This window comes from Sciurus vulgaris, assembly GCF_902686455.1.
Source record: "Sciurus vulgaris genome assembly, chromosome: 7".
NCBI classification, from domain to species: domain Eukaryota; kingdom Metazoa; phylum Chordata; class Mammalia; order Rodentia; family Sciuridae; genus Sciurus; species Sciurus vulgaris.
Genome location: NC_136467.1, coordinates 111,233,881 through 111,364,126, shown reverse-complemented (window position 1 = coordinate 111,364,126; position 130,246 = coordinate 111,233,881). Strand labels below are relative to the sequence as shown.

General features: G+C 41.2%; 1 protein-coding gene across 5 annotated transcripts; it reads right to left on the bottom strand.

Moving 5' to 3' along the window:
• Window positions 1-9,740: 9,740 nt before the first annotated feature.
• ADGRF5 (adhesion G protein-coupled receptor F5) lies at window positions 9,741-106,358 on the bottom strand. 5 transcript variants are annotated; one of them, XM_079147143.1, is made up of 22 exons: window positions 106,096-106,358; window positions 69,154-69,279; window positions 58,102-58,156; window positions 48,406-48,576; window positions 45,096-45,272; window positions 44,864-44,973; window positions 43,282-43,340; window positions 42,297-42,439; window positions 39,041-39,256; window positions 37,666-37,869; window positions 32,164-32,334; window positions 29,917-30,036; window positions 29,556-29,765; window positions 27,445-27,657; window positions 25,530-25,685; window positions 23,571-23,779; window positions 21,169-21,348; window positions 18,067-19,461; window positions 16,775-16,816; window positions 16,627-16,686; window positions 15,709-15,793; window positions 9,741-13,824 (listed from the first exon to the last, which is right to left on the bottom strand). In XM_079147143.1, the coding sequence occupies exons 2-22, from the start codon at window positions 69,253-69,255 to the stop codon at window positions 13,745-13,747; spliced, it is 4,158 nt and encodes a 1,385-aa protein (XP_079003269.1). In that variant the 5' UTR covers window positions 69,256-69,279; window positions 106,096-106,358; the 3' UTR covers window positions 9,741-13,744. The 5 variants fall into 5 exon arrangements, with proteins under 5 accessions (XP_079003269.1, XP_079003265.1, XP_079003266.1 ...); XM_079147139.1 differs by lacking the exon at window positions 106,096-106,358 and adding an exon at window positions 81,083-81,769; XM_079147140.1 differs by lacking the exon at window positions 106,096-106,358 and adding an exon at window positions 81,083-81,763 and having other exon boundaries at window positions 44,864-44,970.
• Window positions 106,359-130,246: the final 23,888 nt, after the last annotated feature.

The following is a 130,246-nucleotide window of genomic DNA, read 5'->3' as shown; positions in this document are numbered from 1 at the left end:
GAGATTAGTGCTCTATCTGAAGTGCATGTGGTAAAGATTTTCTCCCACTCTGTAGGCTCTCTCTTCACATTGTTAATGTTTCCTTTGCTGAGAAAAAACATTTTAGTTTGAATCTACCCTAATTATTGATTCCCGCTTTTATTTCTGGTGCTTTGGGAGTCATGTTAAGGAAGTCTGGTCCTAAGCCAATATAATGAAGATTTGTACCTACTTTTTCTTCTATTAGGTGCAGGGTTTCTGGTCTAATTCCTTAGTCCTTGATCCATTTTGAGTTGAGTTTTGTTCAGGGTGAGAGGTAGGGGTTTAGTTTCATTTTGCTGCATATGGATTTCCAGTTTTCCCAGCACCATTTGTTGAATAGGTTATCTTCTCCACTGTATGTTTTTGGCACCTTTGTCTAGTATGAGAAAACTGTATTTATGTGAATTTGTTTCTGTGTCCTCTATTCTGTACCAGTGGTCTACCTGCCTATCGATGCCAATACCATGCCATTTTTGTTACTACTGCTTTGTAGCACAGCTGAAGATCTGGTATTGTGATACCACCTGCTTTACTCTTCCTGCTCATGATTGCTTTGGCTATTCTGGATCTCTTATTCTTCCAGATGAATTTTATGATTTCTTTCTCTATTTCTATGAGAAATGTCATTGGAATTTTAATTGGAATTGCATTGAATTTATATAGTGCTTTTGGTAGTATGACCATTTTGACAATATTAATTCTGCCTATCCAAGAACATGGGAGATCATTCCATCTTCTAAGGTTTTTTAAAATTTCTTTCTTTAGTGTTCTGTAGTTCTCATTGTAGAAGTCTTTCACCTCTTTTGTTAGATTGATTCCCAAGCATTTTTTTTGAGCCTATTGTAAACGGGGCAGTTTTCCTAATTTCTCTTTCAGAGGGTTCATCACTTACGAACAAAAAAGGAATTAGATTTATGAGTGTTGACTTTATGTCCTGCTACATTACTGAGTTCATTTATAAGTTCTAGAAGTTTTCTGGTGGAAATTTTCGACTCCTCTAAATATAGAATCATGTCATCAGCAAATAGTGATAGTTTGAGTTCTTCTTTTCCTACTTGTATCCCTTTAATTTCTTTAGTCTGTCTGATTGATCTGGCTAGAGTTTCAAGGATGATGTTGAATAGAAGTGGTGAAAGAGGGCATCCCTGCCTTGTTCCAGAGGAGTATTGGAATGAACTCTTCTTTGAAGGTTTTGTAGAACTCAGCTGAGAATCCATCTGGTCCTGGACTTTTCTTGGTTGGTAAGCTTTTGATGACTTCTTTTATTTCATTGCATAAAATTGATCTATTTAAGTTGTTTATGTCCCCCAGATTCAGTTTGAGTGGATCATATGTCTCTAGAAACCTGTATATGTCTTTGCGAGATTTTCTATTTGTTGGAGGATAGATTTGAAAAGCAGTTTCTAATTATTTTTTGCATTTCAATAGTGTCTGTCATGATATTTCCTTTTTCATCATGAATTTTAGTAATTTGAATTTTTCTCTCCTTCTCTTCATTAATGTGGCTAAGGGTTTATCAATTTTGTTTATTTTTTCAAAGAACCAACTTTTTGTTTTGTCAATTTTTTGTATTGTTTCTTTTGTTTCAATTTCATTGATTTCAACTCTGCAGATTACATACAGGGGGAAACCAATATGGGATATCAGCAGATTTCTCAGCCCAGACCTTAAAAGCAAGAAGGGCCTGGAACAATATATTTCAAGCTCTGAAAGAAAATGGATGTCAACCAAGAATCTTATACCCAGCAAAATTTACCTTCAGATTTGATGACAAAATAAAATCCTTCCATGATAAACAAAAGCTAAAAGAATTTACAAATAGAAAGCCTGCACTACAGAACATTCTCAGCAAAATATTCCATGAGGAAGAAGTGAAAAACAATGATCTAAGTCAGGAAAGGGAGGAACTACCCTAAAGGAATAGCCAATTAAAGGAGAAACCAAGTCAAGTTAAAAACCAAAAATAAAGTATGGGTGGCAAAGATTCTCTCCCACTCTGTAGGCTCTCTCTTCACATTGCTGATAGTTTCCTTTGCTGAGAGAAAGCTTTTTAGTTTGAATCTATCCCAGTGGTTGATTCTTGCTTTTATTTCTTGGGCTATGGGAGTTCTGTTAAGGAAGTCTGATCCTTGGCCAACATGTTGAAGATTTGGACCTACTTTTTCTTTTATAAGATAAAGGGTCTCTGGTCTGATTCCGAGGTCCTTGATCCATTTTGAGCTGAGTTTTGTGCAGGGTGAGAGATAGGGGTTTAATTTCATTCTGTTGCATATGGATTTCCAGTTTTCCCAGCACCATTTGTTGAAGAGGCTATCTTTTCTCCATTGCATAGCCATAAAGAATAATAAAATTATGGCATTTGCAGGCAAATGGATGAAACTGGAGAATATCATGCTAAGTGAGATAAGCCAATCTCAAAAAACCAAAGGAAGAATGATCGCGCTGATAAGTGGATGATGACACATAATGGGGGGGGGCAATAATGGAAGAAGGAGGGACTGTATAGAGGGAAGGGAGGGGTGGGGGGATAAGGAAAAAATAACAGAATGAATCAAGCACTATTACCCTAAGTAAATGTATGATTACACAAATGGTATGCCTTTACTCCATGTACAGAGAATCAACATGTATCCCATTTGTTTACAAAAAAAATTTAAAAAAACAAACAAAAATAAGCCAAAATGACCAGGAATACTAGTCATATCTCAATAATAACCCTGAATGTTAATGACCTAAACTCATCAATCAAAAGATATATACTGGCAGATTGGATTAAAAAGAAAGACTCAACAATATGCTGCCTTCAAGAGACTCATCTGATAGAAAAAGATGTCCACAGACTGAAGGTGAAAGGATGGGAAAAAACCATGCACACAAACTCAGTAAAAAAAGTGGGGGTTTCCATTTTCATTTCAGATAAAGTGAACTTCAAGCCAAATTTAGTCAGAAGGGATAAAGGACATTTCATACTGCTTCAGGGAAGCATAAATCAGCAAGACATAACAATCATAAATATTTATGCCCCAAACAATGGCTCATCCATGTATATTAAACAAATCCTTCTCAATTCCAGGAACCAAATAGATCCACCCACAATAATACTAGGTGACTTTAACACACCTCTCTCACCATTGGAGAGATCTTCAAAACAAAAATTGAACAAATAGACCACAGAACTCAATAACACAATCAATAATTTAGACTTAACAGACGTATAGAATATTCCATTCATCAACGAGTGAATACACTTTCTTCTCAATAGCACATGGATCCTTCTCTAAAATAGACCATATATTATACCACAAAGTTATTCTTAGCAAATACAAAAAGATAGAGATGCTACCTTGCATTCTATCAGATCATAATGGAATGAAATTAGAAATCAACGATAAAATTTTAAAAAATGGAAACTTCTCCAACACCTGGAGACTAAATAATACACTATTGAATGATGCATGGATAACAGAAAACATCAGGGAGGAGATAAAAAAATTTTTTTAGAGGTAAACAAGAACAACAATACAACATATGAAAATCTCTGGGACACTACGAAGGCAGTACTAAGAGGAAAATTCATTGCCCAGAGTGCATTCAATAAAAGAAGAAAAAGTCAACAATTAAATGATCTAACATTACAGCTCAAAGCCCTAGAAAAAGAGGACCAGATCAACACCAAAAGTAGTAGAAGGTTTAAAGTTTTGCCACAGATATTTCTGACTTTTGATTAGGATCCTTCAAATGCTAACTAAGCATTGGAGTGCCTATTCCTCATAGGAGTTCTGAGTTCTTTTGAACCATCTGTAGGGTGTGGACCACAGTTGCACTGTACACAAAGTAATATCCACCTTGACTCACTGGACAAGCAAATTACCATCCCACATCTATGTTCTTAAGTCTCTTCTTTCTGGTGAATTATACTATTCATCTTATGGCTTGACAGAGTCCCAGGCCTGCTCAAGTCCAGTTTTCATACTTGAATAAATGGAAGAGATCCTAGAGAGAACAGTATCTCATAAAGGTCACAGAACCACTTAATAGCAGAATCTATTATTTTTGTTTGGCTGCAGAAAAGCCTAATAAGATTAGTGGTTTAGAGGGGTGCTATGAAATGTAGGATTATCTACCTCTAACAGTATGTTCAGATCTTTTTTGCTTGTTTTTCTTTATTCTGGATACCATTTTATTTCCAATTAGTCACCTGTTTGCATTTCTGTGTGTTTATGAACATAAACAACTTTCCTGTGTTAGTTTTAACACATTCACAATGTATGTTCCACAAATGTCTAAGAAAACTGCACCGTCAAATAGATGTATCATGTTTATCCTATGGTCATGAGTACTACTTGGCAAGTCACACACAACTCCAGTAGGTGTGGAATGGGAGACAGTGGGGCTAGATGCTGGTGACCTCTGATGAGCACTGATGTGAAAGACAGGAAAGATCTGACATGGGTAGGGCAGTCCACCAGGGTGAGAGAGGGAGGGAGGGGAAGAAGTGGAAAAGAGAGAGCGTACTAACAGTGAGAGAGAAGTGAAGACAAGACCCATCCCTTCCGCCTTTCGCAATGTTGCCCAAAGCTGGTCCTGGAACCCCGGGGTGAATTGAGACATGGCCTCATCTGGGTTGTGGCTTCCCTCAGGGCCTGGACAAATCTAGGACAATTTGACCCATGTGTGGCTCACCAGCCCCATGGAAATCAGCAGTAACATTTTAAGATGTTTATCTAGTCAAGAGAATAAAAAGAGAATCTAAAAGAAGGATCACAAGAAGGGTCTGTGGACACAGTGGGAGGCAGGGGAGAGAGATTATTGGCCCCAGGCAAAAATGGAGGCCAGCAGGTCTCCTCTCTCTTTTCTCAGGAGTAGAAACCCCAAATTGAGCTGGTCTAATATCTCTCCAGAATATAGTGTGTGTTCTCCTACCTTCCTTGCAAATAGGTGGGGCAGTGTGGCCATGTTTGGACAATGGAATGGAAGCAAACAAGAGTCTCGGTGTATACCATCTTAGTCCCTTCCTCTGTCCTAAGGGACGCGTGATGGCCAGAGTGGGAGCTGTCATCAGGGGCCATGAGGTGACTCTGGGGAAAGCAGATAAGCAGATACACGCACACACACACACACATACACAATCACACACACACACACACACACACACACACACAAATATATACACACGTGGTGTCTGAACTCCTCAAGACTATATGGAGAGAAGATGTTATACAAGACTTGGGATGCTTAGCTGCAGATATTTGCACTACAGAAGTAAACCTCTATTTTAAGTCACTGTTATTTTGAATATTTGTTAGTCACAGAGAACATAATCCTAACTGAGATGATGGTTTCCGCAGAGCTCACACACGACCCAGACTAAGCCAGTCACAATGCCCTGCATTGCCATAGGAACAGACATAAGGGGAAGCAAAGAGTTATTCTTCCTTATGCATCTCTGTCTTTGGATCCATAGGCCTCTGAGATTTCTTTCCTCACAGATCTGTCCTGGAATGAATTAAAGAGACAGAGGGAGGCAAAGCCACAAAAGAAAAAGCAGAACACTAAGCACCCTGCTTGAGGCCCTGAATCCAGCTGTACCTGGAGATGCACCAATCTAGCCCAAGTTAGCATCTTCCCCAGTTATAGGAGCTAGTAAGTACAGATTTTTGCTTAAACTCATTTTAGATATGGTTTTGTTGCCTATAAACAAGGGAGCCTTCACTAACACTACTGCTACACACACAATGTGTCATCTGTGAAGACAAGAAAGAATGGAATTAGAGTAGGATCAAAAGAAATGGTGTAATATGTATGCTCTCCAGAGCTGATGAGATTCAGATACGGGACGCTAACCAGGCTCTCTCCAATGTTCTGTGACTTATGCTCCCATTCTGGATTCATAATGGACATAATTTAAACTCAGCCCTTGGTAAAGTCATTCCTTAGGATGTCAGGCAACTTTGGGATTATTTTCAAAGACTCCTAACCAGGGATTAGTTGTGGAGAAGGGAACAAAATCTGTATTTTGATTCTGAGTAGAGAATTTGTCTGAATTTAGGTTCTTTGTGTGTGTGTGTGTGTGTATTTTATTTATATATGTATAATTTTTAAATATACATACAGATTGATAAAAAGCAATTGTGGCCAAATTTATTCAGCTGTAACTTTGTGCCAGTTACTATTCTGTGAGCTTTATAAGAATTTCCTAGTAATCTGTAAAGCTCATACCATTATTATCCCTTTTAGTTTGTAGAAATCGAGTCACAAGAGAGTCACTTTGCCCCAGGTCACAAACTAAGAAGTGATGGACCCCTGATTGGGAAGCATAACTCTAGAGCCCATGCTCTTAACCACCCTAACATTCACTAAATTGGCTGTCAATCAATGCTGAAGAATAGCCACTGCATCTCCTTGTGCAAGGTGAAGCAAAGAATTCAAATGATTCAAGTTGCCAATCAGCTGCTGATTTAGTTTGCATCTCACAAGGAAAAATCACGACTCAGGCAAACTTATCAAGACAGATGTCTTAATTCTCCACTGTGTTTAAATGTGGCTTCAACATCACACTTCATTTCTGGGAAATCCTATTTTCCTCCTCTGTGACATCCAACACTCTGAGAATACTTGATAGATCTGTGACAAGAATAAAAATAATGTCACTGGTGATTGGAACCTCAGGAGAAGATCGTCTAAATGAAGGCTAAAAATTAAAATGGCACATAGAGTCAAGGTGATCATTTGGGGAGTCAATTAGGTGGCTAATTTGAGATCTATTTTTAATAAAGCAGCACAGCAGGAATCCTCTGTTGTTTGTCAGAGACTAATAAAAGAAGCAGGCAGGTTCTAAAGTTTGCCCAAAACACTAGTCACCTGCACCGCCATGAAATTACAAATGAGTTTAAGCTCAGAACAGTCATAACTCCTCCACCTGTTCTGCCACCTTAGTCCTCCCTGTCTCATTTTGTGGTGTAGGGACTCTTCCCTCTATGGAAGCCACTTTTGACAAAGTAATGGCATCAGGTTGCATAGAAAGGTCTCACAGTGAGGTGGTGACACACGCATACTCCATGTCACTTTCATTTCTTAGCTGTGTGACTTTGGGCAAGTTATTAACCTTTCTTTTTTTTTCTGACTTATTTTTATTTTAAACAAATGGGATACATCTTGTTTCTCTGTACATGAAGTAGAGGCATACCATTTGTGTAATCATACATTTACATAGGGTAATAGTTTTTGATTCATTCCATTATTTTTTCCTTCCCTCCACCCCTCCCACCCCTCTTTTCCTTCTGTATAGTCCCTCCTTCCTCTTTCTTGCCCCCTGCCCCCCCCCAGGCAAATGGATGAAATTGGAGAATATCATGTTAAGTTATTAACCTTTTTATGTTTAGCTTTTTTTTTTTTTTTTCCATTTGAAATGGGTTGCTGTAGGGTTTAAGGAGATTATATGTGTAAAAAAATCTTAAAACAGCACTGGATACATAGTAAAATCTCAATAAATGTTGGCTAATATTTATTGTTGTGGATCATTTTTCTTTAGAGAAAAATTGCTGTGTATGACTTATACCCAGAGGTATTTGCATATTAAGGTTTATTTCTTTTTGAAGTTTTGTTTTCTGTTAATGGAACCACAAGGCCCATGACATTCTCCCACGCTGGGAAGATATCTTCCTCATTACATAAGGCCAGGTCAGCTGGTGCCTCTGCTCCAAAGACCAGCCCTCGGCAACTGGCCATATTTACCTCTCTTGGACCTCCTCAGATGGTGCTTTGGCAAAGCATGCCCAGAGGCTGCACAAGAAACTTACCATCTGGCCTCAGCTACAGGCAGGGCTGTCACACAGCCCTGGACAGCTACAGATTCAACATGGATTGCCAGTGAAAAATCCTGTCCAACCATGGAACTCAATGGACAAATTAGAAAAGGGAATAGGATCATCCAAGTCAATGCTTTTGTTGTTGCACAATGGAAAAAATCTTAAGGTCCCATGAACCATGGAAGGCATCCACTTTGCTTCCTCAGACTCTTCTGGAAGCCCATCTGGTATGGTGGGACCAGACTTAGGACATTTCTAGGGATGCTTTTAGTTTTTCTGTTCATTTCATAAATCGGATACAGTGGGGAAGGAGGAAAAAGCATGAGGGAGATATTCCAGCTAGAATTTCTCAGAAATGTACACCAACCTGAAAATCCAGTGTGCACAACAAAACTATGTGACTGAAATGTCCCCTGTTTCCAAGCCCCCATATTGCTTTCTGATTTCCTTTTCCTCTGCAGGAATCATACTGTAAAAGTGTTAGGAGATGGAGAGTGAGAATGACTCTTTGAATTTTATCATCCAATAGGTCTTGACCATTCATCCTGTTCACATGATCCAAGTAATTTCACTGTATGTTGCCCACTGCGTATAGCATTCCACCCTCTGCCTCTCTGAGGTTCTTTCTACCTGAGCATGGACCACAGGGGAGGCGTCTCTCTGTTGTCCACTAGGTGGCGACAAAGCATCAGGAGAAGCAGGCCGGTTGTTGGGCAGCCCAGCGCTGGAGCCAGCTGTCACTCATTAGCCCAGCTGGAGAGTCCTGTCAAGACTACTTCAACTAAGATAGCTAGGAGTGAACTCCTGGGGCATGAGAAAATGTCCCCAGTTCTAGGAAAGAAAGGAAAGAAATAAAAGCAGCAAATGGATGTACAGTTTTCCTCAGTTAATCAAAATCAAACACCTCTTCTCACAGCCAAGGTCAGGTTGGCAGGATGTAGGACAGAAGATGGTACTAATCAAACTCAATTCCAAAAGGGGCGGGGCCAAAAGTCAGTGTTGGATTTTGTTGTTCAATGCCATCAGCAGTGGACTGAAACAGCAATCTTCCCAAGATTTGCCCAATCAGTCCCTGTTGCCTTTCATGCTGAGAATAAGTCCCACCTGCTTTTTTCTGGGTTGTGTTTAGCCTTTAATGATTACCAGCATACTTCAGTTGGCTCTGCATTAAAGAGTAAAACCCCTGGGGTGTGAACAGGCTCACATAGCTCCTACTCATGTTCCATTTGTGCAGAGAGACCTGTCATGGACACTCTTCCTTCTCAAAGTTTATAGGCAAAAGGGAAAGAATGGGTAGTCTATAAGCTCACTTAAAACTAGACATGATGACTGTATCTCAATTATGGGACACCACAGCCAACATCCCCATGCTCACCCCCAACATCTAGAAATGGTATTCGGAAATTGAGAGCAGGTGTCTGGCACAGGATGGGCTTCCATCATTGTGCCCATCTTTCCTCCTTCTTTCCTCTGTCCACTCCATATTCACTGGGAGTGGAAACCTTAGGAAACTTGGTTTGTCTCAAATGTGCTAGAGGATGTTCATCTATAGAAGATATGAAGGCTCTATTTTCAGCTGCCAAGAAAAACTCCCACCAAACCACGCATAAGTGTTGAAATGGACATCTGTTTATTTCCCAGATAATCAGGTTCTGCAAACTTTACTGCAAGTACCCCGTTTAAATCCTCTGTGAGGTGCTCGATCATCACATGCTGGCTCTGAGTGCAGATGGTGTGAGAAAAGACATCAGCCCTGCCAGCCAGTGGAGTTCATCCCATGCCTGGAAAATTGACAGGATCATTTACTATTTGGGGAATGGGATTAAATTCTGGTTGATGTGGGGAAGCCTGAAAGAGCAACAGCAGCACACTACCAAAAAAGCAGCCCATTTATGCAAAGAAAACTTGAGATCTCATTCAATTTTTTATTATTAAAAGCAAAGAAAGGAAATAGCTGTTTGCTGGCATACCACTAAGACATGATTTAAAAATCTCAATTCATAATTTTAGAAACCTATAACATCTGATCTTAAAGTCAACAACTTTGAAAAGGTGAGACGCTCTTTCTGTTGCCTTTCAGAGAACACATAAGAGAGGTATGTCCACTGTGAACTCCTTCTTTATTCTGGACTCTCAGGGAATGGGACTTTTATGGACATGAGCCACTGGCTTTCTGTTCAGGATTCAGTGCTGCTGTTTGACATCATCCTCATGTGCCACAAATGAAATGTGTTCCACGTACAGGCATCTATAGGACCACACAATTCCCTTCTGTCTTCCTGTATGACTGTGACTTCTGCTCCACTTACCTGGGAGTTACTCCCCACACCTTCCACCTGTCCTTGCTGGCTGCTCTATTTTTTTTTCATTTTCGTGTCTGAAAACTGCCGAATCAGACCTCTCTGAAATTCTCCACACAAGAGGCTTCAACCTCCCTCAGTGTTTCTTCATTTCTGACCTTAACAACCTACATTCTGAAAACTCCATGGACATCTATTTACCTTTTTCCTGAAATAAGCAAGAGGAAATGGGGAGGAAGTTGGCAAACATGTGACTCAGTAGAGAAAGGATGGATTGAGAACATTCCCAGAGAGCATGACTGTAGTTTACTTAATTGTTCATTTGTGAATGCTTAGACTTTACAATCTCTAAAATATTAACTCAGATTTCTTTGCAAGAAATTGCCTTCACTTCTGTTTTGGTTTAGCTATTAGATGTTCCCCAAAAGCTCACAATGCAAGAAAGTTTAGAAGTGAAATGATTGGGTTCTAAGAGTCTGAACCTAATCAGTGCATGAATCCCCTACTAGGGATTAACTGGGTGGTAACTGTAGGCAGGTAGGGAGTGGCTGGAGGAGGTGGCTCCTTGCCGGTGTGCCTTTGGAGCATATATTTTATCCCGTTGGGTGGAGTCTCTGTCTCTGCTTTTTGCTGACCATGTCCTGACCTGCTTTCTTCTGCCACATTATTCTGCCATGATGTTCTGCCTCACCTTAAGCCCCAAGGAATGAAGTCGGTTATCTATGAACTGAGACCTCTCAAACTGTGAGCCCCCAAATAAACTTTTCCTCCTTAAAATTGTTCTTGTCAGGTCTTTTGGTTACAGCAACCAAAAAAGATGACTAAAACAACTTCATTCAAGAAAGTTTTTGGTCCTTGAATTCGACTGACACACTGAGAGATGTCAGGAATAGGAAAGCACTATTACAAGGTGAGGTGAGCCCGGGGCTCACTTGACACCCATATCAGCATCCGTGTGCCTCCTCTGCTGCTAGTAGCCTGCTGTCCTTGCTGCTTGAGAATCAGCGACCTCAGGGCCAAGAAGGCTCTGGCTTTCATCAAATTTGCCGATCCATGGGCGGTCCTCTTCTACAGTTTTGAATTCTATTGCTTATTTTGGGATATTCCTAGAAAAGGCTAGGTTTGAACTACGTATATTGCAGTGGGCAGAATACCAGAAAGTGTTTCTTCAATACTTCATTCTCAGGACTTTTCTGGAACTTGGATCCAGTGCTGCGGTCAAAGGGGAGGTGCATGCTTGCCTGTGTGTGAATGCAAGTGTGTGCACCTGTGCATGTGTGGGCACATGTGTGCAGGGCTGGGTGTGTTGGGAACAAGGGAACGTGCCTCTGCTAACGACTGTAGGCAGAGGGCCAGATCTACACCTGAGGGAATTCCACGGAAAGTTCCTGTCATTATGGAGGTTCCCTTCATAAGATCAAGCACAATGACTCCCAAGGGAACTCTATCAAAGCCCATGGAAATTCAGTGTTTCTTGTTCCCTTGTTGTTTTTAACATGATGGCCACAGCCTCCTTCCAGGGCTGTGGTTCCCTGATGGCATGCTTAACCAGCTAGCATTTCACCCTAGCTCGCCTCTACTCTCTTGACATAACTCCAGGAACCAAACTAGTAGAGGCTGATCTTTCTTGATATATCTAATTCTAATTCAATGGATCCTCCACCCGAACCTTTGCCTCTGTCTTCTCAGTGCTGAGCTCTGCACTCAGGTTGATCATTGCCTGGAGAATGTGTCGTGCATTTATAGCCTAATGACCATTTCCTTTAGGGAATTTAAAAACGACACAATTCAGTTGAGGCAGGGATGTGACAATTCTGGAGCAAACATGGGAGAGATGTCTATGGCATTTGTGAATATGTAGAAATTGAGTTCATTGACTTTAACCATTGTTAGGACCCCATTCTTGTACTCTGTGAATAAGAGAGAGGCAGAGGTAGAATTTAAAATTAAAAGAAAGAGAGATTTTCAAGAGCTAAAATGTTAATATAAAACTTTCAAGCCTCAGTTTAAAAGGGGAGAGGGTTGTTGACTCTCAGACTCTCTTGGTCCATCTTCCTAACAACAGGGCCCCATTCCTGTCCCAGTCCTCATGAAGACCCCACTGAACACTGTCATGAGTAGCCCCATGTTCCTATTCCATTTCCCTTTGGGATCAGGATTGGATGGATCTGCAGTATTTGGGCTGCTACATCTACAGCCTATGGTGAACTCTAATATGAATACAGTTTAATAAATATTTGTATTTTGATGAAATTCACACACACAAACAACATACACACCAATAATTCATAAATGATCAAATCCTTGGGATAAGTTCTGCCATTTGCGCATCAAGGTAAGGTGTCATTTGAAGAGTCCTCTGTAAAATTTTTCTCCGGAAGCTTTCCAAGTGGTTGTAGTAAATGCAAACTGAACCATACAAAACTCTTAATGTATATTGGTCTGGGAACTGAAAGAAATACTACACAGAGAGTTTTACAGCACACCAAGGGCCATCATAGGCTCAGTAAGAACAACAACAGTAATGTACAATGTCAGCAGATCATTAAAATCTAGTCTATAATGCACAGAGAAGAAGTACCTGGTTAAAGCTGTTACATATAAGACAGTTGGAGTCCATTTTCAGTGCAACATGTCACATTTGTCAGTCATTGGGTATAAAAATATAATTTTCTTTTTGGTATTCAAAATGTGTGCTAAAATGAAACAGAAGGCTTTTTCAACAAACTGAAAAATTTCAGTGAGCAGTGGGATCTACTTGGATCTGAAGACCTGCAGTCATACTTCCTCTGCATGTTCACTCACTTAGGTTTGACCTTGACACACAAAGGAATCCACGCATGTCTACATTAGGAGAACCTCGGCCCCCTGGATGCATTGCTTATAAATATCATTATCCACTTGAAAGCATCCCGATGATGTAATTTCCTATATTTCCACAGTCTTTCCCCCTCCTTCTTAACTAGGAAAATATCAGGAAGATACCAAACTCATTCCCCTCATCTTACTTTCAGTGTCCATTTTTGAGTTATTTTTTTTAACCTCTCAGTGCTGAAATATCTGAGTGATTATATTAGATCATTACCATGGAAATCTTGAAATGTGGTCCTTAGTGTTTTTTTTTTTTTTTCTTTTTCCTTCTCCTTCCTTTTTTTCTTTTTCTTTCCCTTTCCTTCCTCCCTCCCTCCCTCCCTCCATTCGTTCCTTCCTTCCTACAATCTGCTGAAGTATTTCCTAGGTACTAGCTTCCTACTTATTATTTTAATCAAAGCTTATCTTTGTAGTCAATAGCATAAAGTGAAAATGTCTCTACAAAATTCTATTTTACAATATAGACAGAGAAGTCGGGCCTGGGGGATTTGAGTTTCTCTTAAATACTATACACACTTGGCATCACCAGAGGGGTAGGGGTGGGGAGCAAAAATAAACATCACCATTCCTTTTATCTGTCTTTTTACAAAAGAAAGCCTCTTTTCTAGTGGAAAAGACTCTTCAGCATCTGTTCCCAGAAGCCTGCCAAGAGAACACTTCACCCATAGCTTTGAAAGGGTCTCTTGCTCAGATCACGTCCACTGGTTCCAAGAGGTCATGTGGGTTGGATTTTTCTGTTTGTTCTTAGTTGAGCAATGAATAAGCACTGGATGAGTTTTCCACGGAGGAGCTGGTTGTTTCTGGGGTGGAGACATTGTACGTTCCTGGAAAACAGAGTCGTGGCTCAGCCTCACAGATAAGCCTTCATGAACTCTGGGGTGTGAACAACTCCTAATGGACCCAGGGGAGCTCTAATCCAGGATCTGGGTAAGCTCAGCCATGCCCAGAAACCAACCCATGCCTGTCCTCCTCCTCCCTGGCCCAGAGTGCCAGTCAACACACGCAGAAGTGCTGCCATTCTCAAGCATGCATGGCAGCCGACAAGCACTAACTACGTCACAACACACCAGCAGCCAGATTTCTATGAAGGAAAGGAAAGGGAGATCTCAATGCGGGCAGCCTCTCCACATGCCACCACATGCACGCACCTGGGGACATTTGCCTGAGGGAGCCTCCCTGGTCCCCTTGATTATGGTGACTTGGGGAAGCTCTTGGAAGGAACCAGGAGGCTGAGCCAAAGGTGGAGGTTTGTAAAGGGAGGGAAAAGGAGGGAAAGAGAATATTATAAGGGCAGAAAAAACAGGATCCAGAAGAAACAGAAACCCCAGGTAACAACAAAAGTGCTGAGAACCAGCGTCAGGGAGGGCAGCACTGGAGCAGCCGCACAGACTCGTGGGCAGACGGAGGGCAGTGTGCACAGGGAGCGTAAGGAGTATGTTTTGGGCAAGGAAGGGTCAGAGTGTCCACCCTACCATCAGATTCGTGAACTGCCACTGTTAACAAGGTTTCCGTCTTTGCCTGGGGGGACCTTTGGGGCTGCTGACAACATAAACCAAAGTTACAGTGATTATGCACCCTCCAAATGGGACAAAGTGGAGACGTACTGATGACCCTGGGGAGACCATCCAGTGGCAGGAATATCAAGCTCTCGTTCTCCAAGAACAGAGCCCACACCCAGTGTTTATCTGACTGATTCAGAAACAAAGAATCCATTTTATTGGCCTTACATAATACATCACTTTCTGACTGGGTGGAATAATTTAATAGAATTTTCATTTTAATGCAAATGGTCAACACATCCCAGTGACAGTGCTAGGAAAGCCCAAGGGTTCTGACACCCCCTGGAAGCTTGATCATTTCATGACAGGTCAGATCAGTGCCTTTCAAAATGAAAAGTGAAGGTCTGTCAGTTTCATGAGTAATTCATCAAATTGAAGCAGAAATTACTAAGTTCGTTGTAGATTTAGCAATGATAGGCATATTCAAAATTTACTTTTATATGAGAGGGCTTGTTTTGGAATATTGAGACACTTCTCAACTCTGCATTTTGGCGAGATCTATTCAGTTCAAAAAAGCTGGCAAGAATTTGGGTGCTTCTTTTCCTGTTGGGGACATTGGCATGGGTCATAGATTTTAATTTACCAGAATAGCTCAGAACATTGTCCCAAGTCTTATATACTATTTACTTCATACCTCCAAGATGGTAATTTTAACTGTTTCTAATAGAATTGCTAACTTAGATGGTCCCTCACAGGTATGCATGGTTTCATAAATGTCAATGTATAAAACAAGCACATTCTATAAGAAGGGAGAAACAAACCCATAGAGTGCTATCCTATAGTCAGATTGTCTAAACATAATCTTTGCTGTACCCCAGCACAGAAACCAGGACTATCTACTCTGTATGACAAGAGCAGCAACTTACAGGTCTCACTTTGTGCTGATGACTTGATGGACAGCCCTCCAAGACTGGTCAAGATTCTCCATGAGTTATTATTGGTTATTATTACTAAAGGGAGTTGCCCTCTGCACCAACCTCCTTGTGATTTGTGAAAATGTAAGCAAGTTGCTGCATTTGACCCCTGTCTCAAATGAGGTTATTTCAGGTGATGCCAAGAAGTAGGGGTGGAAAAATAGGGGTGCTGAGGCTCCCCATCAAGGCAAATTTGTTCTAGTCAACCAGGGAGCACCTAGAAGCCACTACATACCTGTTTTACCAAAAAGATTGTTAAATCTTCTTGATATTGGAGAACTCATAGAAAACACAGGTGTAGATGAGCCTATGGATGTTGACTAGAAGACAAGAAAAGAGACAATCACAAAGCAAAGTTATTAGACCAGGACTATTTGGCCTCTTGGGGGATTGGTTTGCTGCCCCCCAGCGGTCACTTCCCTGCATTTCTAATTCCAACTCCTTGGGCCACATGGAGACAATGGAATTTTATCATCAGTATTAGAAAAATCAGATGATAAAAAAACAACTTTTGAATAATGTTTCTCCTCCATCCTTCCCTTCCTTCCTTCCCTCACGCCCTTCCTCCCTCTTTTCTTTCTTTCTTTCATTTGTTCTTTTTTTCTTTCTGTACTGGTGATCAAACCTAGGGCCTTCTGCCTACTAAACACACACTCTACCACCAAACCACACCCCCACCTCAAGTATATGTTTTGTTGTTTGGTAGGATTTTTTTATCTTCTGATAAGCGAAGGTAGTCAAATATATTCAAGGACAATTCTTATACTCCAAAATGCACTACAGAAAATTCTGTCCATCGTTATTCCTCAAATTGTTTTCCCTAATGCCTTGAATTCCCCCAGAAAATGGCTTTGCATTGAAAGTTTGATTTTTAACCTTAAGTTTATATCATCTGTCATTTAAATGCTGACTTAAAGATGCAGAGAAACATCTTTGTGGCAGCAGCATGGCTGTGTTCAAATAGGCAGAATGTGGTAAAATGCAAAAGCAATTGAATAACCTAAGTCAAAATTAGTTATGGAGGCAGAGGGGTTTGCATTTAGCGCCATCAACCAGAATCTCAAGGTAGAGATTCTGAACACTCCACTTCATCCTTTCCGGTGGTGGAACAGGTGAGGATACAGAGTAGAAAGTCTCCAGGAGGAAGGCTTACCTTCGAGTGTTGGGAAGACCACCGTGACAATGAGAACTTGTTCAGCAAAGCTTCCTGCACCTGCATTGTTGAAAAGAAGCCCAGTAAACTCAACATGCCACCTGCACTTTAGACTTCTCTATGAGCTTAAAACTGTCATGGTTCCTACCTTCTGATCCCAGAGGCATCCAAAGAGTAAAATGAATAATCCCTGGGGAAAGAATTAAGAGAAGTACATTTCAATAGCATTCTATTGTCCTATGAAACAGGAAGCAGTCCTAACCTGATGCTCTGCACTACCTACCTCTCTGCCCATCTGTGCTTGTGGAATGAATCTAGGACATGACGATGTTAAAAGGGATGTGGTCAGTCCACACTAAGGTGTCTCACATATTGTTATGTTTATTTCCTTATAACTGTGAACTAAATGTCCTGCTAGTTATGCTACTGAATACAGCCCTGTGTCTACATTATTTCTCACCTGCCCCTCCAGGCTGTGATGATAATCTGGGGCATGAGGAAAGAACATTAGTTCCTTCCAATGGAGGGTATCTTGAAGGTTACTGGGTAAGAACCTTATGCCTCAGAACCACGGGCCCAGCAGCAGAAGTCAGGTTCCTATGGTTGTATCACAAGTATCCAGGAGCAACTTCTCAATTTCAGCTCCGACCACTTGCCCCTCACCAGCTCTTTCGGGCTTGCCTTGGGCAGGTTTTTCCCTATTACTCCCTCCCCCTTATTGGGAGAAACAGAATTAATCCCTCCCTTCCCCTTATACCAAAGTCTTGCCTACACCTGTTGTAACTCTTCTAACAAACTCTCCTGTGTTGTAATTAGTTAATTGCTATAGGAGAGCCAAGATGTCTTTTCATTTTAATATAATCAAGCAGACTGTAGAGCATGCATAGGGCATTCATTGTCTCATTCTTCAACGAAAATTTCCAGAGAAATTATGTGGTACATAGCAATCACTTTCATCAAATGACTTTTGAGAACCTACAGTGGGCCAAGCTTTTTCTTAGGTATGAGGAATTTGGACGAACAAAAAAGGTGTTCTCACGAAGACAGAGCTCACTGATGCTTCTGGAGACTAACTGGAGACATGACCTGGCTTAATTATTTTCACTTAAGAGATAATAGACTGCACCAAAGTAATCTTGGACAAATAGCAACATCCAGTTTATGGGAAGTGGCTTCCCTCCTGCTTGCATTATCAGGGCATTTAGAAGAGATTGGCACATGCAACCAAGTTACGATGCAGGTGATAGGGGTATGAGGTTGCATGGAAGCAAAGGAAGGTGTCCTTTTCTATCTCAGTGCATTCTTATCTTACTGCTGTTTAGGGCTAAGGCTTCCTCTGCATTAAAATCCTTCCCCATTCCTACTCCTGTTTATGTTTCTATCATTAGTTTGTCCCACAGGAACAGAAATTTCCTGAGAGTCCTGTACTGCAGCACTTACCTGGAAGGCATTGAGGAGGGTAAATATGATATGGAAGACAGCATTGCTCCCCTGGAACACAGTGGCTAGACCAAAACCCCAAGTGAGCCCTAAGAGTGGCGTGAGGACACCGATGCTCTTGCTGATCTGAAACAGGCTGCTCCTCTCCTGTTTGCTTGGCTTGTCTCCAATGGAAGGCCTCAGGATCTTGGTGATGACCACAACTGTGATGGTCACGTTCACCACCACAATGATCAGTGCTGGGATTACAAAGGCCAGCAGAGCCTTGGTGTCGTCCCAGTTGAGCCAACAGGCATTCTTCCTTGTGTAGACTTCCTGTGGCTGGGTAGCCCCCACTGTGATGACTGAGATGACCAAGGGGCAGCCATAGCCTAGAGAAAAGGCAATAGCCTTCTGAACGGACTTGCTGGCATCGTGCAGAATGAAAACCAGGCGATAGAAGAGCATGAGACCTAGTGTCAACATCCAGAAGAAGACGCTGAGGTAGAAGAAGTGGATGAAGAAGGTGGCGGCCACACAGGCTGTCTCGCTGAGTGGATAGTGATGGTCGTGGATGGCGGCAGCCACAATGAACCAGGTGTCGGCAATCAGAAGGGAGGCGGCGATGTTCACTATGCAGGTGTGGCGCATGTAGGAAGTCCGGTTCTTGGTCACTGATTTCCACACCACAGCTTCCACAACTAGACAGGCTGCTAAGCTTAAGATGGAAAATCCCAGCCCAATGTAAGAAATGATATCTAGTAGTATTTTCAGGAGAGAACCAGGGTCTGGGGAGTCGGGAGACATGAGGATGGAGAATGATGTCAGGTGGTCACAGGTACAGGACACGCTGTCCTCACTGACTTCTTTCACCTGACACCCACTGCTATCCCACCCGCCTGTGGAGTTGGCAAGACTGAAGTTCCAGAAGACACATTGCGGCCTCCCTCCTGAGCGGTGGTTGTTTTTAAAAGTCATGGAAATCCTGAATGGCTTAGTTATATTGTGGCTGAGAGTGGTTGTCATCACCAAGGTGTTTGCAAAGTTCTTTTTCTGAATATCCTGAGCAAGGATGGCGTGGAGTGTTGGGAAAGCCACCGTGACAATAGATGAATCTGGCTGCAAGTGTCCCAGCTGGCACTCATCAATGGCCACGTTGCCCCAGAGGTCAGAGTCTGCGAAAATAAAATCCTGTTGGTAGACATTTGTGTGGCCGGATTTTATCACCATGCTCTTCATCTGCACATTGGGGTGGGAGAGGAACGATGGGGTATTGTCTCCAGACTGTAACGCTTGGGAAAACCTTTCCACCGAATGCAGTAGCTGTGAGCTCCGGTTGGTCTGCTGCTGCTGTAACACCTTCCAGGTGCTCAAGATGGACTTGCCCAGGATGATGTTCACAGTAGACAGCACATCCTGTAAGGGGGTCAAGCCAACAAAATTCTTTCAACCATGAAAGAGACAAAAATGACATCTCCCTGGAAACTGGTCGAGTGGGTACAAGTAAGAGGGAAAGAGAAGAAGAAAACGAGGCATTGCAGGCAGAGAGGATTGTGACCTGCCTTCTGATGGCCGAGGTGAGGCCCTTCAGAGACTGTGGGACTTTGCCAACCCTTAGGAATGGTGACTGTGAGAGCCGCTTTCCTACCACTTGCTAAGGCCCATTCAGCAGACTGGCAAAAGTATTTATTGTTTGATTTGGTTTTCTATTAAGTCTGAAGCCCGTAAAGACATTTTGGTGGGTGGCATGACCCAGCAAGAGAAAGTGCCTGAAGACCCTCTCAAACCCTGAGCATCAAATGACCTCTGAGGGTGTCATCAAAAGTATCTTTGTTTTCTGTTAAAAAAAATTGATTCTCTCTCATAAACTTGGGCTTGTCATTTTTCATCTATTATCCCCTAAAAAAAAAAATAATTTCTGTTTCTATCTTTGCCTCATCTGTCCTTTGGTAGTATGAGCCCCTATGGTAGGTGGAATAGTGACCTCCAAAATACTATAATGTTAAATACTGTGAAGGGTTAAGGATTCTTTACTCTTATTGGGGGAAATTAGGGCAAATAATCTTCATGGGTATAATTAAGTATCCATTCTGCATTTCCTGAGTGGGCCTAACTCCAAAGCCAAGAGACATTAAGGAAGATTGATGGAGAATGGGAGAAGGCCAGGTGAAGCAGACCGAGGCATGTGTGAGCCAAAGAAAACCTGGTGCCAACAGAGGAGGCAAGGGAGATTCTCCTCCAGAACCTTAGGGGAGCATGGCCCTGCAGATGCTTTGATCTCAAACTTCTAGCTTCCAGAACTGTGACAGAATACATTTCTGTCATTGTAAACTACCCAGTTTGTGGTAACTTGGTACAGTAACCCCAGAAAATATATATAGCCTCTTTGGACCTTGTTACCTAGTTCCTTGGCAGTTGACCCCTTGTTGGATTTGGCCAATAAGAGGCACTGGCAGGTGAAGGGAGGATGGGAGAAGAGAGTAGAAGAGATTTATTCTCCCATTCCCCCCATTCCCACTGCCTACTCAGCACATGGCTGGTATTAGCTATGGCTTTCCAGGACTGTAGGTCCTGCTAAGAGGTCTTGCCTCTAAGACTTTAGCTCTCCCTGGGCTCTGGTTGCCCTAGTTTCTCTTCTTTTTCTGGGAATATAAATGTTTTATAAATGTTGCTGGTCTCTGGGTGCCTCACCACAGATTGATTGATTGATTGATCAGATGACTGAATTTATTTTGGCTTATTGCTGTATCTCTTCATTTGAACCCTTATGAGTGAACTCTCTTCCCTGTGTTTGAATTGTTTCAAAGTTCATGGTTAATACTAGACCTTTGAATCCCACCTTGTACATATTCTGAAAATCTTTAATTCCTAATTTTCCTGGAAAGCAGATAAGAATTTATACTATTTGAATAAAGAAACTAGAGCAGAGATCCGTAAGTAATCTCTCCAAATGAATACTAGAAGCACTCTGGAGGAGCATGTCATGCAACTCTAATATCCAAGTCATTGCTCTGGAAAAGACAGAGAAGAAGCTGCAATGGGAAGAAATTGCATTTCTTGAACAGAAGTCCTGAGAAGTAAGGAGGTTAAGACCCCAAAGTCCTGCAAGGTAGGCAATCTTACCTTCATCATCTCTGGATTCACTTGGGTTGGAACTGTTGAGAGCAAATCCAGGATGTTAATGATGGCTCCCAGGCTCCCTGGTGATGAGCTGATTTCCTGTTCCTCCTTGCCTGTGCTAGTAGAAAGAGCCTTCAGGTATGCAGGGAGCTTTTCATCCTGAGAGGGACTCTTGATCAAAGCCTGGTTAAACAAAAGTCAAAACTTGTTAATTAGATCCTACTAATCCATTCATGGCAAAATCTCCTAAAGCTGTAGTTTTTATTTTTTTTCTCCACACCCATAAGTATGTCCTGTGAGATATACTTATTTTAGGGGTAACTTACCTCTTAAACTATCTGTGTGTGCTCTTCAGAATGGACTCAGACTTTACAAACAGAAAGTGAACATTAAAACACATGTCAAGCTGAGAACTAGTGAGAAGCAAAGGAAAGAGACTTGATTGCTAGAAAACTAAAAGGGAATAAAATTGTCACTTGGATATCTTCATGGAAGAGCATTCCTCAACTTCTATTTTTCTCTGCATCACCTGCTCTGCTGACCTCTAGGTGACTGCTGGTTTCTATTTTCCTGGAGCGGTTCTGTTTCTCTGTGTTCTCCCAGAGTACTTAGGAAGAATGCCCTCTTTCATTCTCAAGAAGTGTCCTGATTTGGGTGACAGATTATATCATCTATATATAATGATCACTATTCAGATTTTTAACTCTCGAACTCCTGCTTACATTTTCTAAGAAGACTTTGCTGAGTGTGCCTTCCTGGAATGCATAGTATTTTTTTATTTCACCTGCCTTACACCTGTGACATCTTTCTGCTATCATCATGTGTTTTAATTCTAATACTTCTTCAATTAAATTATAAGATCCTTAACAACATGGGCCATGTGTTATATTTATTTCTATTCTTCCCATATCCCATAATGCCTAACATAGTACAAGTGGTATAACTTGGCATGTAATTTCACAAATATGTGCTCAATGAATAAATCAGGTGAAGCATGATAGATCAGTATGGCCCTTTTCCATTGAAATTGTACTGAGAATTTGGAGTTTAAATTATAAGTTCTAGCTTTCTTTTTTTTTTTTTAATTTTAGTTGTAGATGGACACAATACCTTTATTTTATTTATTTATTTATTTTTATGTGGTGCTGAGGATTGAACCCAGTACCTCACACAGGATAGGTGAGCACTCTACCACTGAGCCACAATCCCAGCCCTAAGTTCTATCTTTCTTGATTACAATAACTTGTATCCCTCAGGCTTTTCCCATCAGGGCTCAACACAAATGCTAAGTTTGTCAAGCAGAACTTCTTGATTTATTTTACTGAAAATTATGGTGTAATTACTCAAATGCATTATATTCTCTATCGAATGAGAGGCCAAGTTCTAATTTGATAGCACCTATGTAACACTTTGCGCATAGTAGATATTTCAATAACTTTGGTGCAAGACAAAAGGTGAGAAAAACAATAATTTGATAAAACTCAAATCAATTTTTTCTCCATTTTCCTTTCTTCAGAGGATATGAGCTGGTTGTCTAAAGATATCATCATTCACTATAACCCACTAGTTACAGCTCAGGTATTTATTTGCTGTAGCTCATGGAGTTTTTAGGAGTCTCTAACTTACAACAGACTAGGGATGAAAGCAACATTTATTTATTTTGAGAAGAAGCAAAGAATGTCTTCCTGCAACATAGCAGTAGCCTTTGTTCATGGCAAGAGAGGTGGTCCTTGGTCCTTTCAGCAGTACAGTTTACCTCTAAGGATTGAGGAAATTTCAGACCTACAAAAGCATAAATCCCAATTACTTTTTATTAAAAATTATTTTCATGTTATTTCTTTTTCTGAAAAGACTACAGCTGTCAGATACCAAATCATTCAAATGAGATGAAATAGGGGATAGTACCATCATCCCTTGAAGGTATTGGACACAAAGTTCTGAGACGTCATGGTTAAAGTTTCCAACTGGTCCTAGAACAGAACACGTACTTTTTTGCCTTCATATTTGAATTTAAACATTGTTTTGGGGGAGGTACCAGGGAATTCAACTCAGGGGCACTTGACCACTGAGTCACATTCCCAGCACTCTTTTGTATTTTATTTAGAGACAGGGTCTCACTGAATTGCTTAGCACCTTGCTTTTTTGTTGAAGCTGACTTTGAACTCAAGATCCTCCTGCCTCAGCTTCACAAGCCCCTGAGATTAAAGGCATGTGCCACTGTGCTTGGAAGAATTTAAACATTTTAAAGCATCTCTAGGATTGTACCTTCTTTGGGAGTAGACAAATGAAAATAGCTTTTGGAGCAACACAAAGCATTCAAGGCTCATTTCCCTGAGAGCCGAGAAATCTGACGAGCCAGACAGATGTCCCTCGCAAGAACTCAGAGTCAAGGGTTTAAAGCTCACCTTGGCCAGCTGCAGCAGGCTATTTATTGGGGCAGAGATGCAGTCTTTCCTCTTCACCTTCCACCGGGAGCCTGCACAGATGTAAGTGATGGTCCCGCCGATGGTACGGTCAGGGCTGCTAGGAACATTGGAGAACTGGCATAGCTTCTGGATGACCTTTCCTGGCTGCCCCACGCCTATTGTGGGATCCCGGCATGTAATATTCTTTTCTGCATTGGAAACACAGGAATAAAAGGGACAATTGAAAAAAAGAAAAGATAGTGGAAATAGGGTCCGGCTGATAGAATTGTGAGGTTTGAATTCACATCTCTCTTTACTTTCAGTGAATTTTTTCAGAGTTTACTCATTTTCTTAATTTTGTTCCTGATTTTCCAAAGCCCCTTTCTGCTTCCCATACAAATCTGTCTTTTGTAACCTGAACTTGATTTTCCTAACAGAACTGATTTCCTCTATGCCTGACCCACACCTCCAATTCCTAGGAAGCTTCTCTTTGCTGTGGGGAAATCTAAACCATAGAAAATGAGCACTTCTCCCAATGAGAGGTGTCCTGTTTACCAGGAAACTTAAGGATGTAATGCCTCAATTTAGATGTTCTCAATGGTGGTATGTTAGAATCACTTGGGGAGTTTTGGATATTGCCAGTGTTCAGACTCACTCCAGCCCAAGTACAGCAGAATGTCTAGACTGAGATTCTAACCTCAGCAGTACTTTACGTTTCCCTGGTTATCTCAGTGTGCAGCCAAGGTTGAGAAGCACCACTATAGTTCAAAAGTGTAGGAATAGTAGGAATTCCAGGCATCCATGACCTGAATATTCTAGGCAATGGGTTGAAACATTTGTTCCTTCTGGTTTCCCTTAAAGGTGACTCTATTTCACCTCTGCTCGTAAGGAGACAAGAATGGGAAAATGACATTTGTTGAAGAATTTCTTAATTTCTAGGGAATCCTAACTCTGATGAGCAGAATCCTCTTGTCAAGATTTTTTGTTTAGTTAATGAATATTAAAATCTCACCCACTGTATAAAATCCTGAAATAAATGAATAATGATCTATCCCAGGAAAAAGAAATGGAAACAGATTTGGTGTGAAGAAAGAGCACAAAGATAAGTGGATAAAACATGTTGGTTGAGATGGGGAGAAGGGACTGTGCTTAGAGAGTCAGGTGACAGTGACTCAGAGAGATATGCAATGCTAATTTGCTTCCCTGTATTGGTGTCCAGGGCCCAGTGACCAACACATGTGAGAATGACCACAAATCATTCTCAAACAAGTTAGTGATAAAGCCGTGCATCCTTTGTACAGGAGTCCTGCTACTGGGAATAGCTAGAGGACATGCCCCGGATCATCACAGATCTCTTGCCCCTCTGTTGACTGAGGGTGAACTTTCAGCATGGGCTATTATAGAAATGCCTCCAGAGATGACGACTTTGTGTCTCAAAGATATTTTGCAGGGGCATATTGACTCAGCGGTGACAAAGGATGGGAAAGGCAATTGCCTGTTCTTTACATTAATTCTTTTCACGTGGCTATATCACACTCCCTCTGATGAAAACCCAAAGGAATCTCAAGTTCACATAGATTCTGCCCACTCTTATCTGCCTGGTGCCTCCCACGCTCAACTGAAGTATGATTTCATCTGTAAGGTTTTCCTGATCATTTCCTCCCCACCTACCAGTCACGGAGTTAAACCAGGTGGCCCTTGCAGCCACCCACAATAGTTCCAGCTTTTCACATACCCCAATGTATGTGCCATTTTCTACTGCATTAGTCTATCTTTCCTCTGGGCCTGAGGCCAGGAAACATGACTTATTCTTCTTCAAATCTGCCATGGTTAACCCACAGCATGCCATAGGGAAAGTGTTTGACATATATTTACTGAATGTACAAATGAGGAAGTGAAGGAATAAATAAGTCCCTGCTCTTGACTCTAACATTTTAAAACAATGTGAAAGGCACTTACCAGGAACTAGAGAGACCTTCATAGTTGGGCTCCGGACTGAATTATTAGCAGCATTGGTAAAGTGACAAAATGCATTAACATTTTTTGGACACCAGGAAAATGAGTTTGCCATGAAATTGTGTTTGTAGCACACTTGTTTTCCATTAACTTCTTTTGCTAGAGATAGAGTGAGAGCATGAAGTCACAACGTGAGCACCCAAAGCATGCATATTATCAAGGTGATTCAATGTAAATAAACCTGTCAAATATTTCTCCAGAATGTGTCACATCCATTTAAAATGCATTATCACTTATTTCCATAAAGATAATCTCTGGTTCCTAGAAGCCAGTCTGCATTTGCATATGCGCCAACCAGAAGTTCGCTTCTGCCATTCATGATTCCAAATCTGTGCCATGTTTCTGATGGTCAGAATGCATGCTGCTTTAGCATCCCTGTAATCCCTCCGCTACGTACATCATGCTCTGTGTGTTTGTCCTATCCTCTCTTTACCAGGTAGGATTTTAATCAGTTCTTTGTGGATCTTTCTTTTTCACAAACCCATATGCTCTTATAGAGAAGATCATTGATCTTATTTATCTTTTCATCTCCCAATGCTTAGCTCAGTATCTGGCACATAAAAAGCACTGAATATATGCATGTTGACCACAGAGTGTTGAAAACATTCTCATGTTTCAATATCCAAGTTTATTCCAAATGCTCCTACATGCAGTTTTTTAAAAATAATCCAATCTTTTTAAAGGCTTTCCCAAATTTATGTTTTTTTTTCAATCTGTATTACTTATTTTGTATATTTAATGTTATATACATTCCCTTTTATGAGACTGGCCTTTCTAGATATCAAAATAGGAGACTAAATTACACAGTTTTCTTCTCATTGATTGTTACTGCATCTTGCTTTGAGCAAATTCCCAAGAATAGTTATTTAAAGAATGAATGAGCTTTCAAAACCCTCAGGAAGGTGTCTGCATTTTGAGATTTGAGGTTGTAAACTCATGTGTGGTTGATCTTAATCTCTGGGAATCCTGAAGAATCCATATTGAGGATACATTCTACCAGGGAGGGTTTATGTTATTGTTCTTATTTTTGTTGTTATTGCCTGATGGCTTAAGGTGCAAACCAATGGGCCACTTTAAGTTAATTACACTTCATCTTAGTGATCCTGAGCCACAAACATTATAAATTCAAAGCCCAAAGTTGGGTGAGGACAAGACAGTTATAATTCTCAGGGGAAACTTGTTGCCCCCACCTAGAAATGAGGCCCAATTCTTAACTCAGACAGATGGCTTTTGCGCTTCTGGCCTATTCTGTTACTAAGCATGTCACCTTTTGAAGGTCCTGGCATTGTGCTGGTGGGATGGGGAGTCTCAGTTACTGCTTAGGGAGCAACATGTGTTTTTATCCCTCTGGAGCCTTTAACCCATGGCTCTGGGTTTCTGATTCTGCAAAATGCTAGCAGGTAAGCTCCAGCACTAACTAAAACATCATTTCTGTTTTCTTCTCCTCTATGTTTTAGTTGCTTGGTTATTTCTCTTACTTTCTGGCATGATCAATTTGCATTCAAAGGATTGTTGTATCACTTTTATAGCAGATTATTTGACAGTATGGCAGAAAGGATTATTAGAATATTTAGTCTGCCAAATAGGGGAAGTTTAAATCCAATGAAGGTATCTTAACACTGTCTTCAACAGCCCACTAAAAAGAATGCACTACACCCTTACAGTGTAAAGATTCGGCTGCAAACTGATAGGTCACCAGTCGCATTGTAAAGCAGAATGTAACGTCTATGGGATTCCACTCTGTAACACTGTATTTCTGATACGGTCTTTAGGTTTCTTGATTCCTGCTTAAGAGTAGAATTTTGGCTCCACATATGTGATATAATATGTCCCAACAGTTCAGCAGTCTTTATCTTACCTGCTGGAAAGGTCAAGGAATCAATCTGGAAAGTGACCTTATAGTCTTCATCCTCTTCTATGCAGCACTTGAAGTAATGGGAGCCTCTGCATAAAACACTAGCTTCCAAAGGATCAGTCATGATGTTGGGCTCTAGAGGCAGCGGGTGAACAGTGACATCTTTGGTTGCGACACTGTATGAGTTCTTATATCTAAATATGCAGTGATAGGTTCCTGAGTGGAAAGAAGCAAGAATGAGATGCAGTGAAATAATCACTTATGAAAGGCATTTGCTAGAAAGGTTAAGGAGAGTCTTAGCTTTTCTCCTCAAACCTAGATAAGGTCTTACCACACCTTCCTGGATACTAAAGGAGAAAATTCTTGACCAACCCTTTTCCTGAGCTTCCCATATATTTGAAAGACTAACCAATGAGCCCTATATATGCAATTAATTTCAAATAAAGATGCTTCTCCAAGGTTGGGGGCGGAATCAGGTTTCAAACCAGCTTCCCTATTTCTGTTTCAAGATTCTTTCATCAACCCAGAAAATAAATAGGGATTGTGGTCTATTCAAGGATGAGGTTTGTTTGTTTTTTAAAGTGTTGTTGACTCAATGGAGCATGATGTTATTTGATGACCCCTTCCACATCTCTAAGTGGGCAGTACCCTTGGATTCCTGGGTACCACAGCACCAGAGGACAAATCACCACTTGAGCAAGCTTCCCTGGAGAAAATATAGCAAGATTTTAAGGAAGCTACAGGTAAGTAAGACCCTTCCCTTTTTCTTATATTCTTTCTTTATCTTTGCCTGAACTCTGGAGGAGTCAGGAGTAGCAGGCACCAGAGGAAAAATAAAAAGCAAGAGAAAAAAGAAACCCTTAAAATTCCTGTTGGGAGGAAGGGGAAACTTAAAACTGAATATAAAGAAAAGTGTTGCAGATTTTGATCAGAACAGATTCTTCAGTACCGAGGGATGGAACTGCTTCATAGTTTAATGTGACTGAAAGAGCTACAGTTATTGCCCAGAAATAGGAAAGAGCAACTGGACACAGCAGGTTTGACGTCAGCATGGGAGAAAGATGCTACCATTTCCTGATCATGTGCTAGCAAGTTCAGACCCCCAAATACATAGCTATTTCTGCTAGGACCTTAAATGAAAAAAATAAAGAAGGCATGGGACTCACAGAATCTGGATTAATCCTATAGTTAACAAAAGACTTCAGAGTGAGTGGTTAAGAGTTGCCCACTGGGGCCAGGTTTGCATCCTGGCTCTGTTGTTTACCAGATGAATAAACTTGGATAATTTATTTAACTTTTCTGGGCCTTGGATACCTTATCTGTTGAATGGGGATAATAATAATACTGTTCCTTAGGTTTATTGCTTTAAATAAATCAAAACAATATATCACATAGATCCAATCACATAGTAAAAGCTCTTTCTATGGCAGTTCTATCAAATTAATTTTTCTCTCCAAGATTTGTATTTCCTCCCAACATGAACAATGTATAGATGTAAAATAGGAAATAAAAGTGCCTCTTTCTTCAGAACCAGACATATAAAAACTTCACCTAGATTTTTTTTTTAGTTTTTTGTACTAGGGATTGAATGTAGGGGTGCTTAATCACTGAGACACATCCCCAGCCCTTTTTCTTTTTTATTTTGAGACAAGGTCTCACTAAATTGCATAGGGCCTTGCTAAGTTGCTGAGACTGGCCTCAAACTTGCAATCCTCCTGCCTCAGCCTCCAGAGCTGCTGGGATTACAGGTGTGCACAACCATGCCCAGTTACCTAGATTTTTTTAATAACACAGTTAGGGGAAACACTCCCAAAAGTCTAAAAAAACATTCTTAAAAACAATCCTTGTAACAGAATGTCAAGGACTCAGACTCTGGAATCAGACACTATTTCTAATCCTGGCTCTTCAACTGATGTTGGCTAAAGCAGTTTTATTATCTTTTCTGGGCCTCCTTTCCACATCTGGATGATGGAATGATGACATCATCCCCCATGGGACTGTCCCCGGGGTTAATGTGATGTGGGCATGTGCTAGGGTGCAGCCTGGGCAGATGCTATCATGGCATGTTTCCTGAGGTCCAGATGGCACCACCCAGAGACTGCTCTTTCACTCACCGTTCCACTCCCTGGTCGAGGTCTTCACTGTCAGCACTGACTCTGCTCCATCAAGAAACCTCCTTGTGGTATAAAACCTTTCATATATTTTGATTCCAGCGGAAGTGTTCCAGTATACCTCATCGTAGTTACTCACATCGCTGATGCATTTTATGGAAAAGTTTTGTCCCTCAGAAACAGAAATTGGGTCCGGGGTTATGGTGAGGTTGGCTGAAAGAATGCAAATAGAAAAGACAAAGAAAACCAAACGACAAGTCCAATGTTTAGTCTTTCTGGTGACATCAAGACACGAGTAAAATTAAAGACAGAGACAGCAATCATGGACCGTCCTGACTCTATTGGGGTCAGCGCGAATTGGTACCTTTCTGCTCCTGGGCTTTACTTGTTTCTAGGCTGTTCCCGGTGGTGCTCTGAACTGTACTCACTTCCATCACATGCCTTAGGAACTCGTGCACTTCCCTTTTGTGGCTGGAATTATCTCCTGATGATCAGCAGGGCAAAAGGTTGCAAACTTAGGGGTGTAGAAGTAACCCAAGCTCCCCTCCAACCTCCTCTCAGACTCCTCTGAGACATCTAGAGGCACAAGAAACAGCTGGCTTCTTTTTTTTTTTTTTTTTTTTTTAATATTTTTTAGTTGTAGATGGATACAATATCCTTATTTATTTTTATGTGGTGCTAAAGATTGAACCAGTGCAACATGGCATTTGCCAGGCAAGCACTCTACCACTGAGCCCCAGACCCAGCCCCACAGCTGGGTTCTTGTAGGGACTTCCTTATCTACTCTTTTAAAATACTTTTTCTTAATACCACATTGTATCGTAATTTCTCTCTTTTGACATCTCTCCTCCACAGAAGCGTGAGCCCTCCAGGCAGGCTTATGCTTCTGTATTTTTGCATCTCCAGCACCTTGTTCTGGGTCTATATATAGCCTGGGCTTGATAAACGAAAGAGTGAATTCTAGAACTACATTTTCAGTGGAGGAATCTTAGAGTGTATTGCCAAAATACTCAGACTTGGACTGTCTCAGGTAAACTGGAATGTATGGACACCTTAGCATTAGCTGTACATAATTATATAACTAAAATTAAAGACAACTATATATTAAAATTAAAGACTTAACTATATATTTACTACTCTTCTGAGAAGCTCCGGACTGATTCATTAGAAATTATTCATGGGAAATGTTCATGAGAACACTGCAAATGCAAAAGTTATGTGAAAGTCCTACTCTTTTCACCTCTGGTTCTATCTTTCCATTCTTTTCGAGCATATCATTTACATGGTTGACATTTCAAAATGTCAATGACTTCAGTCTTCCATAGGGGAATAGCTTCATGCCACTGTTGCTGGTCTGGATTTCCAATCAGTATAAAATCTTATTTTTAATCACAGTACAAAGAAATCAGGGTTTTCTATAGTATCCTTTTTAAGCTGGGGTTCAAGTGCTCAGATACAGCACCAGAGTTACTCATGTAAGGCATACTGGGTCCTTGGCATTGCCTTCCCTGGCTGCAGGGATCTGGAGGTGGCTTCGTAAGGGTTAGCTCTTTCTGAGAGTGGAAAGAAAAGGCATGGAGTCCTGGAACCATGAATCTGTTTCTCCTGATTCTCAATGAGATCCAACTGACAGAATAGTGATTTTCAGCAAAGGTTAAACATATCCCTATGATCTGCCCCAGTTGTACAGATAGGAGTGAAGTTACAATGAACAATTGGAGAAGGATTAGGTTTATCTGAACATAGTACTGCCTGGAAGAGCTCATGGGTATTTTGGGCAATTTGCAATTTTCTGAAGTGAAGGTGGGTATGCACTCCCAGTTTTAACTCAGAGTTGTGTTGATAACGTAGACCCACATAGCCTCAATGTGATTTTTGTATCAATGCTACATTACAGTAGCACACAACATGAATAATAGCAACAGGTAGAGCTTTTAGTAGTCCTTTCTCTAAGTTTTTCAAAAAGGATATCAGAATAGTCCATCTTTATAAAGACAGGTGGAAAAACATTTTTGCAGTTATAGGTAAAATTATGATATGAGGGGAGAAATGACACTTTCAAATGTCATTTTAACCAAACTGAACTGAGATATTAAAAAAACACTCTTTCCAACTATACAATACTGAGAGTAATGGATTATGAAAGCTTTCTGTAGCATGATTTCTAGAATGGGCAATAGAGGAAAGGAGACTTGGGGAGGGAGCTGAGGGGAGTTAGGATGGTGGAATCCAAAGAAGGAAGAATGGGGTGGTAGGAGGAAGAGGGGAAAACTCTCAGCGGGGGATATCCTTATTATGAATTCAGTAGCAATATAACCAACCAACCTAATGGTGAAACTACTTCCTGGTTCATTTTTTTGCCTTCCCAGTGCAATGCAGCTACTTCCTTCCCTCCAGTAAATTTCCCACTCCTACCATTCCCAATTTTTAAAAGATGCCATCTCAATTTCAATGACAGAGAGGGAACCTCTTCTATCTCCCATTGTTTGATTTACTCCAATCACAATCCCACTTTGGGGAAAACCTTACTTTCTTTTGCTCATGTAGATTCCCAGTTGATTCGCAAGTGTAATGTAGTTATTGCTAAAAATTCTACTGAAAGAAATCTTACCCACAGAAATGAATGTCACATCTATGTTCTTACTGCCTCTGGCTCCATGAATGCCGATGAACTCACAAGTGTAGATGACCGTTGTTCCGGATGACCCACTTGGGCACTGGGTTCCATTAGCCTTGAGGGTGTATCTGCTGCATTTAGAATCTAGGTTTGTTTCTGGGTTTCCTGTAATGACATAAGCAATTCTTTTGCTGTCATGACTGGCTGACTTTTTAATTTAGTGTCAAAGAGTCAGATCAATTAAAAGGTTACTATTTAAATTAGATATTCCTTGAGGAGGGGAGAGAGTTTAACAGTTGGGTCTGCAGACTTTGGACCCAGGTTTACCAAACTCTAACACTTACTAGAAGGTATTATTGAGAAAGTCACTTAATTTGCACTGTACCTCAATTTCTACACATGCTAAACAGGGTTAAGTAATAGCAGCCACTGCCCAGTACTTTGGGAATGTTCAATAATATATATATTATATATATATATATATATATATATATATATAATATTTACTTAGTATAGTGCCTGACTGGGGCCTGTCCCCAACAAAGACCATTAGTGGCGGTCACTGGAATGTGAAAATAAAAAAGAGAAGCAATGTGTTTGGGTATGACTTTAACTGGAAGGAATAAACATGTCAGATTAATTTAGACTACTATTATTTCTAAAGGAACAAATGATTCTGGGACATCTATTCATCTCCTTCAAAAGCGTGTTTGTACCTTGTTCCCTCCTACTATGTATACTTGAATGTTTCAGTGGAAGCTTTGACATCATGTTTTCTCAGTTACCAGCAGGTTTGTCTTTCACAATAGCTCCCTTTCCATATCTCCCTTTCCATTCCCAGAAACATTACACCCTCCACGCCATCTTCACCCCTTGCCTGGGGTTCTGGGACACTCAGAATCTGTTTTTTCCCACTCCAATCCCTTCCCTCTCTCTTCTCCCACCTCATCTCTGCCATGCACACCTAAGATATTCTTCAAACACCATCTATCTTTCAAAAATGAAAGAAAAAGAATAAACTCCTTGATTATTGCCAAAATAAGCACATGTTTTTAGCACTGGATGGAAGATCAATATTTGAAAAACTTTGCTTGACATGCAATCAGTGTTTCTTCCTAATCCCCAAATGGTTGTTCAAGTTACCCAGGTGATTTCTAGCTTCATTCGCCTTGCATGAATTACTTCCTAGATCATAGTCATGTCTCCTCACCCTCTCTAAGGCTCATCCCTCCACTTATCCTCTAAACAGTCACTTCTTCCAGTTGTGCCTTGACCCTAACTGCATCCTTTACTGTTCCTCCCCCTGCACCTTTAATCTTTCCTGTGGTTCCTTCACTTTGGACTTCACTCATGCTCAAGGCTTCATTTCCTAAAATGGCCTTCCCCAATCCACAAGCTCCTCTACCTACCAGACATTTGCTCCTCTCTTTATTCCATGATGTTTCTACCTATCCCACTTCTGTTTGTCAGCAAATCTTTACAACTGAGCTTCTTCACCCTCTACTTTACCAGGAGTGTTCCTTTAAGGCCCACAGTGACCTCTTCTCTTCATGCTACCTGTACTGCAGCATACCATGCTGCTGACCACCTTCTCTCCCATAGTTGTTCCCAGCTTCTCTGTCTTCATCCCTCCTTCTGTGCCTCCTTTCCAGGTTCTTTGCCTTCCGTTCCCTTCTTCAGTGCAGATGTTTCCCAGGATATTGATCTTTCTGCAAGGGTTCTGATACTTATCTTTCCTCATCTTTTCTCAACTCTCTCACTGGGCAGTCTCAGCAACAGCTATGGTTCCTATTTAATACTGTGCTTGGAGGACTTCCCTCTCTCTGCTGAGAGAAATACCTTTGTTGGAAATTTTAGAAGCAAATTCCCAAGTGTTGATTTGACATCTCAGGTACCTCTAATTCAGCATGTGCAATTTATTTATTTTTCCCCAGACAAAGCCTGCACATCTTCCAGTACTTCCTCTTTTTGCCATTGGCAGCTCACCAAATTAAAAATCTTAAAGTCATCTTTAATCACTTGCATTTCCTCACATTGTACTTCTACTTAGCTGTTAAAAAAATAATCTTTTAGATTATGCTTCTGAAACATTTTTTAGTCAATCCATGGCCACTTGCCCAGGCGCCTCTATTTGTTGTATGCACTTGACATATTACTGGAGCTGGGTCTCTGTAATTAGTGATTTTCCTCCTGAACCCATAGGTTACACTACCTGAATATTTATTTTTTTAAAGGTCAGTTCAGATGATCTGACAATCTTCCTTTTACCTTTAAAATCTTACCATTGTGTACAGAAAAAAGTAAAATATCCTTAGTGTGATATATGGCATTTATTTTTAGTATGATTTAAATATGCCTCTCTCCTTTTAGTCTTGTCCTACATCCCTCTCATAAAAACTAGGTCACATCCTGGGACTTTGACATGCCCTACAGCTTCACACCTGTATGCCTCTATTCATGCCTAAAATAATCTTCTCTCCTCCTCCTCCTCAACTCTTTTTTTTCCCCCGTATTTTTTATTGGTCCTTTATATTGATACTTCCTAATCCTTAAAGATCCAATCTTTTCACCAAACTAGCACACAAGGTAATAAGTTATGTGGGATAGAATGTATAAAGTAACATACTAAAATAATGGTAACGTGCAGTGGGTAGGCTCCCTAAGAAACGTCTCAGTATATTACATAGATGACGGGAGGGATAATTTAGTTGGGAGAATAACAATGACATCAGAGAGGAGCAAGATTTATTTTAGACCTGGAGGGACAATTAGAGATTAAATAGTTAGAAATGGGGCTCATGATCCTGGTGTGATCATGATCCAGAATGTCAACAGTGCCAAGGTCGATAAACCTTCTGTTAGACAATCATATAAGATCTTGCTTGAAGAAAGGATTTTTTTGGTCAAATCAGAAAATGGACATAAGTAAACGCATAAAACAGCAGAATGCAGATCTCAACCAGGGAACAATAGGTAGCCCTGGTTGGGAAAGAGTGGACATAAGGCTCCAATAAGATGGTAATCTCACAAACAAAGCAGAACCCATGTATCAGCACCATGCACACAGTGTTCCTTATGATACCCCTGGCTGTGCAAGTCCAGGTCTGTGTGGAAGGTACTGAATGCAGCTAATAGGCTGGTGCTTTGCTTTCTGTAGAAGAGATGGTCTCTGCTCAAGATTATATAATACCCCAGACCCTCGCCTATAAAATGGTGATAATGATAGCTACCTTGGGATGGGGAGGATGTGGAGAAAGAAACCAACAGAGTGAACACATTGAATCTGCCACAGCAACTTTTATGATAAGAACAATGCCCTTAGAGAAAATCCCTTCCCTTTTCCTGAGAGCAGTGGGAGAATGTTATTGAATGCTATTCCTCTTAAAGTTAGAAATTCCCCCTTTGAGCTCAGTGTAGTGGCACACGCCTGTAATGCCAGTGACTTGAGAGGCTGAGGCAGAAAGGAGGATTGCAAGTTTGAGGCCAGCCTCAGCACTAAGTGAGGCCCTAAGCAACTTAGTGAGACCCTGTCCAAAAAAAAAAAAAAAAAAAAAAATATATATATATATATATATATATATGAGGGTCTGTGGTTAAGCACCCCTGGTACCAAAAAAGAAAAAAAAAAAAAAGAAAGAAAGAAAAGAAAGAAAGAAAGAAAGAAAGAAAGAAAGAAAGAAAGAAAGAAAGAAAGAAAGAAAGAAAGAAAGAAAGGAAAAATGAAAAGAAATTTCCCCAAGGCTGATGACTCACTTTCTGCTTTACCTGTTTCAGAGTGCTTTGAAAAGGCAACTGATTCTAGAGGAGGTCAAACATTCCAAATGCTTTGAATGAAATCTTTTGCTACAGTGCTTCCTATTGACCTGGGGAAAATGGGTGCTAAAAGGTGTGGTGTTTGGAGAAAGAGACCTGCAGAGAGGGGGCAGCAAGAGGCAGAGGAAGAAGGGCAGGGTGCCAGAGCAGAGGCTAAATTCATCAGAGAACCCTCTGTGCAGGTCCCCGGGCAGCCAGCCCTGCAGCAGGAAATTCATTGTTCTGCAGTCTGCTCAACCCACACTGGGCATTAGGAATGTATGGCTGCTAGAGAGAGGTCCCCAAGCATCTGCAGCACAGACTTCCTGGTTCCGCTGCTAGAGGCAAGGTTTGTCGCCTCTCAGAGTTGAAAGCTTCTCAGTCACTACCACAGGAATTGTGCAAGGTCTTTCTCCCATCCGGCAGTTCCTTCAGGATGCCTACACCTCCTCTTCCTTAAAAAGCAGGGAAATGACTAAGGGTCCCAAGTGTCAGTACTTTCAACAGTTAAGAAATGCCTTTTCCATCTTTCTGCAGTGTTTAAAATCACATATAAAAGGTGCAGGTGAAATAAGCTTTGCCAAATAAAAGTGCTCAGAAAAACGTGCATGTTAATGAATCTTTTTGTTACATTGTCCAACAGCAAAGGCTTTAGAATATCAAGGCTCACCACACTAATGATTTTCACATTTTGGTTTAAAGATTAGTTTTATTTAAAGATGAGCATGTAATACTGCTCTTTCTGGAGGGAAGAGCTGGATGTGTGGTTCTACTGGATTCCAGATGGAAAAAAATCTTCCTTCCAAAACAGCTGACCAGCTCACAGAGGTGCTGAATGATATAGTTGGCCAAGACAAACACCAGTTTTGAGAAACAAGATCTGTGGTGAGTCCTTATCCTTTTCTTTTCATGTTGTGACAACCTTGGATTTAAGTCATTTAATCTGGGCCTCAATTTCCTTATTTTTATATCAGCGGTAAAAACACCAGCTTCAAATTTGTGGTCAAGCTTAAATGTGATTAAAAGCAATCACATATTTTTTAAATGGTTTAATCATAAACTGTTATACAAAATGGAGTCACTATTGCTGCTCTTATTTATTAGTATTAGACTTATCAGTATAAACTGGAGAGTGCACTTCAGATTTAATCTCCTTAAAACCAAAGCAAACATGATTGGAAATTGACATGAAGTAGCTGCGAGGACAAACATGTCTACAGAAAAAGATAAAAAGCTGGAAACGCAGAGAAAAGATTGAATTAAGTATGTAAACTAGGCTAATACTGAGAGGAGAGACAGAAACAAGTTCCAAGTCCTCCATGAAAAGCCAATGGCTTCCTCCTTAGTTCTTTGCTGAAGATGAAAAGGAAAGGAAGGAGGGACACGCTTTTCTGTGGGTTAGAAATGCCATGAACTTCAGCCAGCAGTACTCTGTCTTGGATCTTCTGCTACTGGAAACTCATCTATAACCCAAGCATGACATTGGTCGGTCTGTACTTTTGGAATTTTGTTCTAAATGCCTCAGCAGGAGCTGACACCAAACTTAGCGCTTTTCCGTAGTTTGAAGTTCAGAAAAAAAGAAAAAGAAGAAGAAAACAGGCATCTGATATCCCCCCCTCTTCCTATCATATCTCTCATTTTTTACATGGTGAAGAAGCAATGAAAGACCTATTTGCAAAAGAATATCTTATCTAACATTCTTACCTAGAATTCTTATTTCCCCTTCCTGCTTCCAGTCTACTTTGCTCCAGTTTACATTATTCTCACTGCAGCAGTTCAAAGATACAGGATTGTTGTCGCACATCACCTTCATTTCTTCTTTTGCCAAAATTCGGACGGGTATCACATCAATTTTTTTTTTAGCCTCATATTCAAAAATATCCAATATCAGTTTGCAAACATATTCACCTGCACAGAATATACAAGATCATTTATTATTACCACACATGTGTATCTCCTTAGATGAGTGATAGTCTGGTCTCATGTATCATGGCATTACATCATGAAGCTTCATTTTCAAAGCACCTGGGATTTGGTCTAAATGCTCCTAAAGGAACATTTGGGAAATGCTGAGGGTCAATGCAGAGATTTCTGATGCCACAGATACAGAGTAGAGAGTTGTTCTAATTGTAGCACTCTCATGGATTTTGCTAGTAAGAAATAAGTGAAAGACCGATAAAGGGAGGGGAAAGTTTTTGGAAAGCTTTGGAGGAAGTTTTTGGAAAGCTTTTGGAGGAAAGCTTTGGAGGAAGATAGAAATTTTTGACATCTTATTTAACCCTCTGGTAAAATCAGAATCAGTCGAGATGTGATATGCCTCATGTGTCAACAGTCCACATTTTTTTGTTTGTTTGTTTTTTTGTGGTGCTGGGGACTGAACCCAGGGCCTTGTGCATGCAAGGCAGGCACTCTACCAACTGAGCTATATCCCCAGCCCAACAGCCCACATTTTTATGCAGAGAAGTAGAGGTGACCCTGCTGATATCTGGATTAAAATGAAGAGTTAAGACTTAAATTCCTGTGGCTGCTTGGGGTGGACAGGATGGTAGGGACAGGTCAAAGGGAAAGATTACAGGAGAGTGCAAGAAAATCTGGGAGTGGGGGTGATACATATGTTCACTATCTGGATTCTGGTGATGGTTTCACAGGTGAACATATGTCAAAATTTAATAAACTTTAAATATGTGCAGCTTATTACATAGCAATTCTACTTTAAATTTTTTTTTTTTTTTTTTTTTTTTTTTTTGCGGTACTGGGGATCGAACTCAGGGCCTTGTGCTTGCGAGGCAAGCACTCTACCAGCTGAGCTATCTCCCCAGCCCTACTTTAAAATTTTTTAGAATTTAATTGAACACTCAAGGAATAAGAAGAAAATACGCATACTAAAAAAATACAATAAAATACATTAATTAATTTAGAAAGAAATATTAAGATCACAGGATGAATTTTTCATTGTGGAGTGTTGAGTGTTGAGTCACAATACTTCTTTTGAAGAGAGCAGCACCGCTGACACATGATAGGGTTTTCTCTTAAGAGCATTCAGCTCCATTCCTCACACAAGACACCAAGGAAGACTCACCTGCGTCACCCTGAGTGACATTGTAAATGGTGAGGCGCGATACTGAGGTTATGTTGTTGGGCATCGAGGTGTAAATGGAGAATCTGCTGCTGTTCTGGATGTGTCTCTCTCCCCGGTACCAAGACACATTGGAGGACAAAACTTCATTTTCACATTCCAGGCTTACTGTGTCCCCTTCAAAGATGATTTCTGGTATGATGGTGAACTTAGTTTCATCTGGAAATTCAAAGAAGAGATGTTAGGATCCCAGAGCAAATAAATGTAACAGAAGCCAGGTGTCCCTTGCTGGAGTTCTTAGGAGGTCTCCTGAGCACCCATGTGGCTCCTTGCTCCACTCCCCAAACTGCCATGGAGACCCACAGTGTTACAGCCTGCCTGGTAATAGGGGCAGGGCTTCCAGTTTGGGACCTATACAGCATGTGTCTTAAGGTCACTTAGGAATTCCTAATGGTAGTAATGGGATCCCAAAGCTGATATCAGTATCAAAAGTCTGGTACAAAATAGTGAATTCATTTATGTAAAAGCCACCCAAGCTGAAGAACATGGAGTTTCTTTGCTACTGAATGGAATATATCAACTGCTTCTCACCAGTTACTCACTGGAAATAGAATTGTTATTGATAATAAGTAAAACCTTCTTGGGAACAAAGAATTTTTCAAGGTCTGATCCCCATGGACCCTTAAGTATGAAACTTAGTAGGTAGACAGGTGTGGATTTGGGTTCTGGTTTTGTCCCACAATCAGCTTTGTGAACCTGGGGCACCTGCTTGGTCTCACCCAGCCTCAGTTTCCTTGTCTGGAAAATGAGGGCAGTGAGAGTCACATTGGGAAAGGACTTGGGAAATCAGCAGTTAGTTATTATTACTGTGATGTCAGTAAATTCCTGAAAATTGCTGCATGGGTATTATGCAGCCAAAACCACCATATTGGTTATCTTTGTATACATTTTTATGGATGCCCTCTGCTTACATAACCTTGCAGTTTTTGTAAGCTGTGTGTTTTGTGCAGTGTCCTTCATGAGCTATTTGTTGAGGAAACCAGAGGAATGGGGTTTGAAGGCTGGGGAAGACCCCCTATAGATAATAAACATGGGAATAAATCACCATAAAATTAATTTTGGGTAGTATGAAATTCTAGTCAAAATGTTAGTATCTTACCACTTTTTAAAGGCCATTCATTTAAATAAGATTTTTTAAAAATCACATTCAACTATTAGGAAGCAAAATCATCTGTGAATATTTAATGTAGTGCACTAGCTTTGAAGTCATACAAACTTGTGTTACTTGCTATGTGTCTGTGGGTGAATCATTCACCCTCAATAAGCCTCCAATTCCTCATCTGTATGTGAGAGATAATGACATCTACCTCAGGGGACATGTGAATATGAAATAGATATAACACACTGGAATGAATGCAGAAAATATGTGGTAAGTGTCCCTGTTTTCATTATGATTGTAACTAATAAGTTAGATTCATAGAATGCCAGTATTATATGGTTATGTGGAATTGAATAAAAATTTAGCAGGAATAACTAAAAATGGGTGTTGTGGTTAAGGGACCTGCTGATTAATAAAATATCACCAGAGGATTGATGTATGACAAAGTAAATGGATCTATTCTAAAGACTGCCATGTGCTTTTTGTATTTCATGAAGATAGATTTAAAAATAAATTCCTGATATGAATTTGTTCATTCAACAGTTTTCTATCTTGCCCTCTTTCTCTCCTATGCCCCACTCACACACACATAATGAAGAAGAAGAAGAAGAAGAAGAGGAGGAGGAGGAGGAGGGGGGGAGGGGGAGGAGGAGGAGGAGGGGGAGAAGAGGGAGGGGAAGGAGGAGGAGGAGGAGAAGAAAATTTCATCCAGTTACACGAGTTTTTGGATGTCTGTGTTCTGGATGAACACCACCTACACTGGAGAGCAGGATGGTATCTGAGTTCCCTGTGGAATTGAGTGCTACCAATTCATGTTTATTGCTCTAGAGCTGTGCATATCACAGAATCCCACTCTGGTCTTCCAGGGAGGATAGAGATGGATATAGACTGTGTAGGGGGGAGAGAATGTTGAGTCTCATTTTCAATGACTCCATTGCTCTTTGGAAGTTCAAGTCATGGATACAAATGCACCATGTGAACTGTATTATCAGCAGCATGTGCCAGAAGGGACAGTCAGTCCAACCACTAAAACCTGGGCACTTACTCATTTATATGACTGATTATCCTCCACATGACTGAAATTTTGGGGAAAGATCACAGCTGCAATTTAACTATGCAAAAAACTGCCATTCTTCTGATCCCTTAGAACCACAGACAAAAAGAACTCTTCGGGGCAGAGAAAGCACATCTGTCTGTTGGTCAGTTGGTGTTATGGTCAGGGAAGGGCAGTATTGCTGAAATTGTGACTGTGTAAACTGTGTTTTCAGGTCACTTATTCCCTTTTCTATAATTTCCTGATTTTTATTTATGTTTTATTATCTTATTTAGTCTGATTTTTCATTTTGCTATTACATCTTATAATACATTCTATGATTATACATATTTCTCATACTTCCCTTAACTAGTTTTATCACTTAGAATATTTTATATTAATAAATGATGTGATTGAAAATAACTGCAGAGAACATAAAACAGAGGATATGAACTTTCTGTGAGGCTGAGCTAATTCCTGACCAAGGGGCTCTTTCCTCTGTGCCCACACCATTCTTTCAGTGCCCTCCCCTATAGTAGATTCCAATGATTGATTGCTCTTCACTCCAGACTGCAAACCTGAGTTATACAGAACATCTGCTGGTCTATTCCTACATGCATGCTACCTTTCTGGCTTCGCTTACTAGTTCCCAACTACTAATAGATTTACCCTTCTACTGACATACTAGAGCTCAACTTCAAACCCCATTTGTAAAGTGGGGGAGAATATCTAAAACACACACACACACACAATTTACCACCACTGATGTAAAGTGGTTCTCACACTTCCTGGTGCATTAGAATCACCTGGAAAGCTTCTTCTTGAAATAGATGACTCTGCTGTAAGTTCCTTACTTTCCTCTCCCCTGTATCCCAGTGCAGTGACACTAGCCAAGTACTGACCAAAGGCGGGGAGATGACACATAATCCTATGTGCCAGGAACTGGACAGTCTCTCTCCACAGAATATGTCAAAATGTGATTTTCTAGGTTTAAGCATAACCATCAACATCATGACCATATCTATATAGAATCTACCAATGGGAAAATATAGCAAGGTTTCACTTACTGCTAGGCACCCCTTGAAAGGAATTGTAGTCCATTTTGTAGGTCTGATTGAGGGTCTGCGTGACTTGCTCGTTGGCTTTCTGAATTAATCCAGGTGGTGGTGTTGTAGACTTGACTTCATATGCCACAACCACACTGCCCTTGCTGGACAGAGACCACTCAGTTCAGTAAAGCAGCAATTGACCTGGAAGAGTCTAGATGCTTGTGGTTTGTTTGCATGAGAAAACAGATAGCAGGAACCACCCCTGGGGGGGCTATTATGCTCAGGGAATCACTGAAGGAAACCTATCTTCAAACTCTGGATAAAAGCCCTAGACAGGGCTTGCATAATCCAAAAGTATGCAAATAGGTAATATAGGTAAAAAAATGTTGCATGTGGGAATTAATGAACAGAGTCCTACCCCCTGGTCATGGGGGGCAGCCATCATGCAGAATCTGCTGATGACTGTCACACAGGTATTCTGGCCTCTATTACCAGATACACAGAATGTAAATGAAACCCAAACTTTAGATGTTCCCATACAGATTCCTGATTTTTAAGATTGGCAACTAAGTCTTCAAAAGAGTGTGCAAACCCACACAAGGCTACAGGGTACCCAATTCCAAAGGGAGCCAGCATGCAACTCTGTGGTCCTGACTGGCCAGCAAGAATTTTCTTGCATAAAGGCATTGGTACAAGACATTATTTCATTTTTACATTTCCAAACTCTCTAGATTGAAAGCTTATCTTTTTGCAAAATCCTTGCACACATAAAAATTGACCACATCTTTTTCTGTCTTTACTTCTATATAGGTCATCTGTAAGGGGTAAGCAGCTCTTCTCAGGGTTTCATTTCTCTTTTAACCCCTGTAATCTGGCTTTTGTCGACCAAACTGTTCTTGCTGAGCACGCCACATCATGCCCACTAATGTTTTATTTTTTCCTCCTTAACTTTCATGCTGATCCCTGCCATCAAATAGAAATGAACAAATTATAGCATTCTTACGTGAACTCTGTCACAGTCACGGATTTGAAGCCTGGTAAAATTTTGTAACCCTCCCGGAACTGGAAAATAAGGCAAGAGAGTATCACATATTAGAGGCTGTTGAGAAATATAAAAGACTTAAAAACCAAGTAGAAAGCACATGTCCCTTATCACCCTGGGTAAAATTTTCTTCTGTATATTTTGTTAGTACTGGCATTAGCAGATCTTTGAGGATACATTTCATAACTATCTGTGTCAGTCTGGGTTCTTGGAGAAGTAGACACAAGATTAAATGTGGGGGGAAAGTAATTGCTCAGACAGATGTCCAGGAAAAAAAATGGTGAGGAGTGGGGAAGACAGGGAAAGCCATCAGGTCCTCTGTGGAAGAGGTAAGCAAGGTTGAATAAAAGCATCCTAGGATGAGCCAGGGAAGGTCCAATGAAGCCTTCAAATGAGTCTCCATATCTGACACAGATCACTGAGTTCATTCATCACTAGGGTAGAAGCAAATGCCATCAAGGGTTTCAGAGAGAGCTTGGAACTCAACCACATCCCCTGTGGCTAGAGGTCCAGGAGGGACACCTGGGAGGCCACCTCAGTAACTGTTCCTCATTTGATGGTATTGCAACATTGATTGAGTTAATATAGCCTTGATGATGTTTTTATTCCACTTTGTTCCTCTGAACACCAACCCCACAGGAGATTCTATTTGACCCAAATTAAATTTACAAACAGCTACAATGTGCAAAGTTAGCTGGTAGGTGGGCAGGGTGCCTGTGGGGATGGGATCCAAAGGTTAATGTGTACCCTGTCTTTAGTGTATGAGAGGAAGGCTCTCCTGTGTAGAATTATGACATGCCAAACATAACTAATCAGAGGTCCAAGAGTTCTTCTGGGTGGGCACTCCATCAGGGCACCCAGGGAAAATGACAATATTTGTGTGGCTCACTGGGATAAGCAAGAGGCTGCTCTTAGCCTGAGGCAGAGATTTGGCTTCCCTGAGAATTATGGAAAGTCATTACCTTGGGCCACCTGAATAATTTACACCACACCAGTTGGGAAGCTGTTTCAAGTGAGTTAACTCAGGCGTAGCATTTAGTTTTTAAGTTGACCCAGTGCAAAGTACTTTAGCATAGCATCTTGTAATGGATTAGCATTTGCGGGATATATTCTTTTTTTACATAATTAGATTTAAATTGTCTTAAGTATGAGTGTCTAATGACCTGTAGTGTAGAGAAGTTTGAAACCTTTGTGCTTGGTTTTAGGTTGGTCTGCCAAATAGATGTTAGGATTTTCATACATGTGGTATATGAAGAATAGAAATGAAACAACTGGTGCCTCTGAACAGATTTTAGTGAACCCATGCCACCAAATCATATCTGAATCGTATCTACCTTGGGAAGAAGTTCTACTTGTAGGTCAAGGTGATTTCTTGACCACACTCTTTCCTGAACACTGATTTGAACACTTCTTAATTCACCATCCAAGATGGATATGAAATACTTCAAATTCACATCATAGATTACTGTCTACTGTGAATGAAATAGACTCAGTTTAGCCCACACAGTTTGTTGGTTAAGAGGTTCCTGGGGCCAAAACATACCGCTCTTTCCAGGTCAGTCTTGTAGGACCTATAGAGGGCAGAGGATGTGTTCTTAAGGTCTTCTGGAAATCCCACATTTAGTCTGACTTTCATTTTCAGGGTAACATCTGCTGAACAACACAGAGCAACACTTAAAAAATCTCATGTTGGTGTTTGAATACAGACAAACAGAGAATCATCTGCTTTAGCTAAAGTAGAATCACTCAACCAATATTTATGAGCAGGTACTTACCTCCCTGGAGCTGGCAGAAAGGTCCCTTTGGAGGAAGTCCTCTAAGGCAACTGCAACGATGCCCTGGAAGGGAGCTGCCATGCTCTTGACAAGTGGGACTGTGGAGGCACCTTTCCTGAGGCCACCCATAGCCTGTCTCACAGGAGCACCATATTTCGTTTCCAGTAGGCCTGCAGACTACCATCAACAAGAAGAGGGAGGTCAGAGAAGGTAGTCACCACATTTGCATTTATGGGCTGCAAGCATCTGTACTTGAAGGAAATTCTAACTTGACTTCATATTGCTCTTTTGGGAAGTTCCATAGGATTGCAGAAGTTCCTGAATGCACATATGTGCCACAATGCCATCAGACGTGGCCATCTGAATGATGGTGCTGAGATTATTAAGTGAATGTTGAGTAAATGATGAGTCACTTTCTGGAGGGTCTTGCCTAATAGAAAATGACCACCAAATGTCTATGATGATAAACAGATTCCAGGACACTGTCTGTGATAGCCAGTCTCCAAGATGGCCCCTGTCCATCCCTGTCTCTGGGTATTCATACTCTTTTGAAGTGCCCTCTTCTATTGTACTAGTGTGGTTGTGTGTGACCAGTAGAATATGGCAGAAGTGATGGTATGAAGCTTCTGAAATTAGGTGATTAAAGACTGCAGCTTTCCTCTTGATGGTTCCTCTCTGTTTTTCCTCCATTTTTCTTGTGGGAAGTTGACTACCATGGCATGAAGACATGTTATGGAGAGGCAGATGGTAAAGAACTGAGATCTCCAGCTAACAGGTATCAAGGAACTACAGGCTGCCAACAACCACCTGAGTGAGCTTGGAAGTGGATTTTCTAGCTCCAGATGACTTCAACTCTAGTTGACAGTTCAATTACAACTTCATGAGAAACCTGAACCAAAACCACCCAACTAAGTTGCTCCCAGATTTCTGATTGTCAGAAACTGCAAGATAGTGTCTGTTGTTTTACAATGCTAAGGTTTTGGGTAACTTGTTACACAGCAGCAGATAACAGATACAGACTACAAATAAATTTGAGCCTTATACATTTCAAGTCAAGTGTGAACAGCCCAAATGGACTCTGATTTCTATGGGGACATAAAAAATGCTGTGAAAACAGAATGTTTTGAGTCAGGCTATAAAATTGGTCCAAAGTCCTATCATTGGAAGCTCTTCATCCTGCAGATGGGTAACCTGGCCAAATCCCATGCAAAGGAAAGTCATCAAATAGTCATGTCTGAAGAAGGAGGGACAAACAAGTTCCAATTATTCCTTGGACTCTGACACAGTCCTGTCTCCCATCTGTAGGTTGGAGTGGGCAGAAATGTTAGGAACAGAAAAAATCATATGAGGTAGTAAGGGTAGCAGGTATTGACTGGAGTAATTTGAGGAGAGCCAAAAAGAATCTCTTTGTCAAAATCTCTTATTGACCTGAAATTTCACTGTTAAAGTGTTGTTTTTGATTTGGGGGAAGAGAAGGGGTATAGGAGAAGAATTTGAAGGACTTTGGATTCCCATGTACAGTGCAAACATGGTCAGGGGGATGGCAAAACTGTCATTTCCAAACCAGCTATTACTGTTCCAGGTGTTGTTTGGTTGCTTTACACACACTGTATAGCCTTATATCCTCAGCTTTACTCACTAACAATAAAACCATATTTCTGAAAAGGATCATAAGGAAAGCTGTTGTAAGCTTGCATAGAGGAAGGCATGGGAAGAGGATGATCATTCTCAGACATCAGTAGCATGGCCAACAAGCCTGACCTGAATCATACACTCTCCCCCTTCCCTTTGAGGCCAACTCTCCTTGGCTATTCTCTGCTGGTTCTGAGGTCCATGAGCCTCAGGCTCTTTCTGCTCTTTTGAAGCATGTTTTTGGTCAAATCTCTTTCACAGTTATCAGAAATTCACTCTTTAATGTGTGAATGACCAGTCTCTTTCTGGAAGGACAAATCACACTTTTCAAGGGCAATTGCATTTTAAAAGGGAAACTTGTTAATTCAAGTTTCCAAAATGGTTTAATTTGTGGAGCCCCTTAAAGTCTTGTCACCTCTAATAGAATAAAATAAATATAAGCCAGTTTGCTAATACATTTATATTGAGCACAGGTGATATGAACTAATGTACTGACCAAGCATCCATGATCACAAGCTGTTCAATTAAAAACCATTTATTTATTGGATACCTACTGGTCTGTTTTATTTACTAAATTTGTTTTCTAGCACTAGAGACACCAAAGGTTTTCATCAAAAGTTGGAAAGAAAAACAAAAGTGTTTAAAAATCTGTCAAGTATTTAATTTTTTTTCTATAAATAGGGAAAAATAATTTCAGAGGCAGAGAATCTGTGTTGAGCAGGAACATACAGAGGGAGGTTTTCTATGTATGTTCCAAAGGATTTTATGAGCTATTCTATAGGGAAAGAGCTCTGTGCACAAAAACATTTGGGAAACAGAATAAACTCATGATTGCAGGAGGACCCACATATTGACATCTAATCAGAAAACCACTAACTCAAGGAAATTAATTCTCATGGTAGAATTTGGTAAGCTATGGCATCAAAAGGGGCTTTAAGGGAGCTATGACAGATTCAAGTAGCATGTGCTTAGAATCAAAAATGAAAAAAGAAAGACCTTTATGGGGATTGACATAAAACACATAAAAACGAGAATCCAAAAATAATTGAAAATAAGAATTTAATTTTTGTCTTCATTTTAGAATAAAAAATCCCAACATCTGTTTGTGCTTTCCAGTTTACAGAGAAGTAACTTTTTTAGGACAATGGGCAGACTCATCGCATGACCCCTATGGAACACTAAGTCTCTGGTGATGGTTCCCTGAGACTCAGGGGAGGTAGCATGACTTTGGAAGTGAGTCAGCAACCAATTCATGGCCTGGGAGGTTCTGCTTAATTCATTGCTTCTGATTCAAGTATGTGTCCAGCCCCTATTTCCTGACCTATGATTCCAAAAAGAAGGGAACTTGATATTTATTAATATCTTGAACCAGTCCTTGCTATACCCTTTGATTGTCCTGGGACAGAGGATCCAGTAGATTGTCATGAAGGATCTGAACATATCTTGTAACTTTATGGCAACCATCATAGAAACTACTAAGCAAACCATGTCAAATAAGGAAACTCTGGCTGCAGAGTTTACTGATAGGAGTTTATCCTGGGAAGCTGTGAAGTCATAAAATTACACTGTTGAGTTATTTCCCTTGCCTACTAAGTATAATGTGCCCTATAGAAAGGCTCTCAGTCAGCTTTTCTCCTGATACACCCAACCATCCATTCTAAAGCAACAGGTGTCTTACCAGTTGTCAGCTCTATGCTTAAAATGTCAGTAGATGGGTCAGTGTTGTTTCCTTGAATTGGAAAACTGAGGCTGTTCAAGCGAGCTCTGATAGACTCCAGGAAGGATACATTTTCAAAGCTGATCTCAATATCAACAGTGTACTCCTCCAAGGCAGGGCTACTCGTGGCAACTGAAATGCAAGCACATGAAGGCTGTGAGGACTTCCCAAGGGCATGGAGAGAAATAAAGACAGATGTTGCAGCAGTTAAAGGTACATGTGAATGCTGGGCACATCAGCCCATGAGAATGTCTAATGAACACTTTAAGAGAAAAAGACAAGTTTGTCTACTCTTTACCAACTCTGGACCTTGGTGTCCAAGGTCAAGGAGCATCGTGTGGAGAGTGAACCATGATGGGCAAGAATGGAAGCAGGAAGAACTAGCAGGGAGGCTCTGGCAACAGATCAGACAATAAAATTCACACTCCTGACCCGCAGGAATAAGCCAGTGTGTTTTCAGCACCTTTCAGTTGACATACACACGTTCTAAGAATGGAACCACACATGACTTGAAGACCTCTGGGAAAGATCATCCTGCTAACTTCCTTTGCCCTTAGCCTATGCACACAGACCATCTGCTCTTTGTTCTTCCTTTGTATATTTCCAACATGCAGAACACAATAGGTCCTTGACAAAAGTTTGGCAAATTGGAAAAGCATAATAAAAGAGATTTCTAGTTCTTCATTGCTTCCCCCAAATTGTCTCCAAGTAGTTAGGTGCCTGCTGGCAGTCTAACGGGATCTGCTCCCCAACACACTCCCACTCTGGGTGGGCCAGACTGTGTATATAACATATAATCTTAGAATAGTTATTTCCTATATTACATCATGTCTTGGCCTCCAGTGGTAAGCTTACCAAGGGCAGGAACTGTTTCCTCCACTCTCATGGTCTTACTCATTCAAAGGGCCTGGAGCTTACCAGCTAATGGATACACACCCAATGCTTATTAAGTCCACTTCTCTGAATCAAGTCCTAAACTCAACTCTGTCACTGAGAAAAACTTTGACCCCTTCTTGGCTGGAATATACAATGAAGCAGAAGTATGGGCTCAGCTTTTAGTTTATAAAGAAACTTCAAAGAATAAGAATTTTTCACATACATGTATTGAGAATATTTCAAATGGGGGAGAGCAGTGACTACTGACAAAATTATTGCTTTCAAATTTAAATCCGATCTGAAAGTATGATATATATTTTACTATAAAATTAAAATTTCATATCTGCTACCTAAAAGGACAAAAGTTTTTTCCCATAACATTGTAAGATTTGTTTTGAATATTCCAAGGACTATGAATGTGAAACACCATGAGAAAGTTTATCATGGGAAACTACAATTGTTAAATGTTTATTGCAGAAAGTTGCATTATTTGTTCTATCTTATTTGTTCACTTAGAGTTGGTTTGTCTTAGGAGGTTGGTTTCACCCATAGTCTTTGTTGAGAAATATTTCACTGTTGAGAAATGTTTCACTGGGTATCATTCAAACTGCTATAATTAACTCAAACCATAGAAAAGGTCTGTGCAGCTGTAGGAATGCATTTAACAATATATTTATAGTCTTATAAAAATGTATTATAAGTTTTAAAACAGTATGGAATCTGTCATGATACTATGGCATTGCCTCCAATTTCCTATTTTCTTCTTGATGTTCAAATGGTTCTGTGATGAAAACAAGCTTCCTGGAAGAACTGCTAATCTTAATTAGTGAGTCTAACTCTGATCACATTATGTTGCTCACTGGGAACATTTGCAAGGAGGGCCCTGCCTGATATTTACAAAGTCTGCCTTGGAGCACATTCTTTTCCCTGAAGAGTAATGCAGCAATGTTTATCCCTCTGGAGGATTCACTAGCTCCAAGATCCTCTTTGCTGAAGCCAGTGTACTCTCCTCCCATGAGAGTAAACAGGATTTCCTGGACAGTGTCTGTTTGGGATAGGTGGGGTCAGTAACAACCCCTTATCACACACTTCTTCATCTGCATTGCTTCATCCCAGGTCTGATCCCAGCACATTATCAATTCCTGGGTCCTGGGCAGCCCTCTTTTGACTCAAGAAAGCTGATACTTGCTTATCCCTCCCATCACCCAGTGATACTGAGCAAATCAAAGGCAATGACAATAACAGTAACAATGACAATAGCAGATGCCATCTGTTCATCACCCAACAGTCTCTAGGGCCATGAGGACAGTATACATGTACTTCCATGTTGCAAGTTCATAAAGCTGAAGGCACACGATAGTGAGTGGGAGGACTGGGATTTGAAAGTACAATTTTCTGGCTCCAAAGTCCGTTTTCTTTTAATCATAACCTACCACAATTCTAGTGAAGAAGATAACAAACATAATCATTTTCTGAAGCCCAAAATAGCATAAAGATATAAGGTATCATATCCTTAGAGGTCATTAAAAATTCCTAAAGTATATTTGTAAATAAAATCAAATCAGAAAGCAAAATTATTCGTAATAAATGGATGAACCATGAAAAATTTTGTTCATATTTTTCACTATAATAAATCTTAGAAATCCATACTCAGGAGAAAAGTATTGTGACTCACTGTCATCATCCACCACTGTGGATTTTGTAAGTCTTGCCAGGTTCATTTGTTTATTCCTTGATTTACTGATTTATGCATAGTTATTCTACTTGTTGGGTGCCTATTTCCTGGCACTGTGCCAGGTGCTGGGAGCATTGTGTTAGTCAAAGACACAAAGCCCTGAATTCATGAATCTTTGATTCTTATGCTGGGGCAAATGATGTTTGCATTCTTAAGTCAGGTAGCTCTGTAGGAGAAAAATAAGGAAGAGCAAGTGAACAGAATGACAGTGACCATGGGGTAGGGTGTTATTTTTTGTAGCATGGTCAGAAAAGACCTTTCTAAAGTAGTAAACTTTGAGACTAGAAGTGAGGGGTGAACCCAAAAGCCACTCTCAGAGAATATCACTCTCAGAAGGGCAAAGGAACAGGAAAGTCCTGAGTAGCAACCCTCTGGGCTCATTTGGGGGCCATAGGAAGACATCCTCCCCCTTTGGGTCCCTCCTTCTCATCACCTAGACCCTAGAACAGCATCAAGGACCCAATGCTCAGGGATCAGCATACCCCACGTGGGATGGGGTCAGCAGCACACTGTCTCAGTCCCCTCAGACAGGCCCAGAGCCCCACGTTAGAAATGCCAACAACCCCTGCCTTCCCATGCTCTTCCAACCTGAGAACTTCCACGCCTGGGAAAGTGATGCTCCTTGTCCTGTTCCAGGCTGCAAGGGACCCAGGAGGGACAGAGGACAGCTTCCCCACTTCTGCCTGTGTATTTTAGATGCCCTCCACTCTCCTCTGCTGCTGCTGATAGTTTAGTGTGTTTTCTTTTTCTCAGTCTCCTTTGCTCCCTGTGTTGTTTGTCTGGGTTTTTCTGGCTCACCAATGCCGAGTGGAAGGCAGCCAATTCCAGGTGTCAGCAGACACAGACATAGGCATATCATAGGCCCAGGAGGCACAAACCTACCAGGATTTCCCCTCTCCTTTCCCATAAGTCACTGCCAACCTCACACCACTTATCTTAAAGAGACATTTCTGGAAAATTGGCCACAAACTGCAAAAAAGCAGTTCTGTGTCTTAATCATAGCTATTTAAGAAAACAATAATACTTTTGCCTGGCCAGGCTGGTGGGAATAGTGGCTTCTCAGAATCAGAGCCTCAGTAGATGCATAAATTAATCTCCCACCTGCAGAAGAAGGAAGCCTGCCAACTTTGCCCTGGGGAAAGGAGTTTGGTGCTGTTTTCTCTTGACAAAAGGGACAATGCTCCCTTATCCTGATAGAAGGTGACAGCAATAAGCGGTTATCTATGTCATACCCTGCCATCAACAGATACAATCAAATGATCCTATTCTCCCTTTGGGTTTTAGAAAGGTTTGTTCACACAGGGGGAAACTGTCAGAATTCCAGGCTATGGCCCACCTAGCAGGCGTGGATGGAGAAGGAGGTCTGCACCATGCAAAACAGACCACCGGACTGTGAAGTATGGACCCAAATCATCAAAGTTAGTCCCACATAAAGTGAGATGGGACAGATCTGGTGAGTTGAGACAGATCTGCCAGTCCTTTTCACTCTACAAAGCTGCTTTGGAGTCAAGAAATGGGACCACATAGGCAAGAACCAGAAACACATGTTGAAAACTGCGACTTTTCACTATGATCCTGCACTTTGGATCTTCAGAGAGCAGAGTGGAAGGCCTTCTTATCTGGGTTGCTCATTAAATTTTGTGAGCTACACTTTGTTCATTTGTAAATTCAGGGTAAGATTTTTCTCTATAGAATTGTTGTTAGGGAATTGGGATCCTGCTAACAAACAATAAGGGCTGGGAGAGAATAGAAGTTTATTGGATTAGACAAAGGGGAATGAAGGGAAGGGAGGGGGGATGGGAACAGGAAAGACAGGATGAATCAGACTTAACTTTCTTGTGTTCTTATATGAATACATGACCCGTGTAACCCCACATCAGGTACAACCACAAGAATGGGAAGTTTTACTCCATGTATGTATTATATGTCAAAATATACTCTACTGTCATGTATATCTAAAAAGAACAAATAAAATGAAAAGGAATTGAGATCCTACATGAATACCCTTAGCAGTGGCTGGTATATCATAGCCAGTAGTAACAGTAAAGCAGATTAAAATAAATATCATGATTATATTCTATATAGCTATGTATTCGAAGATTGAGAAGAAATAACACTAGTCTCATCAGGTTTCAACAGTGAAACAGTTAAATGAACCAAACTCTAACCAGAATTAAAAAAAAAAAAAAACACTGTCCTGATATTCAATGTCAAGCTCTAAACCAACACACACATCTACCACCAGAGCACTGATCACCACGTGTTATCACAGGAAAGATGAAGGCCATGAAAACCAAAACCCTGTTCCTCAAACTGGGAAATGCTCAGCATTTCCTGGCCCCACATCAAAAAGGGCCAGCATACTGCACTGACAGGTCCACTGAAGTCAGGATTTCCGCATGGGCAGCTGGTGATCTGACCTGGTAGGGACCTGGTTCTGGCTGAAAGGTGAAGAAGTATCACACATCTAGGGCAGGCTCTGAGTGTCCTGCCCTCTCAGCCTGGAACCCCCTCTCTTGCCCTCTGTTTCCCACCAGTCATTTCTTGGGATGCCAAAGAAAACCCAATGAGGACTCTTTAGGGCCAGTCCCTGAGATATGCTTCCCAATGAAGCTCAGAGACCCAGGGTAAAGAACTTTTGCAACTGACATTTGGGTTAGTGCAAAGCAATAAGAAATGTCCACTTTCAGTCCTCACATGAAGATCCCCTTTAGATTTAATCTTGAGCTTTTCTGTAGACCTCGAAAATAAGGCTTTCCTTTCAACTCGAGTCTCTCCCAGTGGCCTCCTCAGCACACAGTGTCCCAGGTTTGACCTCTCCTGGAGAGGCATCTGGACCATTGTTCATGTTAACTCCCTGCCAGTCACATCTGGCTCCAGTCCTTTGACTCCATTTCTCAAATGGTCTTAGGCAGGTGTATTTTCTGCTTCTTTCCTATCTTTCTCCATAGCCAGGGACCCATATCCAGGCTGCTGAATCTCCCAGCTGGTCTCTCAGGTAATAATTTCTTCATCTAATTCATCTATAATCACCATGTGGCTTTTATCAGCCACTCTCGGTGCCAGCCTTTCAGTCAGCAGGGATGCACTTCCTGATGTAGCTCTTCATGCTTCCACACATGCTTGTCCCCTCTGCCCCCACCAACCACTCTGCTCTCACAGGCCATTCCACACTTATTCTTGTCTCTGGTTCTGGGTTTGTGTGCAGGTTTCTCTTCCCAGTAGCATTGGGAAAGAGTTTTCCTAAAAGGCTAAGTCCTCTGTCATGGCACCCATTTTCCCACCTTCAGATAATTATCTGGGACTGGTCAAATACCTCTCTATGCCAGGGACACATCAGGCCCTATCAAATGCAGCATTATTTTTATAAATAAATCAGTCAACTTTGTTTTTAATTTTTTAAAAAATGATTTTAAAACCCTAGATAATTTTATTAACATTTCCAAAGTAGTATGTACATAACATCATTTAATCCTCTCAACAACTCTATAAGGATCCAGGCATGGTGGTGCACACCTGTAATCCCAGCAGTTTGGAGGGGCTGAGGAAGGAGGATTGTTAAGTTCCAAGTCAGCCTCATCAATTATTGAGGTTGTGAGCAACTTAAGGAGACCCTTTGAATAAGGCAGGGGGGCTGCGGATGTGGCTCAGCAGTTAAGCACCCCTGGGTTTAGTCCCTGGTACCAAAAACAAACACACAAAAACCAAACTAAAACAAAACAAAACAAAATGTAAGGTTATGACTCTGATAATATGTGTGCATGTGTATGAGATGCCTATATGTAATATATGTGAGACAGATATGTGATATGTAACTACAATATACATGTGATGGGCTGGGGATGGGCAGTTGGTAGAGTGTTGGCCTTGCAAGCACACGATCCTGGGTTCAATACCCTGTACCAATAAATAAATAAATAAATAAATAAATAAATAATAAATATACATGTGACACATATATATGATATGTATGTGTATGTGTGTGTGTGTATCTCAAGAGACCAGTGAGACTATATAGCTCATTAGAGTCACTTAGGTAGAAGTCCACACTATGCTGAGAATAAATGAAAATGTATTTTACCTTTAAATATGATTTTATCCCAAACTGTAAAAGTTTGGTCCAGCAGTTCAAAAGAAAATTCCTGACCTAGTTTACTTGCTCTTGGAAACTTTGTATCCTTATGTCCATCACTGAGGCTTCAAAAAGGGAGATGTATACATATGAGAAAGGGAATGCCACCCAGGATTAGAGCCCAGCCCCAGCACCTCACTTAAGGGGTACTCCAAGGAAACAGAGGCACCATCACATGGCATTCTGCTGGATGAAGCTCTCCTGTTCCTCTCTTTCATCACTGTCCTGGAGAGCCAAGCTCTTCATTGCTACTTACATTCCTGTTTCCTAGGGCCTCCAGCTGGGCCTTTCTATGATCATTTCTTACTTCAGTGATTTTGTAAAAGTACTAAGTCCAATCCATCTTCTGCAGATGATGGGCTGACTCATTAACACTTCCCAAATGACTCGAGAGGCCCAAGAGCTCAGAGGACCTTGTATAATAAATGGAAAACATATTTTCATAGTGATTTATCACTGTCATGATTGTTTTTAATGAAAGCATGCCTGGAAAAGTTTTGGAATGTCAAATCCTTAGATGTGGAGGTAGCTTCCTGCCCACCAGCTGCCCCCTCACACTGCCACAGTGGGTCATAAACATCAGGCTCAGGAGCACAGGGAGAAGTTAACTTTTACAGCTGTGGGGTAAAACTGCTCCCGAGGAAGCCAGCAGCCTCAGCCCAGGAAGAACTTGGTGGAAACACAGAGCTGAAATTCATCCACAAAAGAGTTTGATTTAAAAATAGTAATAGAAGTCTTTCAAGCCAGGTGTGGTGGGCCATCCCTGTAATCCCAACAACAGAAGGATAGAACGTTCAAGGCCTGCTTCAGCAACTTAGTGTGGCCCTGAGGAACTTAGTGAGATCCTGTCTCAAATTAACAAATGAAAAAGGGCTGAGGATGTGGCTCAGTGGTAAAATGCCCCTGGGTTCAATCCCTAGTACCAAAAAAAAAAAGTCTTTCAAAACACCAAATGGCACATCTCTGACACTATACCTGTCACAGGGTACAGAAGGGCTCAAGGGATTGTCTGAGGGGAGGGGACAAGGATACTTGTGTTAAAGCACAGCAAGTTCAGGTTGCCACAGGTAGGAAGGAGGGAGAGGGCGAGTGGGATTCCACTGGGATGAGAGAATGCAGTCTAAGTGAAGGAAAAGAAAAGAAAAGGAGAAGAAGAGGGAGGGTATCCCAGCAGCACTAGGGCTTTCCAACGAGTATTTCGAGAGTTTAATAAATTGTAGTCCGTTTCTCATTTCCAGCACTGAGCAACAGTTGCATCTGACTACTGAAGCATGAAGGACTCTCACAGACACCTGTGTTTTGTCCTCAGGGCAAGGCTACTCTCTTTGGCTGCCTTGTGTCTCTTTTGGACCACAAAGCTAAATAAATCAAGTTGCAACATGTCTGAAAATGATTCAATCACAATGTGATTGGTTAAGAAGTTTCACCTTCTAGAGAAGAGGCACTGCCCCTCAGCTCGCAGACATTTACCAGTAGGAACTCAGAAAGAGATGGCTAGGACATAAACATGCAAGTTCTTCATTTGTTTGCTCATTTACTGAAAGAGAAACTGGGCTCAATGCCAGGCCACAGACATGAAGAGGATGCAAGGGAGCACCCAACTACTAGGGATGGCAAACAGGAAGTCAAATCTTTACAATGGGTTGGGACAGATGAAGAGATAGAAAATGTTTCAAGGGTAATAAGAACCCAGGGAAAGCATCCTGACAGTTTGAGAAATGGATGGATGGAAGGTCTTGCCCAGCAGGAGCTCGGGAAACTTGACATGTAAGCAGAAGTCCTTCAGTCAAGCAAATGGGGATGACGGGCAGCCATGGCCTATGTGAAAGGGAACAGAAGGCGATCGAATGGGGAGACCATGTAAGACCCCGGGAGCCATGAACAGATGATTGGCTTTTAGCTCTGAGTCCTCCGCCAAGCTCATGAAGGGCTTTATGGAGAGAAATGACATGTTTGTTTCTCTGAAAGATTGTTTTGATGGGAGATCAGGTGTCCGGGAATCTAGCCTGCAGATGTGCACTGACACCTGTGCAGGGTCCTGCACTTGGGACCAGATGCAAGTGCTGTGGTTCAAATGTGTCCCCAAAAGTTCATGTGTTGAACATGTAATCTGCATATTTAGATGTTAATGTTATTTGAGGGTGGGGCCTTTGAGAGGTAACTAGGATCAGAGGAAGTCATGAGGATGGGGTCCCAGGATAGCATTAGTGACTTCTTAAGAGGAGCAATAGAGACTGAGCTAGCACATTCCTCTGTCTCACCCTGTGATGCTCTCCACCCTGTCAGGACACAGCAGGAAGATACCCACCAGATGCCATTCTCTCAGACTTGCCATCCTCCAGAATCATGAGACAAAAACCCTTATTCTTTAAAAATTACCTGGTCTCAGATATTTTGTTATAGCTACAAAAAACAGTCTAAGACACAAAGATCAGTGTTTCTTTCTGTTCGTGGTCACAGCTCTCCCGTTCCAAACTCTCCAGAGGGCAGAGTCTTGTATTTTCCAGACTACTTCTTTGCAGTTTAGTGGAAAATTGTTGTGGGAAATAGAAGAATCTGAGCCTAGTTGTTAGGTCGATTCACAAAGTATGGAGCAAGAGAAATTTTTAAAAGGTGGGAAGGAAGAGAGGCTGCTAGGTTGGGAGGAGAGGAGCAGGCTTTTGAGTGCTGCTGGAGGGCAGGTGAAGAGAGAGCCACAGGGAGGTCCTGGGGATAGGAGGAGGTCACGATGATGGGAGAGGAAAGGGGATTGAAATGTATTGCTATGACCCATTTATGTCATTTGATCAAGTACTTTTGACTCTGATGTGCTTAGAGACTGAATTATGGAGATCAAAGTGCTTAAAAATGTTATAACACATACCATTTGATTGGACTTACAAAAGAAACCACCATGCAAGCCAAATTTACTTACCTGCTCGTTTTTGCCTTACTGGTTCTGCAGCAGTTAGTTCATGTTCTTGTAGAATCTGAAAGAATGTTGGAGAAAGTTGTTGATTAATATTAAGAAGTCTTTTCAGTTTGGCTTCCTGCTCATGTACCCCTAGGTGTTTGAACTGGCTTAAGGCTGCATATTTTGGGCCAGCACCATGCACTCAGGGATGACAGGAGACAGCAGTGGAAGGGTTGGGAAAACCAGGAAGTCACCTCTGTAGTGTGACCTACGAATGCACTTCCTATAGACCAGTCTCTAGATCCAGAAGCAAAAGAAATCATCATAGCTGAGTTTCTCAGTGTCAAGAAAGATAATTGATGATGCTCTAAACTTGTGCTCTTCCACCTAAACTTGAACCCCGAGTCATTCCACTGCCCTATTAGACAGGTCTTGCAACTCTTCTTAGCACTCAGGCCTGGCCCCACCTTAACATTTCTGCTACATTAGGGCTTAAGAACTATGTTTTTCTCCTCTGGTCCTTCTCTGGTCCTTTTTCTCTTAGATGATTCCATTGCTGTTTAAGGTAAAAATGAAGAGAGCCTGGTCTAGACTCAGACTGCCCACATACAAGGCTGTGTCACTTACTAGCTGTGTGAACTTGGAGAAGTTACTTATCTTCAATGAACCTCAGCTTTCTTTTCTCTAAAATATGAATACTAGTGCCAACTTTGCAGGATTTTTATAAGAACTAAGCAAACTACAATATGGCATACAGTAAGCTTTTAGTCCATTTCAGTTATTATCATCTAGTACAGTGGTTAAAAGCAAGGACTCTGCAGATGTTCAGTTTAAAACCTAGTTTCATTATAAAATAGTTCTGTGAACTTGGGCAAGTTCCTTAACTCTGTGCCTCAGTTCTAACCATCTCTAGCCACTTTATAAGGTTGTTGTAAAGATCAAATGATTACTAAACGTAAAGAAATGAGAGTAGCTTTGGTTACATAGTAGACGCTATTAGGGAACAGGCATTATACTTTTCTGGGGTGTCACTCATCTCTACACATGGCTGCCTGGTTCATCTTTGTGAAGTTCATCTCTATTCATCATGCAGATTCTTCGTTGAAGTAGAGACACTGACCAACTTTACTGATGGGTTCATCTTTAGCTCTGCAGCTGGTCACCAAGCCTATCCCTTCCCTTTAACCTATCTTGGCCCTCTTAACTCATCATTGCCTGCAGGTGGGATTTCCTGTGGTGTGCAGCCAACCCAAACTCCCTTCAAAGCTAACAGAGGAACAGCGCCTCTTTGAAGTCTTCCCAGATAACCCCAGAGACGTGTCCTTTCCTATGAACTTCAAATCTAATGAGCACCACCTGAAGCAGAAGACACTCTACATCTGTGAGTCTACCATTATTTTCTAGGTATGTCACCTCATAACAGCAATAAACATGATTCCTAAAATGTATTCCACACTCTGTGCTAGGATGATCTAATGGTTAGGGGTCACAATTATCCACATTGCACTGATGAGAAAATAAGGTGCAGAGAGGGCAAATAACTTGCCTCGGGTCACACGTCTTTAATGGGAGGGTGAGGGTTCAAGTTCACTAGCCTGGTTCCAGAGTCTGCACTTGGTCCACATGGGCACTGCCATAGCAGGTGATGCACAGGAGACTGAATTTGTCTCAATGAGCCAATCTCTCTTCACTCAGCAGGAGTTTTCTCTTTATCTCTGCAATCTCATCCGCTCTCTTCCTTTCCCAAAAATAGTTCCCCTGGCTTTGTCTCCCTGCCCTTATTCAGTTACACTTATCAGATAAGGCCGGTTTACAGCTCTGTGTGAGGTTTGGTCTTTTGTCTCCCTTATCCCTTTAGGAGACTCAGGTTGAGGGAAGTATTAAAGTCAGTAGGAAGTGGGGTGGGACATGTACCTGAACATTCACAAATGCCCTTGGAGAAATAATATAGGCATAATGGATGATGATTGGAATTCCAAAAGCGCAGTCACTGCTTCATTTGCACTGAGGCTATTTTAGAAGTACTTAAGTATTCAGGAACTGAAGGCGCAAAGTCAATGTATAGACTGGTTCCTGCTGGTTTCCCCTGGAGCCTGCTTTGGGCCTGTGCCCAAGCAGAAGGAAGGTTCTTCAGTGCATTCCTGACTCCATCCTCCCTGGGGCCTGGGGGCAGGGAGCAGGTAGCTACCAGGAAACTTCTTTGTCTGCTACTTGTGGGCTGTGGTTGGGGGGCCTCACAGCCCAGGAGACCATGACTTCCAGGGGTCACATTTGGAAGTTTTCCCAAGTTTTATTGTGCCTGTTTTCCAGGGGAGACTTGCTGCTGTCTGCTGAATGTAACAATCAAGGTGCACTTTGGTTCTCTAAGGCAGAGTATTTCAAATCTCTGTGAGAATGAAAATGATTTGGCTCCCGTTCCCCCACTTTCATTCAGTAGGTCTGGGGAAGGTAGAGAAAACCATCCTTTTAACCAGCATATCCCTAGGTGTGAGGTCACCTTTTTGGAAACATTGCCTCTTGAAACTTTCTTGAGTTTTTATGGAGATCATCGCAGACTTTCAGAGCACTGAATGTTTGCAACTTTCTTTGCGAAGCACTGCCTCTAATCCCTGTCATCTCCTGGACTCTGTTGTCAAGTGAAGATTCTCATGAGAGGAACTTACTCTTTAAGCTAAGCCTGCAGTCATCAGAGCTAATGGAGAAAAGGCCCACTGACAGCAATAAGGCCTCAGGGAGCTGGGGGAGGAGGTGGTAGTGGTGAATAACCCCAACTGTCCCAGATCTGAGAAGGTGCAAAGAGCTGAACTGCCAATCATGGGACCTGGATTTGAATACAGAATTTGAATATAGCGCTCTCTGCCACCTCCCCCAGAGTGCTCTGGAGTCACACCATGAACTGAATCTCACCACCTCAGCTCCCTCCTAACTGGAAAAGTCATTCACTTCCTCTAAGCCTCAGTTTCTCACATTATGAAAAACAATGTGCGGAGACACGTCACTCATGAGGGAGCACAGATGCCCCCAGGGCTCAGAAGACTCAGCTGTATATTTACTTAAGACAGAAAGCAGGTCTCCATGCCATCTTCCCCTGCATATGCTGTGCAGAGGGGCCCAGATGAGGATCTGAGCCACAGTGGCCAGCTCTGTCCATCCGGAGGGGATTTCCTGATGGCTGAGCCTCAGCCGGAAGAGACAAGGTCACCAATTCCAGGAAGCGCCCCACCTTTCAGACATGATGACTTTCCAAATAACTGCGGTGGGGGTGGAGCAGGTTGGCCAGGAGCAGGGTGGACAATTAGTCAGGAATGAGAGGTGGCTTTTAACTCATGGAAAAGAAAATCCCCAGGGAAGGCTATGGCAAACAAGGGAGTCACCAAGCCCCAGCCCGTGTTTCAAACCACAGTCCTCCCTGGAGCCCCACCACCCACTGCTCTTTTTTTTTTTTTTTTTTTTTTTTTTGACTTAGAATCTCAACATTATTGCTGCCATGTTGTACAATTATCTCAGTAATAGTCCTATTAGAATGTCCCCTCAATATAAGGATATTAACAGGTATTTATTTGTAGCAGAATATTGAAAAATCACTACCAATTTAGAAGCCCTGGGGGTCTAAGCTAGTTACAGTGCTAAGGCATGCATGTCTGAGGGTTTAATTCTCACAACAAACTTGTTAGGGAGATGCTATTTAGTCTTATTTATGGCAGAGGATTAGCTTCAGAGATGAAGAAACTTAACAAAGTCTCCAAAGATAGTGGGGGTCAGAGCTGAGCTAGGCTTCAAGCCAGAACTGTACATACAGCCTCAATACTCGAGGGTGGTCACTGGAGTAGGCACCTCTCCCCATCCCCCCATGCAAACCCAGTGGCATTATCCCAATAGGCAAGAGGTAGAACCAGTCCAAGTGCCATGAGTGGATGATGAATGAACAAAACATGGTATATGTAAGAAAAATGCAGCTCATTTTGGGTCCTAAGGCAGCTCAGACCCTTGCTCCAGGGGAGGAAGCACTCTGGGATGCCCAGTCTGAGTCACAGTCCAGCGACAGCACCCAGAAAGCCACGCCAGACACAGGAACTCACACCAGAGATTTTGTTAGGCAGACGACCAGAGCGTTTGCTCTCATGCTCTCAGGGCGGGGGGGGGGGGGGGGGGGGGGGGGGGGAGAGGAGAGAGAGAGGAGAGAGAGAGAGAGAGAGAGAGAGAGAGGACAGAGAGAGAGAGAGAGAGAGAGAGAGAGAGAGAGAGAGGAAAAGAGAGAGAGAGAGAGAGAGAGAGAGAGAGAGGGAGAGAGAGAATGGCACAGGAGCGTCTCCTAAGTAGTGGAATTTCGCAGTCTAATACCAATCAGGACAATTGCTGAGAAGGGGGCTTGCAGGCTGACTAGTGGACCAATAGCTGGCTAGAATGTTCACAGACTGCCAATCTAGGTTGGAAGATGGGAGGGGGAGAAAAAAGGGCAGGGGAGCAGCTTTATATTATATTTCCCCGTTTTTGTTTTTAGACATGTCCTCCTTTAAATCCAGCACCCTCTTATCCCTGCCTTCCAACATACATGCTTCAGTATCCCACAGCTGCCTTGAGACTCTGGAGGAGTTACTCCCCTGTCCCTCCAATGATCAGGAGGGGCCCTTACACAGCCCGACTTTCATGTGGTTCACTGATGGGAGCTCTTTTCTCCATGAAGGGATCCGACGAGCTGAATATGCCATTGGTCATTGTCTCTCTGGAAAAGGTTGTGGTCAGGACCACTACCTAACAACACCACCAACCAACAGGTGGAACTAATCGCCCTCACCTGTGCATTCACCCTTACAAAGGGAGAACCCCTCACAATCTACGCTGACTCCAGATATGCTTTTCACATCATCCTTTCCCATGCTGCTGTTCGGAAAGAGAGGGGCCTCCTTACTACAAAAGGGAACTCCATCAGCAACTCTAGCTACATCTTAAACCTCCTTGAGGCTCTTCACCTCCCAGCAACTATAGGCCTTGTACATTGCCGAGCCCATCAAACAGACCAATCATTCATCTCTTCAGGCAACAACAAGACAGATGAGGGGTCTAAAAGGGTTGCCCTGTCATCCACGCCAGCCCCCATTACGGCTCTCCATGATCCCTTACCTCCACCGCCTCCCAACAGGGAGATACCTTCCTACCTCCACCGTTTATTCCACCCCAAACTTTCTTCACTCTTACAATTTGCTAAGAATCATCTGCAACTATCCTCCTCTGACATCTCATTTCTGAAAGAACTCTCCTCCACATGTGAAGTTTGCCTACAAACCAATACTATAGCTGTCAGGCCCCTCACTTTTCCGACTCACCAAGCCTCTGCCACCATTCCAGAGATAGACTGGCAACTTGATTTCACTCACAGGCCCACAGTAAGAAAGTCTAAATACCTATTGGTTATGATAGACACCTTCTCAGAATGGGTTGAAGCCATCCCCACCTCCAACAAAAGGGCACTAACCGTCTCTACCTTCATCCTTCATGAAATCATTCCTCGCTTTGGAGTACCTACTTCCTTCCAGTCAATAATGGGCCTGAATTCATTTCCCAAGTCACCCAACAACTTGCCATGGCCCTTGGGGTTGGCATTTCCACATTCCCTTTCACCCAAAGTCATCAGGTAAAGTAGAAAGAGCAAACGGAACTCTTAAAAATGCCTTAACCAAGCTCTCTTTAGAATTTCACCTTGACTGGGTTAAACTCCTGCCCTTTGCTCTTCTGCATCTTCACTCATTCCCAAAGAAACCTGCTAATATTTCCCCTTTCGAGCTGATGTACTGTCGTCCCATCCTTCCCCCTGGGATAGCACCCCTTCCTTCCCTTCTTCCTTCTCATATATCTGTTCTTCTCCTAAACCACATTTGAGCATTTCCATGGGGTTATGCTGACTCTTCCCTGCCTAGACCTTTGTCTGGCCCCCTGGCTCAACCTCTTCAAATAGGAGACCAAGTTCTTATCTCTCCTCCTCAGGAGGCCACAGCCCCTCTATCTCCCAAATGGCGAGGCCCCCAAATGGTGATCCTGGCTACACCAACAGCTGTCAAGGTGCAAGATTTACCAGGATGGCTACACATCTCTCAGGTTAAACTCTACTCTCAATCTGCAAACCCCTCTCCAGCTTCTAACCTGCAGGCTTCTTCCAACCAATACTTGGCCGCCCCTGTGGGACCTCTCCACTCAGGCTAAGGGCCATCAAGCCCTCCACCCTTTCTCCCATTCCAGAGACTGAGGACCAGACAACTGAGGCACCAGACAACCACACCCAGTCATGAGGACTGAACTACTAGCTCCATTCTTGCCTCCCCTGCCATTCGCCCTGTCTGCCATTTTCCTAACCATTGGATTTTTTCTCAATAGATCTGTTCAAATGCCAGCCATTCCCTCCCTCCCCGATTGCCCACAGGACTACTGGAAGATAGACTCCTATTGTCCCCAGAGATGCTTTACCCACTTTACATAAGTTCACAATCAGTGCTACATGTCAGCTTCCCTTTGCAAGAACAGCAATCCAAGATATTGGACAGGAAAAGTCAAACTCCCCAGTGCCAGCTACACCTGTCCCTGGGACTCACAACAAACATGGAACAAAAGGTGGAATCCTGACACCTATTGCTGGTCCTATCAAATCCACTGGGGCATATCAGATAGGGGAGGCATAACAGACCAAGTACACCACAAGGAATTGTTCACAGAAATACCCCAGATCCTACATGACCTGTTTTATCCCACCTGCCATCCCCTCAACCTCTCCATTAGCTGAGAACCAATCCCCCAGGATCTACTCTTAACACAGATAGTTGCCACCACACACCACATACTCAATTTAACTAATCCTCTCATGGCACAGGGATGTTGGATGTGCATGAGAGTGGGGCTCTCTCATCTGCTGGCCAGCGCCATAAATTTTAACAGCTCCTTGACTTTCAACAGCACCCTTTCAGAGGCAGGCGGATATCACCCCAAAATTACCAGGAGTGCCTCCCTTCCAATCTGTTTCCAGGTGCATATCCTCCAATGGAAACCACTCTGTGGGCTCACTAAGGAAAGGGGAGTGTTCACAGGTAGAGTACCATGCACCCTCTACAAATGCTCTTTGCCCCCCATCAGCCAAAGTCTCTCTTCTCTTTGGGATGGCTATCTATTACTGCCTTTGTCCAGAGTGGTAGGGCATCTGTGCTTTTGTTCTCTAATTTCCTGCTATAGTCATAGTCCCTGGAGATGAGGAGGTCCCAATACCCCTCACAATCAACATAAGGCCCAGACCTAAGAGCCATACAATTCATACCCTTGCTAGCTACCCTTGGGGTGACTGCTGGCATAGCAGCTGGGACAGCAGGAATAACCACCTCTTTAACATACTATCAATAATTTCAATAGCTTTCCAACCAACTCATTGTGGACATTCAAGGGTGGCAGAGTCCATTCTTACCCTCCAAAATCAGCTAGACTCCCTGGCCGTGGTGGTTCTCCAAAATCGTCATACATTAGACCTCCTAACAGTCAAAAGGCGGGGGGGGGGCGGCTCTGTCTTTTCCTACAGGAAAACCAATCAGGTATTGTTAAGGACAAGATCAAACAGCTGCAGGAGGACTTGGAGAGGAGAAGGAATGAACTTAACAGAGGATTCTTGTGGCCCATTTCAGGCCAGTTATGGCAACTTATTCTTCCATTCATATCCCCACTCCATGTAATTGCCATCATACTGGCCTTTGCTCCCTGTGCATTAAGATTTGTACAAAATCAAATTCAAAAAATTTCTAATCAGACTATTAATCAGCTTGTATTACAGGAATATCAGGATCTCACAGGAAAAGAAATGGAGCCTGGCTACAAATGCACTCCCCAGAGGAACTATCAGGTCCGCAACTCCCACCTACCACAATGACATCTCTCTACCCTGAATCAGCTCTACGTCCACAGCCCAGCAGGAAGCAGTTACTGAAGATGGACCTTCATCCATATGCCCCAAAAAATATCTTCTTATAAAAACAAAAATGGGGGAATATAATATAAAGTTGCTCCCCTGCCCTTTACACTGCAGCCATTTCTCCCCCTCCCATCTTCCAACCTAGATTGGCAGTCTGTGAACATCCTAGCCAGCTATTGGTCCACTAGTCTTCCTGTGAGCCCCCTTCTCAGCAATTGACCTGATGGTTGTTAGCCCACAAAATTCCACTACTTAGGAGAAGCTCCTGCACCAACCATTCTCATTTCTCTCTCTCTCTCTCTCTCTCTCTCTCTCTCTCTCTCTCTCTTTCTCTCTCTCTCTCTCTCTCTCTCTCTCTCTCTCTCTCTCTCTCTCTCTCTCTCTCTCTCTCTCTTCCAGCCCTGAGAACAGATGCTCTGGTCGTCTGCCTAATAAAATCTCTGTTGTGAGTTCTCTTGTCCAGAGTGGCTTTCTGGGTGCCGTCACTGAACTGCATCCCAGACTAGGCACCCCAGAGTGCTTGCTCCCCTGGATTCAATGGTCTGAGCTGCCTTGGGACCCGAACTGAGCTGCATTTTTCTTACAGTACAGGCTTACAAGGGAATTTTATCCAGAGGAGGGAAATTTTATCATAGACTGCAACATGGATGAACCTTGAGGACATTATTACAAATGAAATAAGCCAGCCAAAAAAAGACAAATGTTGCATGATTCTGCTTATATCGTACCTAGTATAGAGAGGGATCAAATTTCATAGAGGCAGTGTAGAAAGGTGGTTGCCAGGGACTGGGGGAGGGATGGGGAAGGGTTGTTGTTCATTGGATAGAGTTTCACATTTGCAAGAGGAAAACAGTTCTGGAGATTGACTATGCAATAATGTGAATGTACTCAACGCTACCAAGATGTACATTTAAAACTGGTTAAGATAATGAATGTTTTGCTATACGTATTGTATCACAATTTTTCAAAAGCCCGAATGTTGCATTTAAGAAAGTAGAAGATCAGCTGTGGAAACTGGGCAGCAGTTTATTGTAGTATAAACTGATCAGGCTAAAATGCATCTCTCCAATGGGGCTCCTCAGCTTTTGGGTTATATGAAGACAGAGAACCTTCAAGGGCAGATCTAGATAGGAAAAGTGGGAGCTTTGCGGGTAGGTAGGCAGTGGGAGTTTCCAGAGAGACAAAGTTCAAATTCCACCAACAACCCTAAGAGGTTAGGTCTTATACCCTGAGCAGCCTGGCAATGGAGGGACTTTTTTCGGGCTTTCACTATAAATAAGATTTGAAGTAGAGGGAGGAAAAAGGAATACTAGAGACCCTGAAACAGAAGAAATCTAACCAAGTTGCAGAGGTCAACTCAAGAGCTGACTTTCTCCCTACATACCTTGAGTGACCATACTGACCCTGTGAATTCAAAAGTATAAAATTTCCCTTCTCTATTTTCATGAGCAAATTTCCACATACTGTAACAGTGGTCCACTTTTAAAAGGGAAAAATTTGCCTTTTTCTCTTCTCCCTCTCCCCATCCCTAACTTGGGGTCAGGGAGCAGATTACTCTTAGCTATCTGTGCTCCACAGGAAGGAGGTATCTGCCAGAGGATTTAGGGAGTGAATATCTCCCAAATTAACAAGTGAATGTTAACACACCTTTAGATGCTCTGGACAACTCCCCCTACTCTGAGTCAGGACACACCTGGAATGCAGCCTGTGTTTCTCCTCTACTAGCAAAGCAATAAACCTCCTTTTTCCTTTTTCTCACAACCATGTTCTCATTATTGAATTGGCATCAGAGACAAGGACTGAGCTTTCGGCAACAAGACCATTGCATAGGTCATACCCTGCATTCTGGAGGCTGAGAGGAGAAACAACATATATACCCACAAAGCCACAAAGTAAGTAGAAAAAAAGACCAAGAAAACTAGGTCAAACAATAAAAGACACCAAAACAGTGGAAGAAAGTGCATAAAATCATGGGAAAAGATACTGATCAAGCATATAAAATATAATATCAAACGTGAATGAATTCTTTCCCCAAATCAAAGTCTAATTTGCTTAAATTTAAGAGAAAAATGGCCAAAAGCTGAAACATATTTTGTTTACCAGAGAACCATTAAAGCAGAATAATACACTATAGGCTAAACAAAAAACTAGCCAAACACAAATAGAAAAGCAGGATTGACAATTGGAATAGAAGACAAAAGATTGAATCAAAAAGTGCCAAGTAGGACAAAGAGAAATATTTTGTAAGACTAAAATGTACCACTTAAGCTCTAAAGATTGTGGTGGGGTAAAATAGAACTATAATATCTGAAAAAAAAAAAAAAAAGAATCAGTAGAAAAAAATGGCATTTCAGTGTGAGACACAAAAATAGCAAATACTGGTGTGGCATTTATTATTAACAGGTATGAGTTTTAGGCCTCTTATCAAATAATTCGATTTTCATAACTATCATAGGAAGTCAGTACTACTACCACCATGGTTCTACTGATGAAGAAGCTGAGATGCAGAATTCCAAATCTTCCAATATTTCCCAACTCATTATATGCCCTGTCTCTGGAGCAGGGAAAAGCCTAAGTAAGGAATAATCAAGAATTCCCGTAAGGAGTAAGGGACACTTGTCACTCCCTTGACTTAAGCTAAACTCTGTGGATCTTCCAAAAGCAAAACAACCTGGACAACTGTTACAAAGGTCTTAAATGATATCCATGAACTCTTGAGCTACAGCAACCTGTGACTATGATATGCACACAGATCAATGTCCTTTGAAATGTGTTCTAGTCTGATGCTCAAGGGGAATCCTTTGAGGGCATATTCTCTGCTCGGTCCTCCAAATCTGCTTTATTGTCATTCAGTGTCACCGCGTGGAAGTCTAGAGGTTATGACTGAGTTAGGTGACCAGCCTGGGAGATCTCTCTCAAGCTGCACTTATGTTCCTTGGTATCACCACTGGTTTCAGAATATGGAAAGACATGGCCCAGTAAATACACTAACATTCATTAACATCCACTCTCCACTTCATTTACAACATTTTCTCAAAATCCCTTCCCAATTTCTTTGAAGAACCATTTTCCTGTCTGTGACAATCCTAGGAAATCAGACAAAGGTGGCAGGGAGCAGACGTGCATTTACTCACTAAAGGATGGACAACAGACTCTAAATCCAAGTTCAGCGTTGCTTGGGAAGAATAAATCACAGCAAACATGAAGCACAAAGTGGTTTTTCTCTGGGATTTCATTTCTTCACATTCAAGTTGTTTGGCCTAAAATGGAAATATGATAAATTTAAATTGACTTAATGATCTATATAAATAGGCTATGACTCATTATTATGAAAACTCCTGGACTTAGTCATAAAAATATAAGTTTATAACATGATAGCATATTATATGATATATATTATTAATATTGTAATATATCTCAGCTGATGTACTTATTTTTAAAACTATTTATAATGCTGGTGATGAAAAATAGACCATTTTTGGTAACCAGATTATTACTGCATTTAAATTGCATGAAACGATCCCAACATCTGGAGACAAAGACAATTTACTTTGGGCAGAATATTTTCCTCACTGACCTTTCTATGCCCATGAGTGTTTGTTCAAAGAACAGTGGACTACGAGACAGAGGAGATGGGTTGGGCTACAGCATCACTATAATTCGCTGTGTCCTTGAGTAGGTCACTTATAGTAGCAGGGTCCAAGTTTCTCCATCTGTAAAATGGAGATAATCATACCTCCCTAATTCGTACACAGAGTTTTCTGAGGCTCAAATGAGATTTAAAATTGTGAAGAGCTCCAGAGATGCAGGCTGCAACCATCGCCATTCTGATGGTCATTGGAATTCCGAGGACTGTCCTCAGAGGGTAGTCATTGAAGGGCAGCCTTAGGGCAGTCACCAGGAAGGTCAGGCCTTCGCCAGGAGTCCAGGGAGCACCAGGGAACCTTGGCCAGGATAACACACTATGTTGGCCAAGATTTATATGCCAGAGAATTGTATTTCAATCACCAGCTGCTGACTGCCGCCTTTTCCTCTTCCCCCATGGAAAACAGGGAAGCAAAAGGTCTTGGAAAACTGACCCAATTAGTAGATCTGGCTATCAAATACATTTTTTAAATTCTGCAACTTGGTGGTTTTGGGAAGATGCTTTGCAATTTTGGTTATGTGTACAGATGTTTTAACATCAGGTGTGTCTGCTGTAGGGAAATCAGAGCAATGCATTACTAAGTTCTCCAACTAGAAGTTCCTTCCTTCCTTATTGAAAAGGAGTCTCTTGTGGGTATAGGAGAGGCTGGTGCAGCCTGCTGACAGCAACTGTCCCTGGGGTGAGTCAGGTATTTAGGAGGCAGCTTCATCTTTTCAGGCCCCATCTTAGTGCAAGTTACTAGCTGGTTCCATACTGAGAAGGGATAGACTGACTAGTTAATGAACCTCCTTAGTACCTGACCCACCGTGAGGTACTTGGACACTAAAGGCACTAAAGCAAGCTTTGTATCTTTCTGTCATTTCTTTATTTTGGCAGTGCATTCCACACCCCCTCCTTTGGTTAGCAAAAATTATACTGTCCCCAAATGGTAATGTCTGGTCCCTTTGTATAGGCCAATGGCAATACTGTTCCATCTTCCCCTTCCCCTGGTATCCCCTGAGACATAGTTCTTGATAAAATCAGTATTCTTCTTTCTGTTGACTCATGTGTTGACTGCTCCCTTCCCCCAAAATCAAAATCCCCAAGAAATGAAGATAAAGAAAAGGCCCCACCACCGGCAGGATACAGAGGAATGATGGGCAGTTGTCAGTTACACAGTAGCAGTGAGGGATTCTCCACTTGAAAGAAAGAAGGACCACTTTGGGGTGGGGGTAGTCACAGTCTCTGACAGTGTGGTGTGGGCTTGAGCAATAGGAACATGATACAACTGGAGATCACTTTGGTTTCAAAGTTGCTGCTATAAAGCTTTGTTAGCTACATCAATAATCTAACACAAACCCTCCAGCTATTAGGTGTGCTCAACTGTGAGGAAGCCAATAGAGACATCAATTCAACTCTCTGGAAGAAAAGCCATAATCTTCTAGTTAAAAACAAGGAGCATGCCCACCCACATTCAAGGCAATTTGTCCTCAGTAGGGCATCTTTGTTAGGAAGCCCCCTACAAGGTCCTATTTGTTCTAAGATTTCTGAAGTAAAGGATGACAAAGACTGAGAGTGACAGAGGGGCAGTGAGAGAAAGAGAAGTATCTGGCATCATTCCCAATCTCTTTCTCTTTTTAAATGAAAATATTAGACACTATCCTGACTCCCTGGCTTCTATAAGCTGGCTACATCTAGGAAAAACTGGGAAACATGACTTAATCCTCTGACTGGCCCTGTAGTGTTGAGCAACTTCCTGATCTCCTCTGACTCTGTTTTCCTGTCTGTAAAGTTTAGAAAGAGGGAGAGCAAAGAAAGCACATGCTGACGTCACATGCCAGGAATAAGTCCTGGGGAATCTCAGAGATGCTGCACTTGGAGGATCAGGGTCTCTTGGCGGTCAGGAATGACATTCTGCATGGTTACGTTTCAGGATCTGTCACTATGTACCTGATCTGTTCTCCCAAGTCTTACAAAACACCAGTGCTCCAGGACAACTCCTTGCTAGAACCCTTCCCACGCCTATTTTATTTGGGGTAAGGAAGTTACTGGGAGAGAAGGAAAAAATAAGCGGGCTTGTGTGTCTGCAAGATCTGAAGCACTTTCACAACGTGGGTTTCATGGGGCTCATGAGGACTGAGAGCCCTCGTGAGATCACCAGGCTGAGAGGCGGCCAGCAGGGCAATGGTGGAAGCATTTCTGGAAATAAGTGGCTTGCTAAACTCTGAGCGGCTCCGCCTCCGCGTGTCCTCCCCGCTCCTCCCATCCTCCCCGCTCCTCCCACGCCCTGGCTCACACACCCTCGCCCCTCAGTGTCTTGGATGAGAAAACTAAGGCAACGCAGGGGCTGAATATCTCAAAATCAGAGAGGAACTGAGTGGTCTGAACTCCCGAGATCAGCAGTGATTCTAGAAATTCTAAACAATAGTATTGTCCTATAGTCAGGCAGACCATCTATGATGGAATGGCGAATAGTGTTGGAGGTGGTGATGATCATAAAACCCAGTCATTGTTCCGTGTGCACTATGTTCCAGCAAGGTGCTAAGGTGCTAAACTCTCTGCAAGAACTGTGTCACTCAATCCTCTCCCTAAGCCTACATCTCTACTAAATTATCCCCATTTTTCAGATATGGAAATGGGAGCTTTGTTAGTGGCTCACTAAGACCATACTACAGATATGTGGTAGTGGCAAAATTATAAATTAAACAATCTAATCTCCTGGGGAAAAGCTACCATTTCATTTGAACTAAGAGATCTTCTTGGCTGGATATGAACAAGAGTAAAAGGAAATTTTTTCTGTATATATAAACACCTCATTAGAAATTGGAAATATGAGTTCTAATCTCATTTTGCCATCAAAAGCTGTGTGACATGGGGCATGCCACTTCACCTCTCTGAGTCTGAGTTTTCTTATTGGCAAAGCCAGAGATTTGACTGAACTCAATGATTTCAAAATTGGGGTATAAGAACTGGCCTTCAAAGTTCCCATTACTGTTCTAAGAATCTAAATTCCTTAGAGTTATTTCGCTTGAATGCAACCTCACTTGGATTATCTTCTGGGCCTCACTGTAACCATCTCTTACATTTATTCAACCCACCTCTGACCTGCTACATAGTCCAGGCCCTCCCTGCCCCATTTGCACCCTAGTGATAGCTGTCGTCATTTGCCTCTCTGCCCCATCTCTGCATGAATGCAAGATTGACCTTCAGGAAATATCTTTTCCCAGGTTACTCCCTGTTAGTTCCTTGCTGCTTTCAGAATAAAGATAATCACTCATTCTTACGGGTACTCTAGGTCTTCCATGACCTGGATTTTATTTTTAAGAGTCAGCATATCAATAAGCATCCATCACATTTTCTTCCAAAATCGGTTGCTTTTTCAGACTCTAAAATAGGGCTAGAGATTTTCCCATGTTCATGCAAAAGTTAAAAAAAAAAAAAAAAATCTTGAGATTTAATCATGGGGAAAGAGAGAAATCATTATTTTCAAACTATTTTTCAGTGTTTGACAAAAGTAAAAAAAAAAAAAAAAAAAATCCTGAAATTTATTTGGTTTACTAATCTCCATTCCTTCTTGTTCCCTAGGCCCAGCACAATCACTGTATACTCAAATTCTACTCATCCTTCAGTGCCCTGGTAAAAGGCTTCCCCTAGACGAAGGCTCCAGGCATGTGTCCCCACTTCCCCTAAAACCTACCCAGACTTAATGTAGGCGGTCAGCCTCCTGCTTCTATTAGGTTTATCACTGTAAATTTTCCATGAAGAAAACCTGTTTATTCCCTCACTTATCTATTCATTTATAAGTCTGTTCACTGAACAAACATTAGTTAACTCCAGCTAAGTGCCAGGTGTTCCACTAGGTGCAGGGGAAATAGTAGTAAACAGGGCAATGATCCCTGTGTCCATGGAGCTTGGAGTCTAACGGATAAATGGTCATTATTAAAGAAAGAATTACTCAATTTTCTACCAAGGGAAAGTGCTACCAAGGAGAAAAATAAAAATACTAATATTTCTTGATCACGTACTATGTACCAGGAACTGATGTGAGCACTGGCTGTATTAACTTACTTAACCTTTACAGCACTAATGAAGTGGTTATACTATGGTATCTAACTAATAGCATGAGAGAAAATTAACTGGGCTTTTGAGTGGTTAAATAATTTACATGAGTCAGAAGTTCAAGCTAAAGAGCCTAACTCAAGGACACTGTCACTCAGTCCTCTCAAGGATCCTTTTAACCACTGAGCTGAACTGTCTAAAAAAGAACTGGAGCTGTAGGTCAGTAGTTGAGCACTTACATAGCATATGCAAGACCCTGGTTTGATCAGCACGGCAAATAAATAAATAAATAATCTAAAGCAGAGGGATGTGAGCTGGTCTTAGAAGTGTGTGGAAGGTGTCCCAGGGGAGGCATTTAATTGAGATGAAGCATGAATTGGAGTTAGCTGAAAACAAAAGGGGAGGTGGGAAGGAGAGGAGTAAGGGGCTTCTAGGTGGAAAACAGATCATGTGTAAAGGCTCTGAGGTGTGGGAAAAGCACTGGTCAAGGCACTGCAGGAAGTTCAGGGTGGATGGAACACTGAAAGGAAACAGAAGACCTGTTTGGAGTGAGGTGAACTGAGTCCTGGGCCTGGTAGTTGCAACAACAGGATTGGGTAAGATTGATTAAGGAGACTGTTGAGAGTAGGGAAGAAGCCCCGGGACCCAATTTCACATAATTCCAACCATTTGAGGTCCAAAGAAGATGATAACACCAAGATGTTTGGGAATGAAATTAGAGAGGCAGGAGGTAAAGAAGGTGAGTAGAGTCATGGAAGCTGGGAGGGTTGAGTGTCAAGAAGGAAGGCATGTTCATTTATGTCCAAGGATGCTAAGAGGTCCATGAAGGAACTGAGATTGCTTATTGGGTTTGGAGACATGATAAATTCTTATCAAGGGGGAATCTCATTGGGAAGAGGTGTAAAGGGTGTGGGAAGTGAGGACTTGGAGATGGTGAGCCCATGAGACTCAAAAAATTTGGTTTAAAGTGGGAGAGACAGTGGAGGTTCTTCCCATGTGTAAGCTACTTAGCTTTCATCTCACATACATAGGTGATGTTATAGCATAGCTTTCCCTTTAAGAAAGGAACTAATCCTAATGCATGCTAGGATAATATCAAGGGAAGCATGCTTTGTACCAACCCTTGGCCTATGGCTGGCTAACTAGACAAGTTTTTGTTCTCTTCGAAAGAAACAAAAGGTCTAACTCCTTACCTCCCTCTACCCCCATATTCTAGTGTACAAACGAGGCACAGGCCACTCTTCATTTAAACATGTACTTATCAAAATTGAGACTAGGTTAAGAGACTGAAAATAGATATATACATATATCATTCTACTACTAGAGAATAATTCAAAACAGAGTTGCCAATGGTGGTTGATGGATTGTAGTACCAAATTTCTGTAGGATTGTACGTTTGTCAGCTCTTTGTCACTGTGACAAGACACCTGAAAAGAACAACTTAGGAAGGAAAGATTTATTTTGGCTCATGGTTTCATAAGTTTCAGGTCATGGTTGGCTGACTCCAAGGCAGAAACATCATGGTGGAAGGGCATGGCAGAAGGAAGCAGCTCGGCTCTTGGCAGCCGGGAAGCAGAGAGGAAGAAATAGAGTGAAGGTCCAGGGACAAGATACAGTCCCCAGAGGCACACCCCCCGGGATCTAGTTCCTCCAACAATGCCCCACCTGCCTAATTTCCACCACCTCTAGTAGTCCATTCAAATTATTAATCCATCAAGTGTATTAATTCACTGATGAGGTGAAAGCCCTCATGATCCAATCATTTTCTAAAGGTCCCATCTCTGAATGTTGCTGCACTGGAGAGCAAGCCTTCAATACATGAGACTGGGGAACATTCCAGATTCAATCTACAGCAGTCATTGCAAACTTGGCTGAGACTACTACTCTTTGCTCATTTCCATGAGGCTGCAATAAGGATAGGATGTCATCAGTAACCTCCCTCCTGAATTGTAGTGTATATTAAAAATCCTCAAGTGCAACTTTAAGAGCCTGCCTTCATCAGATATGTATTTTCAATTGTAGAAATAAGACTTATCTTTGCAGGCCTTATTTAATTAGATGATTCATCCCTTGCACATGCAGAACTATAAGCTAAATATTTATTTAACACACACACAAAACACAATACCAATTAAAGAACTGTATTGAAGTTGTTTTTTTCTTCCCTATTTAATTTTTCTTCGCTTGAAATAACGTTCTGTGGCAGCATTGTGTCAGAGTGGCTCAGCACTATCAGATTGCAGAGAACATTTGTTTGTACACAATGGGATCAAGTTTTCCAAAACACACTGCACATGTGGGCCATGTTGATAACCTTTTATCCTTCTTTCCCTGTTGTAAGTCACCAGGGGATTTTAACCTTTAAGCAAAAGATTGCTATCTTTATGAAAACACTAAGTTCAACTCTGCTCCTATCTAGTCTATCTTGTTGCCCTAATTTATCATGTGGAGGGGTTTCCCGATGCCAGGCAAAACAATGCCAGGCGTGCATTCCAACTGCACATGGAGGGCAGCCCTGCACTTGGCTGCAGGGCTGGATCAAGAATCACAGGGCCTGGGAGTAGGTTTAGGCTTTACCATGCTGTGGTTCTTCTGTTGACTAGCTGAGTAATTTAACAATGATATAGACCAATCAGAAGAGTTTCTGGCCTCCATCTAGAGCACAGGCCTGGGGTTTGCTGCTGGGCCAGACATTAGCAACTCTATTGCTGAATAGCAGGGAGATCTAGGGAAGATCCCAGGGAGGTGGGGCTGGTGGCTGAGCAGAGGTGGGGAAAGGAGGCACTCTGGGGGCTTAAGATAGAATTTATTCACCTGGTTTAAAATATTCCAACATTTTAATCGCTTGAAGGACCATCTTAGCCTTCTGTGGCTCCTTGCTATATTGCCCTTGGCCACACCATTGAGACCTGGCATTGCTGTCCATGGCTGTGACTTTACTTCTCTTAAATGTTTATTTTTCCCTTTAAAGATTTTGTTAGACTTTAATGATAAGGCATGTGCTATTCAAAATGAAAAAAAAAAAAAAAAAAAGTATGACTTTTTTCCTTGAAAAATACAATACCCCTACCATTCTTTGCTGTTCCAAGATTTCTTTAATTTAATCAATCTGACTTCAGTCTTCATTATGAAAAGAACTTAATGAAGATGAGCTCAGAAAGGTACTTCCCTAGCTCCCCACCCTAGCTCCCCATCCATCATCCCAGTCCCCTGGCTCCTGCTGGGTACTGCTGCCATCTTTGGTCCCCTCCTCTCTGCCACGCCCTCTTCCTTTTCTGTTTCTCCTATTGCTCCAGTTTCTGCTTCTCTCCTTCTCTTTCCACCACTCCATCCCTCTCATCTTAAAACCACCACATGGTGAGCCCTACTAAATACTTCTCCTTGGTCCTGGCTTTTCTCCTTTGATGCCCTTTCTCTCAGGAGCTTGTCTATTTTTATAGTTTCAACTATCAATTTATGTGAGCATTCCCAAAACTTTATTTCCACCCTGGCCTCTTTGCTAAATATTAGGTACTCATCTTCAACTGTGCTATTTCCCCCTGCGTCTAAATTGGACTCATCTAAAGCTGAACTTGCTTCTCTCTACCACTGTCTCTCCTGACCTATCTTGCCTGAGACTTACCAACTGACAGCTTCATTCGCTATCTTCCCAACTCTCGGCCCCATGGGGGTTCTTGGACGCAAGAAGCAAGGCAGGAGTAGGAGCCCCCAGTCAATCAGTCACTGAGTCCTATCAAGGACTTGTCATGGGCACTCTGAGAGCTCTTGTTCTTCTCCAGGGCCAGCCTATTGGCTTGGAAGTTATCCCCTCACACCGGGATGGATGGTTGCAGAGACCTCCTGAATGGACTCCTCTCTCCTTTAACCCTGACACAGTCTAGCACAACAGCAGCTGGTAAATCTCTCTAGAACACTATTTTCCCTAGATGGCCAATATATCCTATTCAAGTACTTTAAACATTCTCAAATGCCCTGGGGTGTTCAGATTGCTTCCTGACAAGCCTGAGCACCACAGCCTAACATACAGCCAGCTCTGCCTCATTTTTCTACCATTAACCCCTGGATAGAGAACAGACTAACCCACTCACAAGTTTTTTATTGTACCCTCTTTTGCAACATCGATCATACATACTGACAGTAACTGTTGTTTGAAGATTGCCACCTCTCCGCCTCTTTTCACACTGTTCTCAGAGAGTGAAATGCTCTATTCCTTCTTAGCTTCACTCATCATTTCAAATCTTGTTTTTTCACTTAATAACAATAGCAAAAATGTATTTCATGTCAGGCATTAGACAAAATACTATGCAGGTTCTAGACTCAATCCCAACAATTTTATATTGTGAGAACTATTATTTCCCCCATTTTTCAGCTAAAAAATTGAGGCTTGGGTAAAGTAAGTAACAGCGCAGGTCATACAGCAAGTAGCTGAGTTTATTGCCAATGTCTGAATGTTTAACTTTTATAGCATGCTGCTGTTGTCTTCTCCAGAGATAATTCTCTGCACTTCACTGTATTTTTCTTCTCAGCTACTTATCTGGTTACACTGTTGTGTTCTTTGTAGTGTGGCACACAAATTAGGCATATAGGCTCTGAAGTCAGACTGCCTGAGATGGAATTCTAACTCCACTGCTTCCCAAGGCATGTGCCTTAAGCAACTGACTTAACCTTTGTGTGTTCCCTTATTTCTAAAATAGGGATTATAATAATACCTGAGACACAGGATTATTGGAACAACTAAATCAATGAACAATCATTGCAAAGTGCTGAGCATGCCTAGCATGCAGTAAGCACTCATCAGTATCACTTATTAGGATTCTCGGTGCCAGCACCTTGCCTTCCATGAGGCATCTAAGCTAATTACAGGAAAGGATTCTCTGCCTTTGAAATTCCACAGCATTTGCAAGTCTCTCTAGTGTAGGTAATTTCACTAGGCTGTGATTTTAAAGGTTTCACTTTTGTGATCATCTTTTAGGAAATAGGCAAGATTCCAGTTCTCTCAACCATCATGAGCAGAGTGATAGGATGTGATTTGAAGTGCTGAGCTGGTAAATAACTCATGCATTCATGGTGTGCCGGTAGCCAATGCATATATTTAACAATTCTTCCAGGAGAACTCACTCTGCAAAAACTCACAGGCACTAGGGGAAATGAGATCCATTCAGAAGACCCCCACCTCTGGCGCTCTTTATAACAGAGAAAACATTTCATGACAAGCATTACCAATTTGAACTATATCAAGAAATGTCAGAGTAGAAAAGAGACACATTTTATAATTTATAAAACAGTCCTGATTTATTGGTTATTCACATTTAATTCAATTCAGAGAGTGGCAGATGCAAAGAATGATTAGTATTTCTTTTTTTCCTTTTCTTGGGATTGGGACACAACACAAGGTGACCTTGTAAAATGTATGAGCCCCATAGTTATGCATGAGAAGAGCACATATTGTTTGCCTAGGAAGTTTCATTGGATTCTGTAAAATCCGCAAGTTACAGGGAGCAAGGCCTCAGTAGGGTTAACACTCTGCATTGAGATTATTAATCAAATTAGCCACCAATCTGGAGAAAAGACAAAGGCAGACAGCTTTAACAAAATGGTGTACTATTGAATCTCTAAAACCAGCAGAGCCAAGTGGAGAAATCTTAAGGCAAGAAAATACAAACTAGCACCTGAAAGTATTTTGTAGCTCCTCTTGGGTTTAATGTTGCTGCTTGGTACCATCTTTCTAAAGTCTCTGTCCATGACCCATATTATTTTTTTTTATTCACTCGTCTTTTAACAATATATAGGGGATGGAGGCAGATCGAACAGGCCACCTCAGTAGAATGTGGAGGTGCTTGCCTGTAATCCCAGCTACTCAGTAGGCTGAGGCAGGAGTATTGCAAGTTCAAGGTCACCCTGGGCAACTTAGTGAAAACTTGTCTCAAAATAAAAATATAAATAGATGTAGCTCAGTAGTAAACACCCTTGGGTTCAATTCCCAGTGCCATAAATAAATAAATAAATAAAATGCCACCTTTAAAAGAAGACTGAAAGAGATGGAAAATTAATATCTCTGTTCATTGCATTTATTATCCATCAGATAAAAAGGGAATCTCTCCTACCTTTACGCCAGCTTCACTGTGCCAACCACTTTATCTATCTATCCATCTACCCATCAATCTATCTATGTCATTATTTTATTTTATTTTCCCCTCTTTCATTTCCAGAAAAGACTGTCTCTGATTTTTTTTAAGGAAAAGCCCAAACCACTACTTAGCAAATCTAGAGCTTCATCATAGGGAAGTTGTTATTAATATTAATAATCACCAAAATCAAAACCAACACAGAAGTAGTAGTGGTAAAAATGAGTAAAACTCTCAGACTTTGCTAAGTGTTAAAAGAGCTACTTGTGTTTCCCCTGGGTCATTTTAACCTTCCGTGGTGTTGGCATGGGTCAGGACAGGAATTGACCAAGAAACTACATTGTGTTCCTGTGTCTCTGCTTGTCGTAAGGGCCAGGAAGAACAGAAAATAAGTCCTTCAATTGGTAATGCAGCAAAGTGTTGATGGGATAATCTTGGGGTGGGGAGTATGCATATTGGGGAACATAGCGCTTAAAAAACTAAACAGATAGTCTTTAAGAATATATTCACATATTACTTAATGTAATTGAAAAATGAAAAAGTCAACTGCATTAACCTCTTATGAAAGGAAAAATAGCTATTGTGAAGGTGCAAGGTCTGGCTTTGTACGAAATATAAGAAAACATGGTTTAAAAAGCAAGCCACACGCTACAGAGCTATTCCTTCTTTCTAGAATGTTCAAAACAAGTGTGCCCAGCTCCTAAGCCCCAACACTCCCACTGACCTCCTTCCGTGGTCTGACTACAAGCTCCAGTCCCATCAGCCATGGCTGGGAGGTCTCCCTCGCCATGATCCTGGACTGGGAGCTGAGAGACCATGCCAGGCTCCTCCTGCTATCTAGATGCAGCTTCCACCTTCTCACTCAGCACAACCACAGTGACTACCTGGCCATTGAAATGCTCATGGCAGGGCAACTGAACACTAGTTCACAGATGCTGTAGTCCTGATCATAGTTTCTGGCTCAGGGATTCATTTTTAAAACAGCAAACAATCTGTACTAAAGAGAAAATCTGACAGAATCGCAGTTAGTTGCCTGACAATCTTCCTAAACATAATCTTAGTATCGGGACCACTGGTATGCACGGTGCTCTTGACACCATACCTTCCCTTCCCTGCACACACTGCAGCTAGGAAAGAAAAAAATTAAGAGAATCAGAGTTAGAGATGCCTTAAGAGGAATGCCAGAGTGACTTGGGTCCCTCGGAGGACTTGCTACAATGGGAGACAGACAACAGAAGGAGAATCACTTGTTACCTGTGCAAGACCGAAGTTTTCAGACTGGCTCCTGCTCTGAACAGACGACCAAAAGCTTCCCTTACAAGGCCATTTGCCCTGCAGCCTCCCCAGGGACTTTACTCCCAGTGGAGGGAGAGCCGAGCAGGGCTCATGGCACACTTTGAGCAAAGACCGGCAGCTACTGTGCCTACGCTTAGCCTCACTGGGGTCTCCCCCAGCTGTGATCCTCCAAGCCTCACAGAACCATCCCCGAGAGCCTTGCTGCTGTTTTAAAAACAAGAAGTGATTTCCTGGTCCTCTTCCCCGGATGGCGTGTGCAGTTTCCCTCACGCCCATGGGAAGTCCTTCAGATTCTCTTATCTGGAAACCTCTCCACCAAGTGGACAGACTTGTTTGGCCAATGCCCCTTGTTCTTGCTTTTCTTTCTCTGAAGGGAGGCGGGGGGAATCAAAAAAAACGAAACCAGCTCAAACCAACACTGGGTTGGAACTAAGGAGTGGTGCTGGATGCCTGGTTTAAAAATTCTAAAGATGACCACCAGTTTAGATTGCGTGGGGAAGATTTACATGATCAGTGAGCTCCTCACCTCTAGCAGTGTCAAGAAGTCAGAGAATAAAGGAATCGCCTCAGGTTGAGAGGCCCGACCCTGGGTTTGAGGAGGGGTACACTTTGAATATGCCACCTGAAGGGATATTCAGTTCTCCTAGGTTTCCTGGGAAACTATGAACATTTGTGCATCAGACTACACATTCAGTGACAATTGTATATCATCTCGATAACACTGATACTTAAAGATAGGGAGACCTGGAAAAGGTCCAGTTGGCAAACTGCAGTCAGGTTGTTGGGTTTAACTCTGAATCACAATCAGTTTTTGAGCTGGAATTAACCCTATTCATCCTCATCCTACGAATAAGGTAACTGAGGTCCAAGGAGAAATAGTGGTCTACCCAAAGTCAGACTACAGATGGTAAGTGATAGATTATTGTCCAATTGTTTGGAGAATGCTATTAAAATGTTGTTCAATATCCAGAGCTCCGCCCACAAAATGTTGATAAATGAGGCGTGGCCTGGAGCGCAGGAATCTGCAAGGGAAATATGTCCCCCAGAGACCGCAAGTGGGGTTTTAGAGAAGCCCTCATAATGTCAGAGCAAGAACTCCGGAGTCAGACTGTAGGGATTCTAAGAGCTGCCCCACCCAGGTCTATTTATGTGGCCTTATGCCCCTTAGTTGACCTCCTTGAGGTTCAGTTTTACTATGTGTGAAAATGAGATAATAACCACGCTGAGTTCGTCAGAGGCTCCGTGAAGCTCAAGAAAATCTTAAGCGGGTTAGCTGTTATCTGGAGATGTGGCTCTACTGCCTCTGAGCACATCTCTTTCCCTGTCCCCCACCCTCTTCTTGGTCTCCTTTCTTTCTTGCCTGCAATTGCACTAGGGTATAATATCAGTAGACTGAAGGCAAAAGTTAAGTGCAGTCATCCCTATTGGATTGGTTTCAGGAACCCCAGCACACGCCAAAGCCCACAGATGCTCAAGTCTCTTACATAAACTGGCATTGTGTTTACTTATAACAACTTACACACATCCTCCCATGTAATTTGAATCATCTAGGTTACTTATAATACCTAATAAACGCAATACGGTGTAAATGCTATGTAAATAGTTGTTCTATTGTATTTTTTAGAAAACAATGACAAAGAAATAAAGTCTATACATGTTCAATATAAAGATGATTTTCCCCCCAAATATTTTCAGTCTGAGGTTGATGGAATTCATGAATTCTGAACCAAGAGAATATGGAAGTCTGACAATATTTGAATAAAGAGAGAATGAACCTTCAAATTTTATTTTCCACTTCTAGGTAGTGATTCTCAATTGTGTTCTACCAGTTGAATTGGATATATTTTGCCTTAAGTAATTGGATATATTCTACATTCAGAGTTAGCCCCTGGCAAATGCTTCTTTCAAAATGCTTTGCTTGCACTTCAGTGGTTGGGTGCAGTTGGCTCCCTGACGTGGAATGAAGCATTGTCAAAGTGGTTGTCCCTTCCCTGAGAAGCAATTCCCCTCACCCACAGGCCCCTGCTTGTTGCTAGGAACACTCTGTGCTCTCTGCACACACTTTACAATGAAAACAAATGCAAATAAAAAAATGGAACCACCATGTGGTGTCGGCTGCAGCCCAGAATAAACCGCTGATGGAGAGGCCTTGTCCTGTCATAACTACAGCTGGAATTGACTGACACATATGTCCTTATTTTGACTTCTAAAACGTTGGAGCAGGTGGCAAGTTGAACCCAAACTTCTTCAAGCAAAACACCAACGTAGCCCAAGTAGTTAATACCCCAGTCTTGTTACCCATGTTTGTAAGTAGGAAGGGTCCTGTACAACTTCAGGGTACAGTGTTACTAAAGACAGAGCTCCTACTTACTCAGACAGAAATTTCAGCACCAAACAAATAAATATTTTCCAGCAGTTTCCATGTCCTTGCTCTTTTGCACAGATTTTCTGGTGACGACTCCCTCACCTCATTCACACTTTTCTCAAATACAGCTTTCTTAGTTAGTCCTTTGCTCACCACCGTATTCCACATGTCAGCTCTTCTGATCCCCTTTAATTATTTTACCATAGCATGCATTACCTCCAGTACACTCCAGGGCACCGTTCCACTTTGGGCTGTCAGAAGCTGCCATTCCCTCACTAGAAGGTAGGCTCCCTGAGGGAAGACATGACTGACGATTTTGAAAGTGTAACACACCAGCAAAATTATTACAGTAATACCCCAGTCCCAGAGCTGCATATACAAAAAAGCACATAATGATTCAACTCTAAAAACACTCCCACTTCCACATTTTGACAGGGTAAATCCTTTGTTTTCCTTCTTTTATTTTATATCCCCAACCAGATGTTGGTAACCCTCTTGACCCGATGTAGCCCAGGGTCAGTTCTCTTTTGGTATTTCTGTATCAAGGCCAGGAAAAGTCTTCACTGGCACTGACCTGTTCTTATGCCTGAAAGGAACCAATAAATAATTGGGCAGTTTTATAGTACATAAATGATTTTATTCTTATCTCCTGTGTGGATATTTTGGCAGAGTCTCCACTAATGGGATTGGTCACATTTGTGCTCAGCTGCAGCCTCCCAGGTTTGGATTTCACTGTCCACTGCTGAAGAGTGTCATCACGCCTTCTCCATGTACTCGTCTTTCAGATACAGAGGTTCTGAGGCTTCCGTCATTTGAGCCAACTGGACACACTTGACAACTCCTTTCTTCAGCTGCTTATGCCTCCAGTGATGGCCCCAGCCTCTGCCAGAAATCTCACACATATTCCAAGTAGAACCTTCTTTTGGACTCTCCTACCTTCCTTGTCTTTTCTGGGTACAGAGAAACTTAAGGTATGACTCCATAGAGGTATCAACAGAGGGCAATGGAGAGGTCTGAAGACCTTCACATAGTCTTTATTGACCTTTCCTTAGGCAATTCTGATTCTATTCTGCAAGTGACATCTTCAGTTCTTACAGAGGACAAGCCATCCATGTAGGAGAAGGTGCTTGCTGATGCCATGGCATGACACGTGTCACCCTCATGATGCATATGATGTTATAGTTATTGATTGAGTGAATGTGTCGTTCAATCCTCTTCCTCCAGTCCCTGCCCGCTGCCCCAGTATCATGCAAGAGTGTTTGAGAACTTGGGCCCTCCTTGTTTCAGCCTGGGAGGGAATCTGCAAAGAAGGAAGCCACCCTTTTCCTCTTAGAGCATACATACATGTTCTTTGGACCATGCACACTGGGTGACCAATCCCCTGCTAACCTCTGCTCCTTTGTTGTGTATCCTGATGTGGATGATTGGGGACTGCAAGTGGCAGTAAGGGCTATCTGCAGATATCTGGTAGGTCCTGAATTTGGACCTACAAAGCCTTGAGAGCATCTCCCATTCACATTCCATTGTCCTATGCTGTTTTCAAGGCCTCAACCTTCCCTATGGCCCTAATATACAGCCCCCTTATTATAGAGCTAATTTCCTTAGAATTTACAAAGGTAATTAAGGAACACCCACATTGCCAAAAGGACTGGAAAATATGAGCTGGAGAGTCATCCGTGTCAGGAGAAAAATCAGAATCAAGGAATGTTTGCCTGAAGGGGGCCAGGTGATCATCTGTTCTCATTCCCTAGCATCGGGCAAAGTTGAAAGGTTTAACTTTAGTTAAACACTTAAGCAACAAAACCTACTAATGTGAGAACAAGAATTAGAATTTAGGTCCTCCAATTTCCCATTCAGTCCCCTTAACATTACATCTTAGTGTCCCCTTCTTATCTCTAATTTCCTGGAAGGAGAATGGTTCTAAGTAGAATAATTGGCATCCAGAGGAAAAGTCCTGTTACATTTCTGCACTGTGAGCATAGTCAAATATCTGCCATTGTTTATCTCTATTAATTAAATAGAGATGACACTTGTTATCTCCTCCAATAACCACGAAGTCCTACACATTTTCCTGAGTCCCATATTTAACTGTAAGGGGTGATAGAGGCCTTCAACTTCTGACAACACCCATAAACAAACCTGTCCCATCAATAAGTCAACAAGAAAACTTATTCCAGGAGTTTCTTCAGGCCACACTCCAAGCCAGGCTAGGATTAAGTCCACATCATGCTAGCTAGCTGTTTTGTCCTACTTAGACAAAATCTCAGGCTACAATCTGGCTAAAATGCTTCCATTACATTCTTCTCTGATTCTAACTAGAAAGATGCTGGAAAATGGGGTGACCACCACAAGAACACCAGAGCTGATCCAAGTCTGACTGGGTTTGAGAACTAAGCCTAACCTAAATGTTGATCATGGACCCCTGTCACTCTAGGTAAAATTGCCCTATCCCAGTTATGGAAGTTCAGAGCGCCACTTTCCACATATGGGCATCTGGGATGCCCCAGGTTAGTGCAAATGAGATGCAGCTTCTTTATCAAATTCCATGAAACATACACCCACAGAAAATGTGAACATGAAGATTTAGAGGTGAGGAAATCAAAGACCTGCTTGAAAGGTGACTGGAACAGCGGACATCACTGCTGTCAGGTGCCTTGTCCACCCCTCCACTGTGCCATTTCACAGGCTCCACCTTCTCTTGTGCCAGCCTCTCTAGTTTGATAGATTTTTTCCCCTTCTTCTCCGCAGTCTATTCTTCCATCAGCTCCCCCCTCTACAGGAATAAACATCATCCATTCCTGACCTTACGCATGTAAACCTCTACTATCTTCTCAGGGATCTAGGTCTCAAATGTTTCCAAGGTGCTCGTCAAAAGACAGCTCCCTCCCAAGGAAGTCTACTAAGACAATCATCTCCTTACATTGGAACATTTTCACACGTAGAGGCAGGGAGGTTATCTATATACAACTCATGTCTGAGATGGAGTAGGGATTTCTGAGTGTTGAAAGAAATCATACTATACTTACTTACTTATGCTGGTAGTCTTGACTTTTTTTTTTCTTTGCTGTACTAGAGATTGAACCCAAAGGTGCTTAACTACTGAGATTCACCCACAGTCATTTTTTAAACTGTATTTTGGAACAGGGTCTTTATAAGTTGTCCGACTGGCTTCTGAGTTGTGATCCTCCTGCTTCAGCCTCTCGAGTTGCTGGGTAGGCATGCATCACCATGCCTAGCTGGTAGTTTTTTCTTTATGATTCTTGAGTCATGATTTAATTAGAGCAAAAAAGGACATTGAAATAAATTAGCTAAAATTTTCCAGGCCCATTTTCTTCCATGAAAGAATATTAAGTAATTTTTTTCCAGACTGGAATATAACTGAACTGAAAGTATAGTGAATGGCACCATAATGGTCTGAAAAATATGATACCGGATGTATAAGTTGTCACCTAAGTGACAAATGATAACAACAACAACAAAACCCCTATATCTATTTGCCCCTAATTCCTGAAATTACACTTTTAGGGAAAAATTGGTTAAAAATGAAGAAACAGCCTCTCCTCTGACTCAAATAGTTTTGAAAGCTTGATATCATACAATTCCATTTCCAGAAAGTTGCATATTAGTGTGAATTAGTGTAAGTCAGCAGTTAAAGAGATTTTAACATGAAAGAGAGCAGAAGAAGAGGAAGATGATGAGGTGGAAAGGAGAGGGGAGCAATGGAGGATGGATTTCAGAGCAGAGTTCCTTTTTTTCCAAATTAAAAGCACATATTATTGTATCTTTAAATGGAGAAACAGATTCCAATACAATAATAATTAAGGACTTCAACACCGAATTTCATCCATGGACAGATCATCCAGGCAGACATCAACAAAGGAACTTAGGAGTTAGGTAATACTGTGGATCAATATTATGTCTGAAGGGATCATTTCTATAGTTCGTTACTAGGGAAGTTTCTCAGGAAACCATGAGGTGGGGGATGAAGTGCTCTCTCCTGAGAAAGAAGCTGGCTCTTGGTATCGCTTGGTTGAAACCACCACTTGATGTTGGTGATCATTCTTTTTCCTTTGCAAGAGTAAGTGGTTTCAGGATAGTTAAGACAATCAGCAACAAGTATTGGTGAGTTCGTAGAGAAATGGGGACCTTCATACATTGCTAGATGAGTTCCACAGAGCATTGGATCAGTGATTTTTAGAAATGTTGGCCACAGCTCAGGCTGTCATAGTAGAGTACAACAGACCATGTGGCAGACCATGTGTCCCAAACGACAGAAATGTACTCTCTCACAATTCTAGAGGCTCCGAGTTCAGGATGGAGCTGACTTCGGGGTTGCGTTCCGATGTGGCCCATTTCCTGACTTGTGAAAGGCTGTCTTCCTGCTGCATCCTCGTGAATGAAGCCTCTTTTTCATCACATTCCTCTTCGTCCGGCACTCTGGATTTCCCCCCTATTCTTCATCTGTGTAAATGGTTACCAAAATCAAAAACCCGGGTGCTCTTCTCTACAGTCCTTAGGATTCCTGGTCACATCCGTCAGGAAAGAGATCTCCCCTCCCCTGTCCCCAACTCAGGGTTTTCTGCTGTCCCATGTGAATGAAACTGAACCAGGGAGAGGCAAGAGTGGGCTTTTTCAAATGCTCAGAGCAGTTCCTACGGGTACCTGAGGGCAGGTACACAGCTCATATATTACCACCATGGTGAAATTGCTACGATCACAGAGCCCGGCGGTTCTACAATTTAAGTTGGTTTCATCACTCCTCACAACAACCATTACACACCCTCTCCTCCAGCAATAGCCTTGCCTCGTGCTTCGCTGAGAAAACAGTCAGTTACATGGAAATGCTCATCTTCCTACTCAACACAGCTTCAGCCAAACCGCAAACAAAGAGCCCAATAAGCAGATTCTGCCTCCAGCTGCTCAGCTCTCTTCGGGGGCCCCACTGTCAGACAAATCACTCTTCTTTCCCTGGTCCTGGATCACTGCTGTTCTCAGGGGTCCCAGAGTGTTCACCCAGCAGGGTCCTATTCCCAGTCTCATCTTCCCTGACCTGTGGCACCATTTGACAGGGTGACTCCCCCCTTGAAACCCATCTTCTGGTCCCTTCTGTGGCCCTCACTCTGATCACTCCTCCATGGCCACTCTTCTTCTGCCTGATTTCTAGAAGTTGGTGATCCCAGGCCTGATGTAGGGCCTCACTCTCCTTTTTCTCCTGGGATTGCTTCTAGGGTGACCCAATCTAGCTCCATGCTTGAGAGACTATCCATGAGTGAGGGTGAAATAAAAATATTTTTAGACATATTAAGAACAAAAGGGTTTCTGTCTTACTGACTCTCACTGAAAGGATGACTAAAACAAAATTTAAAACAAGATTTTGTGCCATAGACCTCTTATACTACCCGATGAAATCTCTGGATTTCTTCTTAGAATAATGTTTATAAATGCAAAAACCAAAATATACAAGATAGTAAAGGGAAATAATCATATTGAAATACAATTAAAATGATGTGATTTAAAGTACATTTACTTCTTTATTAATTGGTTTGAGTAAAAGACTTAATAATCCAGGGGTAATAACAGTCACAATTTTAAAGTGGTTAGAATAAACTAGATTTTGAGAATCTACAGTACAGTAATATGATATTTCAAATCTGCTTTCCATTGGTGATGGTTACAGGTACCTCTAATACTGCTAGGGTTCATTTCCTAATTAGTGGAAATACTAAATTTTAATTAGGGGTTAGTGAAAATAGGGGCAGATTATTTTCCCATGTAATTTTGTGGACTCCTTTAATTTTACTCATGTGGGATACATGAACCTAGGTTAAGAATTATTTAAAAGAAAGGAGGAAAAGCCAGATGTGTTTGGTGCATGCCTGTAGCTACTGGGCAGGCTGGGAAGGCTGAGGCACAAGAAAACCTTGAGGCTAAGGGTGTGAGGCCAGCTTGGGCAACATGGCAAGACTGCCAGAGGTTGGGGTGGGGGCGGGGAGAGAGGGAGGAGGGAGGAAGAAGAGAAGAAGAAGATGAAGAAGAAGAGGAGGAGGAAAAGGAGCTGAACACTCAAGAATTAGTAGTTTAAAAACAATTTTCTCAACAATATAAGTGAATAATTTTGAGGCAAGGGTTTAAAAGATGAAATAAAATGTTAGGTAACTATAAAAAAGAACACAAGTATTCAACTAATGCTTTTTAAAATTAATAAATGAATAAAGGTCAGATTTTATTTCATTTCTTGTTTCTTTTTCACCTACTAGGAAACACCATTAGCGGAATCAGTACATTCAAAAGAAAAATCATAGCAGGTTTTGGTTGCTAACATATTCCCACAAGGTTTTCTGTGCCTGTGAATGCCCCCTGAAGCTCACCTGTTTGTTTATAGGGATTCAGCAAATCCCTACATGAACAATGAAGTGTCTTCTACTATGTTGACAAGAATAAAAGTAATTTCTGAGGAACAGCCATAAATCTCCAGCACATAACAGATGTTCAATAAATTTTCCAAGACTTATGATATAAGAATAGCATCAATAGTTCAATCTGCCTTCTGCTCAACCAGAGAAGAGCCATCTCTGTGGTAAAAATTACCATCCCCCAAGTACCATCCCACCTCCCTACTGAGTCCCTGCTCCTGGACCCCTGCTTTACGTCCTACAGTTATATCCCTGAACTAACACTCCTCTCAATTCCTCTGAGGGACGATATATTCTTTTTAAAAAGCTCCTCAAGAATATATAGTATATCAGACACAATGACAATGTTTGCTTGGGAAAGAAACCAAGATAAAATACTGGCCCATGCCTGCGTCTATGTAGGACCATGACTCTAGAATTCAGCTCTGAGAAGAGACTGAAAATAGCTCACTGAGAAGAAGCACAAGGCTGGGGCAGCAGTGGTGGGGACGAAAAATGAAGCACAAGTGAGAATAAATTGAATTTTCTGAAGTTCCGCTCCTTGGGGAGAAGGAAGAATGCGTCTTTTAAAAATACAGAGATGCAGAATCTTGAAAAATGACAGGAGGTCATGACTGAGCTTTGGGAAACTAAACACTGAGCAAAGTCTTAACAGGCCAAGAACACTTTTTATGTTCCCTATAGGAAATTATCTTAAAGAAGACGTGAGGACACATAATCTCCTATATATATTAGTAACCTCACTCACTTTCTTCAATACTGAGGTATTAGCTGTTTGTATCAAGTGACTGGCTGCAAATCCATTCATTTCTCAGTCCCCCCAGACCCAAGAAGTTGGTGTTCACTGGTCTGTTCTGCTTTATACCATAAGGGCAAAAACTCTAGGAGATGAACCGACTTTCTCCTTGGCCTGATGATGAGGTTAGTAAACATGGAGGTGAGTGGTCCTGGGCTCCAGCCCACGCCTTCTAAGGTTTTCAGATGGGAAATGAATGGAAAAGGCATTCGTGGTGGCTGCTTCTTCTCTGCTCTTTGAAATGTTCTAGCACTGCCCAAACAGACGCCTTGCTTCATGGAAAGCAACCAGCCTCCCACAGCTCAATGGCCTATCTCGCCTCAATGAGGGGGTCTAGGTTTTCAAATTCCAGACCTTTCCTAATTACACTGCCTTCTATTTACCAGACTCTGTATCTAAGGACTGCTAAATTATTTTTAGACCTGAAACACAGTACACAAAACACAGCTCCGCATCAACAATTACATGATTATTCCAGGCCCACACCCCTCTGGTTGCCTCATCTGACCTGGAGCATTAAGAGAGGGAAAGCCAGATATATTTTTAATCTCTTGGTACACGTGCACCTAACACCACACACATTCACATTTCTACATGTTGCCAACTGGAGTAAAGAAGGCAAGAGCACCATCTCATCCCTTGCACTTGGGGCCCACCCTGGTGTCACCAGTTCCGGAGTGTGTCCTGAACTCTTCATACCAGCATAGGAGACCTTCGTTTTGGAACTAGTTTCCTCCATCTTCACTTGGAGCAACCCTTTTAGGATTCAGGTGTAAAGATGGGGGAGGAAAGACCTGCCACTGCCAAATGTAAGTGGAGAGAGACCCCAGGGAGAATGAACCCCAAGATTCACTAGGCATTTCCCGTGTTCTCCAGGGGAAGCTTATCTTGCCTTGCTCCCTTCCCTAGTCCCCCACTTGCTCCTAATTAGCTCCATCTGGAAATGTCTCTCCAACTGAGAGGAAGGAAGGCATTCATGATTCTCTTTCAGAACAGTTCCAAGACCCCCGGCCACCTGAAAAAAATAAGTGTGGTGTGTGGTACTGACTTGGGGTCAGAAGGGAAACAAGCTTTAGCTCCACTTGACCCTGAAGGAAGGAAACAGGAAGCCTTGCTGGGGGACAGGGGTGAAGCAGCCCTCTGGGACAGGCTGTCCTATTACCTTCTGAACTTCTCCCTAATCAAGAATGTGGATGAATGACTCCTGTGCGGAAAGCAGAGCCTCTGACAGCAATATCCACACCTCTATCCAATTTAAAGAACTGATCTTGTACGAGAAACAGTCCTTAGGGTATCAGATCTCCACAAGTCTCTCAGGGAGGAGCCACTGGCATGGCATTTCAGAACCCAGAGCAGCTGCCTCCTGCCCATGGTGGGGGTTTGTTCCAGTTGAATGCTCCTGCAAGTCTGGCACCTGCAGAATTCCCCTGACATGCATACCTTCACAATTGTACTGTTGGACATGTGGCACTTGGATCCTTGCTCAGAGTCTATTGTCAGCAAAATTCAACAGGTCCTACAACATGATGTAGACATCTGTAAAACCAACTTCCAAGTGACTAAATATATATATAGTCTAGATGTCAAGTATCTTCTCATTCTTTTCTTCCAGGTCTTCCTGCAGAGTTTGTCCCCCTCCAAACTTCCTTCACATGACAGAAGACTGCACTCAACAGAGTATGATAATAGGGACAGTATGGGGTTTACATCGCACACCCTAGGAAGAGGCTTAACTCTTTGTTCAGCATGCATGCCTCTTCTTCCAAGACATGCATGCATTCATCCCATCACCAAATATGTATTGAACATTTATACTCCATATACTGTTGTAGGTGGTGTGGATGAGTAGTGACTCAGGAGCTGCTCCCCAGGAGGGTGCTGGCTGGCCTCAGCTTACCCTCCAGGTCCATCTCTGCCCTTCTCAGCCTTGCTCAGTGCCCCCAAGAGACCATCCCTGCACCCTGAAGCACCTTGTTCTCTGGGAGAGCAATGGGAAAGGTGGAGAGTGGGAGATTCCAACAGGCGATTGCAGGATGGAAGGAAAGGGGAGCCAGGCAATCATACCTCTGCCCTTCAGTCAGATTGTGGTTTTGGCAGTGGCTGTGTTCCAGCGAGATCCCCCATTACCCACAACCACAGATCAGGACAGAATCCTCTGATACTATCTACCTCCCCAGAATTTTTGCCCTTTTGAGCCTGAGAAGAGGGCAGCGCCCCATGCTACTGGTCCTCTGTTGACTTAACTACCCCATCTCTTCAGTTAACCTTTAAGAGTGTCACTTCTTTTCTGCTAGGACCTTGACTGATAGAGTAACTGACAACAAACAAATGCATTTTATATCAGATGAGCAAAAATGCTATAAAGATACATGAAGCAGGGCCAGGGCAATAGGGGTGTGTATGTTGGTGCAGGTGGCATCTAGCCCTCTTTTTTCCATGTTATTGCAAGTCCCTTTTCTGACCCTTGCTCACCCCTACCCACTGTTGGGTTTTCTACTAGATCCTCAGTTTTTCTTATCTTTGACCAGAGCAGTTCAGGCCATCGAAGCACCTCCCTTCTAATGTAGTCCTTAGTACCCCAAGCAAAGTGCCTTCCAGTAGTTATCGCTCTAGTTCCAAGACAATATTGAGTATCAATAATGAGAAATGTTTCCTATCATGAGTTGTTTGTGAATAAATATGATTTGTAGTTTCACTTTGTGTGTTTGGGAAATATGTACCTTCTTTAATCCTGGAAACAAGTTCCCAATCCGGCCCTGCAGATGCTTTGTTGGCAGAATGAGCATGTTCCAGTGCCCTCTACGGCATCCCACGCTCTTTCCCTCCCCTTCTGCTGGCCTCACACCCACCACCTCCAGTCTTGTAAGCAGAGAATCATGGCCAAGGAAGATGGGTCCCTCCCACCTTGCTCTCACCCTTGACAAATGTTGCTGACTGGTAGGTAGCACTTATCTATTTCTGTATTTTCTTGCTCTCTTGTCTAGGAAGGCAATGAAAATAAGAAGCTTGGGGTAGCTATTGAAAAGGAAACTGAGGTTCTGGTGGTTAAGGCCCCTAAAGGTGAGAAGTCCTCTAAGCAATCAATGACATCCCCAAGTCCATCTCCTCTTCCCGCCATATGAAGGACCATCGTGGTGGGCAGAGATCAGTACCTTGGATGGGGTCTCCGTGAATCTCATGGGCAGACTACTTAATAAGCCTTCAGGGCATCCATTGACCAGGATCCCCAGACCCTTCTTGTGACCTTCTCTCCAGATCCCAAGGTGGAGTCCCAGAATCTTCACCATTAACAAGCTCTCCAGTTGACTACAATGCAGACGACACTCTGAAAGCCACTTCAGATGTGCTCCAATACCTCACAGGGAGCCCTCGCCTCTCTCCAGATTCACTTTATTTTTCCATTCTTTCAATTTTACTGATTATATCAAAGCCACAGTCCTTGGGACTCATTCTTCCTTGAATTAGTGACCCTTTTCTACTGGTTAGGGTGGGAAACTTGCTTTCACAGCGTCACTGAGTAACCAGCCTCAGGTATCTGGAGATAGTGCAGACGTGGCTAAAGCTGGGTAGAAACCAGATGGGCTGACAGATGTGAAGGGGAGAGAAGGCCCTGGCTTGGGAGGATTGTGGCGAGTTGTGCAGAAACAGCAAATAAATAGACCACCAAACTGGTACATCTGGGTGACTTCAACTAAAATTCCAGAGTGAAAATTAAACCAATGAGGGGAAAGAGCAGGTTAATGAAAGCGTATTGTTTCTAGTACTCAACGAAAGTAGTTTTCCATTTATTTCCTTTTTATACAATCACAGTTAATTCGAATTATTTTTAGTGACTTCCCTTTGAACTCATTGTTTCAAAACTCAAAAGTGACTTTCAGTAAGGGTTGATTTTTGTTTGTGAGGATCTGGAATAGGGAGCACCATCTAATTTCACTGGTAAACTAAAGGTGACAAATTGTATAGGGAATCTTCAAACATACATTTAGACCCTTCCTTCTGTATGGAATAGAGGTGGTGAATGGAGTTGAATCCACCTTGGATGAATGAGGAATCCTAGGTGCTTCCAGACATTTGGAATGGTATTTCCATTTTAATATGCTTTAGTTCAGGCTGCAGAGCTGATTATAAAACTTCCCAGAAACTTTCCTCTTACGATTTGCTCTCTTTATCGGATCTTGTGGGCCTCATTCTGATTCCTCACTTGCTTATGTTAATGATTAATTCTGCTGCTTATTTTTCACATTCAACTTTTTCTTCCAAATGTCGAATGTGAGTGATTTCATTTGTGACTGTGACATTAGAGAAGGTATTTTGGCCTTTGGATTTTTAAATTTGTTCTGGTTTTGTAAACAAAGGGGAAAATAAGCACACAGGATCCCTTCTTTCCCATCCATCTGTCCGGTTGAGTTTGGATTTCCCAGCCTCTTCCTGCCTTATCTTTCAAGAAGGAAATAACAGCCCTTAGGATATATTTAGGTCTTCACCAGCTGACCACACTCAGAGACACAGATCTCCCATTTCCACATTGGCAGCCCATTTCATAGAGACTCAGATTTGGACTGTTCTAGAATGTAGAGAAACATGCTCCAAAGCCACAGCTCTGAGGTCTCCAAAAGAGCAAATGCTTGACTCAAGTGTTTCTTTTGGGCGACAAGTGGCTTCCTGCTTAGCAAACACCAGCTTCAGAGAACTAATTTTTTAAATTCCAAAGAACCCTACAACTCACCATATTTTGACCTCTGACAAGACGAAAATGAACCAGAATTGTCAGAAATATTTGGGTTGGATTTTCTTAAACTACCAAAATGTTAGTAAGAGAAGCATTGATAGCAAAGAAGATAAGAGATTTAGTAATTTTTCCTTCCAGGACATTTCAAATTTTAGTGAGACTAAAGACCTGCCCAAATAATTTGACTCAGTTCCTGGATTTGCACTCTGAGGTTCTGCTCAGCATGGACATGCAACAAGTTCTCTTAGCACCACCTGGAAGTTTGTTAGAAATACAAATCCTCCCTGAGACTGCCGAATTCAAAATACAAGCAGTGGACTCCAGGAACCAGTGTTTTGACACTTTCTGGGTGGTTCTGAATTATACAAAAGCTTAATAACCACTGAGATGCAGCATGTTTATTTTTTATCATAGTGGTTCTCACTTTGAAAAAAAAATACTGATCCCTAGTCCTCAGGCCTAAACCAACTGGATCAGAAGCTCTGCAATCACTTCAAGAAATTCTGACAAATAGACAAGCTTTTGGCTTAGTCCAGGGGGGGGGCACCGTTTTTCTTTCCCAACACGCACACACACACACAATTGTCTTCAGCTAAAACCCTTAATAATTACAGTTTCTGCATCCACAACCAGCTTACCTCTTCCTACTAATTTTCTCCCCCAGATTTATTGAAATATATCTGACAAATGAAAATTGTTTACATTTATGTTGCACAGGGTGATGTTTTGGTATATGTAGGCCTCGTGAAATGACCATCACGGTCAGGCTAAGTGCTGCTTACTTCCCATTGCACCCTCCCCTCCCCAGACCAAAAAGAACCAGAAAGTCCTAAGAAGCTTCTTAGAAAACTCCATATAGAACACTTTTAGATTCTATTTTTTTTATATGTGTGTGTGAGTGTGTGTGTGTGTCTCCCTTTATCTCTCCAAACTGCTTTTGCCTCTCTAAACTCAAACTATTTCTTTCTCCGTCTCTTCTTCTGATACAGTGCCCTACAGGTCCCCTACTAAGACTGCACACTCATGACCACTGTGTGTCATCAGTGTGTGTATGTGTGTGTGTGTACATGCATGTGTACACACTGTGGTTTGGCAGTTTAGTTTTGAGATAAAAACATAATTAGGATATATTAGTAAATTGGAAATACTTATTAGCCAATTCCTTAATTAAAGGCCTGACTTTTTGAAGGCTCATCCAGTACAATAAATGAACTCATGCAATACTGAAATTTGTAGTTTATGAAATTATTTGCTTAAGATGAGTTTCAAGTAAAAAACAACACTCAGATTTTGTAATTTACATTAGATACAAAACCTAAGCATACAAGCGATGGGCAGAATTGCCTGATAAAATAAGTAAGTAGAACTTAATAGACAACAGATGGGAAAATAGATTAATTTTGCAGAAAATTACTAATTTCTATTATAAGCAGCCCAGGTTCACTCTCTAATTACATGTCAGGTTATGTTAGCAATTTGGTTATATATTTTTATTTTAAAAATTCTATCCTTTTTACCAACAAATTCATTCATATTCCTGAATGACCAATTTGCTGCCTGGACAAACATTTTTGAGAACGGCTTTGTGTGGAACTCTGTCTTAATACTATAGGACATAAATCATCCATAGGTTGGAGCTGGTTGGAAAGTGTGGATTCTGCAGCACTGCTGTCCCACCTGGTGCCAACTCCCCGCCCCGACACACACCCACAGTTTCTGATTTAATAGGTCCAGGAAGCCTGGGAATTTGCATTTTGGCCAACACTCCAATCAGTTCTGGTCTCTCAACCACCCTTAGACAAATCATGCTTTGCATCACCAGTATCTCCTTTGTCATTTACATTTCTTATACTAATATTCTATGCATATTATTATAAAAACCCAAAATAGAGATTTCAAAGAAATTAGATTTTTCCAAAATTAGCAGGGTACACACTTTCTTCTGAGAGCCAAAAGGGACATAGAACCTCACCCACCACTCTGAGTTGGACGAACCTCTGCCCTGTACCCTAAGACCCTTCCCTGTCCCTTATGCTCCTAGGAGGGAAGAGATTGGATGGACTCTCTACTGCCTCAGTACTCAGCCTCATTCTCTGTGATCACCACAGTTCTCTTTTGGAAAACTTGGCAGTCTGTGCTTTGAAAGAAGAAAGGACAAGTCTACAAGTACAGCTATGGGAAAATCTATGCAATGCCACCATGCACAGTGAAGCAGCAGCCTTGACATAATATTATTTCTGTTACTTCACAGCACCATGCTTAAGGTATGTGGATGAATATACAGTACCATTCATGACACATTCAGAAATTCTTCCTGAATGGAGATTGAAATACAGCCTGAAATCCAAATTGTCATTCATTTCTTGCTTTTAAACAAGGATTAAAAACTCAGGAAGTGTTCAGAATTGTGATTCTGATGTTGAGAAAAGGTAACGAATTGGTTAGTAGTCTAAACATGAATAATTTAAATATTACATTAAAATTAAAATTTGCTATCACAACCATCCAGAAACAGTACAAGATGTTACTTTGGTTAGAATTAAGTTACTGTGAAAAGACACGTTTGCATTCCTAATGAGCAAACATTTATAGAAAACCTAATGTGCCCCAGGTATGATGCCAGGGACTAGGAATGAAGACATGAATTGGATGGCACCCTGTCCTAGGAAAGAGGCACCTGAGAACATGCACTGAGGTTTGAACCGAAAGCACTGGAAAGGAGGCATGGGGAAAGTGCCTCAAGGCACCTAGAACAGAGGCCAGTTCTGCAGAGAGATGGGGGGATGTGTAAAAAGGAAGCTGGTGACATTTAAAATAGGCTTCAGAGAATAGTTAACAGAGAAAGGAAGAAAGAAAATTCTAGGCAGAGGAATGTACTTCAGCAGGGCTACAGTGAGGATGGAGAAAAGAAGGTGACCCAGGTCAAGTTCAACAGGAAGTTGAGGGGAAAGCAGTGGGAAAGGAACCTGCACAGTAAACTAAGAAGTCACAGCCAGAGGAGAAGGAAGAAAGCCAGAAAGAAGTCTGTGGCACCCCAAGAGAGAGCAACAAGACCAGGGGACATAGTAGTCAATGGCTCCAGATGCTTTGATGATGAAATGAGATGGATTTGAGGGCATAATGGTGATAGAGAATCTTGGCAAGGGTGGTTACGAAGGTAAACCTGGGATCAGGGACACAGAACAGGGAGTGGTTAGTGGTGAGAGAAAGACACAAACATCCATGATTCAAGAATTCTAAGGGGAAAGGCAGATGGAACAGAAGCTGAAGAGGAACATGGGAGGGGAAGAGCTGCTTCTATTATTTTAAGATGTGAATTATATGTCAGTGGAAAAGAGTCAATAAAAGGGGATGTAGTGAAGCCATTGGAAGGACAGGAGCCAGTGAGAGTGAAGTTCTGGACGTTTCCTTTAGGGAAGGAGGGGAGGACCAAGAGATGAGTGTTGAGGCTGAAACTAGCATGGAATCCGTGTGACAAGGCCAAGGGATTTCCTTCAAGATAGCAAACCGCCTCCTGAGAGCAAGGTGTGGATGTGTCAGTGTGCATGTGGGTGCTCTCCTGTGCTGGTGCTTGGAGGGTTGAGGACACTGAAGACACCATGAAAACGTTGAAGAGTCCCAGGATGGATAAGGGATCATGTCCCTTTTCTAATCTTTTCTCTCCTTAACTGAAACAATTATCTGGCTTCATTGCACCCTCACAATACATGAAGGTTTGTATCCGTATGTATATATAAATATGTCATGTGCTCTGAAATTTTTCCGCGGGCAGTGCTTCTGCATTCCCTCAGTGCTTAGTAGTGTTCAGGCATGTGGAGTAAGCTCAACAAATAGTTCTTGATTTTTTTGACAGATCTTTCAACTCATCATGCCCCTGCTTTAGCCAATAAGCAAACTCTAAAGGGGTAAAAGCAACTATAATCCTATAAGGATCCCGCTGTGGAGACAGGGAACTGAAATTGAGTCAGCATTTGTAACAGGAATGCAGATTAAGTCGAAGAAGGTAGATGTTTTATCTGATCTGATCAATCATTAAGTGCATGTTATCACACTGAGAGAAAATCTTTTTAAATAAAATGCTTATACATTTTAAATGTTTATAAATTTTAAAATGAAATGTTTATTGCCTATTTCCTCTCTCTCTCTCTCTCTCTGTCTCTCTGTCTCTCTCTCTCTCTCTCTCTCACACACACACACACACACACACACACACACAAGCACACGCACATGGACATGCATGCACAGGTACCTGCACATCTGCAGGTGCATGCACACCATTGAAATCCAAATATCATTTTGTTTCTTAGGTGGCAGTGTAATTTTTCTGTGAAGGAGAGTTGTAAGAGCCCCGAGCAAGAGAAAGGGTTAAGTAAGGATCTCTAGTAAAGCTTCAACTTGTTCTTTGAGGAATAACAAAGAGAGGAAGCACAGCCTTTGTGGAAGGAAATTCCCAGGCCTCACTTTGGACATTCTCAACCTGCCCCGTGAACCCCTGAGGGTGTCTGATAATAAACACTTGCAAACAAAACAATCCATAAAGGCATTTTTACTAAGATTCTTGCATTCTCACCAAAGGGCTAGAAAATGCTTTCCTGCATCTGGGATCCTGGAGGTGGCCTGGATTTCCACCTGCTGGCAAAGCCCAACAACCCTTCCCTGATGACATTTGTACGTGCAAGTCCCTCTTGCTCCTTGGGCCTTTGATTGTGCAGGGGCTGGGGATGAAGCTGCTGGAATGCAGATCACACACTCAATATGGGTCAGGGCAGTTGTGGACTGCTGTGTGCAGACCTGAGACCTACCTCTTCATCTCCCTGAGACCCCAAGACAGTACACCTGGCACATTGAAACTTTGAATAATAAAGCAGTGACTGTCCTTGGGAGTGGAGAGAGCTTCACAAAGACATGAAAGCTCTACTAGCTCTTTTATTGCAGTAGCAAAAAAGAAATAAACAAAAATTGGAAGCTTAATGTTAAATATTTTAACAGCGATTTCTTGCAAGTAGATCACAGCATATTAGAACCAAATTGCAAAATCTTAAGTCAAAGTCCAGTTTAGGTTCAATTATTTGTAGCATTGTACTTTATGTATTCCAAAACTATTAAGATATGGAATCTGTTTTACCCATTTGGTAGATGAGTAAATCAAAGATCAGTAAATGGCCTACAATAATAGCAAAAATCTGAGTGATTCCAGGGTCTGATACTTGCTCTTACAAGTAACAAGTATGTATACATGTGTGCATTAGTTAGAGCTGTATGTGCTTTTATGAGTTTTTTTTTTTTTTTTTTTTAACACGAAACATATTTAAAGTTGCTTTGTTAATTGCAGTCCAACCCAGCATCTTCAAATGGTATCCCTGTTTCAGGATTATACAAGAATCCACTTCACAGCACCAGTAAGGGTTAGATACTTGACTACAAATAGAAAGCAGAGCCTTTGTTTTGGAATTGCCATCACTAGTTTCTGAGATATTTTTAGATGAAATAATCATCCATGTCTACTCATTTGCATCTGCCCAGAATTGCAAGCGACTTCCAACTTGACCACCCCCATACTCCTGATGGCTGCATTCAAAACCTTAAGGACCAAGGGGATGACAGGTCCCAGATTTCACTCTAGGTGGGGTTGACATGAGCCTCCACTCCAGCCTCCTTCTGCCCTTTGTACTGCAACAATGGGCGGAAACACAACCTTGTTAGAGGAAATTCCCAGGGCCATGCTTTGGACATTAGACAGTTGCTTTGCTATGCTGGGTAGGCTGATGTGCATCTAAAAATAAACACATGGTCTGCAAGAGTTTCTATGATTTTGCCCTGCACAGTTGATTATGTTTCAAAGAGATTGTTTTAATATTGTTGTTTTTAAGAAAGCAAGCCTAGGTAAACCTAGAGAATAAAATATATCAAGGCTTTGTTTCGATTTGACAAATGGTGGCACTTGCTGATACCCACTTCTATTTGAAAGGACTCCTGTTTTTCTTCTTCCAGGATCTCAAAGCAAGAGAAATAAATTGGAGAAGGAAAAAGAATGCCGAGATGCTGCCCAGTGTCTTTGAAAAGATATGAAGATCCCAAGCTGTGTGACCAGATAGCTCTTCTGAGTCTAGGAAAGATAAATGGAGAGCAGAGAATCCCAGGGCAGCCTGGGCCTCTGTAGGCTAAATTTTCACTTCTCTAGAAGTGTCCAGGTCTTCAGCTGGCATAGAGGCTATACATAATGCAGCTCATTTAGAGAGAGATAAAGGTGGGTGCAGAGCAGGCAGCCAGTTCCAACCAGTTCCCTCCTCCCCTCACAAGTCAGATTATCCCACCATAGACCTTATAATTTAGAGGATGATAGAACTATTTGCTTTTACTTTTCAAAATTAGATTTCCCAAGTGGTTGGAACATATGTCCACATTGTAGTCCTTCCAATCTATAGATAGACAAGAAATCAGGGACAAAACTCTGAGTCTTGCTAATATCTGCCAGGCACCACTTCGGCTGAAAATGTACCAAAACGTGGCAATTTTCCATCAAATAGAAATGTCTCTGCAGCACAAGCAATAACCCACCATCTAGTTAAAGAGTAACCCAAGAAGAGGGATTTGGGATGAACTTTTCCCTCCTCATTGTTCTCATTTCTTTTTCTCTTTTTCCTGGAAGTCCAACCTACCCCATTGTTGTTACAAGGATCCTATTTTAAAATCACTGCAACAGAAAAGGAGGACTAGCTAGTGGAAAGTCAGCCCCCCTCACTCTGACCTGGAGATTTTTTTCAGTCCTTTATTTGATGGCTTGGGCTAGGGCACTGACATCAGGAGACTCTTGGTAGTGGGAAGGAACCTTTGAGGTCATCGCTGAGACCACACCCAGTGCAGGCATCGCTTTGGGAACACCCCGGTCTCTGGTCTTCCAGGGTGATGGAATGTTGCCAGGGACAGGACGTTCACCACGCCACAAGGCAGCTCTCCTGGTTCTAGACCATTCTGATGGTGTATAAATCCTTCCTCATATTCCACTGAAATCTGTTAGTCTATAATTTCCATTAATTGATCTGGTGGCCTCTTTTTCCACTGGAAGCAACCTTTAAATATTTGAAAGCAGCCTTCATGTGCTGCAAGACTTACTTCTTCCTTCAAATATCCCCTAAATGTTCTTTCAAATATTCTTCTGCAGATGATATTTTTCTCGTTTTCATCGTCTTGGTGAGCTTCCTCTTAAGATCTGATATATTTCTTGAAGAAATGTACTATGCAGTTTGGCTAACCAATCTTCTCTACACTTTGCTACATATTAGCAGATAGTGTCAAAAACAAAACTAAAAGGTAGTAAGTACAATTACTTACTTAAGGAAGTAGCCAAAGGGGGATTTAAAACTAAGTCTGCCTCTTTCTAACCCATCACATGCCTCTGGTTAAAAGAACAATGTTGAATTGATTAGCCAAGTTTGGTCTCACCTGCAGTCTGAGATCTGTGGCACTCCACTGGAAACTCCCCATGCCAGTTAACATCTCTTTTGCTGCTATAACTTGTGCTCATTAATAGAGATAAAATGGAATTTGAACAATTAGGAAATGACCAGCAAGAATGTGCTGCTGAGAGTGAGCTGTATCCAAGGTGGTCTTGAGGCAAGTATTGAGGTGACAGGATAGATGAGCAGCAGGAAGCAAGAAAGAATTCCAGATGTCCAAGGGGGTATTTCATTTGGAAGCTTCAGATGATGGAGGAGTAGGGAAAGAGTTGAAGGGAGCCAAAGTAGTCCCTTGAGACTGCCTAAGCTGTTTGCTTAGGCCTGCAGGTCAGGCCTCGAGAACAAACAGAAAGTATTGGTTGTCTCCCATCTATCCATGCACCCTACAGGAGCACAAGGCTGAGGCAAAAGATACTATGCTCTGCTCCAACATTTGATTCCAGGTAAAATCTGACTAACACACAAATCCTTAGGACCAAAGAGGAAGATCCTGCATGTAGTGAGAAAAGGAGCCTTGTGTGAGGATCGACGTATGGGACTGACTCTGTGTCTACAGGCTTCTGGATTTTTCCTGCACCACTTGGTAGAGCCACCTCCTTTCCTTTGGAATGCTTTCCAAAAGCACAGGTTGCTTAAGGATGGTACTACCTCCCTCTTCAGCTTCCCTACTTCAAACTGACACTGCACCCCCAAATTAATAGCTAGTGGATCTTCTCTAAATCACAGGGCATGCTCCTGAGGAGCCATTGCCACACTGTGCTCTGGGGAAAGGTCCCAAAGGATAACATTAAGATCTATAGCTGAGAACATGGCATAGTAACGAAATAACTCCCCTGAGTTTCTGCTGCTCTGACACAGAGAACTGCGGAGAATTGTCTTTCTATTATCATGCAGCATGAAAGCAGAGGTTCCCTAAATGCGGTCTGCTCTGTGCATTCCATGAAGTTGAGGGCTTTTTTCTCCTGTGGCTCTGTCTTATTTACCACTTGAGAAAATCAAGGTTTGGGAAAGTTTGTGGACTCACCTAAAGTCACCTGGTAAGAGAGCCAAAGGTACAGGAGCAAACCCAGGGCCCCAGAGCACAGCTCGACTTTTTCCTACTTTGTTTCTGATGTCTTTACTTGGACGTGCCAATGCTTATAAGAGGTCAGGCTTCTTGAGGTTTTCCTTAAAGAGGAACAGGATAGAGGATGATAAAAAGTTTTCCACAGGGAGAGTTGCATGGAGCAGGAACCACATCTGTGTCATTTGCTGCCATAATCCTAGCACGTAGGAATCTCCCTGGTATGTGCAAAGTGCACAATATGTATTTGCTGAAAAGCAAATCCCCGACTTGGAGTGATGAAGAATGGGAGCACTGATGGGAAATCACCCAAAGAGAGAGAGAGGCTACCCACAGACACATGGAGAAATAGATTCTAGAAGGTGTGACACATCACAGGTACTCAAAGTATTTGTTGAATGAATACATCTGGCAAAGTCTCAGAGAAAAAGAGTGTGGGAAAATGTTATAGGGATTGGGAAGCTCCTGCACACACGTAGCTCTCATTCTGATAATCAATTCAGGTTCTTCAGGCAAGGTACACATTCGTTCATTCATTCCTGAATTCAACCAACATTGACTGAGCACAACTACATGCCAGGCATTGTATCAAGTGCCACAGATTCAGAAATAAAAGACCCATGACTCCTCAAGTAAGAGAATAAACAGAACAACTGTCATTTAAGGTGGTAAGGGCTATGGCAGAATTATTTTACTTAGTGCCATAAAATCACAGCCCTGGAGGATGCTCAGCAAGTGGTGGACTGGATAAGAGGTAATGAGGGGTGCAAATCAGGTTGTAATGGGTAATTGGGTGGAGAAGATAAATGAATGGAGGTATCCAGGCAGGAAGAACAGCATGCCCAGACGCAGGTGGGCAATAGAGCACTCACTAACTGGGGAAATGGAAGCAAGCATTCAGTATGGTTAGAAATTCAGGGTTTGAGACGTGAGGCAGGCAGAACAGAAGAAACAGGCCTTGAAAGTCTCATCTACCCTCCTCAAGTCAGTGACTGATCACCCAGGAATCGGGGTAAAATGCAGATCCAGTAAGTCTGGGGAAGGATGGAGAATGTGCATCTCCAACAAGCTCCCAAGCAACACGTGAAGCAGCAGGCCCCTTGACTGCAGGTGAAGTATATGACTGTAAGCAGTGGAGCACAATGACATATTTCACTGAGAAGAGGGACATGATCTGCACTGCATCTTTCCAAGAACTCTGTAGGATATGGAAAATGGAATGCAGGATAGGTGTAATTGGTTGATGTTCCATGAAGTCAGTATAAAATATTTCTCCCAGAGGAAAAGCTGGTTATGAGTACAAAACGAAATGAAAATAAAAACATAAAACCCCCACAATAATCCAGAGAAATATGTAATGTTATTTGAATATGCATTAACCTTTCTCTAGGTCTCAGCTAAAACATTGCCTTGGACTCAACAGCGACCAAATAGAACAGTCAGATAAAGATGCGCACCATCTCTGCAGACGATGAACACAACAGAATAAATAAAATCAGACTTCTCAGCTATCACGGGATACACATTGTCACTACTTATAACAAATTTCAGAAAACCTTGGGGAGAACAACTATTTTTCATAGAAAGTTCTGGAAAATAACACGGAAGTCCACCAGATCCCTGAACAAAGTGCTTTTTATTTTATTTATAATGTATAGGTATCTCCAATGAGAAGCACCTGTTTTCTTTCTATTATCAAATCCTCTGTCAATTTTGATACATCTTTAACTAAAAAGCTCAGAAATTAATTTTAAAAATCATAGTAGGAGGCTATATTATTAAAAAGGCAGCTGGCAAACTTTGCCCCTTACATAGAAACCAAAAAACACTATTCCTAATAAGATTTTTCCCCACAAAGAATTGGCTTCATGTTCTTTGTACTATGTTCTTTGCACTATGTTCTTTGTACTATGTTGTACTTTGTACCATGTTGGTATTCTTTACCCAAAGATGTACAGAACCAAAACCACAAATTTCATCTCCCTCTCACTATTCTCTCTCATGATCACATAAATCGGCAAATCTCCACAGGACACATAGCTTGAAAACATGCAGCCAACGGAAAATGCTACATTGGACCTTCACAGCTAGCTCAGAGCAACTTGATTCACATTCAGCAAGACAAAGCAAAATTGTGTAGGTACCTACCTTTCTCTTCTGTGGTTTTCAGGCTCATGAAATGCAGCCCTGTACTGAAGATCTTCCCCAAAAACCCTTAGTTGAGGTGAAACTTAAGAGCGCCCCAATCAATCACACAACCAGAGAAGGGTGTAGTTTCACCAGAACAGCCTTCAGACACTCAGGGCTTGCAGGATTCCAGACCTCAGGGAGCAGAGGTGAACTGCCTTCTGCTCTGCTGCAGGAAAGAACAAGAAGACACAGTGTGACTGGAGGTGGGGGCGGAGGCTGGGCGAAGGGAAGTAATATGGGGACTGTAATAAATAAGAGATCCTCTCCACATGACTTCCTGTATTTGGTGCCTCATGCCTCTCTCTAGGCTCCCCAGAGGAAATAAGAAATTTAAACTTGTTCTTTGACCACTGGAAAGAAGAGAATAAACATGCTGAGAACCATGAAAATGAGAATAAGCAGGGCAACAGGCAGGGAGCCGATGGGACAACCAGCTTTACCTTTCCCCAAGTACTTTCTTCCTGGGGTTTCTCCAAGTGTTTAACTCTGCAACAGTCAAGATTGCCCTCATCCTCTTCCACTGCACTGAAGCATTTTCTGGCTGTGGTCCAAATGTGGTTTTACAGAGCAGCTGGTGAGTGGCAGGTGAGAACAGGTTGGGGAAATCAGCTCCTCCATGCCTCAGGAGAGACCTTCTCTGCTCTATCTTAGGAAAGTCTAGACATGCTGCTCCTAATCTTGGAAAAAGTCCTATATTCTTGAGACCACTTCATACTAGGATTTAAGGAATTATCAGATGGCTACTATTCACAGTTGGAAGTAGGACACTACATAATTTGTAGGATTTGGTGTAAGATAAATATGCAAGACCACTCATTCAAAAATTTAAAATTTCAAGATGGCACAACAGGACACTAATCCAAGTCGGGGTGGGGGGGACTTCTGAGCTCAGGTCTCTATGCAACTGTATAGGTTGTGTACCCATGAAGCCAGCCATGGGCACAGGAAGAAGAGGGTTCTCTTGGGTGTGTTGATTTTAACAGGCTGAGTTGTCAAGTGACCTGGACCAGCTCCATTTTGCTCTATGGGGTGATGATCAATACACTTGGAGCCTGGTGCAAACTGGTGAGGGTGTTGGGGTGCTGAGCTCTGGGTGTGAGCAGGCACAGACTGCAAATGTATCACTGAGTTAAAATCACACCAGTTGTTCCTTGTCAGTGGCTCACCTCCAGTCCATTGTCCTCCCAGAAGCCAGGGCAAACTCTCTCAAGAGCAGTCTTCATGAGTCCCACGCTTAGAATCTTCTATTAGCTTAAGAATAAAAGCCAAATGCTTTAACAAAACACAGGCTAACGTTTACTACTTCAATTCAAGGAACCCCTCCACCTGTCCTTTCTTCAGTCCCTTTCACAGTCCCTCCTTTTCCACCTCTCTCTATTTATGGAAGAAGAATGTTCCCCACCCCGCAAGACCCAGTCCTTTGACTCTCACATTCTCCAGAATGCATTTTCTGATTTCTGTGCCCCTTTACTATTCTTCCCTAGTAAATCATACTTACCTCTTTCATCACACTCGAAGGCAGGAAGCCTGTCTGTTTGTCCCTCTGCCTCATGGGCTCTCACTCCATGAGGTCTTGAACTGAATCTGTTTCAGCATTATATCCCCAGAAACCAGGGCCAGAAGTGTTTGAATTGTGTAAGTTCAGGCTTAGTAGGAGGAACATTGTTCTTTAAAGTCACCCATTCAAGGAGATCCAAGATGGCGGACTAAAGGGAGGCTGCTTTCCTTGTCGCTCCGTAACTCCGGTTTCAAGCAGAGGATATGTTTCTCGGCAAGGCAGTTTTTGCTGCTTATCAATTCCCTGGTGTTTACCCCATTTGTCTGCTTGATGACCTGCAGTCTGCCAGCACATCGACGCCTTTTTTGAGTGCAGATTGCTCACTGTCAGGCACCTATCATCCGCCATTTGCCTGCCTCTCGCCTGTCCATTGCCTGCCTTACACCTATCCATCACCCAACGCAAGAGGTTCATGTCCCAATCGTCCGACAACAATACAATCAGCAAACTAATCGCCGACCGCCAGTGGAGCACCAGCTGCCTGCTGTTGCCTGGAAGTTCACTGTCACAATACCTGCAGGTTTGATTAAACCTGGCTGCTGCCATTTTGAGACAACAACCAGGCCCCGTAGGACCCCGACCGGACTGACTGAGCCCCGTCTCCAGGATCCCTCAGCCTGACCGATCACTCACTGCCTCTGGGGCCCTCACATCGACTGACTGCTCCCTGCCACCAGGACCCCCAGACTGACTGACTGCGCCCTATCACCGGGACCCCAGACCGACTGATTGCAACCGGCCTCCAAGATCCCACAACCACACCAAACACACCCGACCTCCAGGACCCCTGCCTGACCAACCACACCCCGCTTCCAGGACCTCCTGCTGACCACTTTCAGACCCTGAGCTGCAGCACATTTCAAAGCCAGAGCGGCCATCTTGGATAATCCTGGAAATTGTAGCTCTGATCTTTAGGTGGGGCAAAACTCATTCTGAGATGCCTGCTGGAGGCTTGAAGCTCATTGTCAGGTACCTCTCATGCATCAGGCTACTGAACACTGGGAGGTTTGATTACTATATGACTGTTATACTGTAGATTTTCTTTATTCTCCTTATTGAAAAAACTTGTTTTTATTTCTTTACTTTTCTTGCTCTCTTTTCCTTTGGTTTACCTGTTCCCTCAGAGTCTCTTTCTCCCTTTTTTGCATGCTAATATCCAATTTCTTTTGATTGCACTCACCCTTTCTATTATCTAGAACTTCTGTATATTCTTTTCTGATCCCACTAACAGCCACATTCTACATCCCTCTGCATCCTCTTTGTTCTCCATTAGAAACTGCAGACCTTATTGCAAATCTGTTTGTTTTACCAAAGATAATATTTGAACTCATTCTGTTTATTACGACAATTTTGTTGTTGTCCTCATAGGGGCTATTTGGTCTAGGATTGCATGGTGTCTGAATTGGGCATGGCTAATATTGATCTCCCCTTAAAGAAAGGGTTTTGGAAACCTATAGGGCCACTATAAGCCTGTAGGGGGAAATCTGCAATACCCCAGATCTGCACTGCTAGAGAGGAAGATACATGAACAACATGAAAACACAAGGGAAGAAAATGATCCAAACAAATCTAGATGCTATATTAATAGAATCCAATGACAGTATGTTAGAAGAAATGTCAGAAAAGGTCTTCAGATTATACATGATTAAGATGATTTGTGAAGCAAAGGATGAGATTAGAGAAAAAATGCAGGCAATGAATGATAACACCAATAAGCTGAAAGAGCACCTGCAGGAAGCAAAAGATCATTTCAACAAAAAGATAGAGATTCTCAAAAAAAAAAAAAATGGAAATCCTTGAAATGAAGGAAACAATAGACCAAATAAAAAACTCAATGGAAAGCAGCACCAAAAGACTAGACCGCTTGGAAGAAAGAACCTCAGACAATGAAGACAAAATATTTCATCTTGAAAATAAAGTTGCCCAAACAGAGAAGATGGTAAGAAATCATGAACAGAATCTCCAAGAACTATGGGACATCATGAAAAGACCAAATTTAAGAATTATTGGGATTGAGGAAGACACAGAGATACAAACCAAAGGAATGAACAACCTATTCAATGAAATAATATCAGAAAATTTCCCAAGTCGGAAGAATGAAATGGAACATCAAATACAAGAGGCTTACAGAACACCAAATGCACAAAATCACAACAGATCCACATCAAGGCACATTGTAATGAAAATGCCTAACATTCAAAATTAAAGATAGGATTTTGAAGGCCGCAAGAGAAAAGCATCAGTTTACATATAGGGGGAAAATAATATGGATAGCAGCTGACTTCTCAACCCAGACTCTAGAAGCCAGAAGGGCCTGGAACAACATATTTCAAGCTCTGAAAGAACATGGTTGCCAACCAAGAATCCTATACCCAGCAAAACTAACCTTCAGATTTGAAGATGAAATAAAATCATTTATTTTACTAAATGATAAACAAAAGTCAAAACAATTTACAAATAGAAAGCCTGTGCTACAGAATGTTCTCAACAAAATATTCCATGAGGAGAAAATTAAAAACAACAATGTAGGTCAGTAAAGGGAGGAACTCCTTAGAGAAAAATCACTCAAAGGAGAAACCAAGCCAACTTAAAAACCAAAAATAAGCCCAAATGACTGGGAATACAAATCATATCTCAATAATAACCCTGAATGTTAATGGCCTAAACTCATTAATCAAAAGACATAGACTGGCAGAATGGATTAAAAAGAAAGACCCAACAATATGCTGCCTGCAAGAGACTCATCTCATAGAAAAAGACATCCACAGATTAAGGTGAAAGGATGGGACTACCACGCACATGGACTCAGTGAAAAAGCGGGGGTTTCCATCCTTATATCAGATAAAGTGGACTTCAAGCCAAAGTCACTCAGAAGGGATAAAGAAGGACATTTCATACTGCTTAAGGGAATCATAAATCAGGAAGACATAACGATAGTAAATATTTATGTCCCAAACAAAGGCGCATCCCTGTACATCAAACAAATCCTCTCAATTTCAGGAATCACATAGACCACAACACAATAATTCTGGGTGACTTTAACGAACTACTGTCACCACTAGATAGATCTTCCAAACAAAATCCAACCAAAGAAATCACAGAACTCAATAACACAATCAATAACCTAGACTTAATAGACATATATAGAATATTCCATCCATCAACGAGTGGATTCACTTTCTTCTCAGCAGCACATGAAACCTTCTCAAAAATAGACCATATATTATGCCACAAAGCAGCCTTTAGCAAATGCAAAAAAATAGATACTGTCTTGTGTTCTATCAGATCATAATGGACTGAGAATAGATATCAATGACAAAATAAAAAACGGAAATTATTCCAACAACTGGAGACTAAATAATATGCTATTGAATGAAACATGGATAACAAAAAACATCAGGGAAGAGATTAAAAAATTCTTAGAGGTCAATGAGAATGATGATACAACATATCAAAATCTCTGGGACACTATGAAATTGGTACAAAGAGGAAAATTCATTGCATAGAGTGCATTCCTGAAAAGAATGAAAAGTCATCAACTAAATGACCTAACATTACAGCTCAAAGCCCTAGAAAAAGAAGAAAAGAATAACAGCAAAAGTAGTAGAAGACAGGAAATAATTAAAATCAGAGGTGAAATCAATGAAATCGAAACAAATGAAACAATTCAAAAAATTGACAAAACAAAAAGTTGGTTCTTTGAGAAAGTAAACAAAATAGACAGACCCTTAACCACACTAACAAAAAGAAGGAGAGAGAAAACTCAAATTACTAAAATTCATGATGAAAAAGGAAATATCACAACAGACACCACTGAGATACAGAACATAATGAGAAGCTACTTTGAAAATCTGTATTCCAACAAAATAGAAACTACCGAAGACATTGACAAATTTCTAGAGACATATGCTCCTCCCAAACTGATCCAGGAAGACATACACGATTTAAACAGATCAATATCAAGCAATGAAATAGAAGAAGCCATTAAAAACCTACCATCCAAGAAAAGCCCAGAACCAGATGGATTCTCAGCCGAGTTCTACAAGACCTTCAAAGAAGAACTCATTCCAATACTTCTCAAAGTATTCCAGGAAATAGAAAAGGAGGGTACCCTACCGAACTCATTCTAGGAAGCTAATATCACCCTCATACCCAAACCAGGCAAAGACACATCAAGGAAAGAAAATTTTAGACCAATATCGTTGATGAATATAGATGCAAAGATCCTTAACAAAATATTGGCAAACCATATCCAAAAATATATTAAGAAAATTGTGCACCACGATCAAGTGGGGTTCATCCCTGGAATGCAAGCATGGTTTAACATCCGTAAATCAATAAATGTAATCCATCATGTCAATAGACTAAGGATAAGAATCATATGATTATTTCAATTGATGCAGAGAAAGCGTTTGACAAAATACAACATCCCTTCATGCTCAAAACACTAGAAAAAATAGGGATAATAGGAACATACCTGAACATTGTAAAGGCTATTTATGCTAAGCCCATGGCCAACATCATTCTTAATGGAGAAAAACTGAAACCATTCCCTTTAAAAACAGGAACAAGACAGGGATGTCCTCTTTCACCACTTCTATTCAACATTGTCCTCGAAACTCTAGCCAGAGCAATTAGGCAGACCAAAGAAATTAAAGGGATACGAATAGAAAAAGAGGAACTTAAGCTGTCACTATTTGTGGATGACATGATTCTATATTTAGAGGATCCAAAAAACTCCTCCAGAAAACTTTTAGACCTCATCAATGAATTCAGCAAAACATCAGGCTATAAAATCAACACACCTAAATCTAAAGCATTTTTATATACAAGTGACAAAACAGCTGAAAGGGAAATGAGGAAAACAACTCCATTTGCAATAGCCTCAAAAAAAAAAAAAAAATACTTGGGAATCAATCTAGCCAAAGAGGTAAAGGATCTCTACAATGAAAACTATAAAAATTGAAGAAGGAAATTGAGGAGGACCTTAGAAGATGGAAAGATCTCCCATGTTCTTGGATAGGCAGAATTAATATTGTCAAAATGGCCATACTACCAAAAGTGCTATACAGATTCAATGCAATTCCAATTAAAATCCCAATGATGTACCTCACAGAAATAGAGCAAGCAATCATGAAATTCATCTGGAAGAATAAGAAACCCAGACTAGCTAAAGCAATCCTTAGCAGGAAGAATGAAACAGGGGGTATCGCAATACCAGATCTTCAACTCTATTACAAAGCAATAGTAACAAAAATGGCATGGTATTGGCACCAAAATAGACAGGTAGATCAATGGTACAGAATAGAGGACATGGACACAAACCCAAATAAGTATAATTTTTCTCATACTAGACAAAGGTGCCAAAAATATGCAAAGGAGAAAAGATAGCCTCTTCAACAAATGGTGCTGGGAAAACTGGAAATCCACATGCAACAGAATAAAACTAAACCCCTATCTCTCACGCTGCACAAAAATCAACTCACAATGGATCAAGGACCTTGAAATCAGACCATAGACCCTGCATCTTATAAAAGAAAAAGTAGGTCCAAATCTTCAACTTGTTTGCTTAGGATCAGACTTCCTTAACAGGACTCCCATAGCACAAGAAATAAAAGCAAGACTCAATAACTGGGATAGATTCAAACTAAATAGCTTTCTCTCAGCAAAGGAAACTATCAGCAATGCGAAGAGAGAGCGTACAGAGTGGGAGAATATCTTTGCCACTCATACTTCAGATAGAGCACTAACTTCCAGAATATATAAAGAACTCAAAAAACTCTACATGAAGAATACAAATAATCCAATCAACAAATGGGCTAAGGATATGAACAAACGCTTCACAGAAGAAGATGTGCAAGCAATCAACATACATATGAAAAAATTTTCACCATCTTTAGTTATAAGAGAAATGCAAATCAAAACTGCCCTAAGATTCCATCTCACCCCAATTAGAATGGCGATTATCAAGAATACAAGCAACAATAGGTGTTGGAGAGGATGTGGGGAGAAACGTACACTCATACATTGCTGGTGGGGATGCAAATTAGTGCAGCCACTCTGGAAAGCAGTGTGGAGATTCCTTAGAAAACTTGGAATGGAACCACCATTTGACCCAGCTATCCCACTCCTTGGTCTATACCCAAAGGACTTAAACTCAGCATACTACAGAGATACAGCCACATCAATGTTCATAGCTGCTCAATTCACAATAGCCAGACTGTGGAACCAACTTAGATGTCCTTCAATTGATGAATGGATAAAGAAATGGAATATTACTCAGTTATAAAGAATAATAAAATTATGGCTTTGCAGGCAAATGGATGAAATTGGAGAATATCATGCTAAGTGAGATAAGCCAATCTCAAAAATCCAAAAGATGAATGATCTCACTGATAGTTGGATGATGACACATAATGGGGGGGTGGGAGGGGGACAAGAATGGAGGAACAAGGGACTGTACAGAGGGAAAAGAGTGGTGGGAGGGGTTGGGGGAATGAAAAAATAATGAAATGAATCAAATATCATTACCCTATGTAAATGTATGATTATGCAAATGGTACTGTTACTCCATGTACAGAGAAACATGTATCCCATTTGTTTACAATAAAAATAAATTTAAAAAACAAAATACAGATTCAGAAAAAAATAATAATAATAAAGTCACCCATTCACTTCAGAGGAAAGAAAAAAAGTAGGAAAACACAAGTCTGTTGTTAGAATTTTATAGTTTAAACTCTGGCAGCCAAGGCTGAGCAACTTCGCAGGGGACGTTGTTTTAGTATTTGCTAAGATGCCACCATTGGTCATGTGCTGAACATTGTTTTTCTCACGTAGACTGTTATGAGTCAGTGATGGTCTCTGTTCAGAAAATGAAACCTTAGCCATGCCCACAAGAAAGAGGACTGAAGTTAGTAAGGGTGAAGGAGAGCGCCAAGTTGTGGGAGGTGAGAAGACAGGGAGAAAGAAGGGAATATCAAATGAAAAATTGAAAATGGAGGAGGGAAGAAGGGGAAGGGGATAAAGGCAGGAGAGGCAGGAAGAAACACAGGCTGGACAAAGGTTAGAAAACAGTGAGACCGTGGGGCAGGAGAACTGGCACGGAAGGCCAGCTTTTCACCTAGAAGCCCTGCACCAGGGCTGACTCAGCACTTCCTGATGGACTCCCTGCACCTTTCCTAGCTCCCAATGAATCGAAATGCAGAAGGGGGTCTAGGGTCACGCCGCAGCGCTGCTGCTACAACATGGAAATTCGCTTCTGCATTTTGCTTAAACTTCAAAACATTATTAAAGCCACAGAATCATTTGTCATTTCTCGGTTTTGAACACCTCCACCACAGGTTTTTACTAGAATTTTCCAGCATACGTTCTGATTCCTTCTCAGTTTTCCTGAATCAAGGGAAACTTTTTGTGTTCATAAAGGCTGTACTTGACTAAGAAGCTCCAGTTGAGTCTGCCTGATTAAAGTACCAGCTACCATAACAGAGGCCCATGTGCTCATCTATCATCAAATATGTGTGACTCCAAATATTTCATTTTGTGAACAGAATTGGGATTTAATACAAGCACACATTCATAATAAAACATATTTATTTAATCAATTGTTTGAATTTTCTTCATGACTTCTCAATTTGGCTCCTAATTAAGGGGTATTATTTCTATTGGAAATGTCAATGTCAGAAAAGACAGTGAAAGGCTTTAAAATGGAAACAAATGACTGATTATCCTGTCAACAGGGTCTAGCAGACCCTTTGATGGAAGCTGAATCTATAGGTGTATATGCCTTTAATTATCTTTGTCTATTTTGTAATCCTGAAAGATGTAGAAACTGATAGTGATGCAAATTATTATTTTTCATAGAAATGCAAATCAATTTTGTGTGGTAGAGATATAAATGATTTTCAGTCTGGATAAATTATTATTCTGAATATTATATTTTGTGCACTATAAGAAGTTATCTAGTTTTATTTCTATTAGCAAGTTCCTAGATGTCTATGTATAAATTATAACTGTTTCCTCTTAACATTTACTTTTAAAGGAGTTTTAACATTTTACTGTCCCCTTATTAGTTCATGAGTCAGATCAAATCTCTGTTGCATGTTTATTTCACATTTGTACAAGAGTTATGATTTCATCTTTTTAAAAATGATCTTTTGACAAGAGTCAGGTGATATATAACTCTGACAGTAAGTTGTTTTAGGACTTTGCAATGGCAGAATCTTTTTATTAAATATTTTGACTAATTGTATATGTTCCCCAAGTATGTAAAATAAAACCAGAATAAACTAAGCATGCTGATGATCAAAGTAAATGATGGGAGAACATGATTGCCAGGTAGAGATACTCAGCCCTCACCTTCTCTTCCCTAAAGAAGAAACAAAGTAACAGGTGTATAATTGTGTTTCAAGGTGGGTGACTGGCAAAACTGCAGATCAGCAAGAGGACACTCAAAACCTTTAAGATTCAGACACCTGGGACAATAGCATAGAAAGAGAAACCCTGTCTACACATCTGGGGGAAAAGAGTCTCTTTTTGGCAGGGCTAAGTTTCAGAGTCTCCCCAGAAAACCATCAGTGCAGATAGATACTGGCTGTGATAGTTTGGATGTGAAGTGTCCCCCAAAAACTCACATGTAAGACAATGCAGGAACTTTCAGAGGAGAAATTATTGGGTTTTAAGAGTCTTAACTCAATCAGTGAATTAATCCCTAATGGCATTAATTGAAGTGGTAGGGGGTGGCTGAAGGAGGTGGGAATTGGGGCGTGGCCATGGGGTATATATTTTGTATCTGGAGAATGGAGTCGCTCTCTGCTTTCTGATGATGTGAGCTGTTTGTCTCTGCCACGTTCTTCCACCATGATGTTCAGGCTTACCTCAAGCCATAAGAAAGTGAACCCTCCTTCTTTGAACTAAGACCTCTAAATCCGTGAACCTCCAAATGAACCTTTCTTCCTCTGTAATTAAGCTGGTCAGATCATTTAGTCACAGCAGCAAAATAGCTGACTTTCTGAAGCTATTTCATAGACTTTAAAGGGAGGGAACACTTTCAAGCTCATTCTATAAGGCCAGCACTACCCTATTACCAAAATCAGACAAAGACACAATAAAAAAAAATACTATAGAACAATATCTCTGATGAATAAAGATGCAAAAATTCTCAACAAAACAGTAATAAGGATGGGCACAGTCGTGCACACCTGTAATTCCAGTAGCTTGGGAAGCTGAGGTAGTAGGATCTGAGGTTTGAAGCTAGCCTCAGCAATTTAGCAAAGTCCTAAGCAACTTAGCAAGACCCTGTCTCAAAATAAAACATAGAAAAGGCTGGGGATGAGGCTCAGTGGTTAAGTGTCTCACCTCTGGGCTCAATTCTGGTACAAAAAAACCATTCACCATTGATTTCATCCCAAGTATACAGCATGCAATCCAACATATTCAAATCAATTAATATGTCATATCAATAGAATGAAGGATAAAAATCATGCAATCATCTCAATAGATGTAAAACAGCATTTAATAAAATTCAGTATCCTTTTATGATAAAATCCTTGAACAAATTATGCATAAAAGAATCATAACTCAACATAAAAAAGGTTATGTATAACAAACCCACAGCCAACATCACTCTGAATGGGGAAAAAGTGAAAGCAATTTCCTCTGAAATCAAGAATAAGACAAAGGTGTCCAGTTGTACTGCTTATTCAATATAGTACTAGAAGTTTTAGCCGAGCAATTAGGCAAGAAAAATAAATAATAACTATACAAACAGGAAGAAAGGAAGTCACATTATTTCTCTATGCAAATGATTAGATTTTATGTGTGTGTGTGTGTGTGTGTGTGTGTGTTATCCTGAAGATTACCCGAAAAGACTATGAACTCAGCAAAGTAGTAGGATATAAATTAAAAATACAAAAAGGCAATACCTTTTCTATATAATAATAGTGAGTTTGCTGAAAAAGAAATCATGAAAGCAAACTCATTTGCAATAGTTAAATAAAATAAAATACCTAGAAAAACTTTTCTAAAGAAGTGAAAGTCTTCTAGAATGAAAACTATAAAACAGTGCTAAAAGAAATTAAAGAAGGAGCTGAGGGTAAAGCTCAATGGTAGAGCATGTGCTTAGGAAGCACAAGTCCCTGGCATTTAAAAAAAAGAAAGAAGAAAAAAAAATAAAGAAAACAAAATTATTGAAAGACTTCTGATGTTCCTAGATTGGAAGAATTAATATTGTTAAAATGTCCATCCTACCCAAAGCAATCTCTGTCAAAATACCAATGGCATTCTTCACAGAACTAGAAAAAATTCTAAAATTCTTATGAAATTCAAAAGACAATATGCTGAATAAAAGCTGAAGCAATCTTAAACAAAAGGAGGTATCACAATACCTGTTTCAAGATATACCACAGAGACACAGTAACCACAACAACATGCCACTGGCAGAAAAACTGTCACATAGACAAATGGAACTGGACAGAGATTCCAGAAATAAACCCATGTACCTGCAGCCTTTGTTTTGTTTTGTTTTTACCTTTAAAGTGAATTTTGCAATTGATTCCATTATTTGGAGGAGAGAAATTACACACCTAACAGCTCAGTGTGTGAGTTTGGTTTTTCCTGGAAAGAATCAATCTTGATTTTGGAGTAGAAACAGCCATGGCCAGTACCAGAACAAATGTGCTCTGCTAGATGCTCAGGGATCCCCTATCACGCCAGATAGCCATTTTGGCAAGAGCTAAATAAAAGAGCTTGTGAGGCAAGGCCAGTCATGCCAGCTTTGGTTCTCCTGCATCAGAGGTGAGGCCAGCCCTGTTCCCTTTATAGTTTTTCTCTTTGCCATCTACTGACATCACATTTGCCACAGAAGACAGAGCTGTAAGCAGTATTAAGGAGCCCTCATTTTCATTATTTCATTGAGAGATGAAAGGAAATGTGTAACCATAGGATCAGGCCTATCAACGAGGGAACATGTACGTGGAACATGAGTGGGCTTGTTCTTGAAAAAAGAAAGATTCACCTGAGCAAATGAGCATTATGTACTTCCATTAAAAATAAAAGTGTCGAATTGGGTATGGTGATGCACATCTGTAATCTCAGTAACTCAGGCAACTGAGGCAGGAGGATTTCTAGTTTGAAACTAATCTCAGCAATGTAGTGAGAAGACCCTGCCTCAAAATTAAAAAAAAAAAAAAATTAAGGGCTGGAGATGTAATTGGAAGGTAAAACATCCTTGGATTCAATCTGCCATACAAAAAAAAAAAAAAAAAGGAAAAATTAAAGAAATACATACATCTGTACATACATAAAACTGAGTGTTTTAGGGAATTAGGAATTCTCAAACAAAGCTGAGTGTTTGAAGAATGCAACTAATAACTCACTCACTACCAATTACTAAAGTATAATTTGATAAATCACTTTAAAGAGCAGTTCAGCATCATCCAGGATAGCTCAAAATTCTGGTCATGGTATATATTCCAGAGAGTCTTCCCTATATATACAAGGAGAAAATACAAGGGTGTTCAATTGCAATGCTCTTTATAATAATTAGAACCCAAAGAAACTCTCTCTCTCTCTCTGTCTCACACACACACACACACACACACACACACACACACACACACACGGGAAATGGATAAGAAAAATTTACATTATTACTGGACTAATGAATTAGGTCTATTTGTGCCAGCATGGATAGATAACATTAATAAGTGAAAAAAAAAAAAAAAAAAAAAAAAACAAAAAAAAACAAAAAAAAAAACAAGCTAGAGAAAAAGTGGGGAAAAATCAGTTGCAGAAAAATACATGCACAATGATATAAATTTAAAATATAATTAACAACGCCAGTCAGGAGGAGGAAGACAGGGAATAAGACTAAGCTGCTTTATGTCTGATGTAAAACCAAAAATGAAAATGCTAAGTATCAACATTTAATTCTACATGGTATGTAATATAGATGCTTGTTTTTCTTAAGTTTGTCTTTAAAAAAGAAAAGAGTGATGTTACTCATACATACACTCATTTTGAGTCACAGATTAAGCACTTTTTTTTTATCCTCCACCTGCAATTGAGGTAGAAAAAAGTTACTAGAAAAAGAAATCTAGGAAAGACTATCATTATCTTCAGTCACTGAGGAAAGGGTTGCACTCTGCCTGGATCTCTCTCAGATTTGTTCATCTCTTCCAAATGAAATGGAACCTTGCATCCTGAAAGTCCCCTTGAGGTACAGTATCTCCCATGGGTCCCACACATAAGTGGTCCAGGCCCAGCAGGGGCTGGTCCTTGCATGTACTGACAGCTCAGTCTCTATTCCCTTTAATACAGTTCAAGAGATTGTGTAAAACCTCAATGAGTGTATCTAAAAATTTCGCAAAGACAACTTGCTTTTAAGTGTATAAATCTTTGGAAGGATAAAAAAAATCAATTATTGCATTTGGATGATGTAGAGAGGAATTTGTTTGTAACAACTAAATTCAGGCATACTGCATCCAGATAAAAATTCTGCTTATTTTATTTGGTTGGTTGGTTTGACTCGTGGAATTTTAGCAACAAGCCAGTGTGGTGTGAAAGTACACTAAATTTTTTCCTTTTTCTTTTCCACCCCCCCCCCCTTTTTTTTTTAGTGATGGAGAAGAGAAGAAGTGATGGCTTTGAAGCTAAATTTCTCTAACCTCTGACTTCAATATTAGGCAAGGGATGGTCCTTGTCTCAGACCACTGAATGGCTGAGTTTTGCCATTCAGTATCTCAGGTGAAGTGAATAAGTAAACAGAGAGCAGTTCCCTTCAAAGACGCAACTGTGGGAAATCACCTCACCATCCAGGAGTCAGGACTGTAATAATGTGGAAGTCCCTGGTGAGGCAGGTCTTCCTGGGTCTGCAGGATAGATAGTTTCTCCCTTGAGGCATTTCTGTGACCCAGCAGTATGCATAGCATAGGGAGGGCTCGCCTTCTGATCTCTTGCTGTCTCCCTGGGTGACCATGTCCATCCCCGCTGCCAGGTACAGATTCTTCCCTCTCCCTGTCACTTCCCCATTCCTTTCATACTGATCCATCTCCTCTTGCTCTTCCCTCTTCCTTGAAGACTGGCACCTGGCTCACACTGTCACTCTTCACTCTGCCATCATTTTCTATCCTTTCCCTCACTTTCAAGATCCCGGCCTTTCACTTCCTCGATCACTTCAATGACAATGACATTCATCCCATCTGAATGTCAGTCACCCTATGTTGTGCCACAGTGTCACCATCTGATACTGCAGTAATTTCAAAATAGATGACTAAGTTTGAATTGGGGATGGAAGTGGGAATACCCTCTTCCCTTCCCTTCCTCACTTCATGGGACTCTGGCTTCACTGAGGCCCCACTTCCAACTCCTTCAGCTTCTCCTACCTTCCCACTAACCCAGATGCTGTAGATAGAAGTTTAAACACTCTCTGTCAAATTTGCATCATATCTTTCTTTCTTGATATTCCACTGTGTCCCCAGAAAATTCTAGTCCTTGGGAATCCATGAAGCTATCTTCTCTGCTCTTTCTGGGACTCATGGGAAAGGTCACAAAGGGTATTGAAGAAATTACAAAATATTACTGAATAGCAAGCCACCACTGGGTTCCCATAGTTGCTTGGCACAGATTTCCAGGGCTCGGTAGCTAGCTCTTGAGCTCTGACCCCCTAGTTAATCCTTAATCCCTTTACCTAAAAATGTGTTTATATCACTTATTCCAAAAATTTCAACAGTAAATCTTCCTTGACTCTCACTATCCTTGGATTACCCCCCTGTCTTTTCCCTTTCATTTGCTTCCAAATTTCTCAAAACCCCAATTCATAATCACTTGTTCTCTTCCTTCTCTCTGAAGCTCTTGATCATCTGTCTCCCTAAGCCATTCTCTTTTGAGTCACCAAGGACTTTGAGCAAACAGGGACTTTTTTTCATATGTCATCTTGAAGCATTTAACATGTAAAACAATTCTTTTTTGAAACTTTTTTCATGTCTTAGCATTATACCACCTAGAGTCACCTTCTACCCATTTTTTTCCTCCCCACCAGGCACTTCTTCATTCCTCTTTAAAGGAGAACATTTCCCAAAGTATATCCCTTGTCCTGGTTTTGGTAACACCATTCAGTTAGTCAACCAGGTTCAAACCTACAGTGCATTACTTCTGATTCCTTCATTTTCTCAGCCCCACCTCCTTTCCCCAGGTCCAGGTCGGATTCCAGAACCTGCAGCTGATCCTCACTTTGACAGCTCTTTCAAATGTGCCTAAATCTTACACATCCACTGCTGTCACTCCATACCTTCATTTTTCTCTTCCTGAACTACTGGAAATTATCTTCTGCTCTCAGATTGCCATCCTCCCACCATCTAACAACACTCTGCTGTCAGGTTCTTTTCCATAAAGCACTACTATGATTGAGACACTCTCTTTTCAATCCTCCCATGATGACTGCACTGCACTGCACATGCCCACTGCCTACCAAGAGACTTCACTCCTTGGATTGTCATTTAAAACTGTTCCAGCCTATGCCTAGTCTACCTTTAAAATGCTTCTGCTTTTCAGTACATAGCCTTGGTTCTGAATTGCCTTCTCTCCCTCCCACAAGCCTTTTCCTTTCCTCTTCTGCAGGGAACCAGCCTTCCAGTTGCAGTTTGCCATCAAAGTCTCAAATAGGTCCATGTGCCCAGCACAAATTCCTCCACAAACCTTTTTCCAGTAAATGATGCTGGAAGAAATCTTTCCCCTCACTAAATATCTATAGTATGTATCTTCTATATCACTTTGGTAGCCTTTCCCTGTCTTATATACTCTCTATGACTTATAAAATAAAATACCAAAAATTCATGGAATACTTACTGTATGCCAAGTGCTTAATATAGATTAATTAATTGAATTCTCCCAACAGGCAATTCTATGAATGCTCACTGACTTTCCATTAGTATAAAAAAAAAAATTGCTGGCGTTCCTATCCCATGTATTGGGCGAAAAAACAGAGCCTAGCCCTCCTACCCTCCATTCCTCTGGGATTTTCCAACAGGGGGCAATGAGAGGGTCAAATTCTCCTGAGCCATCCTCCGCGAGGGCTGCGGAACTAGCACAGAATGACTTATCAGCACTGATCTTGGCTCCTGCTGCTGAGCCCACATCCTCCATCTCCCCAAAGCTCCATTAGGAAAGATCATTGAGTAGAACAGACTTACTGAAGGTCTGAGAAAAGAAAAAAGCGTAGTTCCATCGCAGTCCAGAAAACCACTTAAGTGAGTCACTGGATGTCCTTGTCCTAAAGTCCTTATGCCCCAACTCCATAGGGAAATTTCAGCTCAGTGTTCTCAAGCCTCCATTGACATGGTGTTTCCTGGGCTTCTCTTCCTGTCCAGAACCTCCTGACATTTTCCTCCTTCTCCTTCTTTTCTGAGTCCCATTCTCTTACTGCTGTGTAAATTGTTGAGTTTTCTCATTTCATGATGCAAAGCAGTTCAGCCTTTGTCTTGTTTTGTTTCCACCATGCAAATGCCCAGGGAATTTCAGCTTTCATATCCAAATGACCCAATTTGGTATCTTTTAAAATAAGTATCCATCTTTGTGCTACAATACTTTTATCAATTTAAATAGCAAAGTTTTATTTTCTTCCTGAGCTTGTATACATCTTAACTTCCTGGTATATGTATGTCTTATTATTCATATTTTATTTTTAAGCATCATTCCTTAAAATTTTAACCATTACTTAAGCATCTTAACCACTGTTGTATACTTCTTTATTCCAAACACTTTTTGAATAAATCTGTTAATCAGAGAGAGGATGGCAAAAGGTATGAGGACATAGGCATCTGACATGGATATAGATGAAGGTGGACTAGTTTCTATCAATGCTTGGGAAAATAGAGGAAGCCTAATATTTCATAGCTGCAGAGGACCCAAAGCTGGGAGATGGGAGATAAGGAAATGCATAGAAGTGATACTCGGCAAGGTCTTAAAGATTTGTCCTGTTTCCAGAATGCACTACTTCTTTAGTTGAGCCTAAGCTGCTGAATACATCCTGTAAATATGGGGTATTTTAGGAAACAACAGTATTATTTTTCCCCAACCTCTATTTCTATGGAATGAGAAGTGTAGGCCAAATCAACTGTTTTCATGGTCCCTGCCCTTGGGTTGAACCCACTTCCTCTGGTTTATCATTGTTGAAATGCTCCAAAGACTGATGTTTCAGTCCATTCCCAGGGGATGACTTCTACTCTCTCTGTCTCTATGAATCACCCTTTCTTCTAATAGAAACAGTACTTTCCCCAGCTATTAATTATTCAGATCAGCAGTAATTTATAAAAATATGATCTTTATTTCTCTCTTAGAATCATGAAGTCTCTACTCCATTTAAGATGGTCCATTCCTAATCATCCTCAGAAAACTTAGAAAGAAAATCTATCAATACCTCCAAAGATTCAACAATTCTATTCCATACTCTGTGCTGGATTTCATGCCAGTATTAAGGGAAAATGGGGCACATCCTGGGCCCAAGCAGCTCACAGTCTATGCAATTAAATAACTTCAGAACTATTTAAATTTAGGAACACTGTAACTCTAGGGTATTGACCTCATTAAGATTTTGCATACAACTTTCATGTTATTTGGAAAGAATTACTATCTACTATTATTATCTCAATTGTTCTCCCTATATTTCCACAACTGATAGAAATCAGGACAAGGCAGTTTGGAAATCACAAAAAGTTTCTAATCCCCAAAACAGTCACTTATTTTGGAATTCAGAATATATTTTTAACAAAAACAAAATTTCTAAAATAACATCAATAATAATGGCTATCATGTATTGAGTATAAAATACTATGCTACGTCATACACCACTTGATTTTTATTTAAAAAAAAAAAAACTCTGAAGATTTCTGCCTTAAAGGAAACTAAAACTCAGATATTGTATAACTAATTCATGGTCATTTAGCTATGTTTTAAGAATATATACACTGACTTTTTGGTTCTCATCTATATATTTAATACACGAATAAAAGAAAGAATGACTGAATATACAAAGTGAGTTCCTGAAGCAGTCCATGTTGCCTATTTAATTTTCCATATGCAAAGAAAAGTAAGTACAGAAAATAATTATGATCTCAGTAATAAAACTATGCAAAAATACATAATTTTGAATACTGAAGTCTGACGTTTAAGAGGCCCCAGTCTGCATGAAAGAGGGACACTGAACAATTCTGGGAGATAATTCTAGTTATTTTGAATTTGATGCTAATTTCACTCAAAAGCTTTTGCCTCTACTCCCCCTTGACACTAGCATATCTCCTCAATGCTTCCGTTTTGATCACCATGACAAGTTGCCTTTTGGCTATCGTACAGAACAAAATGAAATGTATCTAACGATAGGTAGCAAAATTCAACGCAGTGATGCTCTGCGTTGTATATCTTTTGATCCCTCAGTCATCATTCGACACAGGATCAAATCCTCAGCTACCCCATTCATTCCCCAAACTCCGTCCCCACTAAGGAGATTGATGTGTTCAGATACCCTATTATATTGCTCTTTATTGGTATTATAATTTAAAGGTATAAATATCAATAATATTAATTGGTAAACATCATTCCTGTGAATTAAGAAAAAAAATCCATGTACAACCCCCCCAAAAAAATCCATAGAAAGTTAAAAAGATAGTTATATTTTTTAAGAAATGTCTAATGATGCTATTTTTTAAAAAATATTATTTTGCCTGGAACACAAGTGAAACTTCCTTTAAGTTATCAAAATTTAGACTAATTGTGGTTAAGATGTACATGGAGTTTGAGGAAATATTAGTTTATTGATGTAAAACAATATGCTTTTCTAGCCTGAATGCTTTCTGGAATCTCTTCACCAATACTCTCTCAGGGAGCCCAAAGCTAGCCAAGACTCAGAAGATGGAGGCACAGCTCTGTTAGGAAACAGGTGTATATTTGTGACTGGATTAAAAACAAAACTAAACTAAAACTAAAACTAAAACAAAACACACAAACGAACTAGAAATCTTGAAGGCATGAATGTGGGAAAGCAAGCCCAAGGCTATGAAGCATTCAGAAACGAAATGACTGAGGAATATAGAGATAGGTGAATGGACAATGACCTGACAAAGACCTAATACCAGAGGGAAGCAACAAGGCCTTCTATTTCCCTATGATTTCTTCCATCCCACCTGTCATTTGCGGATATAAGATGCCATCTTGGAAGCAGAAATCAGGCCCTTGCCAGGTATCAAACCTGCTAGTATTAGGTCTTGGATTTGTTCAGTCTCCAGAACTGTGAGAAATAAATTTCTACTATTTATGAATTAGTCGGTATCAGTTATTTTGCTACAGCAGCATGAGTGGACTAAGACAGTAGGCAAGTACAGAATCCACAGGGCAGCCCATCAGGAAGAGCAGACTGGACTTCTGACACAACATGAAGCTGAAGTTCACAGCAAAACTTCCTCCTCAGGAAACCTCAGTTCTGCTTTTAAAGGTCTTTCAAATGATGGAATCAGACCCTCCCAGATTATCTAGGAGAATCTCCTTAACTTAAAATCAATGGTTATAGGTGTAAATAACATCTATGAGACACCTTCATGTAAACACTTAAATTAGTATTTTTATTAAATAACTACAAACTGGAGACAAGCTAACAACACAAAACTGACCATCACACTATCAAATTGTTGAATAAAATATGTTACAATTAGGCACCTTGGCAAATATATCACCACAATGACAATATGGAACACTAACACCAAGTAGGTGCTAGGCAATGGATAACTAAATAACTAATAAATCAGCAAAATATTAAAGATGTTTTTATAGTGATTATTAATACATCACTTCCAGGTGTTCTATCGATGAGCTTGTGAAGTTTGATTAATAAAGACAAGTAATATGGAAGTATGCATTTATTGCTTTAAGTTTTTCTTGACTGAATTTAGCAAAATTATTAATGTTATTATAAAGATTTTGTTCTGTTGATATAATGTCAATTTACATGACCTTTCTTGAATCATTACTGTTCTTAGGTAGTTCTATAAATTGATTAAATTTGGAGAAACTGTTCAGTGGTGAAGAAGCAACTAGACTGTCAATAACTGTTTTAATATTTAAACTCACAGTCATGAATTTTATACACCTTGTCTAATAGTGTAATAGAATCACAAGTAGAAAAGGAGCACTATCATAGAAAATGTTCTATCTTAATATGACCATAACAATTGATATATTTTGGTTTTTACCATTTCTTAAAGCAAAATTTAGTTCCATGTAGTTTAAAAAAATTACTTTCAAGTTTATCCAAACTGAGATTTTTTTAAAAGCCAAATATAGTGCTATGTATGCTGCTGTATTTGTTCAAATTTCTCATCAATAGAGACTATACCTTAATGTAAGATGACAAGAAAATAATCCTTATAGAAATTGCTTTCAGGATTATTTGCACCTAAGTTTTCATTATATTCATGTATACCTTTTTCTTGTTCTCATTAACTTACATGTTATTAGAATGTCATGTTCCTTCACATATCACATGTAATTCCATTTGATGTAGAAAAACACATGTTCTTTAAAAAAAAAAAAAATCTCTGCAGCCTTTTATAAGTGAAAGGGCAAAATGTAGATTTTTCTTTTTGTAGGGTTTTGCTTAACAGTTCATACCAAATAAACAACAGTGCATTCCAAATAAAATAATGTTGGAAGCTCATGTTCAAAATTTAATTTTCTGCTGAAGACCACATTTTGCTATTTATTTGAAGCTGTTCTCATTTCAGGCAACTCTTTGCTACCTCTGATATCTTGTCTAAATCAAATCATATTGTTCCAACAGCATCCAGTCATTAAAGTCATGGTGTATCTAGGGATGGCTGTATACCCCAACTTGATAATAGTTTCTTTAATTTTCCATCTTCTGGCAGATACAGACAGCACCTTACGTAGTCTTCAACTTGTTCCATAGAATGCCATTATGATGCACAAGTTAAAGATTTGTCTCCCGTGACAAATCCAAACTGTGTTGAACATTCTCACTTATTTGCTTTTTCTTTATCAACCACCATAGCACAATTTCCAACAAACTTTTAAATCAGTACCTAAAATTGAAAGTAACGAGTTTAGATTTTTATAGAAGTCAAAACTTTTTCACAACAGATGTAAAACCCAGGAAACACTTCTAACTCTTTTCTTTCTTGTGTGTTTGTCTGGTAGTTTTTAATACTTTGTAAGTATACAGTGTGATTTTAATCAATGATGTCATTTAGTTGACCACTGAAATGCTTATGTATTAAATATTCTTATTTAATTACCCATAATTAAAAAAAATTTTTTTAAAGTCTCCATTCTATGTAATCATCATTTTTTAAAAAAATAAGTTTTAACATGTTTGGCCATTTTAGCATCAAATTTCAAAAGCATTTCTACTTAACCTACAATTTTCCATTATTTTCTGTAAATACTGCTCTGTTATTGCCACAAAAACATCATAATGCTTGGGTAAATATTGGGCACAATATTATTTAAAAAACATCACCCAATGCCCAATGGTCTGTTTCAGTGTCTAAATATTATTGTTTGTTTTCCATTTATTCAGCCTCTATTTTTCATTCCTACTAATTACTATTTGCTTTCTCATGCATCTTTTATGCTCTTTGAATGGAGAGGCTGAGCACTTCCAGGGGCAGATATCATCACTGGCCAAAGCTGATCTTGAAAACAGGTTTTAAAACATGTACTAGTAGTTAACACATTGCCTTTCCACTAGAAAATAAAAATCATTTTCAGGGCAAAAAGGTTTTATTCATTTTATAAATCACCCAGAAACTTTCATACAGAGATGACTGCAAATTAAAATTTGAATGGACATCTTTAACCGGGTATCTTAGGATACCCTCCTATATTTGGATTTGTAAATAAATATGTCTGAAAGACAAAAGCCATGTCATCATACCATTCAAATCATCAAGGGGGACTAAGGCAAAAGTCATAAGCTTTTACAGTGGGGGTTCTATTTATTTACAAACACCAAAAGTTCTCTTTGTGAAATATTTCCCTGAGATGCCTGTTCCCCACAGCTTAATGAAGCCACTTTCTCCCAATGCGGCCATTCTGCAGATACAGGATGGCCACTCCTTCTGGTTGCTTGGACTGGACGCTTAGTACAGCTTTTGACTCCGTTCCCTCCCCCTTGTGATGGGCATCAGTGGCCAAGTGCAGCCAGTCCTTCCTCAGCAGTGTTCCTGCTTTTCAGTTTCTAATAACACTTCTCTAGTTGGGGTCATCAGTAATTCATGGTAGACTTCTGAATGGGCACCCCAGGCATCCCAGTTGGGCTCCATTCTCTCCTTGTTTCAAGTCAAAATACTCAGCACCACACTCATTCTCCAAAACCTCAGCCCCGTTTTCCCTCATGGAGAACTTATACATTTTTCAAAGTCAAGCTCAGTTGCTTTCTCTCCTGTGAAGCTTTATCTAATCCTTCCATCCAGAGGAGAGCTCTCTCTCTGAGTCTTCTAGTCAACTTCCTCAAGCAAAAATATTCTTCCTGCTTGTTTCTGATTATTTTTCTCATTCCCCTTAAAAAGACTGAGTGTGTCGAGGTTCAAGTCTTGGTCTCTATTCTTTGTCTCCCCTGTGTCCTTAACATGAAATCATGTACACTGACAATATCACTAAATATGTACTGAGTTAAATTAAATAGGGATTTATGGAATCATTCTCTTCTAAATCAGCCAATTTAAATATCTATTCAGATCAGTTTTTCTTTGTCTCAAGTATCATGAGACAAGATTTGCTCAATGAAAGACAGCCTCATTTGACAGACTCTCTTTGTATGAGCAATGATTTAAATTCCAGGTCTGTGGACAAACTTTCTGACCTGATATATCAGGATACTTGTAAACCTTAGGAAGCCTCAGTCAGCAGGAATGAATTGGAGTTGTCTTTCGTTCAGCACTACAAAAAGAGAAAAGAAATGGAAATATCACTGATTCATCCTGAAAAAAGTTCTTCAGTCCTCCAAATCTAAAGGCATTGGCAATAAAACAGTAATGCCTTATAATTCCATCTCATTTTACAGCTCTCATAGTATTTTTACATATGATGCTCATAGTAATTATGTTACTCAAGTCAGGTTTATTGATCTAAGTTTCAGAGGATAAAATAGATAACAGGAAATTGATAATTCTGTCCATACATCATTGCAGTAGCATTTTTTTTTTATTTCCTGCACTCTGTTATTATTCCCTGGATTAACCCATAAAATAGACTCAAAATTTTCCAAAGATTTATTCTATTACTCTTTCCCTAAAGTTAATCATGCAAAGCATGTACACACGCACATACCCATATACGCAGTCATACTGGACTGAAAAGGTGGTTTGACATGATATGGCATTGCAATAGTAAATAGTCACAGTATAAGCATACCAAGTCTATTCAATTGGTAGCAGCTACTAAAGCATTTAATTGAGAAGGATTGTAACTCCAACTCAAGGCTAAGTGGGAAAGAGTTCAGAGGTAGATTGGCTATGTCTGCCATGCATATGGGAGTGGAAAGGGATGACA

Bases quoted from the DNA above. Each gene is read 5' to 3' on its own strand.
- ADGRF5 (XM_079147139.1), bottom strand. From the start codon at position 81,400: ATGGGCGTGAGGGAAACTGCACACGCCATCCGGGGAAGAGGACCAGGA. The intron at 45,273-48,405 runs GTAAGACACCTG...TGTTGATGGTAG, and splicing joins AAGCATAGAGCTGACAACTG to TCTGCAGGCCTACTGGAAAC. The intron at 13,825-15,708 runs GTATGTAGTGGC...TCTGTTTTCCAG, and splicing joins CAATCTTTTTGGTAAAACAG to GAACGTACAATGTCTCCACC.